The sequence below is a fragment of the Salvia miltiorrhiza genome, chromosome 3, assembly GCF_028751815.1.
Source record: "Salvia miltiorrhiza cultivar Shanhuang (shh) chromosome 3, IMPLAD_Smil_shh, whole genome shotgun sequence".
NCBI lineage: Eukaryota > Viridiplantae > Streptophyta > Magnoliopsida > Lamiales > Lamiaceae > Salvia > Salvia miltiorrhiza.
The window spans coordinates 45,660,503-45,804,681 of NC_080389.1; the positions used below are offsets into that span (position 1 = coordinate 45,660,503).

At 37.1% G+C, this 144,179-nt stretch overlaps 10 protein-coding genes and 1 long non-coding RNA gene across 19 annotated transcripts in view; 6 read left to right on the top strand and 5 right to left on the bottom strand.

Moving 5' to 3' along the window:
* LOC131016053 (uncharacterized) overlaps window positions 1–5,042 on the top strand; it is a 12,080-nt gene extending 7,038 nt beyond the window's left edge. Inside the window, exon 3 of the long non-coding RNA XR_009098835.1 lies at window positions 4,920–5,042. This is a non-coding gene — a long non-coding RNA (uncharacterized LOC131016053). The remainder of the gene's footprint in view (window positions 1–4,919) is intronic.
* A 7,022-nt stretch (window positions 5,043–12,064) lies between these two features.
* Window positions 12,065–16,950, bottom strand: LOC131016054 (mitochondrial import receptor subunit TOM20). Of its 6 annotated transcripts, none has more exons than XM_057944608.1 (7): window positions 16,677–16,867; window positions 16,346–16,424; window positions 14,846–15,015; window positions 14,717–14,764; window positions 13,959–14,048; window positions 13,216–13,383; window positions 12,065–12,164 (listed from the first exon to the last, which is right to left on the bottom strand). In XM_057944608.1, the coding sequence occupies exons 1-6, from the start codon at window positions 16,770–16,772 to the stop codon at window positions 13,252–13,254; spliced, it is 615 nt and encodes a 204-aa protein (XP_057800591.1). In that variant the 5' UTR covers window positions 16,773–16,867; the 3' UTR covers window positions 12,065–12,164; window positions 13,216–13,251. The 6 variants fall into 6 exon arrangements, with proteins under 6 accessions (XP_057800591.1, XP_057800587.1, XP_057800586.1 ...); XM_057944604.1 differs by having other exon boundaries at window positions 13,216–13,386; window positions 16,677–16,864; XM_057944603.1 differs by lacking the exon at window positions 12,065–12,164 and adding an exon at window positions 12,191–12,504 and having other exon boundaries at window positions 13,216–13,386; window positions 16,677–16,950.
* Window positions 16,951–32,395: 15,445 nt separating this feature from the next.
* Window positions 32,396–34,259, top strand: LOC131016055 (B2 protein). The gene is given in 6 exon segments (XM_057944610.1): window positions 32,396–32,596; window positions 32,598–32,961; window positions 33,135–33,235; window positions 33,499–33,582; window positions 33,689–33,799; window positions 33,895–34,259. Coding segments are annotated over 6 exon segments (903 nt in total). The 3' UTR covers window positions 33,937–34,259.
* Window positions 34,260–37,147: 2,888 nt separating this feature from the next.
* On the top strand, window positions 37,148–40,452 carry LOC131016058 (plastoglobule-localized metallopeptidase 48, chloroplastic). Of its 2 annotated transcripts, XR_009098836.1 has the most exons (9): window positions 37,148–37,533; window positions 37,623–37,680; window positions 38,252–38,319; window positions 38,748–38,927; window positions 39,059–39,155; window positions 39,371–39,480; window positions 39,712–39,845; window positions 39,922–40,111; window positions 40,216–40,452. XR_009098836.1 is itself a non-coding variant. In XM_057944613.1 (8 exons), exons 1-8 carry the CDS (start codon window positions 37,318–37,320, stop codon window positions 40,031–40,033), a joined length of 975 nt encoding a protein of 324 aa, XP_057800596.1. In that variant the 5' UTR covers window positions 37,199–37,317; the 3' UTR covers window positions 40,034–40,452. The 2 variants fall into 2 exon arrangements, 1 of the variants encoding a protein (XP_057800596.1); XM_057944613.1 differs by having other exon boundaries at window positions 37,199–37,533; window positions 39,922–40,452.
* Window positions 40,453–40,484: 32 nt separating this feature from the next.
* Window positions 40,485–44,312, bottom strand: LOC131016057 (protein DUF642 L-GALACTONO-1,4-LACTONE-RESPONSIVE GENE 2). The gene is made up of 3 exons (XM_057944612.1): window positions 42,233–44,312; window positions 41,646–42,158; window positions 40,485–41,173 (listed from the first exon to the last, which is right to left on the bottom strand). Exons 1-3 carry the CDS (start codon window positions 42,285–42,287, stop codon window positions 40,584–40,586), a joined length of 1,158 nt encoding a protein of 385 aa, XP_057800595.1. The 5' UTR covers window positions 42,288–44,312; the 3' UTR covers window positions 40,485–40,583.
* Window positions 42,757–44,388, bottom strand: LOC131016056 (pentatricopeptide repeat-containing protein At5g56310-like). The gene has a single exon (XM_057944611.1). It carries the CDS (start codon window positions 44,344–44,346, stop codon window positions 42,862–42,864), a length of 1,485 nt encoding a protein of 494 aa, XP_057800594.1. The 5' UTR covers window positions 44,347–44,388; the 3' UTR covers window positions 42,757–42,861.
* Window positions 44,389–57,506: 13,118 nt separating this feature from the next.
* LOC131016059 (sulfite oxidase) lies at window positions 57,507–62,772 on the top strand. The gene is made up of 12 exons (XM_057944614.1): window positions 57,507–57,911; window positions 58,404–58,519; window positions 58,600–58,662; window positions 58,736–58,772; window positions 59,113–59,194; window positions 59,932–60,050; window positions 60,135–60,230; window positions 60,328–60,438; window positions 60,508–60,609; window positions 61,541–61,588; window positions 61,971–62,186; window positions 62,368–62,772. Exons 1-12 carry the CDS (start codon window positions 57,837–57,839, stop codon window positions 62,482–62,484), a joined length of 1,182 nt encoding a protein of 393 aa, XP_057800597.1. The 5' UTR covers window positions 57,507–57,836; the 3' UTR covers window positions 62,485–62,772.
* Window positions 62,773–105,379: 42,607 nt separating this feature from the next.
* Window positions 105,380–107,403, top strand: LOC131016086 (cytochrome P450 94B3). Its single transcript, XM_057944661.1, has one exon. It carries the CDS (start codon window positions 105,525–105,527, stop codon window positions 107,064–107,066), a length of 1,542 nt encoding a protein of 513 aa, XP_057800644.1. The 5' UTR covers window positions 105,380–105,524; the 3' UTR covers window positions 107,067–107,403.
* A 644-nt stretch (window positions 107,404–108,047) lies between these two features.
* Window positions 108,048–113,210, bottom strand: LOC131016079 (ATPase family AAA domain-containing protein FIGL1). Its single transcript, XM_057944652.1, has 13 exons — window positions 112,801–113,210; window positions 112,458–112,596; window positions 111,950–112,315; window positions 111,027–111,262; window positions 110,718–110,845; window positions 110,506–110,624; window positions 110,326–110,418; window positions 109,860–109,961; window positions 109,343–109,445; window positions 109,011–109,094; window positions 108,829–108,924; window positions 108,625–108,752; window positions 108,048–108,423 (listed from the first exon to the last, which is right to left on the bottom strand). Exons 1-13 carry the CDS (start codon window positions 113,106–113,108, stop codon window positions 108,322–108,324), a joined length of 2,004 nt encoding a protein of 667 aa, XP_057800635.1. The 5' UTR covers window positions 113,109–113,210; the 3' UTR covers window positions 108,048–108,321.
* Window positions 113,211–114,312: 1,102 nt separating this feature from the next.
* Window positions 114,313–117,364, bottom strand: LOC131016083 (SWI/SNF complex component SNF12 homolog). Of its 3 annotated transcripts, none has more exons than XM_057944656.1 (3): window positions 117,207–117,364; window positions 115,128–116,760; window positions 114,313–114,752 (listed from the first exon to the last, which is right to left on the bottom strand). In XM_057944656.1, exons 2-3 carry the CDS (start codon window positions 116,687–116,689, stop codon window positions 114,686–114,688), a joined length of 1,629 nt encoding a protein of 542 aa, XP_057800639.1. In that variant the 5' UTR covers window positions 116,690–116,760; window positions 117,207–117,364; the 3' UTR covers window positions 114,313–114,685. The 3 variants fall into 3 exon arrangements, with proteins under 3 accessions (XP_057800639.1, XP_057800641.1, XP_057800640.1); XM_057944658.1 differs by having other exon boundaries at window positions 115,128–116,697; window positions 117,207–117,344; XM_057944657.1 differs by having other exon boundaries at window positions 115,128–116,756; window positions 117,207–117,339.
* A 3,973-nt stretch (window positions 117,365–121,337) lies between these two features.
* Window positions 121,338–123,998, top strand: LOC131016126 (30S ribosomal protein S21, chloroplastic). Its single transcript, XM_057944744.1, has 2 exons — window positions 121,338–122,015; window positions 123,549–123,998. Exons 1-2 carry the CDS (start codon window positions 121,573–121,575, stop codon window positions 123,655–123,657), a joined length of 552 nt encoding a protein of 183 aa, XP_057800727.1. The 5' UTR covers window positions 121,338–121,572; the 3' UTR covers window positions 123,658–123,998.
* The last annotated feature ends 20,181 nt before the right edge of the window (window positions 123,999–144,179 follow it).

Below are 144,179 nucleotides of genomic sequence, written 5' to 3' on the forward strand. Positions count from 1 at the left end.
CTCTCCAAGCTAAAGTTGAATGCGCTCGTGGAGTTGAAACACATGTTCGCCAAACATAATAGAACACCATTGAGTCATCTAGCCTGCTCGAATGCGCGCAAAGAGAAAATGTAACCAGCAATCTTCAAAGGTTGGACTCATAATGGCCCAGATCCGAGCGCACCCGAAATCTGATTAAAAGCCAATTGAGCCACCTGAAGTGCAAAGTAAACATCACTCAAATAAAGTCTTAGATGGGCTGCTGCCAGATTTTTGGATGAACTCTCTGAGGATGGTCTTTAATCGGGCTGATGGAGATGTCAAGACTGAAAGAAAGAAGACAATAGATTTCGAACTTTGCAAATACTCAAAGCATCTCGTTTGGGGCAAAATCCGCCATGAAGTTGATTAATGAGACTATGCTAATCTTTAACACAAACTTCCAAGCTCCCATTGCCATCAACTGCAAGAAAAATAAACAATATTCCAAACAATATTCAAAAAAAAAAAAAAAAAGGAAGAAGAGGAAGAAGGAAGAAATCAGCGTGCCATCAGAGAAGTATTCTATTTATTAATAATTTTGGGCCAATATTAACTTAAAAAAAGCCCAACATAATCATTTAAGAAAAGCCCACAAGCCTCTCGGCTTCTCTCTCACGCTGAAATAGAAGCACAGGAACACAAAAATCCAGTTGCTCCTTTCTTCTTCGATCTGCGCCGCCTCTAATCCGGCGAAGCCGCGTCCCAGTTGTTGGCACCGCCGCCGCTGCCTTCCGCCAACTACCCTCGGCTTTTTCCCGCAAATCCGGCGGGTCACTGCTTCCACCGTCGCCTTGCAAGATTCCTGCTCCGGCATCTATTAAGAGTGTATGCTCGAAATCGCCGTCGGCCGTCAATCTTCTCCCAAATTTGCCGCCGCATAGCTCCGACAACAGCCCCACCTGCTGAAAGCAACAGCCCCATCTCAGTCTCTAAATCCGGTGACACTGCCGCCCTTTTTCCATAAAATCCCGCTGCTGCACCCGCCTTCAAAAATCAGCAATGTCAGTGCCTCGACACCGCCATACTTCCATCTCCCAGCATGAGCAGCAGCGTTCTTCCCCCTTGCTGCCTCGATCATATGCGAATAGCTGCTGCAAGACTTCGATCTTTCGTGAAACGCCCCACTGAAATCTTGGGATCCGCCGTCGTCGGCTCGTATCACCACCGCCACGTGCCTTTAAGTTCACTCCCGATACGCTCCATCCTTTCGTGCCCCAAGCCGGTTATGGCTGCTGCTGCGCCCGCCAAGAGGATGTCGACGAGTGATGCAAAACTGAAGCCTGAAATCATCCACGAATCGTCTCCATCCCTCAGTTCGCTGCCAGACCCGATCTTCTCCATCCCTCCACCAAACAGAAGATCGAAGACAAACAAAAATGAGAGCTTTGAAGTCAAATCTAATATAACAAAGTACGTGGATTCTTCGAAAACTGAACTGAAATGTACCAAGCTAAATGCATTTGTTCAAGTTGAGATCAAAACCAAGTCATTTTGAGAACGGTGAAAGAAACAAGTAGACGAGCATGAACAAGCAAGATGTCTAAGAAGTAATATTATAAAGAGAAATCAAAGAGCTCGCTGCTAAATTAGAGGAAACTCAAAAGAAGAAAGGTGGTGCCAAAATGAAAAGTGCTTTAACTGACTACATCTAAGCATGGGGCAGTACACAACATACCTTTGCTAAAGCTAGTCGAGGACAGCAACGACACGAAGGGAACGAAACTATGGCGCTGTCAAATTCCTTGCCGGAGCTCCGCTACAGCCAAGCAATCCCTCGGCTCATAGGAGAATGGAGCATTCCGACGCCGCCACAGTCGCCAAAATTCGCTCCGACTTTCTGCAAAAAAAAATCTTCGCTGGAGCTCCGCTGCACTCAATGGAGAGAGAAGTAAGAAGAAACGTGACAAGAAAGAAAGAAGATGACGAGCCCTCACCTTCACCCTCGTTGATGTTGAAGCCTGGTTCCTTGATCGTCTGTCGGCAACGCAGCTCGATTGCTAAGGCCACGGCGTCATCTTCAGGGACGAATAAAAAGAGAGAACAAGCGGCTCCGTTGCTGGCGGAAGAGAAGCAGCAGTGGTCACGGCCAGATGCCGAGGAGCCTAAAATCACCAAGAAACGAACCAGAGATCGGTTTCCGGCTGCTTCCCCGGCCAACTCGAAGAAAAATGGCAAGAATCAAGCCAACAAAACTTCCCCAGCTGCATCGGTGAAGCAACTGTATATTTTAAAGACAAGGTGGAGGAAAGGTTGATTATCACTTTCTGAGCTGAAGAACAAAAAGAAATCATAAAGGAGAGAAGTGAAGTAATAGCTGGTGGTGGCTCACAGAAGCTACTGGAGATATGAAACGAAGCTTGCAAAAAAAAAAATTCAGATTTTGTGTGTGAAGAAAAACAGCTGCGGAGCAACCCTATTTATAGGCTAAGACAAGGCTCTACCAAACCCCAAACCCTAGCCGCCAGCGTACAATAAAAGAGTGGGGTTCCAGCTGTTCTCATATACCTAACAGTGGTGCAAATTATAGCTGGCAATAGCTGAACATGGTACATTTGTGCGCATGAATTAAAAGTTGTTGAAAAGAGAAATGGTGGTACAAAAATGGTGGAGTTCCAGCTATGAAAAGGCCATCAAACAAGCTGTCAAACATTGGGCAGACTATATTAAATGTTACGAGTACTACACCCGGGCTGGCATGCAGGAGATGGCTAAAAAAAAAGTAATGCTTTCATGAGGAAAAGAAAATGGCGCGAAAAGTAGCCAAAAGAAGAATTCAACCTTGCAGTAGCCAACAAGTTCTCAAAATAAAGCTGCTAGTGAAAATCATTGGCCATAAAAGTGGACGGCTGAGATTAAGAGACAAAAGTGATCAAAACAAAATTAAATCGGAAGTTGCCATTTCGAAAATGGGTTTAAGGAAATTTATGTGGTTTGGGCTTAGAAATGTATTAGCCCATACATTTGGTTTAAACTGAAACATGGTCTCAAATATATATTGACCAAAAGTGTTGGTTGCTCACTTCAAAAAGTAATTAAGCAATTAATTATTTAATTGCTAAAATTGCAAAATTTGACAAAAATCAAAAATCAAAATTCAAAGAAATTGAAGCACTCCTAAATACGAGTATAAACTATTTAAAATTTCAAAATCAAATGAAGAACTCCTGAATACGAGTATAAACTATTTACAAAGTCAAAGTGAAATCCAAAGAAATTCAAGAACTCCTAAATACGAGTATAAACTATTTAAAATTCCAAAATCAAATGAAGAACTCCTAAATACGAGTATAAATTATTTATAAATCCAAAGAAATTCAAGAACTCCTAAATACGAGTATAAACTATTTATAAATCCAAAGAAATTCAAGAACTCCTAAATACGAGTATAAACTATTTAAAATTCCAAAATCAAATGAAGAACTCCTAAATACGAGTATAAACTATTTATAAATCCAAAGAAATTCAAGAACTCCTAAATATGAGTATAAACTATTTATAAATTCAAATTCAAGTCAAGAACTCCTCGATAAGAGTTTAAATTATCAAAAGATATATTTCGAGACTTGTCTATTACCAAAGACATTTCGTCCATAAACAAGTCTCGATGGGGCAATTTGTAGACAATTAAATTGTCGTCGAATTAAATCGTGCCACGTGTAAATTCATGAATTAAATATTCAATTATATTTTCTATTTTATTAAATGGGATTTTATTCCTAAATTAAATAGATATATATGATTAATATTTAATAAAATGAATTAATGGGCTTATTGGCCACTTAAGGCCCAAAGCCCATAAAGCCCACGAAGCCCATCTCTAAAATCTATAAATAGAGGTGTTGGGGTGCTCATTGTCACAACGTGAAGGAACGGAAGATTGAAGAGCATAAGAATTCTCTCTAGTATCACAAGTAGAAGAGGCGAAGAATTGGAGAGTTCAAGTATTCTTCCAAGTATTCAAGTATCTTGAAGAATTCTATCTAACGTTCAAGTCTCCTTCAAATCTTCAATCGTTTGAGTATTCAAATCTTCAAGTATCCTTCGAATCTTCAAGTATTTGAGCATTCAAATCTTCAAGTATTTCTTCAAATGTTCAAGTATTCCTGCGAATCTTTGAAGTGATCTTCAAGTATCCAAAGAAATCAAGTTCAAAAGCTTCAAGGCATTCTTACAAATTCTAAGAATGTTCTCAAATCAAATCAAGTTCAATGTTCAATCCAAAATCATGACTTAAGTCCTTTGGATTGGCGTCATCAAAACAAGTATTTCAAGAACCTTCGAGCTTGTTCAAGAATCAAATGGAAGAGAAGAATCAGAGGATTAACTAGAGATTGCAACTCGCATAAATCTATCTTCATATCTATCAAATTATCTTTGTAACGCGTTTTGTATTTTATCAAATTGAAATACAAAAATTTGTGTTTACAGTTATCTCTGCTAAGGTTCCTTCTGTTTTAAGTTCCAGCTTATTTTTCATTCATTTGGTTTAAGACATCATAATCTTAGTGAACAGTTTTAGTGAGAACTAGAGCTCTATGCAATAAATAAGACTTTAACATTTGTGATGCTACTTAAAGTGAACTGTTTGATATACCATAGTTATTAATCTTTTAAGACTTAAATGAATAACATATCAGTTAGTGGATATAAAAATGGTCGGTGCATATTTAATTATAGATTGGTGGTGGTATTGTTCATATTTGATTGCTTGGGGTTGCTTGATGAGAACACGAAAATTATTTGTTAGTGATGAGCTTGATATTGCTCTAGTTCTTTAAAATTTTAAAATTCTTTAGAGTGTGAGTGGTGTAATAAGTTTTATCTTGTAATTAGGATTGATTGAATACTTAGAATTTATTACATTTTTTATGTTTAGATTTCATTCCATGTTTTTGCAGGATGGAAGTTTGGATGGATGGATGGATTACTTTTGACTAAAAGCTGCTTCAGAGTACCATTTTTGGTTGAAGATTGTAAATGACGGTTAAATATTTATATAAAATATATTTTGGATTGTACTATTTTTTGTATTTGATGATATTGTATATTGTATAATTTGTATTTAGAAAATTATAAAAACAGGAAAAAAAATTCTTGAATTGTGCATTTGGAAATATATAACGGAAATGACCGTTATGTAAAATATAAAAAAACGTTATATTTAACGACAATAAAATATATAAAAACTATATTTTATAACGAAAAAAATAAATTTTATAACGGTAAAAAACTGTTATGATTGTTATCATACGAAAACGGTAATTAAGCGTTATGTAAGATATAAAAAAGCGTTATGTATAGTTACAATACAAAACGGAAAAAATATATTTTATAACAGATTTTACCGTTATGTATTGTATTCATACAAAACGGTAATCAATGTGTTATGTATACCTCATTTACCGTTATGTATACATAGTATAGGTAACGGTATATTACAGTTATGTATGAGCGCCCTCATACATAACACCACTATATAAGATGCTTTTTTTGGTACATAGATAACGGAAAATTACCGTTATGTATGAGCATTTTTTTAGTAGTGAGCTGAAACGCTGCCGAATTCGTTACTCAGCATAATCAAGCCTCCCAAAAGTTTGAATTGAAAAAGAGAATCACAAAGCCAAAAATCAGTCACTGTTGATTACATATATTCTCTTAGAACTTAGGCAAATATTGTATATCCAAAGCCTAGGTAAAACTGACTACAGAGAACTTATTCTTTGTGGTTTAGTTGGCAAGTTTTCAAACCTCTTTTCAACGGACCGAATTGAGAGTTTGTGTCGAAAAGGAGTACAGGCCAGTGTCCTATCTCCGTGAAATCTTAGTGCCCAGTGTGCGCTAGGAGTGAGAAATCCAACCCAGTGTGTTGGTACTGAAGATAGGCTCTTCAGTTGTTTCGGTTTGTTGTGCACCCGTAAGCACACGTTCAGGTTTGCTGTGCACCCGTAAGCACACGCATAAGTTTGCTGTGCACCCGTAAGCACATGCCCAGTAAAGTTGTTGGTCTGATCAACCGACCATGGATGTAGGAAGTGTTTTCCGAACCACGTAAAAATCTCTGTGTTATTTACAGCTTTCAGTATTTACATTCTTACTTGTGCTCTTACTTTCTTAAACTGAAAACTAATTAATTGCAAAGAGAAACTTAACTGCTGACAACGTGATTAATATCACTGGCTATTTCGAAACAAAAGTTTTTCGATGCGTGTGTTATTAGTCTAACTGATCTATCTTCAGATAGTCAGTAAGATTCATAACATCTCTTTATTTAACGAACTCGACTGAAGCCTTACGTGTATCAGTTAAAGTCTTTGACTTAACTGATAACTCTTTACTGAAGAGTATTCAGTATCAGTCGTCAACCTTGTTTTGATAAAACTCTTTTCACTAAAAAGGTTGAGTCAGTTTGTATTTAAAGTTTCATTTTCAAAAATAGCCTATAGATGTATGACAAACATGGTTTTCGTACCTCAATTCCACATGATTTGTTGTCATTTCCCTTCATATTTTGATTGCTAATATGTGTTTGTATCCCAATTTTGAGTTTTGTTGAGTTTTGATGCTTGGTGTAGCTTTTGGAGTGATTTCAGGGAAAATCAAAGATTAATTGGACGATTTTGAAGACATGAGATTGAAGTACGTCTCGAGAGGAATCCGCGAGCGCAAATGGCGACCAAATCCGAGTCCGGACGAGGGAGAACGGAGCCGAACAAGCGGACTGCGCATAAAGCCCAGGACCCCGCGGTCCGGGCCACGGGCCTCTGCTCCAAAATTACCCAGTAAGCCGCGGTCCGGGCCGCGGCCGCGGGCCCGACCGCGAGCCTCTGCTCCAGAGCAGTCCAGAACGTTTTTGGCAATCACCCGCGGTCCGAGCCGCGGCCGCGGGCCTCGACCGCGGTCTCCTCTCATTTTGGCCGCGTTCTTGACCGCGGTTCATGCCGTGGTCGCGGGAAAAAGGCGGGATTGCTCCCTTTGGTGGGCCCAGACGCGATTTTTGCCCCAAAAACCCCCTTTTCCCTCTTTTTTCTCATATCTTTCATCTTCCCCCAACAAAAAACACACTCTCCTACCTCCATACCCAAGCCCTAGCCTCCATAACTACACTCAACCACCAAGATTGGAAGGACATTGAAGAAGAGAGAAGATTGAAGGAAGCTAATTAAATAGGATTTGTCACCTCTTACTCTCTCTCTCTTTCATTTATGAATTTCCTTGAATTAAGTATTTTGATTGTAAGCATGATAGGCTAAATCCCCCATTGGTTTGGGGGTTAAGCTCATGGATGATGTAATGGATTGATTATTATGCTTAATATATGTCTTGATTACTTCCTTGTCATTATCTTTGCAAGCCCTAGTATTATTTCTTGTATGGATTGTTGGTCACCTTCTATGCATTTCTCATTTGTGATTTGAATCGGGAGAGAATAATCATAATAGATTAGGAGCTTGAAACATATTGACTCAATAAACCGGGAGGTTGAGAGTTGGGTGAGAGTTTATCGATCTTATTGTGCTTTTGGGAGTTATAGGTTAGAAGTTGACAGGGGGACGGCAACTATGACCCGTAATCTACCGTTTTAGTCGTCCGGGAGGGGGCTAGAACTAGTTGGGAGATCACTCTAGATAAATAGGAGTATCAAGACTAATATTGAGCTAAATTGAAGTCCATTGCTAATCCATCGTTGCCTAGTTGATCCCTAAACCACCTTCATCACTTAATTAATCCACTTTGTTTGATTGTTCTTATTTTGTCTTTGAATTTGTTAGTTAATCAAACCACTCACCTCCTTGTTTAGTCTAAATAGCTCTAGCATAATGACTTAAGGTAATCACTAGAATTTGACTACTAATCCTTGTGGAATACGACCTTGCTTCCCTATGTTGCAACTACACCGTATTCTTGCGGCGTGGTAAAAATAATAGCGAACAGTGTATTCCCCCCCCCCTCCCATATACCTATTCGAGACCCTCCGGACCTAACAACACTATTCGGTTATACAAATGAAACTAACCGCGTAAATGACATTATTCGATTATACAAATGACACTACATATAATTGACAGTATTCGGTTATACAAATGACACTATAACATTTTAAAATGCCATAGTGTCATTTGTATAACCGAATACTGTCATTTACTATGTTATAGTGTCATTTATACGCAGCGTCATTTGTATAACCGAATAGTGTCAATTATAGACAATGTCATTAATTATATAACTGAATTATGCCAATTGTGGGTAGTGTCATTTTTATAACCGAGTAATGTCATTTACATGATTCGGATCAGAATGAGGGTCAAAATGTGGGTAAAGGCGTAACCCGGTTGTACAGTACAACCGATTGTACCCAATTTTTGTGTTAATCTGAATTCATTGTAATAAGTATACCGAAATATAAATTATAAAAATGTATCCATCAAATTAATTGTGATATAAAACTTAAAACTTCTCCATTAAATTAATTTTGATATAAAACTAACATTATAATATATTTGATTCGTAGAAAATAATAATGTACATAAAAATCAAAATAAACATATTACAAATAGATTAATAATAGAGCCAACTTTTGAGATATCCATATTGAGCAATGAAACTCAATATTTGGTCATTCATATTGAAAACACAAATTTTGACCATTTTTTGCAATTTCAGACTGTATTGCCCTTAATTTGGGCGGATCTGATGGGGTTGGGTGTGGGGGTTCGGGTGGTACTTTTGACACTAATGTTATAATTTGTGCCAAAAGTACTAAATTACTTGGAACAAATGAGAATATTAGTGCCAAAAGTACCAACTGAAATAAAAAATAAATAAACAAATTCAAGTAATTTGGTACTTTTGGCACAAATGACAATATTTGTGCCAAAAGTATCAAATTACTTGGTATTTTTGTGGTATAAGTAATTTGGTACTTTTGGCACAAATTATAACATTAGTGGCAACAGTACCACCCGAACTTGTGCCCAACCCAATTCGGTCCGTCTAAATTAAGGGCAATATAGTCTGAAATTGCAAAAAATAGCTACATTTGTACTTTTAAGATGAAGGGCCAAATATTAAGTTCAAATCCTCAATATAACTATATGAGAGCGTATTCTCTTAATAATATCATTACGTGCGAGTTAAATTAATATAATTAGTTAAATCAATTTATGGTGATGGATCAACAATAAACAATTAATATGGTTTGTTATATGGGAGTTAAAAGAGCAAAGCGAAGTCAACCCATGAAGCGTATCAAGTCATTTCAAACATTTAATGCTACAGATATTACATTAAATGTCAATTCCTCTTTTCAAAAGAATGTACATGGATGTCTGTCGAATGTCAACATCAAAGTACGAATATGCCAATATAGCTATCACAACCATTCCTTGATACAACGGGATGTTGAATTGAAGAAAGCTCTCTTCAACGACTTTATTCAATCTTTTGTTTATATATATGACGAAAGATCAAAATACATGTGGTGGAAACTCTCTGGCATTGTTGTGTTCGTAAGAACTCTAACCTTCATGGTTAACTTTCGATAACGACAATAGTCCAAAAATGAACTTATTTTTCATTGTAAAATTTCAATTTCATATTTGAGAATATATTTGTAGTTCTTAGACTAGGTATTCTTCATTGTAAACATCATAAGCCTAGATTCAAACATACTGAAAATATCCAATAGTTCTTCATTGTAACAATATGTTCACTTAGATGGAGAAACCCTTCTTCTGAAACTCTCACTCATTGTAAAAAATAAGTGAAGAAGTAAGAAGAAGTTGACAAATAAGCTTCGAGTGAAAAGTCTTAAAGTTGGAGAAGTAACGGGTGCTATCGAAAAATAGCATAATGTGACAATCCAGGTAGTTTGTCAATGACGATATTGCAACCGCACAAATTGCTCAATGGTCAAGGCCGCGTAACCTGTGTAATCAGTCCAATAGAACAACTGACTAGTCGAGCTCACTTGCAATGATAAAAACAATGAATATAAGGTTAAGAGATTCCCATGTATATCAGGGTCGTGGATGTAGGAGAGTTATTTCAAACCACGTAAAAATGCTTGTATAGTGTACTTTATGTCTATACTTCAATTTGTTGTATTTTCTTAAACTAATTTTCATGCTGACCAACTTCAAACAAAGTCAACTGACAACAAGAACTGTTTTTAGCATAAGCATAAAACTGAATTTAAGTTTTATCATACTGACTCAAGTCACTGATCCCTTAAATCGCACTTTGCCTTAGCTGAAAAGATAATTAAAAAAAAATTCTAAGCGAGTTAAAACTTTTCACCACATTCCGCACACGCTTCAGTTACTAGTTCAACTGATCTATTAACGAGCAATCAGTAATGTAACTAACAGATTACTATGTTAGGCATGGTTTAACTGGACATCAGTTAGTTAATCTCAGTTTGTTGATCTGTGTCATCCAGCTAGCTGACTCATTATCAACTAGTCTGTCTTAGAACACTTAAGTTGAAAAATGAGCAAAACTGATAATTGATGTATTCCCCCTCCCCTCCCCACATACACTAGTATATACTCGCCTCGAAGCCAACAACGGCCCCCAAAATATTGCATTCGACAGGATAAGTCATCTTTCTGTCACCGAATTTTGTATAGTGTGACATTTTATGAAAAAAATTGAAAGTTCGAGATCTTTTAGTAGAAAACGAAAGTTCAGGACATTTTATTGATTTACATGCATTTTCACTCATATGTCGCGTTATTCTTTAGTGTTTTGGGTTATTTTATTAAGTTAGTTGAGTTGTCTAGCGTTAAAATTGCATATTTTTGTGAAATATACTACTCGTCCGTGTTCGTGCTGTTTTTACAAGTTTTTGGGCTCGTTTTGGGAAGATTTTGATGTTATTGGAGAGAAGTACACAAAGAGACGAGTCCGTGGGCTCAAACGGAACTCAAATCGGACATCGGACGAGGGTGAACGAGTGTCGAAAAGTCTGCGCCGATATTTACTACCTCATATTTGCTACCCCACTATGAAGGAAGTATTTTGCTATCTCTTTAACTTCCTACCGTAGTGGATGACCTAAATATTAAATTTAAAATATAAAAGTTATATTTATTTAAAAAGATTAAAATTTAATAAAATTCTCTCTCATCTCTCCTCTTGTTTTAATAAATCTAATTTTCAATTTTATTTTTATTTTTATTTTTATTTTTAAATTTTTATTTTCAACTTATTTTACTTATTAAATCTTTATACGTTTTCATAATATCAATTTTTGTTATTGTGATATTTTTTTTCTATATTCAATTAAAATTATACTATTTTTATTATATTTATAATTTTTTAAATGATAATTAAATTAGTTTAATTATATATATATATATATATATATATATATATAGTATATATATAAATATTTCTCTTGCATTGCAGGGGCTACTTAGACCGCCAAATAAATAAGTAAATAAGATTCCCCTTTAAAGAAAAAGTAATAAGTAGCTCAAAAAAAAGTAGTAATAAGATTAGTTTTTAACAATTACTAATAATGACCACGTGATTCTTCCACAAAAAAAGGTTGGAATTATTTGTAGGATAAAAGATTGGCACTTGTCTCTCCTCAAATTCTCTCCTTTCTTAAAATCACTGTTATCTAACAATCATTTGCAGTTAAATTGATTGAAGAGTGCAATTCTTATTTCTAAGAAATTAATTCATCCTAAGACGTGTTTATTGTTAGTTAATAAAATACTCCCTATGTCCCAAATCCCAATTAACTTATCAATATTCTTTTTTGGATACTAAATTGACCAATTTTCTTATGTAAAATAAATTAAAAAGATCTTTATGACTTTTTCACTTTATCAAACACACCAAACACTAATTTTTTAACTTTGATGTCAAAAAGAAATTGATCAACTTAAATGGGATAGATGGAGTAGAAAGTAAGTTGTGAACATGATGGAGAGTGTAGAAGTGCAATAATGTATACCACATGAATTGTGGCAGCAAACATTTTAGACCATTCAAAACCAGTATAAGCTAATACGAAAATTGTACGCACCAGTGGAAAAGGGTAAGTACTGTTTCGTTGATTTGACAATTCAGTATGTTTTTACTCGACATTGGCGGGCTTTTAACACTCAATTCAATTCCCAGCGGAAACCCTGTATCATTTATGGAATCTCAAACAAATTAAAATAACAATATCATTTAATAGTTCCATTTTTTTTTTGAAAGAACGAGGATAACTTTATTGCACACAAAGACATGGAACATGAAGATGACCCACCACAAAAAACAGAAGTTCATTCCAAACATGGTGTGTAGAAATAATCCTTGCAGCTTTTGCTAAACAGTCAGCAATAATATTAAAATCTCTCTTGACATGACGAACTTGAAAACCCGGGAGTGAACGCAGCAAACTCTTGCAGAAACAAGCAATATCACCGGTCTCCATGATGTTTCTCTCGCTTGATTGAATGATATCACAAGCTCGTTTACTATCTGATATCACCAGTTCCATTTTTTTTATTAATAAATGGATTATTGACCCTAAATATACAAACTTTGAACCAATTTTACAAACTTTGAAATTTATCAAAAAAAATACATAAACTCTATTACTCTAGCAATTTTACCACAATTTCAAATTACGCCCAAATTAGAACTAATATGAAATCTTAAAAATCCAATGTGGATAAACAACCAATTTAACAAACAATATCGTATAAATTGCACATTAAAACAAAAAACCATCATTTTATGAGGGCAAGTGAAAAAATATAAAACATTAGTATTTTATTTTTTTTGATAAATTATAATAAAGAAATTTAAAGACCGCGATGGAGGATTCGAACCCAAGACCTTAGGATTTCAGTTATAGCTCTACTTAGGATAAAGAAATAACCAAAAACATAAAGCAGTTACGCGCACAACTAAAAACCATAGATAAAAAGCAAGAACTAAAAACCATAGATAAAAAGCAAGAATGAACAAGATCAATCAAAGTCTGCCAAGACCCAAGATGTAACAAATACAACTATTATAACTCTGGCAATTCTAAGAACAAACGCAAAGGAATGATGAAGCAAAAAACAAGTGCAGAGATTATGTTGCCTGATGAGTTGCATAAAAATAACGAACTTGTCAAAATTTTAACGGAAAGGCGCATAAGCTTCTATTCCCTAGAGTGTCCCATCTATTAGAGCAAAGTACCTCTTGGCAGGGCCCAGCCAAGATGAAGCAAACTGCTTATCTTGGAGGAGGAGGTGGGGGCATGTTCGACTTTGCAAATCCAACCCATGCAACGATACCAACTGCAAGGATTATCCATCCAAATATGTCATACTTGAGATCACTACTTTTGCTCTTCTTTGTACTCTGCTGCTGTAGATAACAAAGGCATTTAGTTGTTAAACAAGCCTTAGCTATATGGAACCAAGTGGTTAAATATCAACAGACAAGAAATCCAAATATGACCAAAGCTAGTTAATCATCAGGTAATGTGTATGAAGTGATTAAGATGTTAATTTAACACCATAGGGAGGAGAAAGGTCAACTAAAACAATGAATTATGGAGGGGAAAACCTTCAAACTGGAAAAACACATGTCATAAATGAGCAAGTGCTGATTGTGTTAAAAGCAGAGACAGGATGGAGTTTCAATGGTGGCCAGTTTCAAGATCAGGAGACTTGAAGGTGGCAGATACCAGCAGCAATTGCTAGATAAATGAGGCATGTAGAAATAGGCTACATACGTAGTGATTTGCTAAGTCGAAAAAAGACATTTCTAACCCGCCAGAAATCTGCTGGAAAACATTCCAAAAACTGAGAATGAATGAGGACTGAGAATTTGTTTGAAGGAGGTCTCCACAAATCAAACAAAATGTAATTTGTAGCCAAGCTCGAGTCAGACTAACCAAAATTTAAGCCTAATAAAACAAAGAATATGCAATACACCTTAGTGCTGGTAGATGATGATGAAGGTCCGCCTGCCATAACCTGCTCACCCAGGCCATGCTTGTGGATCTCCACGTGTAACCCAGGCGCCTTAATACAACACATAGGATACATATAAGTCATTAGTTTACATCTAAAACAAATCATTTCATGTCACAATCACACCGGAATGCAATCTTTTTGCAAGAGTACTTCATAAATTGAGCATAAATGGCTGAATTATGACTCTTTATTTCATAGATAAATAGGGCATAGAAATACCACATGTCATACATATACATAAGAGAGTAGCAAAACCCATGACGACAATTAAATATATAAGGCTGTGAACTAGTGGTGAATAGACTAAAGATAAAACCACTGATTTGTATCTTCAGCCTCCCATGAAACATACAGAAATGCAAAAATTCTAACCAACATTTAAATCTGTCCTCGCAGTACTTGAAGCCCAACGATAAACGATGAACTTGATTAGACACCATATCAGCATAAGCCACAAGAATTACTATGTATTGGAGGATAAGTTCTGCGAAGGTATTTGCATAAGAAACAGTTCACATATACTCTGACACTAACATATCTATATTATCTTTGATGAAAAGAATGCAACTAAACATTTCATCTTATACCATATTGATAACTAAATGGCTCATTCACAATCAAGTGCAATATGATCTTCCACTCCAACGGTATTATAAACTAAAGACATAATCCTTAAAAGAATATCCAGGGTAGGAAAACCAATGTACAGTATGTACCTTGCTGGTTACTTCTAAGGATTTCTGATAAAGTTCATTTGTTGGTTCCTGCAAGACAATAACAAAATAAATAGCAGTTTATAAAGGGATCTGAGAGCATAACAAAAAAATCCTCGTTGACATATATACCAGTTCAACTGCTTGCTCAAAGTACTGAGCTGCTTTATCGAAGTAAACTTTAGCCTCCTCGAGCTCAGGAATCAGAAATGCACTAGATGTATATGCATTCCCAAGGCACCAGAGTGCGTCATGCTTTCTAGGGTCAACAACCAGTGCTTTTTCCAGCTTGTCAATAGCATCTACACAATAAAATAAGCAGCTGAGAGTTTGTTTCTCAATATAACCCTCCCAAACAACCCAAAACTACTCATCCTTTGTAGATACAGTTCAACACTATATACCCCTCCAACTGTTTCTTATACATTTTGAGAGTACTAACATAATTATTACAGTTTTAGCTTAAGTAATAAGGAATAGTTGCAATAAGTTCCTGGTCACAGCTCCTACAAAGTGCATAAACTAATGCAGCACAAAACAAGGAACAACAAAGAGTTGCTGCTCTTCTGTCATTTAAAATACTTACAAATCCAGACTCTATCAACTCTTGAATAATGTTTGGGAAAATAAGCACCTAAAAAGCTTATGAGCTGTAAAATCAAGCTCCAACAACTTTAAGCTCCCCAGAAAATAAGTTCCTCAATCCCTCCCCACTTATATTTTCATAATCTTATACATAAGAATCAATTTTTTAAATAGCTCTACAGCCTCTACTATGATTTGTTATCAGGCCCGGCCCTTCTTCATATGTGATGGGCAAAGGCCTAGGGCCCCCAAATTTGAGGGGCCCCAAATTTTAATAATAATTCCATTAAGTATACTTTCATAATTATTAATCTCAAATTAATTAAAAAGTTATTATTTGAAATTGATCCTAAAAATTTATTTTTTAAATTGTAAATTCTATAAATGTGTCATCTTTTTTTCTTTTTTGAAAGTCTACAAATCTGTTATCTTTAGAATAGAGTTTGTTAAAACTTCCTATTGCTTTTTAATATTTCTATTGCATATAAGATATTGTTAACAATATTGATTACTGTAGCTTCAGCAGAATAATTGTATGCATTAAAAATACTGAATGTTATTGAAATGATTTTACTTCTGAAAATGCTAGAAGATCTAAATTATTTCAATAACTATTGATTATTGTTTTTGGTTTATTGCACTGTATAGATTAACATTGTGTAGCCGCACAAATATGGAAGACGATTATGCCCTATCTCTAATTGACAATGAAAAACGAAGTTCTATTTCTTAAAGGGTCCATTTTTTTTATTTTCGCCTGAGGGCGGGCCGGCCCTGTTTGTTATTTCCAACATATATCCTTTCGATTTAATCTCTCTTCAATTCTCTCTCTCTAGCTCACATTTCTCTCTCTAGTTTATAAACTAAATTGTCTAAACACTTTAACAACTTATAATTTCTTAAAATATCTTATAAGTTGTTGGAGCTTATAACCTCTTTAGAATAAGCTTAGCCAAACACCCCTTAAATCAAACGTCTGATCACAGCTAACACAAAATGCAAGAGCAAACAATGAACCAATTTAGACCATAACACAGTAATTTCTACCTTGGACCATCTGCTTTGACTCCGGACCATTCTGAAACTGCGATAACTCCAACAACACACCTCCCCATTTTGTTAGATTCTGCAACAGAAGTCGAACTACAATAAAACAAATCCACCCTAAAAAAAATCACGAAGTCCAAAGACTAATTACACAATCAGAATGCCAGTAAACCATGATAACTGGCATCGGCTTCGGACAATCATTTCCATATCGAAAAACAACAAGCCTTGAAAAATCATTGACACATCAAAAAAGCTCAAATCAGCGAACAAGTACATTAAAAAAACACACACGCACACACACACAGTGCGTGAACGAGTGTATACTGACCTCGGCGTCATGAGGGTTTTTCGCGTAGATTGCTTCAGCGGTTCTGCGAGTGTGCTCGAAGAAAAGAAGGCGATCGAAATCGTTCGACATCTCCATATTTCTGGTCTACCGGTGCAAATTCTATTCACTTTTCTAAGGTTTCTTAATTTAATTCAGGGGAAAAAATCTCAAGGTGCAGTTAGGGCTTTTTCTGGTTTTATATGAGTTAGCCTATTCTTCGGGCTTTCAGACATTCGAATTCCAGCGAAATCGGGCCCAATATTTGGGGTTTCTAACTGTAAAAACTGTTCTAATGTTGGGCTTATGAATACATTTTATGGGCTATGTATATTTCGAAACTAATAAATTAAATAAAATAGGGTAAATGTCACTTTATGTCCCATCGTTTCACCGAATTATCGATTATTTTCCAATCTTTCGATAACATCTAATTAACACCCAACCTATCAACATTTTTCTAATTGTATCTCTTTAAAAAAATTCGGCGCCCGGAAGATGACGTGGAACACCGGAAACTATTACGTGGAATTATAAAAAATACTTGAAATTGCCAGCAATATAAATATTAAAAGAAAATAAAAAAAATACTTATGTGGCACTCTAAACATAATAACGGTGGTTTGAGGAAAAAATACCAAATCATAAATAAGAAATTCAAGAACTGTTGAAGGTGCTCGCCTCCAGTAGAATCCGAAATTGAAGAACTCTCTTCGGTGCTTGCCTCCAGTGAATCCGAAATTGAAGAACTCTCTTCCAGGTTTGCAGCTGCCCCCCTCTCCAAAAACTCTCTTTCAGATATTGATTGGATTCGACACAACAACTCAGCCACGTTGCTCGCCTCTCCAAGCTTGTCGTCGTGCCCTACATCGCCACCGGCGATCTCGTCCGCCACGAAATACACGTAATTTTAATTCAGAGTGTTTTTAAATGAGTTTTTATAGTTCATCGTCTTTGTCTTCCACAAGTTGAAATCTTAAAACCCTAGTTTCAGAAATTGAAAATCACTTGCCAAGAATGGAGGCTAAAAATCGAAAAAAAAAATCTATTGATTATTTACAGAACGACATACATTTTTGACATCTAAGCTAATCGATTCTCAAAAAGACTTAATAAATGAGAACAGATTCGAGCAAATTCGAAAAAATCAAGGGGGAAAAAAAAAAGCGACATTTGCAGCAATCGCCCAAAAATCAGAAGGAAAAAAAATGCAGACAATGAACGAAATATCAGAAAAATCAGCGACCTTATTTGCCGCAATCGCCGATTGCTTCGAATTTCATTTCATTTGGGTTCTTCAAATTTTACTGGGGTTCTGCAAGCTTTTAATAATGGTGATTGCTTCATTTGTGTTTTTCTCCAGACTTGAAGCAAATGGCGACCTTATTTGAGTTTTTTATTAGAGAAATAGCCTTCTTCAAGCTTTTTTCTTCATTTGCGTTTTTTTGTTTGAATTGCCACATAGGTATTAGGTTTTTTTTTTTTAAGTTTAATAATGTTGCCACGTCAGTTAATAATTCCACGTAATAGTTTCCGGCGTTCCACATCATCTGCCAGAAAATTTTAAAGGGACACAATAAATAAATGGTTATAGGTTGGGTATCAATTAGATATTATCGAAAGATTGGGACATAATCGATAATCGGCCAAACGATGGGACATAAAGTGACATTTACCCAATAAAATATAGAGGATTGTCTAATGAATAATTCTTTACACAACCCTCAAAATTTTCACTATAACCTCATATAATTTAAGAAAAAAAGAGTAATTTTACCATTATACCCTTATAACCTTTAATTTTAGTAATAAATAATACTCTCTTCGTCTCTTAAAAATATGGAGCAGAATGGGTGGTACGAGTTTTAAGAAATATTAGATGAGAGTATATTGTGAGTGAAAAATGAGTCTCAGTTTATATAGTGTTGGGGGTGAGCACTACAAGAAACTGGGCGATTAGCGCTAATTTCGATCACTGACGGATCAACGACGGCCGCCGTGTGTCGCTGTAAAAGTGGTCGATAAAAAAATTACTGACGAAATTTCGCATCCATCGTTAATTACAGACGGAAATACCGACGGACCGTCCGTAGGTAAGCACACGACGACGCAAGCGTCGTCTGAAATCAGCGACGGAAATAGCGATGGAAAATTCCGTCGGTATTAGCAACAGAAATGAATTCCGTCGCTATTTTTTTTTTTACGAAAAATAATAAAAATAATTTTTTTTTTATCAATCTAGCTTTATTCTCCACAAGTATTTTGGTATTTTTAATATATTTTGAACTTAATTGCATACGTTAAGACGAACTTCCCAGTGCGTCACCCATCTTAGTTGTGCTCTAATTCAAGAGCGCTTAACCTTGAAGTTCTTTTCGAGTGGTCACCAGTACAGAACACGCGTATTATTGATATAACTATCACCTATTAATTCATTTAAACTCTATTTTAATATACAATATCATTTATTCATAACCTTAGAATATGCCGAAGTCATATCTAAAATACAATCGAATTTAAAATAATAAAAAATATTAATATTATAGTTAGAAAATATATATATTATTGTTGAAAATAACAATAAATTTAAAATATTCTCAATAATTTAAAAATAAGAATAAATAAGAATATTAATTAAAAAATAATAAAAATATTTTTTTAAAAAATTAATACTCCCTCCGTCCCAGCTTTTAGTATCCAACTTTCCTTTTTTGGTCGTCCCACATATTGGTATCCATTTCTATTTTTAGTAAAAGTACGTGGAGCCCTTACTCCACTTTAATTATTTTAACTCTCACATAAAATGTGGGACCATTATTCCACTCACAACACACCAATCATTTTATTAAAATCCGTGCCGTTCTCAATTGGATACCAAAAGCCGGGACGGAGGGAAGTAATATTTACAGACGGAATTACCGACGGATTATTAATTAAAAAATAAAAAAATTAAAAAAAATCATATTTAGCTTTTTACGAAAAATAATAAATATATATATATTTTAAAAAATTAAAAAAATTAAAATAAATAAATAAATCATATTTAGCGACGGAATATTTTTTGTCGCTATTTTCGTCGGTAAATTAAAAAAAAATAATAATAATTCCGTCGGTTATCCGTTGGTAAAATTTTAAAAATATCTTCGTCGGAATTCTGCCGCTGTTCCGTCGGTGATTACCAACGGATTATTTTCCGTCGGTAATTCCGTCGGTGTCCGATATGTTTTTTTGTAGTGGAATCCGACAATTACGAAAGTAACGTCAGTCACGTCTGGATCGACGAACACTAGCAACCTGAAACCACGAGCAACGTTAAAGCCCTCCGATAAGCACCGGTGGAGGTGTTGATGGAAGGGCCTCCGATACTCAAGGCAATGAATTGATAATAACATACGTAAGTAACGTGATGAAATAAATAAATGACAAGGAAGAGATAATAATAAGTGTTATATCCGGAAGATCGGGATGTCCCGGTGGTCGGAGTTATAGCTAATGAGAGATGCGGAATAAGGAATGACGGATGTCTGGGCTAGCGGGGCCGACTACTAGTCAGGCGATCGAAACCCTAGAGTTTTTCGAGTGTGGATACGGAACGGAAGAGCGGGGAATGCAAGAGAAAAGAGAGTGAAAGATCGTGTGCGAGTGCAAGAGTGGATACGAGTGATTGTGGATATCGGATTTCATTAGTGAGTTAATATATATATATATATATACAAAACCGATCACCTACCCACCGTGGGCAAGCATAATGTGCCAACCACTGATGTGACAATTTTAATTTGGAAAGAGAATTAACATATCTTACCCTAATTAAAATTATCTTACTCTAATTAAGATTGTCACATCAATGGTAAGCACATTATGTATGCCCACGGTGGGTAGGTGATCGGTTCTGTATATATATATATATATGTGTGTGTGTGTGTGTGTGTGTGTGTGTGTGTGTGACAGACCTACGAGGAGGCGGCTAGTAGGGTTTTGCTGGAATACTCGTTGCAAGCCTATTAGTTCCGACATCTTAGAAAACGATCTCCCGTGATTTTCGTTTGACTTAGTCGCCAAGTAACTGCCGCGTTTTAAGATTTTATTTGACTGTCTCACATATCCTCCGTGTGTAGATTTGACTATGGTCTCATTTCATCAATTAAGATATGGGCCGCTTTATCATGTAAGTATGTTGGTCCACATAATTTTTGCTTATTGGACTTATACGAATTTTGTCCACTACATATAGTAGTATTATAATTATAATGGGTAATTAGTTTATTAATAAAAAATAGTGGTGAACTATGATTTTTTTGTTAATAAGTATGAAAAGAAAGGAATAAAAATAAAGGGATTATAGTGAGATACTCCATCCGCCCCCACAAATCTTGACACGTTTTCCTTTTTGGGCCGTCCCACGAATCTTGACACGTTTCCTTTTTTGGTAATAATTATTACCTTATCTCTCCTACTTTATCACATTTATTATATTCTCTCTCCTACTTTATCAATTTTATACTTTATTAATTACACAATTAAAACACTAATCTACAATTCCTTAATTCTCGTGCCGAACCCAAACATGTCAAGATTCACGGGACGGAGGGAGTAGTATTCAAAATAAGAAAATGTATATTTATATGAGACAATGCAAAATGATGAAATTTACATATTTACGAGAGGCAAATAGAGTAGTAAATTAATAAATTCCCAAAACAACAATCATGCATATAGCCTCCCATAAAGTTTATTAGAATAAGATCGATATAAGTTTAGATACAATGTGTGCAAAATATAAGTAATAAATATGCTAAATAATGATACAAATAGTTTAACATAATAATTTATTGTAATATTAAATAGATGAAAAATTAGAAGTTAGTTGGTAAGACGTTTCCCCTCCAACCAATAGGTCGGGGGTTCGAGTCACCTTAGGAGCTAGAGTGTGAGTGAGTTTTTTCCTTTCTTTGGTTGTAACAAATTACAAAAAAAAAAAAATTGTAAATTGTAGGAAATCAATTTTTTATACATATTTTTATTGTTGATGCTTGCAATACAACAAAATTTAAACTAATTTACCAACCTCTCTATTACAAAAACATAAAAATGAAATAAATAAATATAAGAGTAAAGGAAAAGGAAAAAAAGTGTTCGCCAGTGAAAAATGTTTGATTTATCTATTCATAAATTTTGGCACATGAATCATTAATCGTGGTAGGATTGGAGTGGGTCAATCAACTGTTTTTGCGGCACGGAAATCATACTTCATTTTCCACCTATATTTATTAGGGTTCGATAACAAACACAATATTAATATTTATAATAAAAAATAAATAAACTTCTAACATTATATTTTATGCAATTAATTCTTCAATATTTACAAATGGATAGGATTGTAAATGATCAGAGCTACTCGCAAGCTATTCAAAATTCAACTAAGAGAAAATTCATTTAGAGCTTCATTATATAGTAAACAAGTCGAGCTCGAGCCTGACAGCACTTGGTTCGTTGAGCTCGCAAAATGTTTGAATTTGATTGTTTCACAAAGATGTTTGCAAGCCTGTTCACAAACTTTCAGTCGAACATTCAATCGAATTGGTGCACGAGTCTTAAACGAGTCGAACTTGAGCTCGAGTAAAATAATAATTATGAAGTTCTTAAATTTTAACAAGTTCGAGTTCGGACATCATATATACCAACATCTAATGAACCGAGCTCAAGCTCGAATTCTATATTATCGAGCATGCACCTTGAGCTGAGCTCAAGCTAGGTGAGTGGGTGACGGGCCGAGCTCGATCAACAAGATAAAAGCTCGAATCGAGCTAGAGCAAAACTTGAACACCTGAATTTTTAAACGAGCCGAGCTCGAGCCTACTAGTATTGCGTTCGTTTTGGCTCTGTTGGGAACTTAGTGAAATATCATTGCCCTAGTTTTGATGATACCAAAATCGTTAAGTTTTCTTTGTATTAGACTAAAACCTTTCTAACTCAAGTGTTGGAGTTCTTTTTCTAGTTTAGTTTGTGTTCTGAAGACTGAAGACAGAAGAACTCAACTGATGACGCATTCAAAGGCAAAGTCAAATACTGATGTTTGACTAAACGCGTTTCTCAACTGAAGGGTCAGTTATGACTGATTCATCAATGTTGGCCACGTAGATTTAGCGGACTAATAATAAAGTCAAGTATCAGTTAAACTCCTTCCTCGGACTGATACTCCAGAAGTTTAAAAGGAAGCAACGCACTCCCAAGTACAGCCGCATTAAATGCAGAGATTTCAAGGATCGTCCTTTCTCTGCAGAGCATTCACTTTTGGTGATTACCTTTTCAGAGACGTCTTCTTTCCTGTACCAAAGTAGCCGTTTCTCACCAAACAAGGAACCTCGAATATTGAAGCCTCAGTTAAGTTCGAATTTCTCTCCAACGGATGAATTCTTGAAGACCATCTCCACCAACGGATCTATTAAAGACCTCTCCTATAAATAGAGCTCGAGGAACACTTCAATCTTCACCGATTAAAATACACAAGCTGAAACGCTGCCAAATTCGTTACTCAGCAAATCAAAGACTCCCAAAGTTTGAATCGAAGAAGAGAGTCCTAAAGCCAAAATCAGTTCACTACTGATTACATATATTCTCTTAGAACCTTAGGCAAATATTATATATCCAAAGCCTAAGTAACTGATTACATAGAGTCTGTTCTCTGTGATCTAGTTGGCAAGTTTTCGAACCTCCTTTCAACTGTCCGAAAAGAGTGTTTGAGCCGAGAGGAGTTCAGACCAGTGTTCTGACTCCGTGAGATCTTAGCAGTCGCAGAGTAGACATAGTTTGTCTCAGCGAGCTAAGAGTGAGCGAGAAATCCAACCCAGTGTGTTGGTACTAGAAATTTGATTTTCAGTTGTTAAGGTTTGCTGTGCACCCGTAAACACAATCTCAGAGTGTTTGTCAGTGTGATCAGCTGACCGTAGACGTAGGAATTGGATTCCAAACCACGTAAAAATCCTTTTGTCATTTATCGTTTTCAGTCTTTACTTTCTTATCTCTGCACAAACTCTTTGTTAACTGAAACTGATTAACTGCAAAGTGAAACTAAATCTTGACAACGTGTTTATTCACAAAGGCTATTTCAATAGTAAAGTTTTCTGCTGCCAGTGTTATTTGTCTGACTGATTTATCCTTGGATAGTCAGGAGGATTTATAACACTCCTCTATTTTGTAAACTTGACTGAAGCCTATCGCATATCAGTTAAAGTCTTGGACTTAACTGACATCTCTTTACTGCAGAGTGATTCAGTATCAGTCATCAACCTTTGGAATCAAAATTTTCCTTAACTCTTTCATTGTCAAAAGGTTGTTGTTGGTTTGTTTTTGTAAAAATAACCTATAGGTGTACTCCCCCCCCATACACCTATTCCAGACTTTCCGATACCTAACAGGCTCGTTTCAACCCTACAAATGGAGGTAAATAAGTCCCTTCATCTAACAATCGTTAACTTCTCATTAACCAAAATGACTTATTTGCCCTAGTATATGTAAGTTAGGAACCTATTTAGTTTTCGATATAAACTTTACGAGTGTTTTTGCTAAGGAGTTATTGTTTTGGTACTTACGTATGTTTGTAAATTTGTGATTAAGTAGTTATTTATATAATGAATTATTTTAAATTATTTTTTAATATAAAATTTAAATTAATTAAATCTGATTTATTTTATTCAAAAACACCCCGCCCCCCCCAAAAAAAACTCGTCTTCATCCCCCCCAAATGCCATACCACAAAACCCTCTGTTGCCACCACCGATCTTCACCCACACAACTCCCCGTCCCTACCCCCCGTCCCCCCCCAAAAAAAATCCCCATAATATATAGTGAGAAAAAGGAAACCTTCTCCAAAATAAGGGGTGCAATTAGTTTTGTTAATTAATATTTTAAATTGGCTAAATTTTGCAAAATAAGGGAAATGACTTAAGCTCGGCCGGTTGGACAGCCCAAAAAGGAATACGACTTAAGCTCGGTGGGACACATGGAGTACATTTTATCGTTAGAACTAAAAAAAAACTGCATTAACATGTAATTAAAGTTATTGCAGAGGCCGCGAAATTAGTTGCACTCGAGAAAAATGAGAAACCAAATGAAATATTCGCTTACTCCAAGATTTGAATCCAGGTATGCAGTCATCCATCAAGATGATGCATCCATCGTATATCTTCATGGCTAAAGAACTGAGAATGGTTGTCTATTCTAACTTTACTATGTGTATTTATATAATTCAAAATCTATATATTATATAAAAGAGCAGTATGACAACTACTTTTTCCCATCAAAATTTCTATCTCGTCACTTTTCTTTTTTTGTTTTGATTCTTTTATAAAAATCATCAACTTTGATTAATAAAAAGATATTTAATATGGATGCTAAATTAAAGATAACGAAAAGATCTTTAATTTGATATAAAAATTATAAAAAATAAATTTCAAACGAATAAGTTATTATCAATTAAAGTTACAATTTTTTTTTTCTCTCTCATCTTTTATCTCTCCTTTCTCTTTTCTAATTTATTTTAATTATACGGATCTTTCTTCTTCATTCATTTGTCATATTTTCTATTTATTTTTGTATTATAACAATTTAATGCAACTAAAAGATGAAACTTATATTTATTCATTTTAGAACTCTTTAGGTTAAACATATTTTTGTTAAGTGAATTTTATATTAATATAAATTTATATATATATATATATATATATTAAAATAGATTTTCAAATACGTTTTAGATTTATTAACTTTTCAGTATGTTTTTATATGGATTTTTATATTTATTTATATTAATATATTTGTTATTATTATTTCTTAATTGAATTTAATATTAGATTGACAATTACTTATCTATTAAGCAAAAAAAATGATTAATTTGAAAATCATTAATAAAATATAAAATAAAAGTAAATTAAAGGGTTTAATTTTGTAGTAGCATGTCTATTCAAATTTACTTAAATCATATACTCCACATTTTATTTTTGAAAAATGAATTACACGTTCAACCCTTTATTTTTTCTGTTAACCCATTGATAAAAAAATATTTGTCAGTAAAATACACAAATAAAAGTTTTGATGCATATAAAAATAATTGTTGTCATGTTTATTCAATTACATGGCATGTATGCACTTATGACTCACCGATCAAATCAGTTTTCAGATTTTTTTTTTTTTATTAAAATCAAAACCCCAACTAAAATAATGCAACATCATTATTCAATCTTATAAAATTAAACTTAATAAATTGACCATTTTTATTATATAGTAAACGAATCCTATCTTTTCGTAAAATCAATTCTTTGGATGTTGTATATGAATTTTATTTTAGAATTTGTATTTAAATAAAATGACCACATAAATATGATTAAATATGCAGTCCAAAAATATACTACTCCATTAAACTATATGCAAACAAATAGTTTTGAACATCTTAGAATATTTTATGATATATAATGATACTCATTATCATTTACACTTACTTTTGACGGTGAATTTATATATTTATACAAATTATCAATGAAATCAATTAATTGGTAATTGAAAATACAAAATTAAAAATTTATATATTTTCGAATTCATGTTTTTTATTGAAATTTTATCTTGGATAATTTCAATTTTTTATTTAGATTTGTATTTACATTTATTTATATTTGAATTATATATATTTAATATGCATATTTATTTACTTAAAATATCGTTCAGTTTCGATATTGATCGTGCATCGCACGAATGGGCGTGTGCTAATTTTCATATAAATAAGAATGAAAAATATGAGATACCATATAGGATAGAAGATTGAATTATTTCTAATTTTTTGTATAGGTTCTTCAGTCGGTGATGACCATTAAAATTCGATGTGAGATTCAATTTTTTTTTTTAAATATAAGAATTAAAAGTGCACAAAATAAGAATTTTAAGATAAATATAAATAGATGATGTAGGAGATGCCACACATGACCCAAATAAAAGGGGGTCATACTTATTTGCTGATGAGTAAATCATGCATCAGCACTGATCATTTATTTAATTTTTTATTTTACGAACAAATTAAATAAATAAAGTCACGGGAAACAAAAAATAGACGATCAAAGCTGAAAGATTCTTGGAATTAATAATATTTCGCGAAACAATCAGAGCTGATAGTGTTGGAGAAACCAAAGAACATGTTAGAGGTGACAAGGAAAAGGTTTAAACGTAGTTAACCAGGGCCGAATAAAGCGACACTTAACAAAGAAGTGAGAACTCGAGAAAGGGCAAGTAGAAGCAACTAAATTCAGAAGCGAATAACAAAGACCCCGACAATAAGAAGTCAGCCTTGGCAAAGTATTTGACAAAAGGCTGTTAGATAGCTGTTAACAATATCTGCAACGATAATGATAATGAGTTGAACGTCACCATGCAGTGTACGTGAGTTTGAGAAGTTTACCATATTGCCCTTGTGTATCTCTCTATAATTAGCTAGTTTGTATCATTTGTAAGATTCGCACTATTTTTAATATTCATTCCGTCCACAAAGAGTGTGTGGTGGAATGGTGGGCACGGATTTTAATAAAAAAGTTAAAAAATATGATTTTAGTGTTAAATGATAGTATTGAGTCCATCAAATTGTAAAAGTAAATGGTGGGTATTTTGTATATATTGAGCGTAAATGAGGTTTAAAGTATAAAAGAGGTTTCTAAAAAAGGAAAATACGCAATCTTTGTGGATGAACGAAAATAGTAATAAACACACAATATTTGTGGACGGAGGAAATACAAAAAATTTATTCGGTTGCTCTCGTGTTCTTCAAGTATTTTACGTTTTCTAGAAGATGAACGATACCCAGGTTTCTTTCTACACTAATCCCTTAGAACTTTAGTAGATAGTTGTTATTTGTTTTTATCACTTATTATATATGATATGATAATCAATTATACATTATCGTTTCCACATTGTGAACGGTGCAAGTTTTAAGAAAATGATAGATAGTAGTTGATAATAGTGGGTATTGGTGTGAGTGGAGTTTGTGTCTCATTATAAATATGTGGAGGAAAATAAAGTGTTGTGTGGACCCCACTGCTATAAATAGAAGTGAAAATGATATTGTGGATGAACCAAAATGCAAAAGTGGAAACAATGTCGTAGACAGAGAAAGTATTGAATAAGTGTACAAATTATGCTTAGTGCAACAACATATTTATAAAATAATTAAAGATATTATATGAAATTAAGAAGATATAAATTAATAATTTTTTTAAAAAAGAAATATAATATGAATTAAAATGCATAAATATGATCAAGTAGCAAAAACGCATGACGTTTATAAATTGGGGCATATAATTTCATAGTATAATTGTAACAAATAAAGTCCCCTATCTAAGGGAGAGTTAACAACTGTTGGCCGAGAGAATTTGCCACAATTTGTAAATTTTAGAGATTGGATTACATAAAACATAACGTTAATAATTTATTTACTTTTTGCTGTACATGTTGCTTTATTATCATAATTATTGTAAATTTTGTCTCATTTTCATATTTCAATTTAGCTCAAGGCTCATCAACTGGCAACTGCCACTTGTCTAGTTGACGCCCGCTTATAATTTCCGTTTCAATTTTAGTTTTAGTTTTAGCTCGTGAAAAATTTAATTTTGAATTTTTGGAATGTGAAGATCCAACGGCTGCCGACGTGCTCAGATTTGATCAATAGCTTAGTTTACAGTTTACTACATCAAGTGCTTTGCCCACTCGCAGTCACAGCGCGTTTTATACCAGTCATCGATTCAAAATATTTAAATAGCCAAAATTAAATGAGAGATGTCTTGAGTGTAATCTTAAATTAATTTAAAATAAAATTTCAATTTTTTACGTGTTGAGATCTTTTAAGTTTGGAACTTGGAAGGCTTAATCTTCTACATAAATTTGTACCCAATTAAACTGACATTTTAGAAAGATCAAGTATCTATGTAATTAATCTTAGAAATACTAAATAAAATTTACGAATAAGTCAAATTAATTTGGACGGTGTCAATTCGACTTATTAACAATTAGTTTATTAGAGCTATACGCACACATTTATATTAAATGGAAATATTTCAAACAACACAACTTTATAACAATTGATACACTCTATGTCCACTTTAATTTATTGCTACACTACATACCCAACAATATTACTAAAATATATTTATTATTTAAACAAAACAAATTATGTCAATTCAAAATTTTCAAATACAATAAAAGTACATTTACGATTCTGTCACTAACCCAACTAACACAAACATAAATGATTGTGGAGCAAAAACTTTAAAAGTGAAAATTTTAATATGCTAATGAAGAAATAGGCGGAAACTTAAATAGCCGAAAACTCTATAATGTGATGAGGAAATAGGCGAAAACTTGTGGAGCAGGAACTTCAAAGATGAAAACCATTGAAAACATTTACACTCACATGTATGCATTACTATATGACAAAAGAAGATGAATCATAGTACCAATCATAACTTCAATCATAATGATTGTCTCCTATGCCACAACCAATTCATCTATTTCAAGAAATAAATATTGAAAAAATCAAGATTATTATAAAGTGTAACAAAATAGAAAATAGATATTTATAGTACACAATTTTAAAAACTTGTGTATTAAAGAAAATATCCCTTCTGTATTAAAATACATCTCCTTAAGTGGCTCAAGTCTTATCAACTTACCCACGATCCATCGTCAATTAATGACTTTTTATATCACAACATACAATAAATATGTATCAATTTGCGGTAATTTATAAGCTATGTGAGGAAATTGCTCCAATAATTAAATTACGAGCGATTTATCAACAAAAAAATATGAATAAAATAAAACTAATATAGATTTTTAAATAATATTGTCCTACATATATTTATCTATGAGTTACATACAATTAATTGGACATTGAACTTATCAGATTTCTTTCAAATTTTAATGAGAAATAACAAGTTTTTTTTTATCACAATAATTGACATTTTTTTAATAATAGTATCACATTTATTAAGTTTTAACAAATTGATGTACAATATATTTCAACATTTTTTTGATAATATTAAAAGAACAAATTCTAAATAAGAAAATCTATATTGAACGCCGAAATGATGTAAAAATATGCACACAGTGATGTCACATTAAAAACAATCTATCATATAAATCTTTTTTTATGTTCAAAATTTGGGTATAGTAATATTATGAGTGAATTTTGAAAATAACCACTTTTATATAGTAAAAATAAATTTTACCCACTAATATAAAAACTTAAAAAAAATACCCACATTTACCATTTTACCCTTACATATAAAATTTTACAAATACCCATTGTTCACTGGTTGTGAATTCAACTCGAATTCAAGTGTTGGTTGTGAATTCGCGTGAATTCACAACCCACACTATTTCAAGTTGTGAATTCACAACCGATAAAACTTGAATTCACAACCAACATTTTTTCAAGTTGTAAATTCACAACCAATAAACTTGAATTCACAATCAACACTATTTCAATTGTGAATTCACAACCAACGCCGATAATTCAGTTGTGAATTCATAAACTTGGTTGTGAATTCAAGAACATTTATACAAAATTGCGCGATTTTCATCAATTTCTTCGTTACTTATATTTTTTTCCGATTAAATTCAAATTGAATTCAACTTTTCCTCAAATTTCTCTTCTAAATGGCATACTTTCTTAAAGTAAGTGAATAAGAACAATCCTCAAAATCTAGAATCCCTAAATCATTCTCAATCCCCAAAATCTAGCCGAAGCGAGGCGGCGATGCAGATCCGGGGCGGCGCAGCGCTGAGGCGGCAGCGTGGTGAAGGACGGGGCTTGATGAAGAGGTGCTTCATCGAGACTCTGGTCGGAATCCTGCTGCCAGAGAAAGATTTCGTCCCCTGCAGCTTCCTGTTGAGAGCGGCGCGCGTGGCCGGCGTTGTGGGAGCGGAGGCCGGGTGCCGCGAGAAGATCGAGAGGTGCGTTTCCCGGCAGCTGGATGAGGCGCCGTCCTTCAATGATAACTTCAGGAGGTTGAAGAGAGGGAGAAGGTCATGGACGTCGATCGCGGAGAGAGATAGAGGTGCGCTGAAGAGAGGAAGATGAGAGAGAGAAAGAGAGAGAGAGAGAGAGAGAGAGAGCGTGCAGAGAGAGAGAGAAGAGAGAGAGATAAAAAAAATGAGAGAATGAGAGGAGGCTAGGGTTTGCCCATTTATATAGAAGGGTAATTTAGTCCTTTAACACAAAAGTGGGTATTTTTTATGTTTTTATTTGAGTGGGTAAAATTTATTTTTACTATATAAAAGTGGGTACTCTTATATATTAACACTAATATTATTGTTATTTTTTTGAAACATTGTGCACCAAATTATCAAAAATTTAATAAGCATGTCAATATTGAAAAAAGAATCAAACATCATACTAATAAAATTTGGTATTTTCCCAATTTTAATAGCAGTATAGCACAAACGCAAGTTTAAAGCACCAAAATTCTAGAGCGTAGTGTGCGTGTGTTGGCCAAGCGGTAAGGGGTTAATGCCTAAGGCCAAAATTCTTGGATTCGAGTTTTCTTTGACGCGGCCTTTTAATTTCTTTATTTAATATTATAAATTTATCAAAAAAAAAAGATTCTAGAGCGTGAAAGCACGCGATCGTAGGCGTGGGAAAGCAGAAAATCGCCATCCAAAACACTAGTAATACTCGCGTAAATAAATAAAGAAGCAAAGGGTATTTCCGACATAATCGATATAAATAGAAATAGAAAATTCTATATCATTGTTCTCCCTCTTTGTCGCATAATCCGGTAATTCATTGTCGAGGCTAAAACCAATCAAAGGTGCGTGCTTTCATTTTGATTTCAAATCTGTTGATCCCCAAATTTAGGGCTTTTTTCTAATTGATTCCATCCATTAATTTTATCGGTTCAAATCTAAAGTACGTCATAAGATTTTAGTTCTATTTTTCATGTTTACTAAAATTGTGTAGCAGATACTCTGTGGATAAAGAAATGGTGTATTTTTGACTTGTTATGATTATCATTAGCAATTTTGTAGCTTAGTATGATATCAATTGCACCAGCATTGTAAGAAGTTGCTTAAAATTCCCCTATGATTATTGTTTGATTTGTTTCACTGTTGGTCAACTCTGAACAAACAGGTATAGTTTGAGAATTTAAGATAATACTGAAAATTTTACCTTTTCATTCTTATGTTAAGTGAACTTTGGTCCTGGAAATGTGTTTATCGGAAGAGAGTGAGATAATGTATTGGAAATTTTGTGAAATCTTGTAATTTGTAAGTTTTTGTTGTGTATAATTTAGAGGTGAAAATTTTCCATTTTCTGGTTTCTATTTTGATTTTATTGCGAAACTGGTTAAAATTTGTTATTACTGTTATGTCTATCGAAGTTTACCTGTTTGAAATCCATATTGAGCCTGGACCTTATAGTATGGATCATACTCCACTATAACTGTAACTGTAAAAGTGTACTCTCACTTGACACTTTGGGTGATGAAAGTTCAAAGGAGGAATGAGGTTCTTGTTTAATGTGATCCATTCTTAAATTTCAGAACTAACATTTCATTATATTGTCGTGTGCCCTTTCATCATTGCTATAGCTTCTTCAGGCTGGGCGTCAATCTATGTTTGCTGATTGGGTTATCTTTTGGAGAATAATTTGACTACATTCTATATAAACACTTTATAGGTTTTCCATCATGGAGCATAGCTTTTGGCAGCTGGGCGACGAGCTGCGAGGACAGTCTAAAGTCTCCAAGGATCAATAATGGTTGGTGGCGGCTTCAAGATTGGCCGAGCAGACAAGGTCAAAGCCTAAGCGAAGGATCAATCTAGATCTCTCGAAGACTGCTACTGAATTCAGGCCCAGGGGTACTTCTGGTTTTCAGGAAGATAACAAGTTTTGAGAGTTTCAATTTCAACATGTTAAACATGGAGCCAAGGCTGAACGAGAACGTGACCAAAACTTCCTTTAGCAATGACATCTACAATATGAATGCTGTTTATCAAAATCCCAACATCAGCTCTATGGGGAACATCTCTGGAAGCAAATATAACAATATCAACCCCATGAAGGAGTCTAACAACGGCCACATCAACAACCATAATACCAAGGACGATGCCATTAATTCCAATGGTGCAGCTGACAAAAGGTTTAAGATATTGCTTGCTGCCGAGACGCTCCCTAGGAATGAAGTGCTCGGTGGATATATCTTTGTCTGCAATAACGATACAATGTAGGAGGATCTGAAGCGACAACTGTTTGGTAACTAATGATATTTTTAGCGAATTGGTATCCTGTTTGCATGAAACTACTACTGTATGGCTTGCGTTGAAGAAAAAAAATATGTTTTTTGTGCCAACTCCGATTGCTTTATATGTGTGTGTGTATTCAGCCTTTTGCCAGTATAGACCCTTATATTTGTGCATATTTTGTAGGTTTGCCTCCCAGGTATAGGGATTCTGTGAGGGCAATAACACCTGGTTTACCTTTATTTCTCTACAACTACACCACTCACCAGTTGCACGGTATCTTTGAGGTATGTTCGATTTATGTCAATCTCACATGGAATTACTTTCATGTACTTTAGTCAACAAGAATTATGCATCAAGCTAGGCCTAATTTATTACTCATTATTCCTGGTATTGAGGCTTTACGGGCTTTTTCCAAACCGTGCTACACTTGTTATAATGATGGGAGCATATCAAATGTATTCATGCCTATATGGTTTTTGTTGCATCATATGGTGCCTTGTCTTTGCCAACTTTTCTTGAACATTAAGTGACTAATTTGCCTGTACAGGCAACGGCGTTTGGAGGTTCCAACATAGATCCTACTGCTTGGGAAGATAAAAAGTGCAGAGGTCAATCAAGGTTCCCTGCTCAGGTACAATGATGTCGCCATTTACTTCGATATCTTGTTGATAAGCTTGTATATATGGATTGCAACTCTTACTGACTGGGCTACCACCTCATCTGTGACTTTCAACTAGGTGAGAGTTCGTGCTAAGAAACCCTGCAACCCTCTGGATGAAGATGCTTTCAGGCCCGTCTTGCATCACTATGACGGCCCTAAGTTTTGCCTGGAGCTCTCTGTAACTGAGGTTAGTTCCAATCTTTATCATTCGAAGCAACAACTTTGCTGTATATTCTGTTACGATATTTGAGCTGATGTGTTAAACTTCATCGGTTATTACAGACCTTGGACTTGCTAGATCTCTGCGAACAAGCTGGCGCATAAAATGCAGTTGCTTACATGATTCAGACCAGCATAAATAAATTGTAGTAATGTGTGTAGATGCCGTGGTTTGTGTTATGCATTGCGTGCGTGAGCGCAAGCTTGAGGAGGCGAATCTAGTCAAGTCGAGTATTGTCGAGAGTAGAATCGGCTTTGTCTGTGGCCAAATAAATGTAGTGTTTGTTTTGTGAAGATGCAAGTAGATTCAGTATCACTTGCCCTTGTAATATTTACAGAGGTCTATATGTAAGAAGAAAGGAGGTTGCACTAATGGCCGCCTATATATATTTTAGAATATGATAAATGTGTTCCTATCTCGTGCTAAATGGCTTCGTATGATTGAAGTTTTGATAAAAGGTTGGGTTAGTGGTCAATTAACATAAATTTTCATTCATTTGTAATTTTAACATGATTTTTGAAATGATATTATCATATTTTAATTTATTGTTTTTGGTTGCCAAACATGTAGAGAACAAATAAATAAACTTAATCCAATATATTAAGCACTTATGCGATGCCGGCTTCAGTAGGTTTTAAAATTCGTGGTTATGAAAAGAACATAATATTGATGCATATTTCACAAGAGTGTGTTTAATATTTGTGGTCCATATTCCTACTTCTTAATTGTTGAACAAATAGATAAATTGCGCAGCATCGCATATAGTTTAGAGAGTGCTATGTAGAAGATTTTTTTTTTCCTCTCTTATTTGGATGAGCCAATTAATAACGAGTTTAATAAATTACATTAACACGAATTTTGTTAATTTTATATATTAAGCAGTTGTTGGGTTTGAATTGTAATTGATAAACTTAATCAAATGTTTGATTTGATGGTTATACTCTAATAATCCAACTAAATAATTATTTATCATTCCGAATTATTTAATTATTTTATAATTTCATCGATCTTATTTATCTCATCTACCCACTGACGGATCGAGAGAGGGGCGGTGGGGATATAGCAATATCCCTAATTTTTTTAGTAGCATTATACTCACTCCCTCCTAAAAAAAATAGGCCTAAAAGAAATGGGACACTACTAATGGGATGTCTCATTAGTAGTGTCTCATTCCCTTTATGGCAATATTATCTCTCTTTATACCTACTATAATATTTTCTTGTCTTTTAGTTGTTGAGAGTTTAAACAATCCTACTCTTTATTGAGTTCGATTTTAATGTTAAAGACTAGTATTTAATTTTTATGCCTATTTTAATTGTTGTGTTTTTTTTTAACATATTCATTCTCGTTTTTTTTATGCCTATTTTAATGTTAAAGACTATTTAATTTTTATTTTATTGTACAATTGTAGAGAAATCAATTGATTAGTTGGCACTAATATATAAAAATAAAATTTACTTTAATTTGTTAAAATATAAATATAAAAATTATTATCCACACATATATTATGTGTGGTTTAAAAAAATTAATAGAGGGTGCACACCAAATATAAAAATAAACTTCATTAAATAAAATAAAACTTAAAAAAGAATTACCGCCATATAATAAATGTTAGAAATAAATTTTCTGCTACACATTTTAAATGTCAATAATAATTGAAAGTTTCAAATTGTTTTACCTACACATTTTTCAAAATATGTGTGGATAATTATGTGTGGGTAAAACATCAATTAAGATTTGCATAAATAATTAATTAAAGCCAAAATATAAATGTAACTAAAAATATTTTCCCACATTTCTTACATGTCAAGAATAAATAATGATAAAAATTCATTACCCACACATAGATAATTTTAAATTATGTGTGGTTAATAACTTTTATTAGTTTGCCACGTTGGCGCAACAAATTTAAAAATAAATTTTATTATCCATAAATAAAACTTAAAAATAACCGTAAAATAATAAATATCACGAAAATATTTTTGCCACACATTTTAAAAGTCAATAACTAATGAATTTTTTTTGTGTGAATTACCTACACATTTTGAAATTATGTGTGGCTAAACTACCACACATTATTATGTGTGGGTAAAAACTCAATTTCTTGTAGTGCGGAATTCACACGTGAAGTCGAGTTAATTTTCAGAACATATTTATTATTCCATTGAGCTAATCAACAAATACACATAACTCAAAGTCATTAAATCGGGCTGTAGATACAATTTGGAGGGTTTGTGTGTATTTCTTCCACTTGTTTGAGTTTAGAGAAAGAGTAATTTAATTTTGGGGGAAATGGGATTGATTAGGCGTGGGGGAGTTGGTTTCGTAGTTTTAATTAGTGAGTTAATTGTGTGGGTTAATTGCATAGATTAAATAAAAGTGTGGATTTATTAGTGAGTTAATTGTGAAGGTTAATTGCATAGATTAAATAAAAGTGTGGATTTATTAATGACATAAGTTGTAAATAAATTGAAAAGTAAAGGGTATGAATGCACAAAAAGGTAAACATGACACTTTTTCGTGGACAAAAAAAGGGGTAAGTATGACACTTTTTCGTGGACAGAGGGAGTAACTCATTTACCTATTCTATCATATATGACTCAACACTTTTATCCCTTATTCACTAAATTAATGCTCTTAAGTTGAAATTCGTTCTCCACTTACAATACATTCAATCATTTTTATTAAAATCAGTCACTTTCTTCTGTGACTATTTTTTTAGACGAAGGAAATATATTAGAAGTTAATTATTTTATATATTATATTATATTATACTTCCAACAAACAATTAAGTGTGCACTTTCCTTCAGCTCTTGCCTTTTATTAGGCTTTAGGATATTCCTTATCTTAACTCGAATGCATGCGTGTGTGTTGATTTAACTGTAGATGATTAATGTTCATGGTTTGAGGTTCAGGGGGATCGAGCCTATCATGGTATATTCATTAATTTTTTTTATTTGTATAATTTATCAAAAAAATTAAAATTAAAAGAAAATCGGAAGGAGAGTTCAGAGAGAAACCATTTAACTCAATGTAGAGAATATAGATAAAGTGCTAGAATCAATTGTGAGTCATGAATGATTTTTTAGTTATAAATAGTATTTGTAATGTTAGAATATAAAAGAGTGTGCAGTTACATCCTAAAAAAGAAATGTAAAGTTTTTATAGATGCTAAATATATTCTTAGTTTATGAAATAACAAATAATGTTTGAAGAAGTATTACACTTCTAATATTAAATATTTATTACAATTATTATATACGTATAATTATTTATGACACCCTGTATTTAAAATTAACCTAAGTCAAAGAAAATGAAGTGGCGGCAAACAATTACCAGGATTGCGGTTGTGGACGGAAACGTACGGCCAAATAAAACAAACGAAAACTACCCTCGTGTGTGCGCATTCCACCAATGGAACGAACGACTGCATAAGCTAACGTGCGCTCCCTTCTCTCTCTCGATCTCTGCTCTGTCCTCCTCCCATGGCTGCACTTTCTCTCTCTTCCATCAACTTCTCGGTGAAGCTTTCTCCGATTAGCTTCTGCTCTAGCGCCACAGATAGGCCGCTAATCACCTTTTCCGCGGGAGTTAAGCTGAAGAGTGAACGGCGGAGTAGTAATTTCGTCTGTAGAGCTGCTTCGTCCGTTGCTATTCGCGATATTGATGCAGATGATTTCAGACATCCTCTTGATCGACAAGTAATTTAGTTTTAATTATTTTTATGCGATTGTTATTGAAATTTTCAAATTCTGTTTAATTTTTTTTGGTGTTTTTGATGCGGTTTCAGAATACGCTGATTTTGAGAGCGATTCCGGGGTTAAACGAAATCGGAAAAGCTTTATTAGGTAATGCAATTTAGCTTACAGAAATCAATTTCTGTATTAAAAAGTAGTAGCTAATGTGAATGTTTTGTCTTAATTTGAGATACAGTAGTAGAGAACTTACTAAGCTAGCAAGCTGCTTCACTGATTAAGAATGATTTTTGAAGTGCGTTTTCAAAGTCCACTGTTTTGAAGATTTTAGATGTCATATGAGTCTCCATTTGCACATCTAAATAAGTTATGAATGTGAGAGAAACAAAGGTTCCTATATTGTGAAATCTCATCATCACCTTGTTGTATCATTATTCTCTTGTTTATCAAAAAGTTTCCACGTCCAAGGCTTCAATCTTAAGCATTTCGCATTAAGGGAAGGGATTGTTACTTTGGGTGATAGTGTGGATAGATAAAATAATATAGGCTAGTCCACCGCATACTTTGATGAGTTTGATGAAATGAACAATTTTGAACTCATGGATCACGTAATCCTTCAAATACTTGATCCTATGCGTTGTTAATTCTATCCATCACCAAAGGTAGATGCCCCTGAAGAGTTTATGTTGGGCGGTTGAATGTTAATTTACATTGATGGTTCCAGGATCTGTCGCTGAGCAAGTCATGCTTCTGGAGAATATAGGGACATCTGTTCTTGTTTCCAAGAATCAGGTGAATATCTTTTTGAGTTTTCGCCACTATTTTGAATTTTATGTTAAGCTATCATAAAAATTTGAACAGTCTGCAACTCACAAATACAAAAAGTTCCTTTACACATCATAGGATTTTCTCTGATCAGGAGAATGGTTTTTATTACTATTAAAATGTGCAAATCTTTTATTTAAGAATTAGAGGTTCTAAATTCCCTTGAGTTGTTTCTGATGAAGTTAAAGTTTTGCTTCCCGACTTTCATTATTAAACTTCATTAGAGTTAAAGGGGGGAAAGTTTTCCAACTGCATATTTTTCATTGTTGAATAGTGCCAGTTGCAATATTCCTTTTGCACAATACTTTAGCAGCTTCAATGCGAAAATCAGACGTAGTATTTTTGTTTTCTTATGTTTATTTATGCTCATATATGTGTTTTGCTTGTTTCTAAAGCTTCCTGAACTACATGAGTTGATGATAGAGGCTGCCAGTATCCTAAACTGTGAGGCACCTGACCTTTACTTACGCCAAAGCCCTGTCCCTAATGCATACACGTTGGCTATCAGTGGGAAGAAACCTTTCGTTGTTGTTCATACAAGCTTAGTGGAACTTTTGTCGAGAAAGGAGTTGCAGGTCCGCATTCAATCAATCAATTGAAACCAGCATTACTTACAGCAGTGCTCGAAACCTTATTTTTTCAGGAACAAATTTGAAACATCTAGGTCGGTCATTGTATTTATATTTCCTTCCTGTCTCATACGCAGGCTGTTCTGGCTCACGAGTTGGGTCATCTCAAATGTGACCATGGTGTATGGCTTACATTTGCTAACATTCTTACTCTTGGAGCTTATTCTGTACCTGGTAACTTCTTAACTGTCAGATCAATTGAGATTTTTAGAATTGTTATGAAGATTGCTGAAAATATGGTCACCCTATTTACTTCTGTTCCATTGCCCTCATCTCTCTTTCCTGAAGGCTATATGCAGTCATACTTAGCAATGTATCTACTACAGAAAGCTTATTCTGAGACAACTTAGATGATCTGTCACTCTAATCAGTGATTGCCTCATTCACAGGTCTTGGTGGTTTTATTGCTCAGCAATTAGAAGAACAGCTTTTTCGTTGGCTTCGGGCAGCAGAACTTACTTGTGACAGGGCAGCTCTTCTGGTTGCTCGGGACCCAAAGGTAGATATAATTGAAATCACAAAAACTTGTGTAAGACTATCCAATGGGTCAAATATCCGAGTTCAAGTCATATCCAGTGACATATTGGTAATTTTGCCGTGTCATGACTCATGACCTGTTTAACGGATCTTGACACGTTTGACCATCTTCCCCAGTAGATTAGTTTTTCACTATATAGTCATATATAGTTATTATTCTCTAATCATCCTCCCATACTCTCCCTCACAAGAGGTGGTCATCTCTGTCCTGATGAAACTAGCTGGTGGCTGCCCCTCAATGGCGGATCAATTAAACGTGGATGCCTTCTTGGAGCAAGCTCGATCTTATGAAAAGGCATCTTCTAGCCCAGTTGGGTGGTATATAAGGTAAGCTGATGGCACGCTTGAATGCTGCATCTGAACCTGTGCTACATATTTCATCTTGTTCAACACTCTTGTTCAGAAATGCTCAAACAAGGCAACTTTCCCATCCTCTTCCTGTTCTGCGTGCACGCGAGATTGATGAATGGTCTAGAAGTCAAGAGTACCAATCTCTGGTCAAGCGCTTGAAGTGAAGTGTAGCAACTCTGTGCAAAACGCTTAGCATTACATATAGCACATGATTTACAGAGGACACCTGGGTCTTTGTACAGGTACAGGCACAAGTCAGAATGCTGTTCTCTGCTTTATTTGGAAGATCCACTTGTGCACCACCCCCTTTATATACAATTACATGTCCTTCCTCTGATTTCTGTAGATGGTTGAAGGCTTGAAGAGGTTCAATAAGCATGGAGCTGTACTGAAAGTTATTGAAATGTCATGGAGGTCTTACTCCATAGTTCGCCCCGTCAGGTCGTATTATACGTATACAATACACATGCCATATCTTATGTTATGTTGAACACTGTCGAAATATTCAAATGATTATAACCTGTATATGATGTTGGAATGTACTTGATATATTTTGAGTACCATCTTTTGGGAAGTTTCTATTTGATTCTTTGTATGCATGGATGCTTCTTAGAATTTCAACCAAAAAGATTCAGAAAGCTCTCTTCCAAATTTCAACCAAAAGTACAAAAGCAAATACAAAATGACGAAAACTTTCTGGGAACTAATATCTGGCTACACTAGCTGGCCTAATTTCAGAATTGTTGCAAGGAGCAGTGTTATTAGGAAGGAAAATTGCATATATGATTTGTGCCCATTAGAAACTTTTAGAACTACACCATCAATGACAGGACCACAGAATACACCATCGTCTCTCTGTCTGGTTGTGTAGCTCAGAAAGCTTATCGAGGTTGGACTTGGCCCGGCACCCTTGAATGTCATGGCATATTTCTTGGCTGAACCTGTCCCGTTGCTCTGGATAGTGAAATTCTGCACCGATGATCCTGCTGCAACCCCTACGACAAGATCCCCTGAGCAGGAATCGTTTGCATCTCCCAGCATGAATTCCAAGTTGTAATCTGATCCTTGGTTGAGTTGTTTAGCTGTTTGCACCCCTGCAGAGACTCCTGATACAATCTCAACAGCAGCCTTGCCTTCTGGGACAAAGAAGTTTTTTGCATCTATGTACTTCACAGTCCCCGTTACAGTCCATTGCTGCAGAGCAGATTCAGTCAGACTCGGTTCTGAATCCAATAGAACTCCTTCATTGGAAAAATCTGGGAAAGCTGGCCCGAGCTCGAATCCACCATTTGGCAGCAGATTATCTGTGAGAACCCAACAAAAGTAAGTATTGGCTGAGTAGAAGCGTAGAATCAAAATATGCATCTCTGTTAGTATCATATCTATTTATGATTTCTTGACTAGTTGCAGTCATTATTGATTAGTCAATCCAAAATACCATATTCTTGGATGGTGCAACTCTCGATTAAGCGGAGTACAGCTTCTTTTATACTGTGTGTGTGTGTGTGCATGTGTGATTTTGGTTGTGGGCTAACATAGAATGAAAATGTGCCTTTAATGCCATTATCATATATTCATATCTGTTCTTGAAATCTAGATTACTTATAGTAGTCTTTATTTTGGATTTACCAAATTCTTGGATGGTGCAACTAGCCAACTACCAATCAATTTGACCTGATTGCAGCTTTTCTTAGCTCTGTGTGAGTTTGTGTTTGTGTTTGTATGTTTTTATGTTTCTGATCACAGTGAAGTAATTCAAGACAGAGAACTGCATACCATCCCCTTGTTTGAGTGATCCCATGGTGCTCAACATAACGGTGTCGACGATGGGCCAACATGTGGAATTGGCTTCTGCATCAATATCTTGACTTTCTAGAACTAAGTTTACAGATTCTCCCCCTCCCCAGCTTCCCAACTGATGCCCATAAACCTCCCATGATTCTTTCCCATACTTCAGCGTCAATGAAAACTGAGCAGAACTATCTGGCGCCGAAACCACAAGGCTTGCATTGGCAGTGCAGTTCTGATCCCTCCTGCCCAGAGTGAAGGTTAAAAGGTACTGCATTTCTTCGCCATTAGCGACAAAAGTTTGGTTGATTTTGCCATCTTCTTGCAGCAGTATAGCATGCCCATTTCGTGGCAGCGACAGCTCAGCTCCTGCCGTGACATACTGCACTGCACCGTCATGTGTCCATCCCGGAATGCTACTGCCGTTCAGTGTATAGAATGCAGAGGAGCTTTCATTCCAGTTAGTTGGTGGGAGCTCGAAATCTGAATTCTGCAGATTATCTGAAGGAGAAGAAACAACGGTGAGTTAAATGATTGAATTGGTATGATTAATGAGAATTTGCTTGTTTTTTGACCTGCTGAAGCAATAGCTAGCCAGATGCATGTGATGAAAATAGTCCTTATCTTCATCTGAATTCTCTCTCTCTCTGTAGACTTCAAGTTGTCTCTTAACTCTTAACTCTGAGATGAAGTAAATAAGAAGAGAAACTAATAGTTGGCTTATTTGCAAGAAGGTGCAAGTCTCTTTCCCTGAGCTTTGACTAAATCAAGCGTTGACAATTTCCGAAGAATGCATAGGTAAAACAGTCTGTTTGGGGACAACTGCATGAGGTGCATGTGATAAACAAGGACTGGGCCCTCCTGTCTGGTAAACGTCTTCAAATCAAACAAATATAATATCACCATGTTTTCCCACTTACACACTTCTCTCTAGGTCGATATTTGCAATCTTCACAATAATTTTCAATTATTGCAATTGCAACATCATCTCTAAATTTGATATCTTTAGTAATCACAACATTTTTTTTCCAGCATTGTGCTCTAACATCGTTTTACTTAGGTAGGAAAGTCTCGTGTGACACGGTTCGACAGATCTTGATTTGTCGGATGGGTCATATTATACTTAACAAAACACCGCAAATATCAATATAATCACAAATATGTCATTAGATACGAGTTTGAATCACAAAACGTGGGCCGTCTTCTAATCCCGGCCACCGACCGTGCTCCAGCCGGCCGTCTTCTTCAAACTCTCCTCCTTCATCCCCTTCCTCCGCCGCACCACATCCTCCCATCGCCCCACCTCCGCATACATATTCGACAACACAACATGCACCCCATGATTCCTTGGATCCAAGCGTTGAATCTCCCTCACCGCTCTCTCCGCCACCTCAATATTCCCCCAACTCTTAGAGGCCGTCAACAACGCCCCCCAAATCGCCACATCCGGCTCCCACGCCATCCCTCTGATGAGACTCTCCGCCTCCAAAATCTGTCCGCCCCGCCCCAGTAGATCCACCATGCACCCGTAGTGCTTCAGGTTAGACTTCACCCCGTACACCCTCTCCATGGAGTAGAACACTTCCCTCCCAAAATCTATCATCCCTGCATGGCAGCATGCACACAGAACTCCCAGAAGAGTGATGCCGTTAGGCTTCACCCCCATTTCTCCGAACAAATCGATGGCTTCATCGGCTCGGCCGTGGAGGGCCAGCCCACAAATCATGGCGTTCCAAGTCGCCACGTTTCTCTCTCTCAATCCATCAAACAATCGCCGCGCTTCGACCAAAGCTCCGTTCTTGGCATACATGTTGATCAACGCAGTTCCAAGAATCACGTTCATTTCCACCCTTTTCTCCTCCATGTACACGTGAATCTCCTCCCCCAATGACCAGCACGCCGACTGCGCGCACGCCGACAAAACTGACGCCAGAACAACTCCCCTGGGTTCAAATCCTTCCGAAACCATGGCGTGGAACAGCGCGATCGCTTCCTCGGCGGAATTATTCTGGGCGTAGCCGCATATGATCGTAGTCCAAACGATCAGATTTCTCTCAGGCGTTTCGTCGAACACCCTCCGCGCGTCGCCGATCCGCTCAGACACTGAATACGCTCGTATCAGAGCATTCGCAACGTGCGAATCGCAATCCAGCCCGAATGTCAGCACGTGGCCGTGAATCTGCTCGCCGCATCTCACCAGTTTTGAATTCGCGCAAGCTTTGAGAACGAAAGGGAACGTGTGTTTACCCGGCGCGATGCCTCGCCTCCGCATTTCGGAGTAGAGCAGCAGGCCGGCGGCGGGGTTCGAGCTGATGGCGTGAGCTCTGATCAGTGTGTTCCAAATGAACGTGTTCGGCGCGGGGATGTCGGCGAACAGTTTGAGGGCGTAGCTGAGGTCTCCGGAATCGGAGAGAGCGCAGAAGTTGATTAGGCGGCTGGCGGCGAAGGCGTCTTGAATTTGGGCGGTGGTAATCATCTGGGCATGTATTTGCTTCAGCTGGTCCATCGATTGGCATTTGTCCGCCGCTAGAGAGAGTGGCGGTGGCGTTTGGTGCAGAGATGATGAAGTTATTGCGCGGCGGTGGGCGACGGAGAGTCTTGCGAATTCTGTTGCCCTCCGCATTCTAGCATGGAAAACATCATATGGGATTCTCCGTCTCACGATACAATGTGTGCCACTATATACCATTCTTATTATGTTATGGAGTAATTTTTAATTATTTTTTTATTTAATTTTAATTTATTATGCTTTAAATAAAATAAAAATAATTAATTAGAATTCAGTCATCTAATTAAAGTTAAAGTTAAATTAAGAATGATACACGGTGGTACACACTATTTTTTGGAACAGAAGATCCCATTCGGAAACCATAAAAGTATTTAGTGAGAATCAAGTTTTAAATATCAAACCATAAAGTTAAATAAGATTTTCTTTTAAGAGTAAAGTTAAATAAGTTATGTTACCATTTTAGCTAAGAGCATGGTAGTCGTCCTAGTGGAGGCTTGGGAGTTGGTGCTCACGGGGTTCGGCCGAGCCCACGGTTCAATTAAAAAATTACTTGTCATTAATAAAAAATTAAACAGTCCAGATGTTCAATATTAGCAGATTTTTTTTTAATTGCTACTAGCCGTTCATCGACTTTATTCCCCCCTTTTTTTTTAAAGGTAAAATCAAATAATATTAAAAAAAAAGAAGAGAAGTACAATGGGTACTCAAACCTGTACAAAATAAAATAAAAGACAAACACCCTACAACGGAGACAACAAATACATCTATGCCATAAAACAATTACAAGGATCCAAAGATCAGTCATGGGTTGAGTAGCCAAATTGGTTTGGATAGAAAGCCTTCAATCATCTTCACGTATTAATAATAATATCATTCACCACTCTATGAGTATCATGATTTTTATCTTTAGACACTTTCTCGTTTCTAGCTTTCCAAATCTTCCAACAAACACATTGCCCGACGGTGTTGCACATTAGTTTTCCTTTCTTATTCTCACATTTTTCAACAAACTCATGAAAGTTGTCCAAAAGCGAAACAGAAGAGATGGGAGAAATGTTCATCCACTTACAGGTAAGCTCCCACACTTTCAGGGCCGGTCCTGGTAAAAATGAGGCCCTGGGCGAAACTAAAAAAATAGGCCCTCAATATATTATTGTGCGCAAGATATTGAAAAAAAAAAGTTTCATTACTTATAAAAATGACTTCGTCTAGCGTTTTGGATAACGATCTGCACTTTTCACAAATTCAAGAATTTCAATAGTGTAATGAGTATAAGAGAAATGCTTGTCTACATGTTTACTATATACTTTTTTTTTATCAATAAAAAATTCATTAAAAAACTGGGGTGGTACTATGAGTACCAAAAACATCAAACAAGTGGTGCAAACTCGTTTGAGCACCACAAAGTAAAAGAAACATTGGACTCGACAACATGGAATATTTTGTTCCAGCTCCAAAGCCTCCCTTTGACCTCATTAACAAGATTGGACACCTCCCAATTCTTGTTCTCAAACCTACTCTCATTCCTATACTTCCAGATCAGCCAAACAGTCCCAATCCAAAGAGCTTTAAGGAAGTTCTTGTTTCTTTTACCTCTTCCTCCTCCAATGAAAGATATGAAATGATCTTCGACTTTTTGTGGTTTAGCCGTTTCCATTCCAATCCATTGATGGATTTTGTCCCACACGCGATCGACTTTCGGACAATGGAGAAAAGAATGTTCAGATGTTTCCTCCCTCCACACACATGCATTGCACCACTGTTCTTCGGCTGGGATTAGGACATTCCTTTTGAGAAGGTTTTCGCAGGTTGGCAGCCTGTTACAAATGCTTCTCCAAGCTGTCACTCTGGCTTTGTGAGGAGCCGGTGCCGTCCACATTTGGGCACTAGCTACAATGTGTCTCCCAAAATGATCACCTTCCGCCTTTGCGCACTCCTCATAGGCCGCTTTAGTCGAGAAGTTCCCCCCCGCTGCGTTCTTCCAGCTCCAGCCGTCCATAAGTTCTAGGCAAGGAGAAAGCGTCCCAATGACTGACATCAAATTTTCCTCCATCTCCTTCTCCCTCTCCCTCAGCTCCCTTCGCCACTTGAGATCCCACACCCATCCTTCCTCCGTCCATTCCCCAGCCTCCTGCACATTACCATCTTTAAAGAGACTAAGATTAAAAAGTCTAGGGAAGAGGATCTTGAGGTGGCTGTTCCCCACCCACGTCTCACCCCAAAAACTAACCTCTCTACCATTCCCCATAATCCTTTGAATATTGCCACTAAACCACTTTTCTTCCTCCCTCCCTGCTCTCCCAACAATTTTCGACCACCATCCCTTCATCCCGCCCCTTTTCTCCACCCTCCACTCCCCTCCCACCCCTCTTGACAAATCCCCGTACAAGGATTTAATCACCCTGACCCACAGCGCCTCCCTCTCGACCAAGTACCTCCACACCCATTTTAACACCAAGACCTTGTTAAACCATTCAATGTTTCGAAAGCCCAATCCCCCTTGAAGCTTGTCGACACACATGTCTTTCCATTTGAACCAAGCAATAGACCTAGACACGCCACTTCCCCCCCACAAAAATTTTCCAAAAACGGAGTTGAGGTCGTGAATTACCGATTTAGGAATGAAGGAAAAAGACAATTGAAACACTGGGATGGCTTGAAGGACCGACTTCACAAGAACGATACGCCCTGCCAAAGAAAGAGATTTCTTCTTCCAACCTCTGATTTTCCTCAACACTTTTTCCACGACGCAACTCCAATCCACACTGCTATTCATCCGTCCCCCAACCTTGATACCGAGATAATTGAAAGGAAGAGATCCCTCCTTACAGTTGAGATAACCTGCCCACCTCCTTAAACACGCATTCTCGACACCAACTGCCATCAAGTTGCTCTTGTCGAAGTTGATTTTGAGCCCTGAAAGGAATTGGAAGAGAAGAAGGATCCTTTTAATAAAAGTCACATTCCCCTCGTTAGCTGCCAACAGGAAGATTGTGTCATCTGCATATTGAAGATGCGACACAGAAATTTTATCCATCCCCAGAACAGCCGGAGCCACGAGCTGGAGATCAGTAGCTCTCTCCATCAGGGCATTTAACCCTTCGGCGATGACTAAAAAGAGGAAAGGGGACAACGGATCCCCCTGCCTAAGACCTCGTTCCATTTTGAAGACACCTGTGGATGATCCGTTCACCAGCACGCTGCCTGACGCCGAATCGAGGCATCCCTTCACCCAATTCCGCCATTTCTGATCGAAGTTCATACGACCGAATAAAGCATCAAGAAAATCCCATTGAACGGAGTCGTAAGCTTTAGCAAAATCGATCTTGAAGAAAATACGGCCAATCTTCTTTTTCTTTGCTTCCGCAATTGCTTCGTTGAGAATAACCACTCCATCAAGAATGAACCGACCTTTGATAAAAGCGCACTGTTTGTCCGAGATAATAGACCCCATCACCATTTTGAGCCTCCCTGCAAGGATTTTTGCAATGATTTTGTATAAGCTATTGATCAGGGAGATCGGTCGGAACTCATCCAGCTTCTCTGCCCCTTCCTTCTTCGGGATAAGTACAATGAACGAAGTATTGCTTCCTTTGGGGATCCTCCCGTTCTCGAAAAACTCTTTCAGAACTTGGAGAAGATCATCCTTTACTGTCGACCATGCATTCTTCCAGAAGGAGAACGTGAACCCATCTGGACCAGGACTCTTGTCGCCACCACAGCTCCACACCGCCTCCTTGATCTCCTCCAAATCGAACTCCCTACACAGCCAATTGCGCTCCTCATCAGAGAGTTTTTTCTTGAGGAAGTCATTGGGGAGGTTTGGCAGATTCCGTGTCCTTTTTTTGAAGAAGACTTCGAAGTGTTCCCGGACTTTGGATTTGACCTCCCCTGGATTAGACACCCACTGATTTCCAAAGTATAATCCCAAGATTTCATTCTTTTTCCTTCTCCCAAGAATCGCTCGGTGATAGAATCCCGTGTTAAGATCACCGCTTTTGAGCCACCGAACCTTGGCTTGCTGTTGCAAGACCCTTTGTTTGTCTTTAAGCTGTAGGAAAATATTCGCTTGGATTTCATTTCTTCGAATGATTTCAGACTCCTCAATTCCATGCTCTTCATCTTTCTGGTCAAGAGCTTGCAATTCAATCTTCAAAACCTGTATCCTTTCATCAATATTCCCAAAAGTGGATTTATTCCATTCTTTCAGTTCCGTTTTCAGTTTCTTCAATTTTTCACTGACCACGAAGCATCTCCATCCCGTCATTCCGTTCACCGTCCACACTTTCCTAACCTGTTGTTCAAACTCCGGATGTGTCCCCCACACATTGAGGAATCTGAAAGGCCTTGGTCCCCAATCTTCTACTTTTGACACCAAAACAATAGGGCAATGATCCGAAATGGTGCGCTGCAGACCACGTCCCATCGACCCCTCCCATTGACGCAGCCACGCGTCGTTAACCAGAAACCTATCCAGTTTACTTTTACACATCCCATTCGGCTTATACCACGTAAATTTTCGCCCTTGGGATCTGATTTCTGTAAGGCCGCTATCACCGATAAAACTGTCGAAGGTTCTTGCATCTGCTGCCCCATAAGAATCCCCACTTCCAACTCTTTCATCCCGCTTCCGCACTGCGTTAAAATCCCCCATCACACAGACACCGCGATCGGCATTTTGTTCCACTATATTTTTTATAACATCCCAAAGTCTAGATTTCTCTTCCGAACCAACTGGTGCATAGACATTAATGATGCAGCACACAACATCATCTTGAACCCATTTTCCATTCACCACCACAGCCCCGCTGACGTCCCATTTGCTAGAAGCTTGGAAAACGTTTTTATTCCAAGCACTAACCAAACCACCAGACCGCCCTTCAGAATTCCGAACCACAAGATCAAAATTATCAATACCCCACCAAGAGTTACACACCGAGGAATCAAACTCAGTCATTTTTGTTTCTTGAAGGCAACAAAAGTCAATATTTTGCATTTTGACAATCTCACTAACATCTTTCTGTTTCCCAATACTCCCAAGGCCCCGAATGTTATATGATAGAAAATTCATGGACACTTACTTGGTTTACTCCCAGCTTCTGTCCTCACGCTGCCTTCCTCTTGGCCCTCAATTTGCGCTGCCATCTCCTGATCTGTAAGTTGGCTTGAAAGCCCCAAAGTTTTCCCTAATTTCCAAATTTCCAAACTTTCGGTTTCCATATCCGCAATGAAGTTTCTCCATCCGTTATTTTCTCCCTGTATTTGGCACACCTTCTTCGATTTCTTGCTCTGTTTATTTTTGTTATTTCCGAGAGCTTTACCAGCGGTTTCTTTCTCGGTGATTTCCTGAAGAAAAAGGCTTCTCTCCTCATCTTCTGACTGTCGTGGTTGGCCTTCGCGTTCTTTGTCTTTCTCCGATCCAGACTCGGCTGAAAGCCTCGTTTCTTTGGCAAAAACTTGACAGGATGAACTCTCTCCCACCTGACCTCCCGCAAATCCATCTTCCCTTCCCACTGTGACTTCTTCCACAAAAAGAGACGCTGATTTTCCACTTGTTTGGGGACTCGGGGAGACCAAACCGCAAGAGTCAAAAAAGGGTTGGGCCGAAAATGCTTCCTTATCTCCTGGGCCACTCTGTAGATGATGTGTGCCTTCCTCTTCTTTACTGGACTGGTCTTCGGTTGGGCCCTCAGTTCTACCCCCCTCACACGATGTTGGAATCGAAGAGACTGTTTCTTGGGACAATGAAACGCTGCTGCTTTTGTAAAAATGCTTTTCGTCATCCTCGATAATAGCATCTGCCGGCCCCGTTGAGACATCCTCCGAAGACCAATCGGAGTCCGATTCCGTCCTCTCCTCCTCCGCTTGACATCTGACGCAGAGATTGGGTGCATCTCGGACCTCCTCGACACGCATTTTGAAACACGTCCCCTCGATCACGCAATCCAAAATATATACTAACCACTTTTGAACCTTCTTCTCACCATTGCTTAATTTTCTAGTATAATGTGTATAAGAAAAATGCCTAGAGATGTTGTCTAAAGGAAATACAAGGTTCATTTCTCTTATAGATCCCTTCTCAACTAAAATATCTCGTGCATTATTATCAATATTATCCCAATTTCTCGGATCATAAATATCAGTTGGAGGAATGAATTGGTCATCGTTCTCTCTAGGTTCGTCATCAATATTTAGAATATGTTCACTCCCATTCAAGTCATTTCTCTTTTCACTAGAATCTTCAATTTCAAGAGGCGCATCAACATTGTTCAAATTTGAAGTTTCAGTTTTTTCTTTAGAACTTGTACTTAGGGGTGTGTTTGCTTTTCATTCCTCTAAATGGAGGGATAACAAAAATTTAAGTCTTTAAATGTTTGCTTTCTTATCTCACATTTTACACAAACATCATTTTTCCTTCCTTATTTTCACTTCAAGGAGTGATAATATTATCCCTCCATTTAAATGTGAGATAAGAAAGCAAACATTTAAAGACATAAATTTTTGTTATCACTCCATTTAGAGGGATAACAAGCAAACACACCCTTATGAATAAACTTATCCGTATCACCCTTCTGTGATTTAGTGAGTTCTTCTATTCTTTTTCTTTTTTTCTTTTTCTCATTTTCACATGCTTGTTTTCTAGGTAGCCCCACGTTTCACACAATAACACTTAAAAGTAAAATGATACTAGAATAATAGCACCTGAAGAAATGATGTTTGCAAATTAAGAGATTGTCTCTCGCATCAATATTATAGGTAGCCCCAAACTTGATAGTCTGCAAATTATAAAAATATAATTAGAAAAAGACATCCTTATATCTATCGAATCAATACGAAACTTGCATTAAAAAATTAATTTGCAGACTACATCCTATGATCCTAAATTTGTTTGCAGAATACATGCTTATTGCTTATGATAGTCTGCCTATTGCGGCTACATCATAAATTCCTAACGCCAAACTAGCATTAAAATAATAGAATAATTAGGCTTGAATTAGATAATGTCAAACTAACTTATTGCGGCCATATGACTATAATCTAATATTTACCGAAGCTAAAGATATTGAAAATCAACATTAAAAGGAACAGAACAAACAAGCTTACTAGAATCCAGAAGACAATGAGGGTACAACAACAATCTTTTCCATGAATCCAAACGAAGACAATCTGTAAATTGCAGTGTAAATTTTTTTGCTCAAGAAGGATAATAATCAAAGAGTAAATTGGTGAGAAGAATTAATTCGCCTCATTCTATTTATACAACTACATATGTGATTGATTCAACGGTAAAAATTGAGAAATTGAAGAGATTAATACCCTCCCCATGAAATTGGCGTCTGCAATGTCTTGAAGAAGAAGACGAAGCATTTTTTTTCCCGAAAAATACATCCTCCATTGAAACAGGAGATTTATTGTTTGATTTTAGATATTTAAGGATTTGGTATTTGATTCTAGGCCCAAAATTAACAAGTTTAATATTTTTATTTTAGTTGGGCCTATAATAACTAATGAAATATAATAAAAATTTTGGACCCTCAGATTTTTGGGGTCCTGACTCCTGGGCCGTCGCCCAGGCCCGCCCGCCCCCAGGGCCGGCCTTGCACACTTTGACACAGAATGGGCACAACAGTAGGGGGTGATCGGTGGATTCCAATAGACAAGAGCAAAGAGGGCAACAATGATCAACATTCCCTAACAATATTCCTCTTTCAACAAATTTTCTCTCGTTGGGATTCTGTCAAGAAAAGCTCTCCAGGCAAAAGATTAAACTTTGATGGGAACTCCTTTAGCCCAAATGTCTTTGAATGTAGCCGGTGTGTTATTCGTTGGGAAGATAACTTTGTGGATATTTGAATACATCTCCTTAGTAGAAAATTTTCCAGCACTAGCACCCTTCCACGAGATAGAGTCACTCATGGAGTGACGAAGAGAAATCCTGCAAAGAACAGACCACAACTCCACAAAATCCACAAATTCGGAAAAATTAAAAACTCTTTCCCACACAAAACTCCACACCCATTCACCCTCTCTAAACATACCCATTTCTTCAACCTTAATCCCCTTTTGAGAAGACAAGCAGCACAAATTCCAGAATCTAGTTTTAAGAGTAATCCTCGTCCATGGATCCTCCTAAAACAAACAATTAATCCCATTACCTAAAGAAAGGGAAATATTTTGGCAGAAAATGTTTCCCTCCAACAGGGACGGATGCACGTGCCCCCACAAATTTTCAAATTATTTTTATTAAGTATATATATATATATATATATATATATATATATATATATGTGTGTGTGTGTGTGTGTGTGTGTGTGTGTTTATTTGTGTATATATTTAATTAAATTATATAACAAATAACCAAATTTTTAAACTCCCAATTTCTAATAAACTTGAATTATTATATAGTAATCATTTTTAGTAATAGACTTGGATTATTTTTTTTAATGTATTTTATATTTACAGTTTTTTTGTCGCCCCCATAACAGAAAAATTATGGATCCGTCCCTGCCCTCTAACCCTTTGAAAATAATTTTCAGGTCCATCCACCAAAAAGATTCCAGCTTACCATTAGTCACAGCCCTTACCCCATCAGCCATCATCTCGTATCTAGATCTAAGTATCCTCACCCAAAAATTATTTTGGTTCTTGGAGAGTCTCCAAAATCATTTGCAAAGAAGAGCCGAATTAAAAGCTTGTAAATCTCGAATCCCGAGCCCACCATCAGATTTGTTACGACAAACTCTATCCCAACTAACCCAAGGAATTTTTTTACAGTTATCACTCCCTCCCCCCCCCCCAAAAAAAGAAAATCACGCTGCATTCTAGTCAAGATTTTGATGATGCTCATTGGGACTTTGAAAAAAGAAAGGTAATAAAGTGGTAAAGCTGAAAGAACCGAGTTTAAGAGAGTGATTCTACCACCGAAAGACAAAGCTCTCTTATCCCACCCTGATAACTTCTTTCGAATCCTCTCAATGACAATTTTCCAGATTTCTTTTCTCCTATGATTAGCACCAATCGGTAGGCCCAAGTAGATAAAGGGAAAACTTCCAATTTTGCAACCAATGATGTTAGCAGAGGAGACAATTTGTCTGCTATCCACTCTAATGCCATGAATAGAGTTTTTGAAAAAATTAACTCTGAGCCCCGAAGAGATTTCAAATAACCTGAGAATACCTTTAATCGCCATCACATTGTAAGGAGTGGCCTTACCAATAATGACTGTGTCGTCCGCGAACTGAAGATGACTCACAACCACCTTCCCCCTTCTAATTTCAACACCCTCAAAAAGATTGCAGCTGACTGCCTTTTGCATTAAACAATTCAATTCTTCAGCCGCAATGAGGAAGAAGAATGAAGAAAGATGATCACCTTGTCTTATATCACGTTGAAGAGAAAATTTACCCGACGGGCTACCATTCACCAGAACAGACATAGTAGCAGACGAAAGACAACTTTTCATACATAATCTCCATTTTGGGCAGAAGTTCATCCCTTCCATCATTTCATTAAGATATATATTCCTACAAAACCGAGTCATATGCTTTCTCAAAATCAACTTTAAAGATCAAACTATTGAATTCGGACCTCTTAAGAAAGTCAACTGATTCGTTGAGAATCAAGATGCTATCCAAAATCTGTCTGTTCCCCACAAATGCACTCTGATTATCAGAAATAATTTTGCTCATGACCTTCGCCAATCTTTTTGCCAAAATCTTCACAAGAATCTTCTAGGAACATCTAATTAAAGAAATGGGACGATAGTCACTCACCTGGAGGGGACACCTGGAGAGTGACAAAGTAAGAATCGTGTAAGCTCATTCTTAAGCACCTGCCAGATCAAATAGATAGACTAGAAGAGACCTATATAGAGCTCATACAACCACTAGACCGGCAGATAGAATAGCTAAGCGAAAAGGAAGACAGACCAGGAATCAAGAGAGCCATACAAGGTCTAGAAAGGAATAGCATATTTCTCAAAGAAGAACATAATGCTAAAGTAGCTCCACTAGTCAACCAAAGAAAAGAACTACTAGAACAAAGAAAGAGAATAATAGAGATAGAAGAACTAGAAGTGAAACTTCCACCTAGAACTTCTGCAGAGGTTTTCTTGATGAATTTGAAGCTGAATCCGTCTGATCCCGGGCTTTTGTTTCCACCGCAATCCCAAACCGCCTCCTTGATTTCATTTTCAGAAAAAGAGAAGATGGGCATCTCGTTGTCAACTCGATCAATCCTCTTCAGCACTAGTGAGTTGATGGCAAATCTCTTTTCATTTTTCCTTGAAAACTGAGACTTAAAATGATTCATTACCACGGCTTTGACCAACTTTACATCATCTTCCCATGTACCATTAATCATCAAACCCTCAATCGTGTTGGTTGACGATCTAGACTTAACACATCTGTGAAAGAAGGCGGAATTAACATCTCATTCTTTGATCCAATGGATTCTCGCTTTCTGGTAAATATAGCTCTCTTTGACTTTTCTCCAATGCTAAAGTTCTGCCTTGGAATCCTTGAGTAACTCCACTTCACCTTCATCAAGATCTCTATCTTCTTGATGTTCATCCATTTCTCTCCATGTTTTCTAGCAAACTTCAATTTTGTTATCCAACTCACTGTAGTCTTCCTTGCTCTAAATCTTAATGTATTTTTTTCTTTTTTACTTCTAATAAATACTACTGTTTAATGTTTTTAGACGGGCCTCTTTTCCCTCATAATCTTGAAGAGGTTTTAATGAGGCCCGGCCCTCAGTTGCACCTGTGCTCTCTTGGGTCTAGGTTTTCCTTTGTTTTATTTTCTTTTAATAAAATTTCTATTTCAGCTTCTAATAAATACTACCCTATTTCCATTCAATTTCACACTACATTCTTCTTCATCATCTTCTTTCTTCTATTTTATTTTTCATCATTTCATAGATATAGTGCTACAAAAATGGAGGATAATTGAGGAAATTGGTGGAACAACCACCTCCAAAATCCCTTTCAGAGAAATGCAAATTCGTTCGGCCAAGCATTCTCGCCATTCTCTCAATAATTAAATGCCGCTCCAACGTTTTTTTATATGTTTTTTAATTTGAATTAATTTAGGATTTTATTTTTATTGTAATACAATTTTAATTTCAATCAATGTAGAATTAAATTTTAATTTAAATGAAATTTATATTATTTAATTTAATGTTAAAATTAATTAAAAATAACATTACAAATAAAGATAAAAAGAAAATAAAAATTTAAAAGCCCAGGTGGAGGATCTTCCACTACAGAGGGTGGGCTCTTAAATGGTGTGGGCCATTAACTTTTAAGAGTTGATGTGGGCTCTCCACTATGAATGCTCTAAAATGATTAAAATACCTTCTAAAAATTTATTGATGTTGAGTTATATATATATATATATATATATATATATATATATATATATATATATATATATAATATTTTTCTATCATTTCCTTTAAATACACCGAAAGATTAAATAAAAATATTTGAAAATAAATTAAAGATACGCAATTATAGTTTAACCTCGCGAAATCATTTTTACGCTGCATACGATGACAACAATCATGACACTATTTTGTTGGCACAAAATGTGGGCACACGATCATAATCACCGCATGCAGTATCGTGTCCAAGGATCTAGAATCGCGTTCGATTGTTTTGATGATAGGCTTCTATCTTTTGTTAACTCATGTATCATGGCAGCATGTTATGATACATCATGATCGTTATTAACTTATTGTGAGTGATCAACATATATAGATGGGGATTTTTTCTTCTTCTTTTGTCTACATCGATGCAGATAAAGTTAGTCGTGTTAACCTCATGGAACTTATTAGAGATGATTTGGGCGATCGAAAAGAGTATGTGTGAGCTAAATACACAAAATTTGAATATCCAATTTAAATAAAATCGAAATTTAAAATTTAGTTTGAATCAAATTTTTGAATCAAAATGAATTAAATTTTAGATAAATTTTGAATTATTGGATCAAATTCACAATTTTATCATATATATCCAACATAAAATCTTTATTTTTTATTTTTATTATTATAATATTACAATAAAAATGAATCATTTTCTTTATGTACAATATAATTACTTAGCATTTCTTAAAATTTAAGTTGGACTCTTGATATACGCAATATAAGTAACATTTATTACTCCCTTCGTTCCATTGAGCTTGTCCCATTTAGTTTCGACACGATTATTAAGGAGAATATTAGGAGTATTATTGTTTTAAAGGTGTAGGTAATAAAATTGATAAAATAGAAGATGGAAGGTGATAAAGTATGAGAGATAATGTAATAAAATGGTAAAGTAGAAGAGAGAAAGTGATAAAGTAGGAGAGAGAAGGTAATTAAAAATTCTTATTGTTTAGCTAATTGTTACTATTTATAAAAATGAGACAAGATTAATGGGACAAACAAAAAAGAATTCTGGACAAGATGAATGAGAGGGATGGAGTAAAATTATGCTGGACAGTTGATATATTACGCACTATTTGGAGATGAAAGAAGTAGGGGTGTGCAGACCCAACCCGAACCCGCCGAACCCGCCCGGACCGACGGGTTCGATCCGGACCGAACCGGCCCATGGTATGTATTCGGTCCGTGGGTCCATTTTCTAGGACCGAATACTTTCCGGGTCGGTCCGGGTCGAAACCCGGTCGAACCAGCCGAACCCGGAACCGACCCGGTCTCTTATAAATTTAATATTTAATATTTATAATAACATTAATTAAAACTTAAATTAAATTTCTAACTTCTAAGTTTTTAACCCTAATCTACTTCTTGGTACTTCACGTCTGGGAGGGAGAGGGAGACTTCAAATTTCTAAGTTTCTAACCCTAGCCCAACCACCCCGCCGCTCGGCCGTACCGGACCGCCCACTCCCAGACGGCTATACGAAGACGGCAGACGACAGACGCCCAGGCCCCAGACTCGCGCGCCTAGACCGCCAGTGGCCAGACGCAGACGACGCCCAGGCCCAGACCGTGCGCGGCGCTCGCCCACTGCCACCACCCCTCGGCCCTCGCAGGCGCCACCTCGTCACGGCCTCCTCCGCGGCTCTGCCTCGTCACGGCCTCCTCTGCGGCTCCGCCTCCGATAAGTTTCCATTTAGGTTGTGCTGCTTCTTTTGAATTGAACTGCTGCTTCTTTCAGCGGGTCTGACCCGGACCGAACCGGACCCGTTGCTCGGGTTTGGTCCGGTCACGGGTCGGCCCGCACTAATGTTTCGGTCCGGATCGGTCCACATTTCTAAAATTTTCGAGTCTGCAAACCTAGCGGGTCGGACCCGGACCGACCCGCTAGAAAGAAGTACAATGTAGATATTTCTATTTGGAAATACTAGGAGTAATAAATTTCAAATAATAGTCGCATTGTTTTGTTTTGTTTTGTTTGTTTGTGAAAAACAATTGCCGCATTGTTAAAAGAGCGGAACCAATGTTGCAAAACCAACCCATAGAATTGTAGGATAAGCTACGGTCACACGTTGGTGGCAAATACCATTCTCACAGCCGCCTTCAATCACCATTAATCCACTGTAAAACCTCTAAGTGGGACCCTCTCGTGACTCTTGTCAGATATACGAGAAACCTCTGCTCCATTTTCACTCACCACATACACTGGGAGAGAAGAAAACCTTCAGTTTTGAGGGGAAAATCAATATGCCTGGATTGAGGGGACCTTCTGATTACTCGCAGGAACCTCCGCGTCACCCTTCTCTCGCAATTAATTCCAAGGTTCAACTCGATTATATTCGTCGATTTGTTTTTGGAGTTGTGTTTGCTGGAAATTCTTCTCCATGTATTTCTTGTTTTGTATGCTTGCTGTGCATCTTGAGGTACTGATGAACTAATGGAGTCGCTGAAATCCAAGATTTAATTTGTTGTGTTAGGTATGGTATGTTGAATAAAAGAAAATAATATGATATGATCAATGCATAAAAAAAATATATGCGTGATGAATTGTGTATTGGTGAAGTAAAATACGTGATTGAAATGCCCGAACATAATGTATTTTCCGGTATATACTTTGTAGAGAAGTTGATGCAATACAAGCTGAGAGAAAGCTTATGAAGAATAAGACACAACAAAATAGTCGAGATTATTAGTGTAATTATTGTAGTTTTAGATGTTTTTGTTTATCTGAATGTAGTTAGCTTGTGCAATGTTATAAGTTCGTTACAGAAGAATAAAAGAAGTAAATGTCACATCATTTTTTTTTTAATTCAGGAACCTTTTAATGCTGAGCCGCGGAGAAAAGATTTAGTTTCATCTTACATTACGCCCGTGGAGTTCTTCTACAAGAGGAACCATGGTCCAATTCCAGTTGTGGATGACTTAGACAAGTACACTTGCCTTTTCATTACTGTGTATACTCTATATCTTAATGCAAAGTTTTGCTTACCTATTCATTTTGGCCAATCAGATATAGTGTTTCTATCACTGGTCTAAGAGGAAGGGCCATAGAACTGTTCATGAAAGATATTTGGTGAGTGATAATCTATTGTCCTTGTTGTCAATCTGACTTTTTATGCAATGCTAATTTTGTCTATGATTAACAGGAAGCTTCCAAAATATAATGTCACTGCCACTTTACAGGTTTGTTTATGTCTTCACCATATTATCTTAGTGAGTCTGGGATTTTCGTTACCTGCCTTTATAGTACTATACACGGAGATGGTTATATGTTGGCAACCATGGCGTTAATGACCATTTCTTGCTCAGTATATCCCTAGGATATGAAAGGAGTTGAGCTACCTAGTTAGATTAATTATCACTATTTCATACTAATATTTGCTTTATGTATCTAGGCAAAATAAACTTATTATTCTTTTAGTTATAGCATGAAGTCCTTGAAACTAGTTCATGTTATCTTGTGTTTTTGCCTATCGCTATGAAATTATTCATATCAGTAACGATATGCTGGAGTTCTTTACAGTGTGCTGGCAATAGGAGGACTGCCATGAGCAAAACTCGGCCTGTCAAAGGAGTTGGATGGGATGTTGCTGCGATAGGAAATGGTAAGTGTTGGAGTCAATATTCTACTCAACTTCATAACATTTATGTCTATGCAAAGATGATCATCTTAAAGGTATTGTTTCTTGGATGACACTCCAATATCAGTATATTGGGATGATTAATAGATGACAAGTTATATAATCTTCAACTGAGGGTTCAGCGCCTTTTAGGCATTTATGTTCTCGGGTCATTTGGATCTTACATCTGTATAATTCGTCTTTTAAATTAAATTTCTTACAAGATTATCAAGGATTTGGATTCTGTAAGGGGATCACTGAGAGCAACTAGAGAAGTCTTGCAGGTTTTTCACTTTTTAAATTGTTAGCCACTTTTCTCTGTTTCTTGGGTGAATATTTTGCTAGCCACTCTAGAATTGCTTTTACCTAAACTTTCTTATATGGTAGGTGTGACTGCTTAAAAATGCATCTTTATTTTCGGTGATCTTGATTCTTGCTTGAACATACATCTATAGTCCCAGACTAAGTGTACTAGATTTGTCAGCTTTATGTACTAGCTTTACGTTCCGGAGTTTGAAAGTGGCTACTTAACAGAACATGATTTATTTATTTCTAGAACTTGTCCTTATTGTTGCTAGTTGCTACTTTGTAGCTGAGAAGATTGCAAGAAAGTTGGTAGTTTGATTTTGGTCTGGAGCAATTTTGTTCATGAATTCATAATATGTTCTGTGACAAATACTCTAGCATATAAAGCTTATATCTTGATTCGCATGTCAATGTAGCTGTTTGGGGTGGGGCCAAATTAGCAGATGTTCTTGCACTAGTTGGAATCCCTAACTGCTCACGTGCAACACCATCTGGACAAAAACATGTTGAATTTGTAAGCATTGATAAGTGTAAGGTAATTCCCTTTTGCTCCATATCATTTTGTTCTTCTCTATTGAAAAGCAAGAATGTCAGCTGACATCATCCGTTATAATTATAGGAAGAAAATGGAGGCCCTTACACAGCATCAATTCCATTGCTTCAAGCCACAAACCCTGAGTCAGATGTTTTACTAGCTTATGAGATGAATGGAGAGGTTCTCTTTCTGACCATAATGACACTGTGAATTGTTGTCATGTAATATACACATACTGATCTTAGCTCTATTTACACTGTCGTGTTGCTGTGCAAAGACTCTTAACAGGGATCATGGATATCCATTGCGTGTGATTGTCCCTGGTGTTATAGGTGCTCGTTCAGTCAAATGGCTTGATTCCATCAACATTGTTGTAGAAGAATGCCAGGTAAGAAACTGCTTTACTAATGCTCGCAAGCAGTCTATCCATTGCTTCAAGAAGTAATGTCTTCTGTAGGGATTCTTTACGCAAAGGGACTATAAAATGTTTCCACCTTCAGTTGATTGGAACAACATCAGTTGGCCCACAAGGCGGCCACAGATGGATTTTCCTGTTCAGGTACTATTCAGGGCCAGTCCTAACAATAAAAAGGCCCTAGGCAAACAATGGAAAATGGGCCCTCTACTATCATTATAAAGACGTAAAATGACATTCATATAAAAACCCAAAAAAAAAAGACCTATTAATCATAAAATTTGGCCCTTACGTTTAATATATTGGACCAGATCCAGGGCCCCTTGCATATAAAAAATTTGGGCCCACATCTTAGAGCTAATCTATACTAATAGAAAAAGAGCCTAAGGCAGTCTAAGGCACAACTTGTGGATTACCTATTTTACTCTTGTTATATATTTATTATTATATTATAAAATATAAATCTATTTTGATATACATTTATTTGTCACCCAAATCTATAAAGAATGCTTTATATCTATAGCTATTGATAAGGCTTATAAGTAAATATATCCATCCAATAAAAGTAATGAATTAATAGATTTTTTTAAATAATAGATTATCAATTAAAATAACATTAATTACACGTACAACGTACGTTCTTTCTGCCAGTAAATATGAAAAGCATGTATTTTTGGCTCCTCTAAAATTTTGGGTCTTGGGCCTTAGCCCACGGCCCCGCCTCTTGGCCGACCCATCACTATTACTCAATGTGATTTCTATCACTGGTCTGTTCCTGGTATGAAGAATCATCAGGATAAGCTGGACTCTCCTAGTGATGCACTGTGTTCAATATCATGTGTTTTCTATAATAAAAATTCCCTATGCAACTTCAACTATCCTGGCAAGACCGAATTTTTATTTGACAGCTTTAAATGACCTGAGATATCTTAGTTAAGTATGTTGATGAACAGTCATAGGAGTAATGTGATGACTGATCTTAACAATCTGCCATTAGCTTAAGTGCAAAATATTTTCTTCGCAGGTCTGCTCAAAGATAAATGATTCTTGACTGATTGGTTCAATGTGCTTGCAGAGTGCAATATGTTCTCTGGAAGATGCAAACTTGGTAAAACCTGGAAAGGTAATCTTTCTTTACGCCTATTATGCATTTCCCACTTGTACCATTTGGGATTTGCTGTTAGGTTCTTGGTTCTGTACTTTTAACATTTGACGGCAAAACCAACCACTTAATTATAGTGAAAGACGATTATCCAACTGCTTTAGTCTGCTGCTTCAAAACCATCTTCACATGTTTAATATGTCTCATTATGATTGCAACTCTTAACACCCAAACTTGGGATCTGTAAGTACCTGAAACTGAACACATAAAAGATGGAATGTGCCAATTATGAACATTGTAGTGGTGTGGACCTTCAATGCTTCTCTCGTTGTGGCATCTTTTTTTTATAATCAAAATGCCATCCTAAGCATTAAATAACCATACATTTTTTGTCCATACGCAGATAACTATCAAGGGTTATGCAGCATCAGGAGGTGGGCGAGGCATAGAAAGAGTCGATATATCTATAGATGGAGGCAAGACGTGGGTGGAAGCCTCTAAATCACAGAAACCTGGTGTTCCATACATTTCTGATGATGAAAGTAGTGATAAATGGGCATGGGTGCTTTTTGAGGCTGAAGCTAACATACCTCAGAGCACTGAGATTGTTGCCAAAGCAGTACGTCGCTATTTTTTCCCACTATTATTTCGATGTTTGAGCTAGTACACAAGTTTGAATGCTATCATGATTTCATGAAAAAGTGAGCTGTTTGAGATGGTAATGAAAAATGCTTCGAATTTTACTGTTACATCCTACTTCTTGTTCTCTGTTAACGTGGTGTCTGCCCAATTCTTTTCAGGTGGATGTTGCCGGAAATGTCCAACCTGAAAATGTAGATTTCATCTGGAACTTGAGGGGGATACTGAACACTTCATGGCATCGGGTCCAAGTCCGGATTGGTCACTCAAACCTATAGGTGAACTTCCTAGTTCCCATGCACAATTACTGTTACAAATGCCTGAATTCTCTTCAAGGGCTTGAGACGAGTTTTCATAAGTTCGACATGAACACGCATTTCTGATCACGAACATGCTACTAGATTGAGATAACAGGTCTTTTAACACTTGTCCTGCTAAGACAGTTTCATGACCAAGATAAGGTCTGGCCCTTTCGGCATTTCTTGTGTTTGTTTTTGCTGTTATATGGCTGTCTTGAACTAGTTTTTTTACTAACATTGAAATGGAATTTGTTGGTAGTTGCTTAATGTCTTTACATGGATTTTGTTGTATATTGTACTCCCTCCGTCCCACGAATCTTGACACGTGTGGTTTCGACATGAGAATTAAGGAATTGTAGATTAGTGTTTTAAGTGGGTAGGTAATAAAGTATAAAAATGATAAAGTAGGAGAGAGAAAATAATAAAGTGATAAAGCAGGAGAGAGAATGTAATTAAGATCCCTTATTTTTGGACTAATTATTACTACTTTATTTGGAAATATGTCAAGATTCGTGGGACGGTCCAAAAAGAAATACGTGTTAAGATTCGTGGGACGGATGAAGTATATTGTATGCTTGGTGTAAAATAATCTTCTGTGTGCGCCGTCCAAACAAAATCTACATTAGATTCTGTTGTTTTCTGGGAAATAAATGACATTAATCAATTGTGTACTGCTATATACAAGAACCCAAAAACTTGTGTTAAGACCACCTTGACAAGACCTATTAAGACGATATCTATTTATATTCAGATTCATTTTAAATTTCAGACAAAATTGTAAATATGTTTAAACTGATTTTGATTTCTTGATCCGTCATACTTTATCTTTTGAGAAGTGGAGACTACTACCCCTACAAGAAATGGTAATGATTGTTGCAGATGAGCCAAACTGAAAATTCGATGTTTACTCTTTTTATGTAAACAGTTTTAAATTTTATTCGTATTTCCCTTTAATTCCAATGGCGTTGCTCAATTTTTTCTTTTGTATACTTAATACGATGCATGATTAAGTATTTGTATCCTCAATAATAGAATTTCTTCAATCCCACCCAAAGATAAGAATGAAAGAAAAATTAACTTAAATGATAAAAATAAGAGTAAATATCCTATTAAACTCTGAACTATACATGTTTTATTAAAAATACCCCGAACTATAAGAAATGTGCTCTAAACCCTCAAACTATCAGTTTTACATTACCTATATCTCACGTCCATTTTTCTGTCACAAAAAACGTGATGTGGCTCACTAAATTCCATAGTGTAATTTATATTTTATTTTTTTAAAATAACACGGCATAAACGGCGTCGTTACGAATCAAATTAAAGTCACCGTTTAGTTCAAAATTCAACGTGGATTTAAATTTTTTAAATGAACATGATATGAAACAACGTCGTTTTATGACATGTTACTTTAAAAAATAAAATGTAAATTACAATATGACATCCGACGAGCCATATCACGTTTTTGATGACCGAAAAATGAACGCATGATATATTTGATATAAACCTGATAGCTTGAGGGTTTAGAGCACATTTCTTATAGTTCAAGGTAATTTTGATAAAATAAGTATACTTGGGGGTTTAATATGATATTTAACCTAATAATAATCAACAATATCTCAAGTTTCAATTCATCTAAATAAACAAGTGATTAGTTTAACAGTCTCACTATTTTTATCTATCATTGTTAATCTTTTAAACACTCACTTAGAAAATATAAATATTGATGTGATTTCTATATTCATGTAGATTAACATGTTACTAAGTTTATTAAACACTTGTTTTGTATCCATATTTGGAAATGGACAGATTAATAAAAGTAAGATAAATAATAATTAATAGTTACTACTTCCTCCGTCCCACGAATCTTGATGCATTTTGATGAGGAGTAAAATATGTGTTGATCTAGGATCATGCCACATGGTCCATATAAACAAATCAGAATATTAGAGAAGATCAGACCAGAGAAGACTAGACCAGAGAAAGCCAGACCAGAGAAGGCCGGACCAGAGAAGACCGGACCAGAAAAGCAGCCACAGACCTAGCCAGAGAAGTGACTACCAGAGAAGCGGCTCCAGGTCAAGTTAAAGAAGCAGTTCCAGGGCTGACCTCAAAGATAAGGATCCGATAAAGAATCTGATAGCTTTTCCAGGGCGTATCTGCTTAGGCCTAGGTAGTTAGTGCGCAGAGCGCGTATTTTAGTATGAAATTACTGTAATGCCCTTCTTGTAAACTCTATAAATAGCTCATTCTCATCATGCAATACACACGATATTCATCACACTTAAGAACATTCTAAAGCTTCTTTCTCTCGCCTATAAAAATTTCAGGTGAACCCAAAAGAAATCTCTCCGTCCAAATACTTAGCTTAATTCTGTACTCATCACATTTGTTTACGCCACGAGAATTTTAAGTGTATAGGTAATAAAGTAGAAAAGTGATAAAGTAGAAGTGTGTAGGTAATAAAATAGAAAAATGATAATTAAGTATAATTAAGAACCATTATTTTTTAGCTAATTATTACTACTATATTTAGAAATACATCAAGATTTGTGGGATGACCCAAAAAAGAATATGCATCAAGATTTGGCATAACAAAAATTTTGTATGTTATGAATAATTAATACAAAAATATATAAAATAAATAAATATAAAAAGATAAATACAGTATATATGGCATAACATAATTCTAAAGTACTTTTTACAATATATATGAAATAATACGATTGTGTAAGACTAAACTAAATACTAAACTATATATACTGTATTCATTTTTTTATATTTATTTATTTTATATATTTGCGTATTAATTATTCATAACATACAAAATTTTATATATTTACAGTACAACACTAATTTAAGAATAAACTAGTAAGAAGCCCGTCGAATTTAATACCATTTTGATTCATAAATTTTATTCCGCTACTGAATAAAATAATTCCAAAATAAAGCAATGTAATATATTTAATTTTTTAATTTACCTAAATTAGATGTCTTAGACCATTTTTATCAGAATTTTTTTTTTTTTGCCATGGTCGACCGCCACATTAGTAAGGGTGAACCAAGCCATGGTCGACCACAAGAAAAATGAGACCATGTGGTCTCTCTCTCTCTCTCTCTTCTATATTCTATCAATGAGAAAGAGACACTTGTCTCCATTCTATTAGCTTTGTAGATTTTATTTAAGTTATTATATAAAATTACCACATCTTTTATATAAAATATTAAAAAAATAAATTAAAAATATAAAAAATTTATATTTTTTTTATTCTCTACAAATGAAGACAATTCTTGCTATATTTTAACATACCTTTAAATTCTCTTATTTTTCCTCAACATAAAATTATTTTCAAAAGAATTAATTTGTACATTCAACATATTTCCAAGATATTTTTTGTACATTTTTTTTTGAATTTTTATTAATTTATTATTTTTATATTTTAATTTATATTTAATATTACTAAAACTATTATAATTAAAAATAATTATATATAATGTTGTGGTTGGGTGGTTGAGGTGATCATTGATAAATCAACAAAAATAGAGGTGGTTGGGTGGGATGAATATTAGTGATGTGGAAAAGAGATAAATTAATTAAATATTGAAAATGATTGGATGGTTGAGTGCTTGATGACATAGTCTTATGAATAGTACTATATATCTAAAAAAGAGCATTGATTCATAAGCAGTCGAACTTATCAACTTGGTCGTCGCCGCCTTCGCCGCCGTGTTGCCAATGGGCCGGGAAGAGGAGATCTCCTCGCCCGACGCCGAGGTGGTGAAGCCGCCCTCTTCCGTAGTCTTTGTCCTCTTGGAGGCATGCACGTCTCCAACGAGATACATCGACTTGAACTTGGGATTGTTCCGAAGAACTCTCCACGCGTTCCAATAGTTGAATGCAGCCTTTTGTGGGCTTCGAGCCTTGAAGAGGGTTTGGGCCTTGTCACGAATCATATCGTCAGAATGACCGGAAGGCCAATTGTTTCTCGTCTCCACCCAAATAGATTCCCAGAGACGCACATCCGCGCTCACTCGGGCCCAGTGGCCTTGAAGTTGCCGGATCTTAAGGTCGACGCCGATGATGGGGTTCACACGTGCGCAGATCCGGCCCCAATACGCCTCCCCCTTCTGATCCGTCCCACGGATCGCGTCGTTGGTCTCCTCCGCCCAAACTTGGACGATAAGATCCGTATGCTCAGGAAGGTAAGTATGACGGATCCTTACTTCCTTGTCGTGCTTGATTTTGGTGGCCATTTCCTTCCTCCGGCCGCCCTTCTTTGGGTTGGAGGCACTCTGCTCTGCACTGACCGGTTCCTCCTCGGGTGGGGTCTCCTCCAAGTTATTTCCTTCCATATCGGGGTGATAATCGGAGGAGAGATCGGGGCACCAATTAGGATCATAGAAAGGGTTGTGTGGATCCATGAAGGAAGAAAATTCTTGAAGAGAAATGGAAGAGAAGAAAAATGGAGAAGAAGAGATGTGAAGAAGAATGGAGGAGATGGGGTTTTTTAAAGAGGAGAAGAAGAAAACAAAAATTGGAAACGGTCGGTCAAAGCACGCATATCGAGGAAAAGCAGTCAAAATTCGAATTTAAAATTCGAATTTCTCTATTTTTTTAAATTACGGATCGAGTAATGCTCGAGTATACTCGAAGGATCGAGTAATGCTCGAGTATCCGCCACCTGCAACGCCTTACTCGATCGGCAACGCCTTACTCGAGTAGGCACTCGAGTAAGGCGTTGCCGATGCTCTAATTGACACCCTCTGCAACACAACACTGACACAGACACTCTCTCTCTTTAATTTTAGTGAGAGAATAAAGTAGTAAAACTATGTTTTCGTAAAGAGAGAAGGTCGAGGTAGCTATAATGGAGATCTTTGGCATTCGCTTCCACTCATAGCTGTCGCTTTTTCTTTTTTCTTCCTATCAAAAAGTAAGCATCTCACTGCTTTTTACCTAAATTAGATGTCTTATGAATAAAACAATTCCATAATCTCACCTTGCTATGCACTCGCCCCTCGCTTTTGCTACGATTATGAAAATCCTTGAGGAATATCCACTTCTTCGAGTTACTCCCAGAGGAAGACAACCTCGACGGTGGCGCTTGCAGCGGCGGAGGTACATTGCAAATCCAATCCTCCAGCGACTAGCCACTGATCGAAGCGGAGCGGCAAAATGGATCTAGCTCTGCGGTTCGCAAGCTTCGCGCCCCGTAGCCTCAGATCTATGCCTCTGGAACTCGCTGTACCATTATCGAGATCCATCGACGGCGCACGGGAAACCATCCGGCAACGTCGCTAGGTGCGATGACAGCTTCATCGGGCGGATCTGGTTGTTCAAGAATAGCTCATCTGCCGACGTATGGAGCCGATTCTGCCATAACCGTTGGGGGAGAACCTGGAGGAGAACACGGCCTCGTAGGATCCGAAATCGCTGGAGAGGAACACGGCCTCGTAATCAGCCGATGATGGAGATTTGGATCTGGTCTCGGTAAAGAGGAAATGCATAGGGCTAGCGGAAGAGGGGCCGTGTTCGGGACTGGAGGGGACACTAACGAAGGGGATGGAGCAGGTGATGTCAATGTCTTCGTTGTAGCACGGCGGTGGTACCCCCGTCGTGGCTAGCCTGGAGCCTCATATAATTTGTAGGGTGATGAAATTGAGAGAGGGTGAGAGTGGGGATTTCATATATTTTTTTTTTTAAAATTGTTAACGGAAAGGTAACGAACATTAGATGGTTGGATGAAAATTTTTAAAAAAAATGTTACAATAAGATTTTCCATGCTACTTATGTTTCGTTGGGGTTATTTTTGCTCAAGACGGGCCAACCTTAAGATTGTATTTGGCATTTAACCCAATCGAATATTTACCTTAAGTTTTTGTCTTGTTTTTCTATGCTTAAATAAATACTCCCTCCGTCCCACTAATGAAGACGCACTTTCCTTTTTGGGCTGTCCCAATAATAAAGACACATTTCCAAAAAAAGAAATAATTTGGGCATAAGATACACTAATTAATTGCACCTTAATTAAGGTATAAATAAGAGACAGAAAAACCCTAATCTTATTTCTGCCAAATTTCGTCCTCTCCGCCTCTCTCACTCTCTCGTCTCTCTCTCTCAATCCAGCTTCTCCGGCGAGCCTCCGACCACCGCCGAGCACCCCTCGCCTCTCCGACCACCGAACGCCCCTCACCCCTTCGGTGAGCCTTCGATCGCTCGCGCACACACTGACGGGGGCAGAGGGCCGAGACCTAGCCCTAGCCCCGCCGAACAGCGCGGCGCCCCTCCCCCTCTCTTCTCCTTCTCCGCCGCCGCCTGCTTCTCCTTCTCCAACCGATGGCGGCTCTGGGGCCGCGCCGCGACCGCCTTCTTTCTTCCCCTCGCATCTCTCTTTGTCCGACTCCTCTCTCTTCCCCTCTTGGTTCTCCCTCATCTCTCTCTCCCTAGACTCTGTGTCTGCTGCGATTCAATTTTTGGGTTAGGGGCTAGGGTTTGCCGGGATTTGATTTTTGGGTTCGATTTTGGGTTTGATTTGGGGGTTGAATTTCTGAGGTGGTGGAGGTTGTCGTAGGCGGCGGTAGTGTCGATTTTGGGTATGAATTGGGGGTTGAATTTCGGAGGTGGCGGTGGTGGTTGTCGGAGGCGGCGGTGGTGGTTGTCGGAGGTATGAATTGGGGGTTGAATTTCAACTAAAACATTAAGGGGCCGTTTGATTTGCAGTTTAGCATTGATTAGGATTAAAATTATCTTGAGAAATTAGTGTGGATTTATATTATTTCATGGGTGTTTGATATCATGGCTACTTAATTCTATATTGTGTTTGATATCCATAGGATTATGTTGGATTATATTATCTAATACCAAAACTATCCTCATATAATTTTAAAAATATCATGTGTGTCCACCATTACTTGGGCATTTGCATCGATATGCGTGAGGAAGGGTAGCAGAATTTTTATCTAACTTCGCAGTATTAAAGTTATCCGAGGGGGGAGGTCGGATTATTAGTATGGGTTATTCCCACAAAATAGCATGTAGAAGTAGGATTAAGTAGGAGTTGACCACATTAATAGAACATGATATCAAACATCACACTAACCTGTATTAATTTAATTTATCATACCTATAAACCCATATCAAACATGCCCTAAATAGAAATAAATAAATACACTAAATTAAAACTAATCAACTACACTAATAGTGGTGGGCCACAACACTTTAACAACTAATCTACCTCTCCTTAATCTCCGTGCCCAAAAGACCTATGTCTTTATTAATGGGACGGATGGAGTATGATTTTAGTTTTCTTTCCATTATTTTATCTTTAGTCCATATCCCAGATTTTGATCAAATTCTCGTCACCAGCATCTAAAAACCGATCAATGCAAGTGTCCGTAATGATGTAGCAGTCGTTACTCATTCCACTCAACGATATAGGAGTCTGCGTTTTTGCATGAAAACAGCCTACAAATCTAAACATATTATATTAGCATAGATAGGCAAAGAATGTGGATACAATCACCTTCTACTGTCGCCACCATAAGCCATTCTCGTACGACAGCAAACAACCATGCATTTATTGAGACGGAAAATAACAAGTGTTTATAGCGGAAGAGGATGAACGTTAACACACTCATTTGAACGAGTAAAAGAAAAGGACAATATAATGATTATACTCTCACATGGACATTTCCCTTCATACTAGAGTACACGGGAGCCCCGTGACCCTCAAACGTGTATTGTTTAGCGACAGTCGCTGCATCCCAAACCTTGGGGAGAAGAAAGAAAATAGAAGATTAAAGGTCTATTTTTACAACAAGTATTAGCTTTATAACTGTGTAACTTACCTGAATCAACTTGTCATCACCACAGCTTATGACAACAAATTTTTCGTGTGGTTTTGAGAATGCTAGATCATTCACACTGCTAAGATGTGCGTCGATCTGGACAGAAAAGGTTGGGAATAAAAGATACAACGCGTATATGGAATATAACACAAGGATGGATAAGTAATAGAAGCTACCTAAAACTCCTAAAACATGGATTGGTCATAATAAACAAAGCATCCATCAATAACTTAAAATACAATGTATAATATGAGATGTAGTAATAATACTCCAAAGAATGAAAATGGTAGATAAATAGATTCAAATTCATGTGACGATGAATTCAAGGCGCTTCCACTGGCACTGCTTCCACTCCCGCAGCTTCGGCTTCTGCTTTCGCGTTTTGGCTATGAAACGTTGGGCGCGTCTTTTTGCTTCCTCGCGTGAGGTTGCAGAAGATGGAATATGAATCGAAACCCTCTCAAGTGATGGACAACTCCAAATCAATGCCACCAGCAATTCTTCTGCATGCCATATCCATCGTAGGCGCCCACTTCAACCACCATCATATCTCGGCCAAGATGCTACATATGCTTTTCTGCACGAGATTTAAGGAATTGTAGATTAATGTTTTAAGTGTGTAATAATAAAGTGATAAAGTAGGAGAGAGAAAGTAATAAAGTGATAAAGTAAGAAAGAGAATGTAATAAAATGATAAAGTATGAGAGAGAGGTAATAAAGAAATTCCTTATTTTTGCAAATATAGAAGGGCCGGTCTTGCATGCGGCGGTCGCACTCCAGTGCGACGGGTCTGCCCCGACCCGCGCCCGACCCGACCCGTGCCCAGACCCGAAATCCTGAATGCTAAATTATTAGATTTGTTTATAATAATTATTACTTTTAATAAGCATGAAATATACATTTGTTCACACAAATGTATACTTATATAAATATAGGTATTTACCTTCATTTGATATAAAATATTATATTTTCTAAACCCTAAATTCTATAAACTAAACCCTAAACCCTGTAAACTAAACCCTAAGCCTGAACACTAAACCCTAATAGGAGTATTTACTTTTAATAGCATAAGATATACATTTGATCGCACAAATATATACTTATATTAATATAAATATTTACCTTCATTCAATATAAAACATTATACATATCAATATACATTTATATGAACAAATGTATATATTATGTTTATTAAAAGTAACAATTATTATAAACAAATGTAATAATTAGGAGTATGGGTCAAACCCACTCGGGTCAGGATTCCGGGTCAGGAGGGCGGGTTTGGAGCCGGGTTGTCACACCCCAATTCTTGAAGGAATAAACTATAATCGAGGTGCGACTAAAATCATAGAAATAAACAAGGAAAGAACCTTGTGGGATTCAAAAAAAGTCGGGGAACGCCCTTTGAGTGAAGAAAGACAAAAATCAAGTGATATTAATCAATCAACAACATTCTAAGCCTTACGATCACAAGTTCGGTTTCATGCTTCCGATAACCAACGTTAATAACATAGAGCTAGAAGTTGAGAGTTTAAGCTCGATAAGAAACATAATTCAGAATTTAACATAAAAGTCTTAAGTTGGAGAAACAAAAGACAAATAAGAGCTAGAGCAACAACGGAAGACAAAATACAGAGTTGAACCCTAGCCTCAGCTCTGCCCCGTCAGCACCGACCAATCAACCTGAAAACATTTGAAAGTATTTTTGGGCTAAGTACTAATGTACTTAGTGGGCTAGCATTTTTATAAACATTTCATAATCATAAGAGCAGTTTATCCAATTATACCTGACATGACTTAGAAGGTTTTAAATTGAAATAACTTCTAAGCATGTTAAAACATTTTATTATATTGCGCGCAATTGTCACACTCCCTTTCCGTTACTCGCTGTGATCCCGGACCTTTTAGCCACCGACGGATCCATTACTCCTGCTTTACTTGAACTGAGGGCGTAACCCAGCCAAGTTCCCATTTAGGACCCAATGCTCCGGAACACATCCCGTCGAGCACCCTTATAACGCCTCATACATAATTAGTGCCCGAATGGAGATCAACCCACCGAGTCAGCTAATAGGTGTACACAATTCTCAAATAACGTGTTAGGTCAAGAGAGAACCTCGATCGATTAACTTATGCGAGCCTTAAACAGAGCAGAGTGCACAAAAATATTTTATTGGATAAACAGTTTTCATTTCATTGAAACATTTAAGCTCAATAGCTAAATCATACATTTGGAAAATAAGCCCACCTGATTAGGCAATGCCTGTCGTTTAATCTTAACTCTGAATCGGAATAGCAGTGCTAGTCCTCACGATCCACAAAGCCTACAAGAAATCTATAATTTTAATAGGTCTCCTGAATCTAATCTCAAGTCATAGTGAAGTGTTTATCATCCTATGATTCACTTAGCCGGGTTTTCATGTTTTAATAAATAAATAATTGAAAACTAAAATTTTGAGCTAAGAACACCAACAATATCCTTGCTCGATTTTCTTAAATAATTGACTTCAAAGTAAAATCAATTTAATCATAAATAATTAAATACAAAATATTTGATGCAAATTTCTTTCATGCTTTAAAACATATAGTAAATAATTACACTTAATACATATGCACATGATAATATTATTATTACGCAGTTCATACCTAGAAATAATTAATCAAACTTAACGTAAAATCTAATTAATAAATAAAAGGCAGCCCAACAGTAAATTAAACAAAATAAGCAACTCAATCATTAATATATGTGAGGCCCAACTATTAAATAAAATATGCAGCCAAGTCTTTACAAGCCCAACTGAAATTAAAACAATGCCCCAAATCAATTTCTTCTTCTTCTTCTTTAAAACACACGCGCGCGCGCGCACACACACACACACACACAATCACACACAACTCACACATCACACGCCTCCCTGCCCTCTCCCTTCTCCGGCGGTGGAAGCCACCGCCGGCCATGCTGCCGCCCCCTGACGCCCTCGTTCTCTATCTTCTTCTCCCTCTCTCTCGTCTCTCACATGACAGCACACACAATCAGGCGCCCTCTTTTTCCCCAACCTTAGATCCCCAATCCCAGCCACCGCCCCTTCAAATCTCCGGCGACTGCACAACCATAGGCTGCCGCCGCCGAGCTCCGGATCCCCCTGATTTCAGGCACTCTAATCGCGGCCCTTGGCCTCGATTCCTGACGAGCAGCAGCTAATTGCCGCCGTCGTCTCCACCCTGCCTCCCTCCATCTCCCTATTTTTCCTTCTCCCTCTGTAAAACCCAAGATCCCCAATCTCCACCACGGCCGACAACAACAGCTCGAAGCCACCGCTGACCGCCGTCTGCCCTCTCTCCCCTGACTCGACTCTCATCACAGCAAGCATACACTCAACATTCAACAGCTCAAGTTCGAATTTACAGTTCATAAGGCTAGTTCTATACATGCTTGTTCAATATTATTCCACTATTGTATTCCAAATTGTATACACATTTCATAAAGTTCATACGTTTACAGCCTTTGTAAAAATTGATGTGTTGGTTTGAATGAAAGAATGAGTTGCTGGTTAGTTTGCAGGGCGTGAATTATGTTGTGGCAATGAAATAAATGGAAGTAAAGAGTTCAAAGGTAAAACCTTTTTGGTATTTTCTGGGATGCCACAAGTTCTGCAAAGAATTAATAAGCAAAGGAAATAGTTTCAGAATATCTAACTGATGAGAAGAAGTAAAAAAAAGAGAATGAATTGAAGGGGAAACATTACCGAGGAGGGCTTCTTGTTGGGTGAAGGATTTTGGAAGGAGGTTAAGAGCATCCGCAATGGGGTTCCTTGATAGCCTACTTGATAGCCTACTTGATAGTGGTTGTGTTATTGAGTAGGTGGTGCTGCATTGGGGTTACTTGATAGCCTACTTGATAACATTAGTTTTGATTTTATGTTTTTCATTTAAATTTTATTGCATAATTTAAATAACATATTTTTGTAATAGTTAAATATGCCATTAAACATAAAATTTAAAAACACCTAAAACATAAAAAAAAATTACATAAAAATTAAAAAACACCTAAAACATAAAAAAAATAACATAAAAATTAAAAACACCTAAAACATCATATTACCCCATCGTTAAAATCACATAATTAAAATCCTAGTCTAGACCACGACGCCTGAGCACGTCGGCGACCATGGACGCGTGCAATGCCCTTTGTGCCTCCGTCATGTGCGTCGTATCCGCGTTCAGGAGCTGCATATCGAGCTCCCTCTCCCTGATATCGTTCCTCCGCTGGTACTGGGCGGTGAATGCCCTCATCTGCTGGTCGGACCTATCCAACCTCTCCACTATTTCCGGTGGAGGCTCCGAGCTCGTATGCGACGCTGCTGCCTTCCCTTTTCCCCTTTGCAGCCTTCGCCGCCGCCTTCGCCGCCTTGTTGCCAATGGGCCGGGCAGAAGAGATCTCCTCGCCCGACGCCGAGGTGGTGAAGCCGCCCTCTTCCGTAGTCTTTGTCCTCTTGGAGGCATGCACGTCTCCAACGAGGTACATCGACTTGAACTTGGGATTGTTCCGGAGAACTTTCCACGCGTTCCAGAAATTAAAGGAGGCCCTTTATGGGCTTCGAGCCTTGAAGAGGATTTGGGCCTTGTCACGAAGCATATCATCCGAATGACCGGAGGGCCAATTGTTGCGCGTCTCCACCCAAATAGCTTCCCAAAGACGCACATCCACGCTCACCCGGGACCAGTGGCCTTGAAGTTGCTTGATCTTAAGGTCGACGCCGAGGATGGGGTTCACATATCGAGGCAAAGTAGTCAAAATTCGAATTTAAATTCGAATTTATCTATTTTTTTTAATTAGGGCGCGTGCATTGCACGCGCCTTCCCTCTCCCCCCCTTCGAGCATACTCGAAGACTCGAGTATTGCTCGAGTACCGCCCCCCGCAACGCACCTACTCGAAGGCAACGCCTTACTCGAGAAGCCTATCGAGTAAGGCGTTACCGGTGCTCTAAAGGTATTTGAAGGGGTGAGATTGAATAGGTTAAAGTACATATACAGTAGCAAAGCATGAGTGAAACGTGAAGGAGGGTGAGACGTGAAAGAGTGAAAGGAGCAGCTGAGGTGAGGCATGGCCGCATGGGGGTGAGCTGCGTAGCTGGTAGCTGCTGTACTTGGGAGAATTGACATAAAGAGAAATGGAGTTGGGTTTGGGCTAAGGATTAAATGCTAAATATATATACCAATTAACCTTAACTAAAAGGCCCAAATAAAAATAACTATCAAGGCCAACACAATTAAATAGTTAAAATCCAATACAAACTTAAATTAAATCATGTACACATAAATACTTAATCATGGAGATAAAACACATATGATCACTTTAAATAATATGAAATGCATAAAGATTTGAATAGATATATTTTTCAAAAGATTTTGTAAATCATTTTGTTGGCATTAAAATAAATTCATTTTATTTTTCGGCATAAATCATTTAATCTAAGCTTAAAATAAATTCTAAACTTAATATAAATGGGCGGGGTGTTACACGGGTCGACCCGTCGCACACCTGTGCGACAGTCGCACCCAATAATTGGCGAATATAGAAATGTAGCATTTTCGTTGGGACGGTCCGAAAAGGAATATGTAGCATTTTGGGCGGGACGGATGGAGTATTTATTATTCTAATAAAAAATTAACATTTAATTAAAAAATATGATTCAAATTAATATAATTTTAATTATATTACCTCAAATTAAATAAATATAAAAATAATTTATATATAAATAATTGCTTATATAAAGATAATACCATATCATTTAAATAGTAATAATATAAAATAATAACTCGTCGAAGTTCGACATGTTATACACTAGTATATAAAATAAATAAATATAAAAGGATAAATACAGTACAGTATATATGGCAAAACATAATTCTAAAGTACTTTTTACAGGTGATTTTAATTCATTTGTATTTTTCTGTTATGCGAAACATTTCTCGGAGGAGATGTGCGAAGAAATATATAAATGAGTCCCCTACATTTTCAAACAATTGATTACTTTTATAAGTCTTTTCAGCTTAGGGTGGTTCTATTCATAATCCCCATTTTATTCCTTACAGCCTCTTTTTTAAAATATTAATAACAATTAATTAAAAATTTACTATTCTATCCTATATTTTAGAGCCCCCAAATTTTATTAAACTTTAAATTAATTATCACTTTAATTTCATAACCCCCATTTCAAATTGAAGAAATTTCATAGCCTCCATTCCCCCATTTCCAACAATAGTAAGTTATATTTTCCCGCCAAAAACTACTTTACTATCTTTGGGAATAATTATATTTTAAAATTTTATTTGTTTGTTTATTTCGTCTACTCTAAATGATATAAATATCATGTTATTACAATTTTTTCTACTCATATAATTTATTACATTTTTATGATTTTTAATTTTTTATTATAAAATGAATTTGTAGCCTAACTTTATCTTATATGACCATATTATGTATGTAATAACATATTTTTTTTAATTAAATGTGTAATAACATATTTACGTCAGATCATAAATATTATATATTATATTTAGTAAATATAAATAAAATCATCAAAATATTAATATAGATAAGATTTTTATGATCATATATGGACTTTTAACATATGTATTTATTTATTTTTCTTTCATGAATATTTAGTCAACATGTATAAAATAAAATTTGAACATTTTAAATTAATCAAGTCACTATAATCTATATTTAATATAATAACAACTACATATTTTCGTAATTAATAACTTTTATTTTCAATTATGTTTCATATATAGTTTCTACAAAATGATATGTATAAATGACATGTCATATTTATGTATTGATAATTTTAAATTAACAATTAATAATTAATATTACAATGACATAGCGCGTGAGAAACAAATTAATTTTAATATTTTAACTAAATGTTATTTATATTGTGACATGTAATAAACTTAAGAAGATCTACTTATATACAATTAATAATATATTATGTTATATAAATGATATATACCATACACTGAACCGAATGTGAGTCTTTCACGAGTACTCTTTTTCCTTCTAAGGTCTCTTCTTCTTAGAAGGTTTTAATGAGGCTCGATCTTTTGTTTGCTCTCTTTTGCGCTTTCTTGGATGTTTTGTACTCTTTTTCTTTTCCATTAATACAAGCCTTATTCTCATCAATGATATATACCATACAATATGTGTGTGTATATGTTGGGAACTTAATGAAATATCATAATCCTTGTTTTGATGATACCAAAATCAATAGGTTTCTTTTGTAATAGACTAGAACTGCTCGAACTAAAGACTGAAGACTGAAGAATGAAGGACTAAAGACTGAAGTTGCCGACTGAAGCATCAGTCGAAGAATCAATTTTGACTGATTACTTAATGCGTACCACGTGGAATCAGCGGACTGATACTAAAGTCAAGTATCAGTTAAACATTCTTCCTTGGACTGAACCTCCAACGTTCAAAGGAAGCCACGCACTCCAGAAGTACAGCCGCATTAAATGCAGAGATCTCAGGATCGTCCTTTTTCTGCAGAGGTCATTCCTCTTTGGTGATTACCTTTTCAGAGATGTCGCATCTCCTGCTCTTCAAGATAGTTGTTCTCACCAAACAAGGAACCACGAAGATTGAAGCCTCAGCCCAAGTTCAAATTACTCTCTAACGAAAGAAATCTTGAAGAACTTCTCCGCCAACGGATCTATTCAGGACTTCTCCTATAAATAGCGCTCGAGGATCACTTCAATCGACACCGATTCAACGACATAAGCTGAAACTCTGCCAAAATTGTTTCTCAGCTAAAGCCCAGACTCTCCAAAGTTTCAATCGAAGAAGAGAATCCCAAAGCCAAAAATCAGTCACTGCTGATTACATAAATTCTCTTAGACCTTAGGCAACCTCGCTTATCCAAAGCCTAGGTCAAACTAACTGCAAAGAACTTGTTATTTGAAGTTTAGTTGGCAAGTTTTCAAACCTCACTTCAACCGACTGAATCGAGTGTTTGTGTTGTAAAGGAGTTCAGAAAGACGTTCTGTCTCCGTGACATCCTAGTGCCCAGTGCGTGCTAGGAGTGAGAAATCCAACAAGGTGTGTTGGTACTGAAGATTGGATCTTCAGTTGTTTCGGTTGTGTGCACCCATAAGCACATGTTCAGGTTTGCAGTGCACCAGTAAGCATTTGCCGAGTGAAGTTGTTGGTCTGAATCGACCGTGGATGTAGGAAGTATTTTCCGAACCACGTAAAAATCTCTGTGTTATTTACAGCTTTCAGTTTTTACTTTCTTACTTGTGCACTTCCTTTCGTAAATTGAAAACTGATTAATTGCAAAGAGAAACTTAAGACTAACAACGTGCTCAACTCACAGGCTATTGCAAACAAAAGTTTTCCGCTGCGTGTGTTATCAGTCTGACTGATCTATCCTCTGATAGTCAGTAAGATTTATAACATCTCTGTTTATCAAACTCAACTGAAACCTTACGTGCATCAGTTAAGTTCTTTTGACTTAACTGATAACTCCTTACTGAAGAGTATTCAGTATCAGTCGTCAACCCTATTTTGGTCAAAACTCTTTTCAGTAAATAGGTGTCTGAGTTTGTGTTTGAAGTTTCATTTTGATCTCTTGTAAAGATCGAAAATTGCCTATAGGTGTATTCTCCTCCCCATACACCTATTCGAGACCCTTCGGACCTAACAATATATATATGTATATATTAAATTGATTTTAATCTATAATAGATAAGATATTATAGTCTATGATGTTCATTAATTTAATCTAGGGAAAAGGTGCAGATAAGCCCTCCTAGGTGTAGCCCTTATAGCGTATACCTCCCCATTCTCACTGTGCGTGCAACTAAACCCCCCAACTCAAGAAAAAGGGTGCAAATACCCCCCTCGCCCTAACCTCCGTTTTCTCACCGTTAGTCAGCATTATTTTTTTTATTTTTTATTTTCTGTGGGGCCCACCATCTGAAGTCACTTGCCGGCGATGCCTTCGACGACACTACTCCCTCTTCTTCTTCTCCTGCTCCTCCTCCATTCAAGGTCTGCAGTACTTGTTTGATCAAAAACGACGACGAAGAAGAGATTGACAACGGTGGCGGAGCGGTGGCAGGCTTGCAGAAAACCGGCGGAGATTCTGTTACCAAAAAAGATATTCCCTCCGTCCCACGAATCTTGACACGTTTCCATTTTGGATAATAATTATTGCCTTCTCTCTCCTACTTTATCACTTTTATTACCCTCTCTCCTACTTTATCACTTTTATTATCTTCTCTCTCCTACTTTATCACTTTTATATTTTATTAACTACACATTTAAAACACTAATCTACAATTCCCGTGCCGAATTCAAACGTGTCAAGATTCATGGGACGGAGGGAGTACAAGGCAAAATCTCCTAAATATGGAAGGCATTTAATGAAAAATCTTCATCAAAATTAAAGAAAATCGGCCCATTGAATGTATATACGAAACATGATAGCATATAAAAATTGACGTTGTTTCTGTTTGTTTTAATTTGCAGGCTCTTTCTGAAAAAAATAAAAAACTGGGGTGATGGGAAGGGCGAAGCTGAAGATGGAACTAATTGAGAAGGAGAAATCAAGAAACACAACCTTCAAAATGAGGAAAGAAGGCCTAATCCGCAAAGTCCACGAATTCACCACTCTCTGCGACGTCAGCGCGTGCATGATCATCTACGGCCCCGGTCCCTTCCAGCCCGAGATCTGCCCCCCCAAAGCCCCGACCAAGTCCGCCGCATCATCGACCTCTACAAGTCCAAAAACTCCGTCGGCGTCAAGAGCTTCGGCGTCGCCGACTTCTTCTACGAGCGGAAGAAGCAGATCGAGGACGAGGTCGCCAAACTGCGCCGCAAAAATCTCGAAGCTAAATACCCCACGCGGCCGAAACTGCTTAATTTGATGAACGAACCCCAACTCCGGCAGTTCCACGCGCTACTGAGCGATAAGGTCGATGGCGTCATATCTCGAATCAAATTGCTGCGGAGGAAACTGCACCAATCATCGTCGACGTCGGCTGAGAATCACTGCGGCCGCATGGAAATCCGTCATACATGTGAAATTCGTGACTTCAGATGGTGGGCCCCACAGAAAATAAAATAATGCCGACTAACGGTGAGAAAACGGAGGTTAGGGCGAGGGGGTATTTGCACCCTTTTTCTTGAGTTGGGGGGTTTAGTTGCACGCACAGTGAGAATGGGGAGATATACGCTATAAGGGCTACACCTAGGAGGGCTTATCTGCACCTTTTCCCTTTAATCTAATATATATCTATATAATAATACTATAGATAGGGCAAAAACATCCAAATATTATAAATTATAGTTGTTTAAACAAATTAACTCATGATATCAATATTATATGTAATCAAAGTAGTTCATTAAAAGTAATTTGTCACTTACATATACAAACATGAAAAGATTAAATTTTCACCTTTAAAATTTTAAGGACATTATAGAGTAGCAACTTTCAATCAAGACAAGTGATTTACTACATTTTTTTTGTATCAACTTTATAATTTTTCAATTGGAAATACGAACTAAGAGTAGGATTAAAATTTTTAGAATAAAATAAAATTCGTTATTACAATTTGAACTTATGAAGATGATTAAAGTTTTTCATGAAGCATCTATTTCTATATAAAAAGAAAGCAAGAATGTGAAAATGTCAATTCAAAATAATTTCACTTAATTGAATTAAAAAAAAAAATCATTTACATTCTCAAAAGAAATCTTAAAATTTTATATTATCTTATGTCAGTTTCCTCATTCAATTTATTCCATTGAAAGGTAATGTATTTTTAAATTATTTACAAAACATACTGGCAGAGAGAAAATTTCTTTGCCTTGTCGTTGTGCGGTGGAACTCTCCGTGCAAAAAAATTTATAGTTTTCCTATGCCCACAGCTAGGTTCCGCTAGCGGTAAGTATAGGGTCGATCCCAGGAGGAGTTGGTGTATTCTTCTCTCTTGTCACGATGTCACAGTCACACTGGTATCACTATGGTCAGAGTGTTGGGGACAGAAGGTTGTGCCTACAAAGGAGAAACTAAAACGAAACAAAGAAAAACAACATCAAAAGCAAAGATAACCTGGTCTGGGCACAATCTCGTTAAGTCTGGGCACAGTCATTGCTCATAGGTTCAAGGATTTTCATTGTGCCGTCACATCTTTGGTTATGGACAGTAGTCAATAGGCCGGGCCCCTTTTTTAAATCGTCACGTGCGCGACCTACCCCATCCTCATCCGCGCCCTTCATGTGGCTGACGGACCCAAATGACCCATAAGCATGTTTGAAGACATACGATCACCTTTCCCACATTTTCCGCACTATGTGGAGCCGGATTTCTCCTAACTTGATTCCACTTATTGCTTGTAACTTGGTCGTGCCAGAACGCCATCGACCGCATGAAGCTCCGGGTTTGCCCAAGTTGTATTGGCATCAGGCCAAATGCTTGATTTATTAAAAATAAGGTCACGGGGAAAGCATCTCTGCCCAAAACCAACTTTGGGCAGAGCAAATAAAAACAAGAAAATACAAACTAAACTAAGCCATGGCCGAAGCCATGACTACCCAAAACTACTCTATGACTACATGGTGATAAGTGTGTCTAGCCTCTAAAACTCAAAAACTAATTGCTCTGGGCGTAGAAGAGTGAATCCTTATATAGAGTATGGAGTGGGCCTTGGGCCAGGTCCAGGCAGATTAGGGCTTCTGGGCGCAGCAGCTAGGGCTTCTGGGCACGACGGCTAGGGTTTCTGGGCGCAACCATGTTGTTGAGATTTCTTTCCATATATGCTTTAGTCAAAATCAGATATGCATCTCATAACTTTGGCAAGTAAATTAGGGCAGATCCTCCTATGTATGGTAAGTGGATATACGCCTTCTTCTTTCCTTATGCAGATGGGTGCGCGTTGTGCCCTTGTATGCCGGGTTGTGCTCCATAGTCAGCATCGAATTTCTGCACAGATTTCGTTCGACCTCTGACTTGCGGTTGTGCCCTTGAACACCAACTTTTTCTGATGTGTCCTGGAATACCAGATTGTGCTCCTGTCTCGCCGCTGTGCCTTTGAACGCACTGGATCCCGCACGGTACTTGGTCTGCGCACAGGAGTACAACTGTTGTGCCCATTAATGATCTCAAATATGTGCCTCTTTTGTGGAGAAGGCTCGGGAGTCTTAATCTCAGGAAATACTCGTACAGCGAACCCTCAGTCTTTGGAGTTCGAGAATTCTCATGAGAGGACTCAACTGGTGCTTCACACTAAGCCGGCAACAAAACAGCAGTCTCATGATACTCCTTTTAAGAGGAAAACGTTTGCGGAATCTTTGAAGCCCTCTACGGATCGTCCGGCTGACGTCCCGGCACACGATTTTGCTGTGTTGAAGCCGACGTTAGTGGAAGATCGTCCATGTCTCGTTCTCTCTTCTGCCTTCCGTCAAAGACAAATTAGGTCTTTTCAACATGCCATTCACGGCCGGATTTTACTCAAGAAAGGCCAGGCGCCTAGGTTCGCTGCCGACATCTACTCGGAGCTTTCTGATATTTGGAAACCGTCGGCGAACTGGGAAGTTATTCCTCTCGGGAAGGGATATTTTACGCTAAAATTCTCCACACATACTGACTTTGCTACTGCTTTTGCTAAGAATACTTGGAGACTCCGATCAGGAATCCTCTTCCTTCAGGCTTGGACTCCGAATTTCAATCCGCATAAGCTGGAATCCTCCTTGGCTCAAGTTTGGGTGCGAATTTTCAACTTACCTCATGAACTCTGGCATCCTGAGGTCATCACGGGTATTGCTCGCCAGGTTGGTAATCCTTTACTCATTGACGGTTTTTCGGCTAGGGCGGCTGTCGGGAACTTTGCCAGGATCTTGGTCGAAATTAATGTGGCTCTGGAACACCCTTCGTTTCTTGATGTTAAATGCGATGGAAACACTTATGAGATTGAATTTCGTTATGAGGATATGCCTCCTTTTTGCTGTGTTTGCTCCTCTATTGGTCACTCTACAGATTTTTGCCGAAAGATGAACCCGGAGGCTGATCCTGCTGACACGGAGCTACCACCGCCTAACAAGTCCGGACAGGTTACAGGTAGGCAAGGACGGCGTCGGAGGAATAGGGCTAGGCGCCGGCAGTCTCGAAGTCGTTCAGTTTGGAGAACTCGAAATGAGGTAGTCACTGCTGCTCAAAAAGACGAATCCGAGCAAACAAGGGACACTCGAACAAACATGGGGACGGTTCCCTTGGAAGCGGGGGTTCTTACTAATAAATCTACGCTCTCACCGTCAGCTGGTTCTGCGGACGTTGCCACGTTCAATGCTTTTGAGGTCCTTGAGGAAGATTTGGAGACTGAGAGAGGAAAGGGCCCGAATGATATGAGCATCATCAAAGAACAGTCTAAGAGGCCGGAGAAAACCCATGCCTGTGAGCAGCAAATAGGCGATATGAGCATCTCAAACTCCATCTCTAACGGGGGGGCTGATCGGGATTCTTGTCAGGCTGATGGCGAGAATAATACTGCTCCAGTTCAGCTGACTGAGCTTAATCAGAAGCCGGAGCACAGAATGATTGCTAAACTTAGCCGGACTAAGCAAAATCAACTGGATGAGAGCGCACAGGACCAGGAAGCTGCGCCGAGAGACGCCCGTCCGCTCACCAGAGTTTCTCCAGTTTTAGGGACGAATCATACGGAGGAGGGGTCGCTTGATCGGAATACGTTGGAGGAACATCCAACTGTGAACACTTCTCGTGGCTCACAGCAGCAACACCCCTTTGATGAACACCCTTTTGACGATCACTGCAGAGATTGTTTGGATGGTCAGGGCAGTGACAGCCCCTCCAGCCCTGATCAGAATCAGAACCACCCGAGCTGCGCTCCGCTCTCGACAAGCTCCGGACGCAGCCTTGGTCCACATTCTCCACACCCCAAATTCATATTTGCTTCGAGGCCTCCTCGCCCTCAAATTCAGAGTGCTAGGACCGACAGTTCGTCCTCGGCATCAGTTTCCTTAATGGTCGCCAGGCGGAGCTGCTCGCCTGAACCGACGGAGTTTTTAAAAAAAGTTTCAGATGCTAAATTGGCTGGAGCCTCTATACAGAACTTTATCATTGATTCTTCTCCGTCTGAAGCTTCCCAGCGTATGACCGAAGTTTCGGTCCGGGCCCCATCTAAACGTTGGGGAGATGAGGATGTTGATGATTTTTTTGATCCTTCTCAGGAGGATGACCTCACCATCGGTTCTCAATGAATGTCCTATGTTGGAACATTAGAGGCATTTCGTCGTCTATGCCTCTTCTTTCTCATTATTGTCGTACTTACAGCCCGTGTCTCCTGGGCATTTTGGAGCCTAAAACTCGGTTTTCCAGGATTCCGTCTTCTTATTGGAGTTCTTTACATCTCACGCCGGTTCATCAGAATAATAGGAACAGGCGCCGCTCCAATATTTGGGTGTTCGCTGATGACTCGCTCACCCCGGAGGTGATTTTTTCATCTGATCAGGTCGTTGTCCTTACTTGCTCCATTCTTGGGATTGACTGCACTCTGGCCTTCACTCATGCTTCTTGTGATTATGTGGAACGCCGTCAGCTCTGGTCGGACATTGAGCAACTCATTGTGGGTCCTTTCCTCATGCTCGGGGATTTCAACTCTGTTTTAGGGGCTCACGAGAGGCGGGGACGCAGAGTTCCGGCCTCTACTCCTTGTGCTGAGTTCCGTGCCTTCATTGATGATCATGATCTTATCCAGCCGGATTCCTCTGGGCCTTTTTTCACTTGGACTGATCGACGTAGGTTTCCTTCTCCGACTGAATCGGTTCTTGACAGGGCTCTTTTCTCCCAAGCCTTCGCTGATCTCTGGTACTCGGCGTCTTCTTTGGTGCTTCCCCGACTAGGCTCTGATCATTCCCCCATTCTTTTAAGATGCCTGGACTCTGCCTCTACCCCGACTGGTCGTCGTTTTCGTTTTCTGAATATGTGGTGTAATCATGAGGGATTTCTTGATCAGGTTAGGGTTTCCTGGGATTCGCCGCTTGACTGTCTGTGCCCGATGGTCAGGGTGATGAAAAAGATGAAACGCCTTCGGCCGATCCTCAGGACCTGGAATAGGGACACCTTTGGGAACTACAACGTTGCCCTTTCCGAGCTTCAACAGGATTTGAGCTCTCTTCAAGAGAGTATTGACGAGCAAGGGTACACGGATGATCTGTTTGATCAGGAGGTTAATTTACAAGCTCGCATTGGTTCTGTCCTTCTTCGTAAATCCGAGCACTTGCGGCAGCAAAGTCGGGTTTCTTGGCTTTCTGATGGAGATAGAAATACCCGTTTCTTCCATGCTATGGTTAAATGGCGTCGCTCCAAGCAGAATATCAAGCAGCTGAGCATTGATGGGGTTATTTCGGAAGACCCAATCACCATGGCTGCTCATGTGATTCATTTCTACGAGGATCTCTTTTCTGAGCCGACTTCTGGGATTGTGGATAGGTCGTGGATTTCTGGCTACATTCCTGCTTCGGTCTCCCCGGTCCACGCTGTGTTGCTCACGGATATCCCTTCTGCGGATGATATACGCTCGATTGTCTTCTCCATGGATAGGAATAGCGCCCCCGGTCCCGATGGTTTCAACGGGGCTTTCTTTCAACATTCCTGGGAGATTGTGGGAGCGGATGTTGTAGCTGCGGTTCGTCGGTTTTTCACTCATGGTTACCTTCCTCAGGGCCTCAACTCCAACCTGCTTTGCCTCCTTCCCAAGAAGAATGATGCGATGCTGGTCTCTGATTTCCGTCCTATTGTGCTGGGGAATTTCTTCTTCAAAGTCATTACCAAGATTTTGGCGTCTCGTCTAAATATGGTGGCGGCCGACATTGTCTCTGCTAATCAGTTCGGTTTTATTTTTGGGCGCTCTATTCAAGAATGTATTATGCTCGCTTCTGAAGGGGTTAATTGCATGGAGAGATCGATCCAGGGAAGGAACATGGCCCTGAAAGTGGACATCAAGAAAGCTTTTGATACTCTGAACTGGGATTTCATTGAGACGGTTCTGCTCAGTTTCGGGTTCCCGCAGATTTTTCGAGCTTGGATCAGAGTTATCTTCGAGTCTGCTCGGATTTCTGTCATCTTTAATGGGGAAACTCATGGTTTCTTCAGCTGCTCTCGTGGGGTACGCCAGGGGGACCCTCTGTCGCCGATTCTGTTTGGTCTAGCTGAAGAGGTCTTGAGTCGCCTTCTCCTGGAGGCTGCTGACATGGGTTTTATTGCTCGGATGAGGATGTCTCGCTCCTTGCTCTTTCCTTCTCATCTTCTGTACGCTGACGATGTTCTTTTGTTTTGCAAAGCTACGAAGCGAAGTTGCAGGATGATTGACTCTATTCTTCAAATCTACGCTACGGTTTCTGGACAATTATGCAACAAGGCCAAATCCACGATTTTCTTTGGTAGAGGGGTGCCTGTTCAGCTGAAGCGTCGTTTGCAGAGAGATTTGGGCTTCTCCATAGGTTCTCTGCCTTTTGTTTATTTGGGGGTCCCCATTTTTGCGGGACGTGCTTCCACTGGTCGCCTTTCTTGCATCCGTGACCGCATCATTGCGCACTTTCCTAGATGGCAGGGCATGCAGTTATCTATGGCTGGGCGTATTTGCCTTGTCACTTCCGTCATACAAAGTGCGGCAGTCCATAGCATGTTGATTTATAAATGGCCGGCCAAGCTGCTTCATGATCTGGATAGAGCCTGCCGATCCTTTATTTGGACTGGTTGCACTACTTCTAAGCCCAGATCTTCGGTGTCTTGGAATAGAGTCTGCGCTGCTAAGAATCAAGGAGGGCTGAATGTGAAGTCTTTTACTCACATCAGTCAGAGCTTTATGCTCCGTCTGGGTTGGTTGCTGGTTACCTCGGATTCTATTGGTTTTCAGCTCTTCCGTCAGCGCTATCTGGATTCCTGTTTGAGACCTCGCTCCCCTTGGTTCTCCTCCACGATTTGGTTAGGCACCCGCGCCGCTATTCAGGAGCTTGTTAGAGACACTCACTGTTCTATTGGTTCTGGTTCCACTGTGCTTTTTTGGCTGGATAATTGGTTGGGATATCGGCTGGTGGACAGAATAGGGATTCCTGCTGAGGTTCATCAGATTCTCAGGCAGCCCGTCTCGGATTACTTCTTTGATGATTCTTGGCATTTTACTCTGGATTTCTTACAGACTTTCCCGGATCTAGCTTTTGATATCGTGTCGGTTCCTATTGGTGATGGGAAAGATCATCGGGCTTGGATGCATTCTCATTTTGGAGAGGTTTCTGCAGCGCTCGCCTTGGATCATGTCCGCCCCAAGTTTCCTTTGGTTGATTGGGGAAGTTGGATCTGGGCTCCGTTCATCCCGATGCGTCGCTCCATTGTTACTTGGCGAGTGATCCTGGGGCGTCTCTCTACCGCCAGTTCCCTGCGCAGTTCCGGCTTCATTGGTCCAAGCTGGTGCCCTCTTTGCCGGACTTCGGATGAGGATATTGATCACCTCTTCTGGGACTGTGATGTTGCTAGACAGGTCTGGCAATATCTTTTTCTCTGGTTTAGTGTCGACACTCCAGAGTTTCATGATTTCGGGAGTTTGATCATCTGGGCCATGAAGAGACAGGCTAGCAAGCAGGTGGATAATCTTTGGAGAGTTGGGGTTATGTCTACTGTTTGGAGTATCTGGAATGCTCGTAATAAAACTGTGTTTGAGGAGGCTCCGGTTTCTGCGGTGGCCTTGTCGATTCAGATCAAGGCTTTTATTTTGGAGTCTTCGCAAATTTGCTTAGGCGAGATGGCTAATTCGGTTGAGGAGCTGCTGATTCTTCATGGTCTGGGGGTGACTGGCAGACCTCGCCGGCCGACCTCCTTTGTCTATGTGTTCTGGATTCCTCCTCCTGTCCCTTGGTACAAAATCAACATTGACGGTTCTGTGCATGGCTCTCCTCCTCTCCTTCATGCGGGCGGAGTCATTAGAGACTCTTCTTGTGTGCTGGGTTGTTTCCATTTCTCTGCTGGACGTGGTTGGCCTTTCGAGGCCGAACTTCTCGCTCTCATTATTGCCCTAGAGCAGACGGTGGTTCATGGGTGGAGCTATGTCTGGATCGAAACGGACTGCACTTACTTGGTTGATCTTTTCCGCTCTCGTTCCGACACTGTTCCCTGGAGGTTCCTCAGCCGCTGGCGTAAGGTACTTTCTTCTATTGTGGAATTTCATATTATCATCACTCACATCTACAGGGAAGGGAACCGAGTCGCCGATTGCTTGGCTTCGTCGGTAACGGAGGAGGGTTACTGGGACTTTGCAGTCCCAGAGATTCACCAATTTGTTCGGGATGACAAGAGAGGTCTGCCTTATATTCGGATCGTCTCATGAGGTAACTCGCTTTCCTGAGATGTGGTCTTCCGCCTCTTTTGTTTGGTCTTATTTCTGCTTGTTCTGCCGGTCGAGGGTTATGAACTCTTCCTTTCCGGTTTTTTCTTGCCTGTTTCACTTCCTTGGTTGGGCTGGGATCCCGGGGGGACTCTGGTTTGAGACTGTTCGGGCTGTTGACCTGGCCCCTTTTGTCCTGTGGTCCTTAAGTTGGTTTGGTGCTAAAGATTTGGTTGCACATCCTAAGCAAACCTTACTCGCTGTGATTTGTCCGGTTGATGCTAGCAGGAGTGTCTTCATTGCAATAGGCTTAACGTCTTCTCTTGCTAATTTGTTAACGTTTGCTGCTGGTCTCTGCTCCTCTGATGGCTCCTTCATTATGAGCATGGGAAACCGCGCGGGAAGGCTTTGGGTCACCCCCAATTGTTACAATCCCGTGAAGATGACCTTTTAAAGCATGTCTTTATTTTTGTGAAGTTTGTTTATGGGTGTTCTGGTTTGCTTGAGATTTGATCATAAAAGTAATTGCATTAGGAGATTCACTGCTAGCGGGGAACTGGGTCTGATCGGCCTGTTGGGTTTGCGGGTTGTAGCTTCTTTACTTTTGCTTCGGTCTTCTTTTGCGGCTGGGGGTACTTCTGGGGCCAGGTTTGGTTGGTGGCCGTTTGGTGTGGCGCCCCTCTGGGCTCCCCTCCTCTCCGTGGTAGTGTTTGAGGTTTGAGGAGGCCTGTTGGTCGGGTTTTCCTTGTCTGGCAGCTGTTTTGTTTTCTTTTTTTTCTCTTTTTTCTTTTTCTCCTTTCTTCTCCTTTCTGTTTCTCTCGTTTCCGGCTTTTCTTTCTCGGTCTGCTGCTCTCTCTTGGTTGGTGTTTGCAGGTAGGCTGGGGTCTGGTCTCTCGGCGTGCTTCTTGCACATGTGAACCCTTGCCGGTTTGGTGTTGCTCGGGTTAGTCGTGCTGCTCTGTGATGGCGTGGGCGGGCAGTTGGTGACCTTTCTGCCCGGTCCTGCGTGGGCTGGGTCCCGCGCTGTTCTTGTTCTCGTTGTTGGGAGTTCAGCCATGTCTGGCTAGGACTTCTCTTGTGTGGGTTGTTGTTCGGGTTGACCGTTAGTTTGTTTTTTGGTTTTTTGTTTTCTTTGGAGCTCCTTTGCTCCTTCCTTGTTGGCGCCTGTGCTCTCAAGGTTTTTTGCACTCTTTTTCTTCTTTTTAATAAAATTTCTATTTCAGCAGTTTGTGGAATGCACTATGTTGTGCCCAAGATCTCGTCCACCTATCCTTATGCCCAAAATGTGTCCTCCCAAACACAAAAGACACCAAACAAATAAAAAGAAGACTCGATCTAGACCTAAAAGACACACAAAAAGAACATGAAAAACGAGCTCGTCACATACTCATTTTTCTTTTTCAGATATCCCAAAATATAGGTCGATTTATATAGTGCATTTTAAAATTATTTACAAATATATCTTTGTTTAATTCTTTGATTAACTTCAACTTTAATGTATTGTCAAATAATAAATATAGGCATATTAGGAAGTTACTTGTATAATTTTTTTTCAATGATTTTTTAAATCCTTGTGCATAATTCAATCAATCTATATAATTGGGACGAATGAAGTATTTTAAAAAAATTATGAGTTGTAAACTTTTATTTGCTAATATGCCTAAAAAAGTTTTAGAAAATCTTTCTTTCTTAATAGAAACCTAAAATAAAAAATAAATGAATATTTTGATGGAAATTTTAAATAAAGCTAATAATGATCGTTGATATAAATATGTTGTTAATTAAGATATCGATCATTGATTCGACTCACATACAACTATAAAAAGTCACCTATATTTCAACAATTATAGTATTAGTGAAATTTATCATATATAAGTTTAAATTTTCTTAAATATTACTAATTTTATTATAGTTGTATAAAATAAAAGGATATTCAACTTTAAAAAGTATATGTTTCTTATACTTATAAATAATTTAGTTAAATAAATATTACCGTGCATCACACGTGAGCAAAACTAGTATAGTTATAAAGGCTGCAAACTACAAATTAACTAGTATGTTTAGAACTACAACTTTATATAAAAGAGATTTCAACCACAAAGTTCCGTCTTTATTCAGTCGGTAGGTCTGATCCGAATGCATTATTGTGATATTGACCATTTGTTAGTTCAACCATCGCTTCCATAACACGTGCAGCCCTTCTTGGGGTAGTAGAAGAGCCCAATCTAAACCTGATGCTTATCCCTCCAATTTCTAGCAGCATTTCTAGTGCAATGACATCTAGTGTATCTTTGAACCTTGCAATTAATCTTTGGTGATCTAGGTTCAAGAGCACATGGTGAAGATCAATTTGAGAGGCATTTGCATTATCTTGAGCTTGATCTTGTTCATTTGCCAGCTGCATGATGAGTGCCCCATCACCTTGTGCAAGCGCATCATTCATTTGTATCTCTTTTCTGTGAACAATGGCTTGGGAATCATTTTTAATATTATTTATAAAATAATTGTTGCATATTAGATTGTAAAAAAATTAAGTTGGGACAGAGAAACTTTTTTTGGGGAGTTTATAAGCTCTTGGAGCTTATTTATAGAGTATATAAACTGTTTAAGAGCTAAACACTTTAAAGGAGCTTATAAGTAGAGCAGTCAAAATTGGCTCGGCCCGATAGGCCGGCCCAACCCACCCGAATTTAGGGTTGGTTGGGCTCGATAAAATATAGGCCCGAAAAAAATCGGGCCTAAAAAGCCCGCCCAGACGGCCCGCTGGGCCGACTAGACTTCGGGTCTAAAAAGCCCGGAGTTTTTGGGCTTTTTGGCCCGCCCGATTTTTTTAATTATTAATTTATAATATTTACTTATATAATTATATATTTTAAAGTTTAAAATAAAAAAGAATTAAAAATAGATTCATGTTCATATTTCACTCTTATGTTAGCTCATTAATTGAGAAATTTTAGCTTCTGAATTAAAAATAAAAAATATTATATCTTGAATTAAATACTTGGTATAAATTAATTATATATAGGATTTTCATTTATTTTTGTTCTGTTTTGACATACAATAGTATGATTTAAAAAATTTATTTGATCTTTAATTATATTTGTGAATTGATGATTTGATGTTACATGTTAGTAGATTTATTTATTTATTTATCTTTTTTATAGCAAAAAAAATAGAATTTAAGAAAAAAAATTATTGGGCTGGTTTGGCCCAACTGCCCGGTGGCCCGATAGGGATTGGGTTGGGCTTGCTATTTTGAGGCCCGATCATATTTCGGGCCGGCCCGGCCCGACCCAGTATAATTCGAAAGTCCAGTGGACTGGGCTGGGCTAGCCCGACCCGGCCCGTTTGACACCTCTACTTACAAGTGTTCATATTTTTGTGAAACGAAGGGAGTACAATATATAGGTAAGGACAATTATTGTCCATTCTTTCAAATAAAAATTATCGTGGATAGGGCTGGGAAGTTCGGGATCGGGTATAGGGTACCCGATTACCCGACCTGAAAAAATCGAGTATCGGGTACCCTATACCCGAAAAATTCGGGATTGGAATCGGGATTGGGTATTTAGAGTATGAAAAAATAGGGTATCGGGTATACCCGAAATACCTGAATTATTTATTGAATATATTTTAAATTATTTAATTAAATTTAATATAAAACTTAAAACTAAAACTAAAGTCTAAAATCGGGTATTAGGGTACCCGAATACCCTATTAAGGGTATATTTTTTATTTATTTTTTAAAAATAGAGGCTATATTTTTGAATTTTTTTTAACAAAATCGGGTATTAGGGTGCCCGAATACCTATTAAGCCAAATCGGGTAATTCGGGTACCCTAATACCCGATTAACCCGAATTTACAATTTGACTTTGAAAATTGCTATTTAGGGTAATTTGACTTTGACCGGGTAATTTAGGGTACCCGAATACCCGACTCGGGTACTCAAGTCGGGTATTAGGGTACCCGATTAAGAATTCGGGTTTGGGATCGAGTATCTTTCCTCAGCCTTATTCGGGGTCGGGTACCCGATTTTTTCGGGTAGGGTACTCGATCCCAACCCGATTCCTAACCCTAATCGTGGATGTTGTTAAAATAGGACATGTAAGTTTTTGAAATGATATCTCTTATTGAAACTTCAGATGATTAATGATCTAAACAATATATACTCAAAGAGATCGATAGATGCATAACCACCATTATCATCATCATTTGTTACATTTCTAATACCTACATTTACTAAATATAGTATATACATTTACTAAAAAAAGTTATATAAGTAATATAACTATTACCTATAAAATATTTAAGAAATTTAAAATTACTAATACAATAAATTATAGTACTATGATTATGTTATAATTAATTTGTTGGGATTATAATTGATACCATAATCATAATTGTTGAAATTTCATATGTAAAACATATGTTGATTAAATATTCAAGAAAGAATAAATAAATAAATACTCCATCTGTCCCACGAATCTTGACACGTTTGGTTTCGGCACGAGAATTAAGGAGTTGTAGATTAGTGTTTTAAATGTATAGTTAATAAAGTATAAAAGTGATAAAGTAGAAGAGAGAAAGTAATAATTCTTACCTTATTTAGAAATGTATCAAGATTCGTAGGACGACCCAAAAAGGAAAATGTGTCAAGATTCGTGGGACTGAGGGAGTACATAAATAAATATCTTAAAATCCATTTTAATCATAAATATTATCAATATAAATATTTATTGAACAATTTATTTATATTTTATCTGTATGGCTAACAATTATAAAATATTTAAAAGATAACAAATTAACTAATACTTTAATTACAACAAAAAAATATTCATATAATCTGAAGTGTTCAAAATTAATAACAAAAAAAAAATCTAAAAATAGTAAGGTGATTTTGGTGGAAAACATAACATACTATTTACCTAAGTAATTGTGCTTTTATGGAGTATATATATATATATATATATATATATATATATATATATATATATATATATATATATATATATATATATATATATATAGAGGTGGGCTAAAATAAAAACAGATTTTTTTGTATAAAATAGGAACGAATCTCAACCCTTTAATTTTCTAGATCCTATGGCTTGATTTGATCCTAAAGTTCAGCCTAAAAATGGACGCCAATAATCTTAGGGGATTTTTTGGTCATTTTAATTGATTAGAATCAGTTACCATAATCTTATTAAATTCTTTCCATATCAAAACATATCTTTTCACAATACAACCTAACCTACACGTTAAATACATATCAATCTGTAATTCACTTTTCCATCGCTGCAAAATATAGAATAAGTTTGAAGCCACGCATCATATTATAATTTTGGAGCTGTATATAGAGTCGTCTGGTATCTGTTCTTCTTATTTCTCTCTTCTTATCATCCATATCTAATTATTTATTTTCCAGATGTATGCCTAACAGGACATACTTTTTACTTAAAGACAAATTGCATGAATTACATGTTGATACAGAACAAATCAAAATTAAATTGCGTGAATCACCCGTTCATGCGGCACGAATCGAAATTTATTTAAATCCGATTCAAGTCTATATGAAATAATTCATGCAATTTGTATATGTGATTCATGACCGGTGATCACATTAATTTAATCCCAAAGTCTAGATTTTCCTTCAGAACAACATGAATTGGAATTGCTTGAATAATTAATGCAGCTAATTATGTAATTCATTAGCGTTGTGAATTTTGTGGCCATTTTAGTGCATGACTCACGAATTAAATTATGCCTCATTCTTTTCCTGATAGTCTAACGCGGATTCCGAATACCTATATTTTTTAATAAGATTAACCAGTAATTCATACATTTCAAATTAGCAATTCATGTTTTTAATAGTTAGTAATATGTCTGTAGTTAGTTGATTGCATGCATATAAATCATTTCTAAATACTCACGTGTCCTCTGGAACAACACGAACTGATATATTATAATAGTAACCTCGAATTTATGTAGTTAACTTCTTTATATTTTAAATATATCATGTTTCATTTCCATTTAACATATATCTCATTCTTGATATTGTAATTTGTACCATTGTGGGAAGGTAGTTGACGAAGAGAGCGACGAAGAGTGACTACCACTACTGCGTTGTCCATTATTCTTCTCATTGATATTGAATAATTTTTTTTTTCACGTTTCAATCTTAAACATTTGGTTTTTAGATATTTTTTGTTCTGGAAAAAAACTTTCACTGCTAATTGTGACTCTTGTTGATTGATTTTCATTCAAATTAGGATGCAAAATATGATACTGTTTAGCATGCATTCAATCATTATAAGTTTGTATGTAACTGAATCCACTACATAAAAAAAATGCAGATCAATTCATGCTTCTGATCTCAAATATTCATGCAATTGTATGTAACAAACGTACCACATGTGACGCCAATTCATACCATTTCCTCGAACTTGAATAAATTTTAGTATTTACACACACAATTGAACTTTCTTTATACTTTAAAAGCCCCCATACAAAAGAAAGAGTACCCACACTGCCTGAATTACTAAAACCTAGACGAGGAGTAACTGGGATTGTCTTCCCAGACGGAAGAACAATCTTCGACCTACGAGCGTTGTAATTGTCCATGACAAAGTAGTTAAGCCTCCCAAGCAGATCCTGAATAGGAATATCGAGCAAATAATCAAATCCCAACGTCGCCACTGCCGCCTTTTGATGCTCGTTCATAACCACAGCTTTCACGACGACTATAAATAAACAATCTTTCATGCACACCTCATAGATATAATTTTATCACATACGCAAAGATGCATATATAGCATCAGATTGATTCAGACCTATTATTCCATCAAACTTGTAACCATTTTCCACCAAAAACTACATACTTAAATGGCAAACATACCAAACACATGTTCAATTCATACACGAATCACATAATCTACTAACCACGCACTCAAACATTTAAAGATTACAATATAATTCACGCTCATCAGCCGCATAACAATCTATGAAAATGCACCAAGGATGATCATATCACCTAGAGTCACCCTAAGATTCATACATGCATTTTTTAGGCCAATGAATTCACGCAACATCTAATAGTGATTCATGCAAAAAATATCCAGATGCATATAAAGAATACCCAAATTAGTAAATTACGACACACAATAAATTATTTGAATTATTTCAACTAAAGTTACATATAAATTCATGCTAGAAAATAACTTAAGCCACACACAATAAAATTACATATTAAACATATTCTGTATCAAACATATCAATTTCGACGAATTATTACAAAACACTAACTATCTTTATCAACAAAAGGTGAAAAGTTCATGGTTAACCCGTTTTATTTTAAATCGCATACAAAACACAAAATTATTTCATACCACAAAAAAAAAATTAAAAAACACTCGTTTATTTTCGACTCACCCGGCGGATTAGATTTCGTTCCAGCCATACCCAAAGTTCCTGAGTTTAAAAATCCTAGTTGCTCTGAATTGCAGGTCGAATACCGACGGGGAAGTTACGAAATCAAACGATCTACAATTCCTTCACACACCCGATTTCGAATGGAGGTATCGAATCGCTGTAGGTGGCGGCCGTAAATCTCACTATTATGAGGTTGACCGGGGAAGACGAGAAGAGCAGGCACAACTAGGGCTCAGTTCAAAATGGCAATGAGAGAGAGAGAGAGAGAGAGAGAGAGAGAGAGAGAGAGAGAGAGAGAGAGAGGGCGAGAGAGAGAGAGAGAGAGAGAGAGAGAGAGAGAGAGAGAGACCGAAGCAAAATGAAAAATCAAGTTAATTGCTAAACTATATATGTAATCAGATATGGAAAATCTTGTTTTCCATATTTAATTGACATCAATTTTGGAACTGATGGGTAGGAGACGGAAGTTACAATTTAAATGCCCATTGTGTCCTTTACTAATGAAAATGTACGAATTGAATGCACAATGTTTATGAATCCCGGATGCACAATAAAAACAAATCTGAGCCATTAATTCATCAAGATCAATGGTCTTAAATCATTCCTATTTTATACACTAAGGGGTGTTTTCACCCTAGCCCTCCCCTATATATATATATATATATATATATATATATATATATATATATATATATATATATATATATATATAGATTATTACGTGAGTTTTCATTTATTGTATTATGTTTGGCTTATAATATTATATATTTTTTTGTTTATAACTATATTTGTGAATCGATGATTTGATTTGATATTAGTGGTTTAATTTATTTTATTTTTTAGCATTTAATAAAAAAAATTAAAGAAAAAAAATATTGGACAAGTTTGGCCCGATCGCCCCCCAGGTCTAGGCTGAATTTGCTATTGCAACCCTATTAAATTTGAGGTTGGCTAACCCGACTCGGTAGGATTCCAAAGTCCAATGAATCTAGGCTGAACTTGCTAATTCAAGTCGGCCAACCAGACCCGGTAGGATTCCAAAGTCCAACGCATTGGTCCGACCCGGTCTATTTGCCAACTCTAAATTTATAAGGTATTGAAACATGGAATACATGATTTTGCCATGTTTTTTTTATTTATTACTATTATTCTTTTGCAATAGTTGTATTAAATATTTAAATTCGTTGTGGCAGAACATCACTTGCCCATTCCGAGCATGTTTCTGGATTTATACAAACTGGACGAATCTAAAAATTATTGGCTGCATTTACTTGGGGGAGTTGGGGAGGGGGAGCAGTGGGGGTTTGAACTCGGGACCTCACTGTTCACACACAAGAGGTCGCACCGCTTAGTGTCCCCTTGGGAACTTCATGAAAAAGTTTTAAATACAGATAACCCTCACCTATGACAAAATTGAAGCACAACAGAAAATTAGCTGAACAAATATTTTTTTCAAGTAATTTGGACTCGTGGGTTTGTAATCGTTTGTTCCTATAAGCTCAGAGAAAGAGAGAGAGAGACGCAATAAGTTTAATAGGTTGATCTTAAAATATTTCAAACTCTGTCGTCAGTGGTGACATCCTACGAAGTTTACCAATAATAAGTTGGTTAGATAATTAATAAATTTTGTAGTTTTAGTTGTAAAGGAAGTAAAACACGGCCTCCTGAAACTTAGCTCGTTTAATATAATCTCGAATAAGACGAGGCTCACCTTGGTTTCCAACGTTAGAACAAATCAGCATTTCTTTCTAAATGTTTATGGTTTACCTACATAAATTTTAGGGTTAATTTGCTATAAATACGTCAACTTTAACTGATTTTGAATTTAGACACCACCTTCAAAACCTACCTGACCATACTTAATCTTTACACCCATTTTAATTTTTGGCCCGTCGACATTTTCCGACAAAATACGTGGCACTACTTATCCGACGTGTGCACTTTTTTTCTGAGTTGTAAAATTTAACTCATTACATGGCATTAGTAATTAAAAAACGGCTGTGTTTTAATTGATTACATGGGGTGCTGTGGAAAAAAGGACAAGGAGTGAAAACATGCATGGTCAACCCACGCACAGGAGCCCCCTACTCCGTCTGCCACCACCGTCGCGGTGACCCTTTCTCCGGCGAATCGTGAAGAGATCGCCATCTCCATCCCCGATCCATCTTTACTCCCCTCTCGCGAGTTTGCTGAGGAAAACGAAAGAGAAATTCGAAAGCCCTAATTTTCTCCAAGATCCGCCGCCGCTCTGCAACCTCCGACGAGATCGCCGCCGCCGCCCCTATTAAAGTCCGACGACGCAGTGCCTTCATCTTTGGCAGGGTACTCAAGGCTGACGTTGTGAAATCTACATATCTCAAACGATTGCTCTCTTTCCATACGCAAATCCCCAAGTTCTCACCTAATGAAATCGAGCCATGATTTTTTCCATTTTGCAGCTGCTATTTTCGAAAGTTATGAAGAAATAGAAGAGGTCGTCAAAATAAGGGTTAGGGCATTGATTTAAATTGAAGATGAAATTAGAGTAAAAACGACGTCGTTTTTACCCTTCTAAAACATCGTAGTTTAACTCATCGGCCGATTGTGCCACACAAGCTTTTCCGGTTGCCATGTCACACTAATTTTAAAGTAATCAGAAATGCGGGCCAAAAATTAAATGAATCCAAAGGTTGGGTATTGTCAGGAAGGTTTTGAAGGTGGTGTCTAAATTCAAAATATGCGAAAGTTGACGTATTTAGAGCAAATTAACCCTAAATTTTAATATATTGTGTCACGTGAATTCGATAAACAATGAGTTCTCACTATGAAATTAAATTTAGGGTTAAGGTGCAGATTGCCCCCTGAACTACACCCCCTAGAGCGTTTACCACTCCATACTCGGTCAAGGCGCGTTGACCTCCCTAAACTCCCGAAAAAAGGGTATAGATTGCCCCCTGCGTTTAATGGTTGTTAAACGCCGTTAAACTTATTTATTTATTTATTTTTATTTTTTTGCGGTTCTCTCTCTCTCTCTCTCTTCCACCGACTTAGATCGTCGTCGCCCATCAAGGCGAAGGCGGCGGAGAACAGATCGAGTCGCCGCGATTAGGGGGAGCTGCCAGAGAAGGGGGCGACGGGGATGCCAGTGAACTACTGAGGCGGCGGAACCGCCGGAATATGCTGAGGCGGTGGAAGCTGAAGGAGGTGTGATTGTTCGTCAACGCAGACGACAGAACGGAGAGAAACGGACGGTGGAGATCGACTTTATTCACGCATCCAGCGACGATGAAGACAATGGTGATGAATGCGGATCTGAAACGACGCCGATTTGAAGTACCTCCTCCTCCAAACGACGAAGAAGTCGTTGCTCGTGATCGAGGATCTCGATCGTCATTTAGAGGATAAATTGACGGCATTGTGCTTATCCAGAGTCCTCAACTTCATGGACGGAATATTCTCCTGCTGCGGCGAGGAGAGAGTCATGGTCTTCACCATGAATAGCAAGGAAAATGTCTGCGCGTCGATCCTACGCCCCGTGAGAATTGACGTCCACATCAACTTCCCCCGCTGCGATTTCACCGCGTTCAAAAATCAGAGCCGCCGGAATCTGTTGAGGCGGCGAAGCCGTCGGAATCTAGCTGTATTTGCAAAGAAACCCTGCACATATGGTTGGGGTGGGCCCCACCGCAAAATAAATAAGTAAATAAGTTTAACAGCGTTTAACAGCCGTTAAATGCGGGGGGCAATCTGCACCTTTATTTCGGGAGTTCAGGAAAGTCAACGCGCCTTGACCGAGTATGGGGGGTAAACGCTCTAGGGGGTGTAGTTCATGCTTCATGGGGCAATATGCATCTTAACCCTTAAATTTATGGACGCAAATTGATGCTAAAAATATAAAGCTTTCTGATTGTAATATTATTTATGGACGCAAATTGATGCCAAGATTGTAATATTATTTATGGACGCAAATTGATGCCAAAAATGTGAAGCTTTCGGGTCGTAATATTTTTAACACCTCGTACAACGGATGAGATTCTTTTTATCATAATTTATTGTGTCTCATTATTAAATTTTAAAAAATTATATATATCAAATTAATTAACCTTAATTATTAATTTAAGTAAATATAAAAAATGATTATAAATCCTAATTAAAAGAGTGAACCTTAATTAATAATTTTAAAATTATCTTAAAATATAACAAATTGAAGATCTCATGTGCTCATGTGGACTTTCATGGCGGAAATTTTGGACTATAGCTCCCCTCATCACAAACTTAAAACCCCGAATTTTGAAGAGAAGAAAATTCCCAATTTGTAAAATTGTAAGAAACTTGAAAATCTTCTTCTCAACAGCTGAATTATAAGTAAATTATTATGTGGTGGTACGTTAATTTGGCAGTTCACACACATACACACATGTTTGTGTTGATGGATTGGGAAAATGCTTTGGAGTTTCCATCATGAGCATGTGCTTCATTATGCTATTCCCGAGTAACTATTTAACCAAAATTTCCCAACTTTAACTAGTCATTTTCCATTACTAAAATTCATTATATTTTCATCATGTCTGTAACGCGGGCCCGTAATCGCATAATATATTAATACGTAACAACCAGCAAGTCAATTTTTCATGAGTATTCTATAGTCTACTATCTTATTCTTAGTGCGTTTATTTTTTAGGATTAATTTACAAAAATAAAAAAGTATAGATTAATTTATTATATATTAAGATGAATCATTTTTAGGATTAATTTATAAAAATAAAAATAGTATAGATTAATTTATTATATATTAAGATGAATTGAAAATTTAAATATAACAAGGTTATTGATAGATTTTATCATTTGAGTTAATTTTATTTGAAATGGTATATATTAGAATTGAGCTCATCGCCCCTTAAAAGGCCTTATAAAAGGAGAGGGTGCTCCAAACTTATATATTGGAGATATGATCATTATCAAGTCGATGTGGGACAGAAAGAGCAACTTTAACACACCGCCGCACGTATAGGCTGGTATGACTCATCGGCTAATAGAACGTGCACAACAGACAAACCACGAACTTGAACCTGCTTTGATACTATATTAAAATTGAGGCTCATCGTCCCCTTAAATTGCCTTATAAGGGAAGATGATACTTCAAATTTATACTCCCTTCGTCTCGACCAAGACGCTACATTTGCTTTTCGGCACTGGATTTAAGGAGTTGTAGATCAATATTTTAAGTGTGTAATAATAAAGTGATAAAGTAGGAGAGAGAAAGTAATAAAGTGATAAAGTAAGAAAGAGAAGATAATAAAGTGATAAAGTAGGAGAGAGAAGGTAATAAAGAAATATTTAATTAGCGTTAATTAAGTGTTTAAAGTTTCTTATTTTTGCCAAATATAGAAATGTAGCATCTTTGTTGGGACGGCCCGAAAAGGAATATGTAGCATCTTGGGCGGGACGGATGGAGTATATTAGAGACATGATCATTATCAAATTGATATAGGACAGAAAGGGTGACTTTAATACGCCCCTCACGTGTAGGTCGATATGCATGATTCATCAATTATTACAACGTGCACAACAAATAAATCACATCAAACTTATGGTATCATTATAGTTTACTAGTGAAAGATTTGCGCGAAACATCCAAGTATACTGTTCCAACTTAAAACACCTAAGTTGACTCGCAAAAGAACGAGATCAGTTATAACGTAGTAAGCTAACCCAAGTCGATTCTCAAGGAAAGCTAAATAGGGTGAACACTTGTACTACACACACAGAAAGAGAAATGAAAGAAATCCTAAACATTCTAATCACAGTTTGGGTCTGGCTCCTAACTCCATTGAACTGAAAAATAAAAACTATAGCAGAATCTAAAAAGAAAAGAAATACGTGATTACATCAATGAAGATAAACTTGCAGATAATTCTAAATCCTAATATAAAGCATGAATTCATAAGCATATAAGAATTAAAAAGAAATTCAATTACGTTAAAGTTAGAAATTAAATTATGCATAAATGAACCCTAGAATCTTAATTCACAGTAAATACAGAATCAAAAATAGTAAAACTCAAATTCCTAATTACGCAAGTAGGAAACATTCTGAAATAAATTGCTAGAAAAGATATCAGAATCTGATCGGAATACACAGCATCACAGAAAAACAGAAAACATATAATTACTTCCAAACTTAAAGTACGCAGCAAAGCACAATCAAACTACATAAATCTTAAATCTAAGTTCACAATCTGTTTTTCAATCCTAAAACACAAGGAAATTCATCAGGAAAACAAGAGAATTCTTGAGCCCTAAGTCTATCTCTCTAAAACTGGACCCGCCCCCTTTTTCCGTCTCGTCCTATTTTAAATAAAAACACGTAACTGCAACTAATGGGCTACCACTGTGGTCGCAGGGAGGCTGCTTCGCATCTTTTGGTTTTGGGCGCAGAAAACTCAGCGAGCGCAGTCTCCTGCGTGCGCCGGTGCACTGTGGCCGTCGTACTCCAGTGCCATCCGTGCACGTTCTTCCTACTTCAGATTCTCCTACTTTAGCCACCTTAACCACCTAAGATCTATTCCACCTCAGTCCTGCAAATGCACCAAGATAAGCTCAAAAGACGCTCAATCAAGAGCACGAACATGCCCCAACAACAACATAAATATACACAAAATCGTAGCAAATTATGCATAAGCATATACATTCTATCTTAAGTAAACTTATGGTACCATTATATTTTCATATGTCAAATAACATCATTTATATACTAGACATAAACGAATAAATTTCTCAATAGTAATTAATCACATACTTTCTTCGTTCCATTATTGTTGGCTTATTTATTTTGGGCACGAGTATTTAAGAGAATAAGATTGTAGTGTAAAAGTGTGTAAAGATGTGTGGAGCCACATTGTTTGTAGTGTAAAATCATTACAGAAAATAGAAACAAGTTAATATTAATAGGACACTCCAAAAACAAAAACAGGTCAACAATAATGAGACGGATGAAGTATTTCTTTGTCCAAATAAATGTTCATGCCTTCGGAATTCATAAATAAATCAATATATAATATTTTATTCCATAAATTTTATACCAAAAATCACACCTCTAAACGATGTGAAATCATCTATATATGGATGTATATGAATATATTAAATGTTGCATCATTATTATCAACAAATGACTATGTAGCATTATAATATATACTAATTTAAATTTTTGTAGAAAATAATGATTAGCTAAGAAGAAGTCTCTTAGATTTGAGATAGAGTAAATAATATATTTGTGTTAAATGAATTTCAAATTAATTTTTTAAGTAATACTTATAATGTATAATTTTTAAAATATATATATATATATATATATATATATATATAATGAATACAATAGAAATATATCATTGTAACCCTTTTTTATTAAGATTTGACAAAAAATTGCATACAGTTTAAGATAAATACAATATTAAATCCCAAACTATATATCTATTTTATCAAAAATGTTATAAACTATAAAAAATTGTATTTTGAAATCCCAAACAATTAGGTTTTGCTGAAACCTGGATGGGACGGTGTTGTGAGTGGAGAGTAATCACCAGCGTTCCGCCTTGGCTTTTGTGACCGCTGCTTGAGAACTGACTTTTGGTTTCGCTTGTGGGGGTTATTTTCCTCACTCTTGGGTGTTTGTGCGTGGTTGGGTTTGTTTGTGTTTTTCTCTGTTTCCTTCTGGCTTGCTCTTCGGTGCTTTGTTGTTGCAGGTGGATGCTGGGTCCTGGTTGCTGCGCGGCCCTTCACTTGGCCCTCTATGTGCAATGGTTCCGGTTCCGCCCTTGTTTCTCCCGTTGGGCTGTTGGAGTGTTTCCCTTTCTGGTTTTTTTCGCTTTTTCTTTGTTATTTCCTTTGTCTCTAGTTGGGTGAGTCGGGCCTCCTAGAGGTGATGGTTCGGCCGGAGCCTTTGAGGTGGTCTCTTCCCGCTCACCGCCAGCTTGGTTGTTGTTTTCTTTTTAGACGGACACTCTTTTTCCTTTTTTTCTTGAAGAGGTTTTAACGAGGCCCGACCCTCAGTTGCGCCTGTGCTCTCATGGGTCTAGGTTTTCTTTTTTTTTTGTTTCTTTTTAATAAAATTTCTATTTCAACAGTCAGTATCAAAAATGTCCCACGATTATTTTTCAGCCCTCGAAATTGTGATGTCGCTCGTCGGATGCCATTTTTTAAAAATGATATAGCATAAAACAACGTCGTTTGGTGTCATATCATTTAAAAATAAAATAAAATTACAACATATTCCCTCAAGCTCACTCAACCACCGTTTTGCTGGATTTTGAAGATGCTTCTTTTGGATCAAGCAGCAAAGCAACACGCAGCAGAGGATTATTAAAACGAGTAAAAGGGCTCCAATTGCAATTAATATTATATCCTTGGTGTTAAGTTTTCGACAATGGTGCTTCGACTGCGATTGCGGTGGTGGTGAGGGTTTAGGCGACAGGCACATCGTTGAGATGGTGTAGACGCAAAGCTGGATGTTGTTGGCAAAGGAGATGGAATTGAATTTCTTTGATAGAAGAGATGAAACCGCGTCTGACGAATTGTTGTGGGAGACATCGAATGACGCCAGGCTTGAAAAATGGAGAGAGAATATGGGATTTCTCCGGTAAGATTATTTTTGGACAAAACGACATCATTTTGTGTCATGCTATTTTATAAAAACATAACATAAGAATTACATCGGGGCATCTAGTGAGCCATGTCATGATTTCGAGGGTTGGAAAATAGTCGCGGGTCATTTTTGGCACAAACCTAATAATTAGGAGTTTAAAAATTTTTGATACAAAACTATACAAATAAATTGACATAGTCAGATGACCCATAAAATGAAATCTACCTCAATTTTCCAAAGAGTTATCCAATCTATTTAGCTAGCACCCATATGGAGAAAGCATTCGTACATGACTGTCCAGCTAGGATAAACTCAATCGGGTCTTTTCAAATCGGAAGGAGCAACTAGGTTTGCCCAGGAAGGAATAGCATAAGTAGCACATAGTTCGTCCAAATTTTTAAATGTGATAACAAATTTTGTGCTTCTATCTCCCAGCATAAACACGGGAACACCACCCTCAAGTGGTCCAGAACGTTTTTTTTAGTAGTGTGAGTGCAAGAGGTTCGTAGTTTTTATAAAAAGACAAATTTTTATTTGATCAATAATTTATGTTTAATGTTTTTATTTGTTTAATGAAATGTGACTTGATTTTATTGATTATCTTACATATGAGAGCATCTTTCTTTTCATCCCACCTTGACAAAACTCAACAACCACCCCATCCCCTCCAATTTATATGCTTACACTAACAAAAAATATATGCAAAGTGCAAGAAAACGATGGGCACATTGATCATGTGCGTCCCTTTATTACTCTCCCTTGTCTCCTTACTCCTACTTCCCATCTCCATATTCATTCAATGGCCATGGAGATTCGCCCCACCCCATCACCCGGGCCCCATCTCCTATCCCATGATCGGATGCTTGATTTCTTTCTACAAGAACCGCCGCCGCCTCCTTGATTGGTACACCGACTTGCTATCTGCATCGCCGTCGCAGACCATCGTCGTCTCCCGATTGGGTGCGCGGCGGACCATCGTCACGGCCAACCCACGGAACGTAGAGTACATCCTAAAAACCAACTTCACCAACTTCCCCAAAGGAAAGGCGTTCACAGATATACTCGGAGACTTTCTCGGCCACGGGATATTCAACGTCGACGGCGATATGTGGTACAACCAGCGCAAGCTGGTCGTACATCACTTCACCGCCACGTCGTTGCGGGCGTACGTGGAGAAAGTGCTGATAAATGAGGTGGAGAAGAAACTGCTGCCGGCGGTGGAATCCGCCGCGGCCGAGGGCAGGCCGGTCGACTTGCAGGAGCTGTTGAGGCGGTTCGCGTTCGATCTGGTGTGTAGAGTTTCATTAGGGTACAACCCTTGCTGCTTGGAGTACGGCTGTTTGGACGCGCCGCACCCGATTCTGGAAGCTTTCGATACGGCGTCGGATATCTGCGCGAGGAGAGGCGCGGCGCCGCTGTCGGCGGCGTGGAAGATTAAGAGGTTTTTGGATTATGGGTCGGAGAGGAGGTTGCGAGAAGCCATTGGGAAAATCCATTTGTTCGTAGACGGAATAGTTGGTGAGAAGAAAAGGGAAATGATGAGTTGTTGCAAGAAAGGTGAAGAGAGATGGGAGGAGATGGATCTTGCTTCGAAGATGGTGTGGGATGGGATAGATGAGGAGGTTGTGAGGGATACGATGATAAGCCTGATCATGGCCGGCCGCGACACGACGTCGGCCGCCATGACCTGGCTTTTCTACCTGCTCTCGTGCCATCCCCACGTGGAGAGTGAAGTGGCACGGGAGCTGCTGACGGTGCTCCAACGTGGCGACAACACGGGGAGATTCGAGACGTTGAGGGAGCTGAGGTGGCTCAAGGCTTGCATTTGTGAGTCCATGAGGCTATTCCCACCGGTTGCATGGGACTCGAAGCATGCGGTGGCCAATGACGAGCTGCCAGATGGCACCCGGGTCCGGGCCGGCGACCGGGTGACCTACTTCCCCTACGGTATGGGGAGAATGAAGAGTCTGTGGGGTGAGGACCGGTTCGAGTTTAAACCGGAGCGGTGGGTTTCGGAGGAGGAAAGAGGTAGGATCAAAGCGTTGAAGAATTACGGACCCTACAAGTTTTCGGTCTTCCAAGCCGGTCCAAGAGCTTGCCCCGGCAAGGAAATGGCGTTCGTCCAAATGAAATATGTAGTGGCTTCAATCGTGGAGCGGTTCGTGATCAGACCGGTCGTTCCAGACCGGCCGATTTTCGTGCCCCTCCTTACTGCTCACATGGCCACAGGATTCAAGGTGTTAGTTCGTCCAAGACAATGAAATGACGTACGCCCGGCACCACACACGATCATAATGTCCAAGAAATTTTTGCTGAAATCAGAATTTCAGTTTGTGATATATATCAACACAATAAGTGGACTGTTTTTCTTGATCATTTAATTTTAGCTACCTCCATTAGCGGCTCAATAACGCATAATGAATACCTTAATTTAAAAGGGGTAAAGTGGTGGGTGCTATGATCCAGCCCTATATTACATGAGTCTGAGTCAAATTAGTGGTAGGATTATGTGTTGTCATAATAATACATGGACAATAGTGGTTTATATGTATGATATTGAAGTCCACGATATTTGTTAAGTCATAGCGTAAACATATTTTGTGTCCGTATAGAACACGCATGTTCAATTTTATATTAAATATACTTTAGAATCTTGTACTTATAAAACAAAATGGGTCATTAAATTTATAATTATAGGCATGTGCGCAGTACTGCTCTAGTAAAATACTATATAGGGCATTTAGATGCTACAGTGTTGCAGTTGACGTGTTTTTTTGTTAATTCCAACGTGCCTAAACGTGACCATACTTAATTTTGGCACGACAAATCACATGCTACGTTCGTACTATGAAATAGAGTATGTTTTGAACATCAACCGGAAAATATGCCTACTTATATAATCGGCATAAATGTCTCTTTCAAAAAAATAAAAATGGCATAAATGTCAGCCAAGATTTTTTTTTTTTTTTTATCAGACAAAGTCATGTTAGATGTTAGTAATTAGTTCCCCATCCACTCCAAGAACCACCTTATCTCTCCATTCACCAAAATCCACCTTATATCTCCAATCTCCAATTCGCTCCCAAGAGGGATCGAACCCGAGTCACTTCACTAAAGTGAAGACTCGGTGGCCACTGGCAAGTGGGCTCAGCCAAGATATCAAAATAAGGAATAAAAAAGGTAACCTATCAATTACGAGGTCGGCCGTTTCATCAACTTGGTTAGCCTCTGCGATCAGTATATATTATAAGATGAATCTATTTGTAATATATAAAAGTATGGAATCAAAAAAAGGAGAATAAATATTTTTAATACACTTTTGGAACTAGTGAAGAGGCACAGCTAGTATATATATGTACGGGTTCAGCATCTATGGATGTCAGCAATACATATTATACTAACTTACTTTAAAAAGATCAGAGGAAGGAACTTATATTTAATGACGAGAGAAAAATAATATGCAAGAAATAAAGAGGGTTATTCAAATTAATCTTTCTTGATTTGAGTGAGTGGCTGTTACAGCGACAAGCTGCCAAACTGCTCGTTCCACTTCTCGTAGGTTCCGAGTTCATTGAGTGAGACTGACGGCCTCACTTCTTGTAACGCCTTCTCAAAGTCCTAGAGAGAGAGAGTCATTTCAAACTAACTGAATGAGAATCCAAATCCACCATTCCAAAGATACTGAAACAATAGTTTAAAATGTGGAACGAACTCATGCAAAGTGTCATGTATATTTGTTTACTATGAAATAGAATTTCATCACTCCAAACTCAATGCAATCTAATACTACTATGTATTGAAGAATGAGGCTGTTGTTACCTGAAGGTTTACTGGCCTCATATCCTCTTTCTTCAGCTTAGTAATTTCGATACCCTGTTGAAGAGCCTCTCTAAGTGGACCCATGGAGGCATCTTTCACCAGGTTCTTCATATCAGATCCTGAGTAGCCTGAAAATAAGCAGACATTAGAAACAGGTTTTCTCAAATGGCGACAAAAAAGCAGTTGTTTAGTGTTTAATTCTACCTTCGGTTAATTTGCAGATAGTATCAGTATCTTCATTTGAAAGGTTGAACAGTCCATCTTTCTCAAGCAGGTTCTTTATGATCCAGGATCTTGCTTCTGTGTATCAGATTTGAGAAATAGACAAATAGTTAAGGCCAATGCAAAGCAATATTCCAAATAAGACAGATGGTTGCATTGTGGACCTGAAGTGGGGAGTGGAATATACAGTCTCTTTGTGAGTCGCCGTCTTGCAGCCTCATCGAGTTCTTGAGGTCTATTAGTTGCACCTGTATCAATGAAACATACATTTAAGAAAATAATAATAAGAGAGAGCGCGCAGAACTATTTTTTTTTAGATTTATCAGCCAAATTCAAGCAACACCCACAATGTCTATACAAGACTCCTACACTTATTGCAAAGATGTATTTCTCTTTCCTGCAATGACTCAGATGTGTCATGGGTCAGCAGTTAAGGTGCTAGTATTATGTAATATATTTAGGTGAAAACCTTGCAGATAAAGAGTTCAGCGATAACCTATTAATAGAATTTGCTCGCTGCCACTGTCAAAGCCTTCCATTTCAATGAGGAACTGCGTCTTCAATCGCCTACTGGATTCGTGTTCACCTTCTGATTTACGCTGCAACAAACATTAGATTGCTCTTTCTCATTCTGCAAGTAGTGATTTGAAACAGAGGAAAATAATGTAGGGTGCAGGGTCATTCTGACAGTATCATGACAAAGAGCATGCTCCCGCAAGGATGAACAAAGTAATTTTTCTACAAATGGTCTATGTACAGGTAGTGGTTCAGTGTATACAAGAAACCTGAACGCAGACAGATTTTAGGAAACTGAAACATACTCATGCTACACTATTCTCGTCTGTCATAGATAACACAGCATTGGACACTCTGTCACTCTTTATCAACTCAGCTCTAAAACAGTTTCCATTTTCAGGTTGACAAAAAGCAGAGAAAGAAAAGTAAGAAAAGGAGCAAAGTGGTTGAGAGTCTTCATAGGAAGTCCAAATTTTAGAAAGAGTTGCCTGTTTTACCTGAGATAGAAGAGAGTCTATTTCATCTACAAATATCACAGCAGGCTGGCGGCAGCTAGCTACACCAAAAAGTGCTCTTACAAGTTTTTCACCCTCGCCTATCTGCAACCATCAAGTTGAATGTGATTGTCAATCACATGAAACTTAGACATTGCCTCTTCTGTCCATATATTTTGATATAAGAATTAACCATGTAAATAGGCAATGAGCAATGGAATTAATCCAGATATCATGCTTGGTCTGCTTTACGATTGCTATGATTGTCAATAAAACAGCATAACCATAAAAATATTTCATGTATTACCATATAACTTTTGCCTAAATTTTTTATTCGGAACTGCATATGTTGTAGGAAGAACTATAATATCCGCAATTCTGACTGAAAAAATATATTGTATATAAACTCTCAACTACAATAGTACAATCTGTCTAACCAATCACAGAGGTTCACAGCAGAATAACATACCCATTTGCTTGTCAGTGAACTGGCCGATATATAGAAAAAGGTTGCTTTAGCCTCTCCAGCTATTGCTTTCCCTATCATAGTTTTACCAGTTCCCTATAGCAAGGTAAAAATTGATTGAAATAAGCAGCAATCATATTTTATCTGGCTAACGTACTTCACTGCATACCATTATACACTTACAGGAGGTCCGAAAAGAAGAAGACCACGACCAGGAGAACGACAACCTTTAAATATATCAGGACGCAGCAAAGGCCATATCACCATCTCAGTTACACATTTCTTTGCATGATCCAAACCGGCTTAGAGAATTTACACATGCATACATGGAAAAATCAGCACCTAGAGGAATATATGTTCTCAAGAACGAAAATCTTACTATAATGTGGCATTACCAATATCATCCCAGCGGACATTCGGATCCTTGTCCATGATCTCATTGCTGACATGCTCAATAAGCCGAGGTTCTAAATTTCTTAACTTTTCAGGAAGCTCGCCGTCAGGACCACAAAGCAACTCCATACTACATTAAGATACCCACTGTAAACCTTGCATGAGGAGTAACAAAAAATGCTAATTTTCCTTTTTACTTCACTTGGGAGAGGGGAAAGAAGGAGAAAATGTGTTCTCCAATAATTTTGTATACAGGAACATAGATTGGTTCAACCAAAAGCAACAAAAGTCCAAAGTCAAACAATATATACCATCTTTTTGTCGAGTCATCTATTGCATCTTCGCCCTTCCCAGCAATTTTTGAAGTCAGATTGCCAGTGTTATTCCCATTCGACCTGATGGGAGGAACAAAATTACCCCTGACACCACGTCTGGAATAACCATAAGATCTGCCTCCATAACCTCTGAGAGTTCCAGCGTCACTTTGGGGTGAGATGGATGCACTTGGGGATCCATTCAAGCCCCTGTTTTGCCTAGCCTCCATTTCCTGGGTATGACATACCAAAAAGTGCTCATTCAGTATGCATCACAGACATAGATCTGAACATTTAATCTGAATTTGGATTCTGTTAGGATGTCTTCTCTTTGATGGAAAAGGGTGGAAAACATATATTTTCACCCTTTTTCCACTCGTTTCACATGTTCAGTATGATGGACAATTTTCCACAGCAGGATGGAAAAAAAAATCCGGGCAGCCCCTATTCCCTATTTTCACTCCAATTCATGATAATATTATCATAAGGTAGTGGTGTGATAATATTTTTCCATATTTTTTCCCCTAGAGAACATGGAGAAAAAAAAAGTGTTGTGATAAAAGCTTCCCACCATTTCTTGTCCTTCATTTTTCTCATGATAAATTTACAACCATAGAAAACACACCTTAGATGATTAAGTAAAGCTTATGCTGCAGCCAAGTTTTCTATTGTTCCTGGTGTACTTTTAATTACTTGTGCACTATGTTAAAGGAAAGATCAAGATCAACTTCTACATCTAACTAAAGAAGAAAAAATATTTGGGACTACGTAATACCATGATCAGCTTCAGAGAATAAAAAAGAAAGGCCTTACACACCTTCTAAAACATTTAGAATGGACAATGAGTTAAGATGAGGTACTGCAATGTCAAAAGTAATACTAGCAGAATCAAGCAATAGCTCAGTAAATGAAGTGCATACCAGCTTTGCTCTTGCAGTAACAAATCCTTTGATAGGAGCATCAACATCAGCTTCTTCGCAGCATGATGGGGATTTTACATTTTCAACTCTAGGACTACTACTTTCCCGATGTAAGCGCTTGGTCTTAAAACTAACCCCATAAGCTCCTTCTTCCTCCTCTGCTTTAGTGATGGCAGACATAGAATGGTTCTGCCGATAGTTGTGACTTGAATAATTTTTTTCGATAACAGCACAATCCTCAGAGAACTTATCTTTCATGAAATTTGAATTACTTTCTTTGGAACCACTTCCATACAAGGAAGTTAGTTTTGCCTGTACAAGAGTCTTTGAGGTTTTCAGACCGCCCTGCTTATCAGATTCTTTTCTCTGAGAAAAATGAGGAAAAGGTTTCAGAAACAGCATGTAATTACTGAATATCATTCTCAACATTGTACAAAAAGTAAACACAAGTTGGATATCCATCAAGGAGTAAAAGAACTTCAACATTCAATGATCCGGCACAACTTACCAACTCATATGCAGTTCTTTCACATGACTCTGGAAAAAGTGACCAGAAATACCTCGACTGCTTGATCTTCTCTAAGTCAATATCACCTTTATGTCGGAATATACAGCCTATATCTTTGCCTGCTTGCGCAAATGCTTGGCTGATGTAGTAGGGAATGTGAATTAAAATCATTATCAAACATCATAAAGGTACCATGGATAACACATGAAATGAAAATTTAAAAACCAACATAATGGAATAGCTAAGACAGTGAACTCAATTTCAGGTACAAACAAAACACAATCCTAATAATTTCTTCAGTTAATTTACGTCATTCCACTCAATAGAAGAACTGAAACCATACCGATCAGAATCGGGAATGGAGGCTCTCCGAGCCGAGCCAAGCCTGGAGACGGCATCACGGCGGATAGGCCGGATGAACGACTCATCTACCGAACATTGCGAGTGAGAGTCGAGGAAGCCGATGAGCGCGAGGGACAGCGCTTGCGCCGAGCCAAAATCCCCCTTTTCCAGGGCCGCGTCCGCGCCAAATAGAAGCGATTGCAGCCGCTTGAGGTTCTGATCGACTTCCTTTCTCCAGCACAACCCCGATTCGCCGTCGACCTTCGGCTTCGAGACCAGCGAAGCAGCCATCGCCTCATTTCCCGCCATTTTCGCTCCGCTGATATTAAATTCAAATCCAATAGTGTAGTGTGTATTTATTTTTTTGTCAGCAGTGTAGTGTGTATTTATATGTGTTATATGGACAATGTTTTGGCAGAAGGTGATATTATATGTATCCAAATTTTAATCATATACTAGTATTTTGTACACGTGGACTCTTTAATTTTTATATGATATGAATTTTTAGATTATGTCATGTGCATAACATAATTTATTTTATTTTTAATTATTTCAAATAAATAGCAAATTAATAGTTTAAAATTAGTTATAAATTATTGAAACTTATGTTTTCAAAAGTTGTTTATAAGTTAATTTTGTCAAATATTTTTAAGTATATAAGTTTCTAACAACTTCCAAGCTTAACCAAACACCATCTAGTCATTTTCTTAATAATATTTTTGTTAATCTTATTTTCTTCAAGAATTTCTTTTATAAACTTAAATAAAACCTTTTTCACGTCAGGATAAATAAATAAAAATAATGACTCCTTTCTGTTGCCCAAGAATTCGTTGGACCTATTTCAAGACTAAATTGTAAATATTAATCCTCAAGATTAATCTTATCCAAAATTCCAACATCCGCTAAATCAATTAAATAATTTTAGGCCGTATAGTTCACGCATCTTCAAGGAATTCTTATTTTTCAATTCTCCCTCCCCTCAAGTCAAAACAAAAAAAATCCTTCCTAAAAAAAATCTTTACAGACATTTTTATTATTTCAACTAATTGTTACTCGATTGGTATTCCATTAAAAGAGTGAGATTAAAATTAATAATGAAGTCAAATAATCAATCATGCATGAACTAGTACAAAAATCCTCAACAATTCGTAGAAATATTGAGACATGAATGCAATAAGCAAAAGAGAACAAAAATAAAGGTTAAAGTGCTCCATAAAACACAACTTGATAGCAAGTAGCTAGAAGCCAAATACACTTCGGCAAATAAAACATGGAGTAGCATTTTTAATGAACTACACACAGTATCAAACTATCAATGGCTGAATTTTTCTGAAATATGAAAATAAATACACTCCGCGCGTGCTTGCCGGATTGTGCAAGCACAGACTAGCGTAGATGTCACGTGATGCCCAATTTATTTCAAACATAATATGATATGATGCCTCACGTAACATCCACACTATACAATTCTCACACAAATACTTGCCCTAAATGTGTAACTTAACACTCCATAAACACGAAATTGAGTTAGTTGCCAAAAAACAAAAGTTAATAATTTGAGAGCACAATCACATCCTTAAGGTTTCTATCTAGACTGCTACTACACATTTCCATCAAGTATAACTACAAGGTAGCACAACTACAACTAGCACAGTTAATGGGGACTTGAGCAATAATAATTTTACATTCCAATAATTTATCAAACCAGGAAAGCAGGTGAAACTAAAGCCGCAAACCAAGTCAGCTTTCTTCCTTTAGTTTGTGTCGAGGCAAATTGCATTGCTTCGACACATGAAAATCCATATGTGGCGTTCAACGAACAATAAAGCCAGAGCAATTATGTAATTGCATCATACTCCCTAGCGAGTTGTGTCGTTACTGCTAAACTATGTGTTGCCAGAGGCATCTCCTGGCAACTTTCGGTTGAGGTAGCGAATGACAGCATCTTCAACCCTGTCAACGGGGAGCAATTCAACAGGTTTAAAATCCCTTGAATCACTAGCAAATATAGGCAAAATATTGCTTAAATTGAAGTAAAAAGCTCGGATTCGGGAAACAAGTCACAGAAAGCCATGACTCAGATGCCCGTTGAACTTTAATACCTAAGGTTATAACAATTCCACCATCTAACACGTCAACAAATGTAAACTGTCAAGAGGTACTTTCTCAAACAATTTGGTACTCGTGTTAACTGGTTCTAACATCATATATTAGCTAAAGACTCACAAAATTTTGACTACACATGTTCCACATCCATTCATGAAGTTTTAGGTTGATAATATCATTAAAAACACCATGATATTCAAGTGATGAAAACATAAACCATACCATGGTTGGTTGTAGAAATCTGAATGGCGCTCTTTTTCTGCATTGCGACTACCTTCTCCAGAAACAAGCTTCAGATCCTTGTTTTGAGAATCTACAAGGGAATTAATAAACTCTACAGGTGACTGACTAAATCCAAGAAAGAATGCCCTTCTCCTCCGGTGCTCATGGATCTTTCTAATTGCAGCACAAATTGCTTCGTCACAAGCATCTATCTCTTTTGTCTTTTCAGTGTTGGCCAACAAAGCATTCAATTCTCTCTGTATCGGGAAGGGTACATCAACCAATACATCATAACATGCAGTTCCAACAGGACTATTGCCTGAAAGTTTTATCCTATGTTCCAGATGTATGGGCTGTGGAGGAAACAGATGGGGTGTAATTTTTTGGGTGACTGCCGTGAACTTGACTTTGCCTTCCCCAAATACTCTTTGTAGTGGTGGATCACAGTTGAAAGAAGACGGGTCATCTGGGCACTGCAATTTTCGAGCCTTAACATAATGCCATATTGCAGCCATAATTCTAGCACGAGTATCGACCTCGATACCTAAAAGCTCTGTCAGAGCTGCTGAAAGTTTAAACTTCTCTGGCATATAATTCATTTCTAGTCTTATGCTTGCAGTAAATTCTTGGTCCCCTTTCCTCTTGACCTCAAAACCTTCATGAGGAGCAGGTGACCGAGCACTGTCCCATATAATTAAATGGTTATCAGGGTATATTTTCTGGTCCAGGGTTATAGTAACTCTCTTGAAGAATCCGGAGAACTTTGGATACGAGGGGTTTGATTTCTGCATCATGGCTGCCTGGTCAGCATCCATTCCCTCCTCCAAAATCCTCCCTATAATTTTAAGAGTCCACGTAGGCGGCTCAGCATTTGGTTTCTTGGGAATGGTGCGAATCTGATTAGCAAAAGTGTTGAAGACATAGATACGGAGGGTTTTCTGAAGGTAAGTTGGTGTCTTTAGGGCATCTTGGATATCAATTTTCTTCCGTGTCAAGGCAGCATCTACTCGAGACTCAAACTCAAGGAGCTGAGTGTAAAGAGCCGACTCTGGCAAAATAGCTGCGACTCTTTCATGTAACTGTTTCTCCGGGAGCTTCTGCTTTTTCCTACGAGCAGCAGCTGAGGCATCCATTGGCCGCATTGGAGAGGCCACATTGGAAGTTATAAAGCTCGGTGGACGAGCAGGTGGTTTTTGTGGGAAGCGTTTGGCTCCCACGCTTCCAGCTCCTGAAAGAGAAGGAGATTGTGAACCCAAATTCCCCATTCCTCCAGGATGACCCTGATTGAATGAAAGCCCCTGAGCAGCTTGCAACTGTGCTTGCAGTTGTGCATGAGCTGCCATCATTTGAGCATGGGCATGAGCCTGCACCTGAGCCTGAGCTTGCGCCTGTGCTTTCGACTGAGCCTGGGCAAGCGCTTGCGCCTGAGCTTCTGAAAACTGAAACTGGCCCTGAAATCCAGACCCCAGTTGCTGCTGCAGTGAAGGATTCACAGGCATAGAATTCCCAAAAGGGGATGAAGCCCCAATGTTCTTTTGAGGATTGTTGTTATTCGCGGCCATGGCTGTATCTACGAGCAAACGCAAAACCCAAGTGAATCTGTAGTTTTACCTAAGCATTTCCAGAAGCCTTCCTGAATTTCAGTGATAAGTAATTCAGAAATCAAGTAGTCCAGCTATCACAATGAAACAGACTTGCAAGAAACAACTGCACAAAGAGCTTACCCACACACCCATCAGATAAATTAAGCTGCACTGAGTGCAACAACGCAGTAATCCACAAATTAAGAGGGTTAACATCAAATTAACCAGAAAAATCGAGGCAATGTGTTTCAGAAACCCTAAATTCCCCCAAACTCGTGGAAATTACACATCACTCCAACAAAAAACGACTAAAAGGAAGAACAGCATCTGGATCGTATAAAAAAATTACTTCTTGAAATAGAAGGAGCTTCACTAGCAAGCTAAAAATAATTCATCTTTGAGAATTGCAGACGACACTTTTCAAATTCAACAGCTGTTCGGCATTTATATAATCAACACAAAATACATCGATTAAAGCTCGGAGAAGAGATCTTACAGGAAGAATTACGGCTCAGAATTTAGCTGGGTTGGTGAATTAGGCTTCTACGCGCGCCGTCTTTGATAGTAGCTCGGCGAGTCAGCGACTTCGAGTTCGTCAGTTTTCTGGTTGTCTTCTCATTCGATGAGCTTTAAACGTGATGGGCCGGGCCGATTACAAATTGGAAACTATATGGGCTCGGGCTTTTGAGGGCTGAAGTTTAATTGAGCATGACCCGTACAAATTTTACTACCAACTTTTTGTGTGTATTTGTTCAAAAGATAAAATTTCTATTTATAACCCCAATTTTTTTTTAGGGTCTATTTGTAAGACATACTCGAGTAAGTACAATTGCGACACTAGACGACACAACTAATACCACAAAAGGCAAAAAATGAATAGGTGGTCTTGGTTCCTATTGACACCTGTACTCAAATTCTGATTCGCATCTTGACTTAAATTTTATAAATGATACTATTCGGTTATACAAATGACATTATCTGTAATTGACATTATTCTGTTATATAAATATTTTTTTTTATAAATTAACAATATTAAATAAAGAAATTTAAAAATCGCGCCACATGAGACTCGAACTCAAGACTTTTGACCTTAGGTACTGTGTATAATTGACACTATTCAGAAATATAAATGACACTTCCTGTAATTGACAATATAAGATTGTAAATGACACTATAATATTTTAAAGGGAAAAGGTGCAGATTGGCCCCCGAAGTAGTAGCCCCTATAGCGTATAACCCCTCTTACTCACTGTGTGTGCAACTAAACCCCTGAACTCCGAGAAAAGGGTGCAAATTCCCCCCTCTGACCTAACGCCGTTAAGTGTCCGTTAACGTTTGGGTTTAATTGCACCATCTACTTCAGGGGTGGATCTGCACCTTAATTTTTTTTATTTTTTATTTTTTATTTTTTTTTTATAATTTCAGCAACACACCTCCGGCATCAACTTAACCGCCCCCGTACTCATCGATTCTGACTTGCACCTTGTCAGCTCGCACGCTCTCAATCTCTTGGTTGTCGACTGCCCACCGCTTACATGCAGCAACGCCACCAGCTTCTTCACCGCCCCGCACAACAACATCTCCTCCAACACCTTAACCTTTTAGGCTTATCTTATGATATTAAATGTGTATATATTTATCTATATAATATATATTTAAATTTTATTTATTTAGTTTTTAATAATTATTAAAACTCTAGATAATAATTATGATTTTATTTTTGGTTAATTTAATATTTGTAAATTTATTTTAAAAGAGAAAAAATAATGGATCCGGGTCAGGACTCGAGACCCTGTGAAGCTAATGGATCTGGACATGAATCTCATTTTTTTGGACCTAATGGATTTGGACCAGATCCTGACCTGAGTAAAAAAAATACGGATATGGATTTGGACCAAGCAGGATTCTTTCCAGGTCCAAATTTGGAGTTGGTGATGCTGCTGCATCTTGGCGGTAAGTAGTCGACGATCAAGAGATTGAGCGCGTGCGAGCTGACAAAGTGTAAGTTGGAGCCGATGAGTACGGGGGGCGATTAAGTTGATGCCGGAGGTGGGTTGCTGAAATTATTATAAAAAAAAAAGGTGCAGATCCACCCCTGAAGTAGAGGGTGCAATTAAACCAAAACGTTAACGGACACTTAACGGCGTTAGGTTAGAGGGGGGAATTTGCACCCTTTTCTCGGAGTTCAGGGGTTTAGTTGCACACACAGTGAGTAAGAGGGATTATACGCTATAGGGGCTACTACTTCGGGGGTCAATCTGCACCTTTTCCCTATTTTAAATAACACTATAAGATTGAAAATAATACTATATACTCCCTCCGTCCGCCAAAAGTATTCCATAATTACTATATTTGGCGTCCGCAAAAAGTATTCCAATTTCCTTTTTAAGCCATGGTTCCACCATCCACCTTTATATTTTATCCTTACAAACACTCTTTATTTACAAAAAACCCACCCCAAATTCAATCTCAACCACACATCTCATAAAGTGATGGGGCCATTTCTCCACTACATCAACATCATCACACATTTTATTAAACTCCGTGCCCGACCAAAGTGGAATACTTTTGGCGGACGGAGGGAGTATAACATTTTAAAAATATTACAGTGTCATTTATATAATTGAATAATGTCAATTATAAGCAGTGTCATTTGTATAATTGAATAGTGTCATTAACACGATTTGGGTTAGAATGCTAGTCTAGATTAATATGCAAATCAGAATCAGAATCTGAATCTGAATACGGATCAATCCGGATGTACAATACACCTGTGTGTACAAGAGACTTTGTGAAAAATAAAATACAAGTGAGACTAATTCAGCAAACCTGCATTCAACAAACATATTAATTGAATAGATAACATAGATTTGAACGATGTTGTAAATGATATTGCAAGTAAAAATTGTTAGACAAAGTCAATTTTTTTATATAAGTAAGACATTTTTATTTTTCAATGTATTGCGTACGATAATATATTGAGAGCCCATTTTTACAATTTTGTCGGGGCCTCATTTTTGTTAGGACTCGTTGTGCTCCTAAGCATGGAGATTATCAAGAAAGGGTTGAGATGGCGCGTGGGGGACAAAGTGAAGAGTACAATGAGGAGTTGATTTCGAATGATGAGATAAATAGAGGCGTGCAGAAATCGAACTGCACCACAAAAACTGACTGAAAGACACTATTTCGGTGTGGTGCGGTTCTGCATACAGTAGTGCGGTTTGCAGTTCAGTTTTTGGGATAAGGAACCGAAAAAAATATGTTCGATTTGTGTTCCCCCAATTTTTTCGATTAGACACCGAATCGAACCGACATATATATGTGTGTGTGTGTGTGTGTATATATATATATATATTATTTTTAATTCTATTATTCAAAAATAAAACCCTAATACATTTTACATTTACACTTCCTGTATTGTGTGACACAACTGCCTCCCTCCTCTTCAAACCCAACTTTACGCCACTCCAAGCCTCACTCTCTTCGTTTGTTCATCATCGACGCAGTGCCCTTTCGGTCGGCCGTCGTCATGCCATCCAAGTCGGCCTTTCCCCTTAGCCCAAGCCACAGTCGGCCTCCTTATTTGCCCTCGGCCAACCTGCAATAGGTCGTCCATTTTTTGGCTTTTCCCGTGCGACAACAGATAGCATTCGGCCTTCTCCTTCTAGCGTCTCCCATTGACAGCAACAACCAGTCGGCATTCCCTTCCGGCGTTCTCCGTTGACAACAACAATTCGAAAAAAAAAATGAAAATATCGTGCGGTTCAGTTCAACAGACCGAAATCGACGCTCGACGGTCTCTTTGGTTTAATTGTGGACCCTAGCTGGTGCAATTCAGTTTTTCCATTTGGGGTCGATTCAATTTTTAATTTTAAAAAATCGATGTGATTTTGCAGCAAACCGCACCAATGCACGCCCCTAAAGAAAAATATTGGATATATGTTCTCTTAGCTTGAGCGCAACAACATCCTACATTTCGTAGCCCCCACTAAACTCACACTCTTTAACATATACATATCGGTGCTGCGCCTACCGCCTACCATCATCTTCTTCATCTCTCCTCTCTGCGCAAACAATCAAACATAATATTATATATGAAACCACAATCCTCTACATAAAATAAACAAAGAAAAAGATATTCACATTCGTCTACATCTCTCAAAATACTCTACAACTTTCTTTCTCTTCCTGTGATTTAAAACTCTACCCATGAGTGAAGCTTTTATGGCAACATATTGCAATTCAATTAGACAAAGAAACCCCATTCACATATTTACATATAATACCTTCTTCTTCATATCATCTTCTTCCCAACCTTCAAATCTTCATATATCATCTTCTATTTCCCTTTCCTTTGTTGGTCTTAATCAACACTGATACAAAGTTAAAATTAAACAATAACCCATAATTATATGTTTTCACTGCTCACATATGTTTGGTAAAAGGAAATCAGAGAAAGCTTTGGTTAGCAAAGTGATTGCTATGTTGTCCTATTCTAAGTCTCGAGTACAAAAAAATAGTTACGTGAATCAAATAGGGAGCTATGAAGTATAGGGCAAAATAATATATTTATAATTATTTTTAATTTTTATTTTAAATAGGGGCTATGAAGAGTAAAACGAGGACTATGAATAGAATCAGCCGTTGGAGAAAGGGAGCGAGAGCCCGAACCCAATTTCTAAGATTGCTGATATTTTAAAGGCTACTTACTAGTGGATCCCATGCTCATTTGGGCCACTGGCAAAATAATCCTATTTCAACATGAATAGCCCAACCACAAAATAGTTTCTTAAAATATTTTTTTCGTATTTTTAAAATTCTATTAATTCCTTATCCAAAATTAGGAGCCCCAAATTTCAGCCATGGCGACCTCAGCCTTAGCCAATCTCTTCTCTCTCTTCAACCCCTCAAAGCCACCACCGTCGGCGCCGCCCTCTCGGCCTCCCAAACTCCCGCCGCTTCATCTCTCCACCGCAGCGCCACCGTCCTCATCAAACACGCATCCAGGGTTGGAACCGCTGGTTCTGTCCAATGAAGCGCAGTTGCGGCCTTCATACTCGGCCGACATCGCGGCAGTGGTCTGCCCGTCGCTCGCCTACGCGAACACGATGTTCTTCCGATCCGCTTACAATGTTCAGGTAATCGTGGACGACAACGAACCGGAGGAGAAGCTGCTCGGCCGCTTCAGGAGGGAAGTGATGCGCGCCGGAGTCATCCAGGAATGCAAGCGCCGCCGGTTTTTTGAGAACAAGCAGGACGAGAAGAAGCGGAAGACGCGGGAGGCTGCGAAGCGCAACCGTCGCAGGTCTCTCTCTCTCGCTATGATTACTATTGGCGCTCTGCATTTTGCTCTGTTTCTTACTATCTTATGTTGCTCGAATTCGTGAGTGGTGGATGAGGATCGATTTAGTATTTTTGAATTTGAAGGAAAATCAATGATAATTGACTTCATTAGTGAATTTTATTAGCTAACTCGATAACTTGTGAAATACGTAGATGCACTTGTAGTTGATGCTCGAGTAACATTAAACAAAATTGAGATCAGATATGCATGTAAGAATTAAGTGGTATATGCTGTTTTTCTTCACCATGTTTGTATGTATAACGTATGTAGTTGAGAAATTGGGTGCTAGGAAGTCATGCGTTTGAGAGAGAGAGATTTGATTGATTATCCAAATAAGGTGTTGATATGGGAGATTAGGTGCATGCTTCTTTGGACACTGAGAATTTCGTGGTTTTAAGAGAAATTTTTTACTGATCATCCAAATAATGTATTGATATTATTCCATTATGTGGGGAAATTAAGTGTGTCTTACCTTGGAGATTGGGTTCTCTGTGGTTTTGCTTACAAGTTTGTGGCTTCAAGCAAGAAATTTCTTGAGATAGGGTATGAATCTTTGTTCGAGTACCCAACCTTTTGCTGGTTGAATTGTGTCTGATGTAGTCCAATTTACATATCACCCTGGGGCTTTGCTAATTTGTGCACAGTAAGCCACAATGGGTTTAGAAATTATAAGTATTAGCTGTATTTGCTGTTCACTTGTACCGAGAGGTTGGTAATTGTCAACAGCCTCCTGTCAACTCAAAGCTTGGAATCATATTAGCTGAGTCTTTTGAGATGCCAAATTAGGAGTTTGAAGTCTTAAACTTCAATATGTTCAAATTGGCATGCCTTTAGATGCATGTTCTCAGTTTTCATTTTCATCAGTTTGATAACATTGATGTAGTTTTATGTTCAGTACTCGATTATGTGCCCACAAGTGAGCCTGCTAGGTTTTTCATGCATGATGACAGCAATGCTCAAGTTTCCAGTGTATTTGAAGATCATTCGGTATAGATTTTCATAAAGTCTTTCGACCACATTCCTTGGTCAAGTTCTTTCACTGATAATCTAAATAGATGACCTCATGCAAGAAAGACATCATAGTATTGTCAATGGCCCTCCTGTTGCTCAAAGCTTAGAACTTCATAATTCTTACAAGTAGAGTCTTTAGAGATTGCATGTTTGGAGTTTTGAGGGTTTAAACTTTGATAAGCTTTTTCTCAAATTGGCATGTCTATAGAATATAGATGCATATTTGTTGGAATTCCTTGAAGATTTTCATAAGTTGAGTAGATTAATGTGGTTTTTTATTCATCAGCGCATTCTGTGGTACAGTGAGCTTGTCTTCGGTAATCTTACATCTGTTACATGATAACTGTTTTACAAACCTTCCATGATGATTGATGACTGTACTGTTCAAATTTATGTGGATGTGAAGATAAATTCATTACAGAGATGATGATTTTTCAGAAATTTTTAATCAGTGTTCCTATTCTTTTTATGAATAATCTACAGACGACCTCAAGCAAGATTCACAACACAAGATAAGCCAGAGATTTCGAAGAGCAAGAAGGAAGAAGATGATGATAACTGGGATATTCCTGAAGGAATCCTTCCCAAGTGACCACATCTTGTACTTCTCCACTATCTTCTGGTTAAATGCTGCTCTGTTAGTCTTTTTCGCCTCTTTCAAATTGCTGCTGTGAAATGTGATTTTTCGAGGTCTCGTGAGGTTTCTTTCTAATGTAGTCGCAGTTTCTTGAGCGAATTTTGGCAATGGGAGATTTTATATGAATTCACTGGTTCGGATGAGGTGGGTTCTGTATTCATCCGAATAATTTTTACCATTGATCAGATGGATGAAACTGGATTTCTGTAAAATGATTTACCAGATTGAATGATTGACAAATGTATGCAGTAAACTAGTTGTTAATAATAATATTATGATCACTTGCTTTAATTATATGCAGCTGGTGTCTGAACTCTACCGTTGGATTGCGTTTGGATTTAAAATTGAAAAATGAAAGGAAATGTTTGTATTGAAAACTTTTTTTTTCTGAGACCGTAATGAAAACTTATTGTGAGTTTGGAAATTATAATCTTGTCTATATGGAGTATTTGTGAATTAATTTAATGGGATTTCTTAGTTAATTTCACATATATAGATTACAGCCCAATGGTTGAATAGTGCGTTAAATGTGGTGAGAAATTGCGTGGGTAAAGATTGAGATTTTAGTGCAGTAAATATGCTTAACCCCACACAGTTCTTTGTAATTATTGATTGCTTAAAGAAGATATAATTAAATTTGAATTGTAAGTTAATAATTTTAATATTTATAATTATTAAGAATTAATTAATACTCCCTCCGTCCATGAAAGAACTTCCTAGGAGGGAGTGACACGGGTTTTAAGAAAAATTATTGTTGAGTGTATTGAGAGTGGATAAAAGGTACTTGAATGTATTGGGAGTGGTGAAAATGTGTTATAATTAATATTGGGAGTTGTGAAAAGTGAAAAGTAAGAGGATTATAAGTGGTGTGGTATAGTCCAAAAATAGATAGGACGTTCTTTTGTGAACATCCCAAAAAGAAAAGATAGGAAGTTTTTTCGTGGACAGATGGAGTATTTGCGGAATGGGCTTGAAACTATTAGTGAAGTAAATGGGCCGCATTCCACAGGCAAGTTTGTGTTGTGTAGTAGTGTTCTTTACCAAGAATTAGTGAAACCATATGAAATAAATACTTCTAAAATTTGGGTGCAAGGAAATTATGTGGGGACGAACAAATTGTGTTGAGATTTTGGGAGAGAGAGAGAGAGAGAGCGGTGGGGGGCCATGGGGCGGCCACCGGCCTTTGGCAGTAATTTGTCCAATGCAACAGTATTCGGCGACTCGACAGCGTCTTAATTTTCCAAGATCAATTAAATTTATAGCGCATTTTACTTTTTTAAATATTTATCTTTAACATACATGTTCTTTTTGGTTCATTTATTCCAGGATAAATATTACTTTATGTCTCATTGTTTGGTCGAATTATTAATTATATTTCAACTTTTCGATAATATCTAATTGGTATTCAATCTACCAACAATTTTTTTTTAATTCTGTCCCGTTAAAATTTTCTAGCGCCCGAAAGATGACGTGGAACGCCGGAAATTTATTAGATGGATTTATTGATCCACTTGAAATTTCCAGCATTATTAAACTTTAAAATAATAAAAAACAAATATTTATGTGTCACAATAGTCTTGCCCTACATACTCCTTGTCATCACCCACAAAAAAACTACCATGCCACATTCTGAAAAGAACATAAATGGACGCCATTTATGTATGAAAATGAAAAAAAAAAATCAACTTGAGGACAAATACACTGCAGTTCACAAAACGATAGATACAAAACACAGCAGTAAAAATCGAAGAACAACAAATACAATAAAACGCAGCAACAGATACGTTTTTAAGAAATCACAAATTGACATGACAACAACATATATACAAAAAAATGAATGAACTATTTTCAGGAATCACACATTGAAAATCACAAAACACCACTCCATTTCACAAACACACCACTCCAAATGATTATGAAAAAAGAACAGAATATATATATAGCAAGTTACAAATTAAATTTGAACTCTCAATCTAGAAATTCCATTAAACCTGTGTGCACATGACGGCTTCATATTTGGAGAGAGAGAGAGAGACCGGTGGCAATGTATGGCGCAACGACGAGCTTCGAGAGACGATTCAGAGAAGATTCAAATCTTCGGCCGTAGAATTATTGATGGCCAGAGACAATTCAAATCTTCGTGAATGCTACAGCTGCAATATCTGGAAGGGAGTTCTTCAATTTCGGATTGATTGGATCGACTAGAATGATTTGGGATTTTTCTTCAATTTGTTCTTTCTTCTTCAATTGCAAGCACCGAAGAGGGAGAGTTCTTTTCTATACTTTGGGTATTAGGGCTAATGTGCCACATAGATATTTGTTTTTGTTTTTTTTTAAGTTTAATAATGTTGGAAATTCCAAGTGGATTAATAAAATCCACCTAATAAATTTCCGGCGTTCCACGTCATCTTCCGGGCGCCGAAAAATTTTAACGGGATACAATTAAAAAGTATTGGTAGGTTGGATACCAATAAGATATTATCGAAAAGTTGGGACATAATCGATAATTCGGCCAAACGATGGGACATAAAGTGACATTTACCCTTCATTCTACTTGACTTTTAACATTTTTACTATGATTTAAAAATATTATTAAATTCAATTGAGCGCTCAATTTACCATAAACATTTTAAATCACATCTATGATCTATAGGGCTGGGAATCGGGTCGGGTTCGGGTACCCTACCCGAAAAAATCGGGTACCCGAACCCAAAAATCCCCTAAACCCTATACCAGACCCCGACCCCGAAAACGAAATCGGGTACCCGAGTCGGGTATTCGAGTACCCTAAATTACCCGGTCAAAATTATCTCTTCCAAGTCAACTGTGTAAATCGGGTATTTTGGGTATTAGGGTACCCGAATTACCCGATTTTGATATTAGGGTACCCTAATACCCGAAATACCCTATTTTTTTAAAAAAAAAATTGAAAATGTACCCGAAATCTGCATTAAAAAAACAAAAAAAGAAGAAGAATAAGAAGAAGCTCACCTATCGACGCTATCGTCGGAGCTCGGAGGCTGCACCTGCACGGTTGCTGCGGCGGCGAACGGCGGGGCGATTGAGTGCTGACTGGGGCCACGGGCGAGGGACGCGGACTGGGGAGGCTGGGATGACTGGCGCTTAAATGTGAACGACGGCGACGCGCCGACGCCGGGCTGGCGAGGGGCGACGGCGAGTGGGACGGCCGGGCGCTGGACTCTGGAGTGAGAGCCGAGAGGTTAGGGCCGGCTGGGAGTTTGGGAATTGGGATGAATTGGGAAACATAACAGAACACAGGGGGCGGGATGGAGGGTTTAGTTTAGATTTAGATTTCATATTTAATTTAATTAAATAGTTTAAATTTTATTAATCCGATACCCGATTATTTCGACCCCTAAATACCCGATCTTGTACCCGATCCCGAATTAATCGGGTATAGGGTACCCGATACCCAATTTTTTTGGGTCGGTTATCGGGTACCCGATTACCCGATCCCGAAATCCCCAGCCCTAATGATCTATGCTATATTAAAAAATCAAATTTTCAATTTGTAATCAATTTTTAATTGATTTTAAAATTAAGTGAAAATTTTGTAATTATAATAAAATTAAGGGTTTATTTGTAACCCATATTTTTCCTTTTTTATTTCTTTTTTCTTTATTTATGAAATTCGACTAATTATAAAATATTTAATATGCATATCAAATTAAAGATCACGATAAGAGCTTTAATTTGATATTGTTGGGTCCCCTGAGGGTTGAAAGGATATGTGTATGGGGGGATACACCTGTAGGCTATTTTCGAAACAAGGTTACTTAAAATCAACACCTTTGTTCTGAAAGACAATTTGACTGATTTGAAAATGCACGCTTCAGATGACAAGGGGTGACGACTGATACAAAAACGAAGGTTCAGTGGGTTACTTCAGTTAATTGATCTGGTCAATTAACTTCAGTCGTGAGTAAAACATAGTAGAATTACTTGTTTAACTGACTATCAAAAGATTGATCAGTTAAACCTATTACTCTAGCAGCAAAATATTAAACTTAGTGAAATAGCCTTGAAAGATTTTCTTCGCATAGAATCCTTTAGTTACTCTTTTCAGTTAATCAGTATTAGAGAAACAGAGTTATGCGCAAGTACTGAATATAAAGCAAGTAAGAGCACAAAAGATTTTTACGTGGTTCGGAAAATAATGTTCCTACATCCACGACAGAGAATGTGATTGCCAATGCATCATTGTCTTCATCCATGTTGATCTCAGGTTCTTCATCTACTTGGTTGGATGTATCATACAGAGCTTCAATACCTTCTATGATGTCATTCAAGTCGGCGGAGACCATATTTATAGCAGCAACGTCTTCTTCAAGAGATATCTTTCCTTCTCGAGCTAAACGCATGACCCTGTCTTTGAAGATGAAGCAATCATGTATGGGGTGCCCAACCAGACGATGGTATTTGCAGTAACTTGGATCGTCTGTTCTCCCTGCTTCATTTGGTCGCTTCATTTCTGGTAACTCGATAAGCTTTTCCTTGAGCAGGTCATCAAAAATTCCTGAAACATCAGAGTCTAGGAATGAATATTGTTTTTGTTGCATTTCTTTCAAGGTAGGTCTTCTTTGCCCCAAGTCTCGGGAAGAGTTCTGATTGTCTTGTGAAGTGTTCTGGTTGCCTTCCTGACTAGCTTCTTTCTTTAGAAATTTCACAGAAGTTGCTTTTACTGCCATAGATTCCTTCTTTGGTGCTTTGTCATATGGTTTTCCTCCTTTCTTGAATTCTGGCTTGAATTTGCTAGACTCCTGGATTGGTGGTCCTTCGATCCCGCTTGCCATCATGCTCAACTCCATATCATGAGCTCTAGTGGCTAGTTCCTCGAATGTTCTTGGCTGGATTCCTCGCAGAATATATTGCAATCCCCAGTGCATTCCTTGGATACACATTTCGATAGCAGATGACTCAGACAATCGATCCTTACAATTGAGGCAAAGGTTTCTCCACCGGTTAATATAGTCAATAACTGGCTCCTCTTTAAATTGGCGCGAACTGGTGAGCTCAACCATGCTGACAATTCTTCTAGTACTGTAGAAACGGTTGAGGAATTCATATTCCAATTGCTCCCAACTGTCAATCGAGTTTGGCTCCAAGTCGGTGTACCAATCAAAGGCATTACCTTTCAATGAGCGAACAAACTGCTTAGCTAGGTGATCTCCATAAGTACCAGCGTTGTTGCATGTTTCAACGAAGTGAGCCACATGTTGTCTTGGATTTCCTTTGCCGTCAAATTGTTGAAATTTTGGTGGTTGATAACCAAGAGGCATCCTCATGCTGTCAATTCGCCGAGTATATGGCTTGGAGTAAGTTAACGATGACTTGGAGCTTCCACCGGAGTTATTCTTCATTGTTGCTTCGATGAACTCTTTGAGTTGGTCAATGGGAATGAGGCCACCAGATGAGAAGAGAGTGTCTTTTCCTGAAGGCCTTTTTCCATCACTCTTTGATTTGTCCTTGGAGGCTTCGTCATCGTTATTCTCTCCATCTTCTTCGCTTTCTTCGTCTTCCCTATCGTTGTTGGCGTGGCTTGAATCTCCTTTTTCTCTCTTTTCTCCTTTGAGCTTTGCAATCTGGGCATCTTGCTCTTGGATGTGCTTGGTTAGAGATTCAACCATCTTTGTCAAGTTCAAGAGTTGTTCCTCCATGGTGGAAGTGTTTGTCATCATGACACTTGCATGGAGTTGGTAATTTTCAGTGGGGAATGTGAAGCTTCTCTCAGAGTTGTTATCTTCTTCATGGATAGATGGAAGATGGAAGATCGGCTTGGACACTCCTTGCATCGATTTCGATTTGCTTCGCGTGATCATACCCACGCTTGCCGAAGAAGCTTTGGATGAAGCTGGAGCAGCTGCATTTGATTGAGTAGACATCGTTCAAGATTTTTGGTGAAGAGTAGAGATGAGAGGTAGAGTAGAGAGGTCCCACTGGGCGTGCCAAAATTTGTAAACACAAATTTTTGTATTTCAATTTGATAAAATACAAAATGCGTTACAAAGATAATTTGATAGATTTGAAGATAGATTTATGCGAGTTGCAATCTCTAGTTAATCCTCTGATTCTTCTCTTCCATTTGATTCTTGAACAAACTCGAAGGTTCTTGAAATACTTGATTTGATGACGATAAATCCAAAGGGCTTCAAGCCATGATTTGAATTGTACGTCGAAGTTGATTTGATTTGGAGAAGAACGTCCTTAGAATTTTGTAAGAACACCTTGAAGCTTTCGATCTTGGAGATTTGAAGATCTTGATCACTTGAAGATTTGAAGGTTTGATCACTTGAAGATACTTGAAGAATACTTGAAGACTTGATAGAATTCTTGAAGACACTTGAAGAATACTTGAAGCTTTGATAGAATTCTTGAAGACACTTGAAGAATACTTGAAGCTTTGAATAGAATTCTTAGAGATGCTTGAAGCTCTTCAATTCTTGCAAGACTTCACTTTGATACTTGATAGAATTCTTTGAACTCCTCAATCTTCCACTTCAACTTGTGATACTAGAGAGGATTCTTTATGCTCTTCGATCTTCCACCCCTTCAAGTCGTGATAATGAGCACCCCAACACCTCTATTTATAGATTTTAGAGATGGGCTTCATGGGCTTTATGAGCTTTGGGCCTTCATGCATGGGCCTTAGGGCCTTAAGTGGCCAATAAGCCCATTAATTCATTTTATTAAATATTAATCATATATATCTATTTAATTAGGAATAAAATCCCATTTAATAAAATAGAAAATATAATTGAATATTTAATTCATGAATTTACACGTGGCACGATTTAATTCGACGACAAATTTAATTGTCTACAGTGTGCACGCCAGAGAGAGAAAGATGAGGAGAGGAAAGAGAGAGAAGAGAATGAGAGAGGAGAGAGAGAGAGAGAGAGAGTGAGTGATCTGCAAGAAACAAGAGAGAGGGAGAACATGTTGATGTTGAGAGAGTGAGAGAGAGTACAGAGGGTGAGATGTGATGTGGGTATTTTTTTAATTTTAATCTTAGGGACAGTTTAGTCCTTTAATACAAAAAGTGGGTATTTTTTAAAGTTTTTATTTGAGTGGGTAAATTTTAATTTTACTAAAGAAAAGTGGGTATTCTCATGTATTAACTATTAGGAACTTTTTTGTTATCAATTAATTTAACTTATAAATAATGATATTTTTTATATAATTTAAAATTTTAAAAATAACTAAATATACAATGGCTCGTGCGAGAGAGCGTACTGGTATTAATTTAAATGTGAATCAGTTGAAGGCAGATAAAGAGAGTATAATATATGAATGTGTATTACACAGGATTTTCATTTTCTTATTATGAAAAATATTATTAATTATTCATTTCATATATTAGAGATTATTGTATATATTGTGATAAATAGTGTCGAAAATGGATGAAAAATAGGAAAAAGAAGAATCGGGACTAATGGTGAACTTGAGGCATTGTACTCGGCTTCAAGTGTCCAATGATATGAAATGGCTGACTCAAAAATCTATTACGGTGCACCAAAAATAGATCATTTTATTATTTTTGGAGGTCACAAAAATTAGTATTTCAAATGGTGAACTTTCGACATTAATAACTCGTTTATTTCAAATCGAAAATAAATTAATAAATACATTAAATTCATATAGAATCCATATTCACCATTTAATTCTATTAAATCACAATAATTTTTAATTACGATTTTGAGTGCTTTTTATTCAAATATTTCCAACATACACTTGAAATTCCAAATGGGTTAATTGCCCATAAAATACTGAACTTTCGTCCAATTCTAGTTTTGCACACAAGCTTTGAAGTTTGAACTGTAGCGTGAAAATTAATAAACTTCAAATTTTATCTGTTTTTGCTACTAATTCAAATTTCGGTCAAATATCAGGCTAATATGACGTGCCAATATTTGACGTGACGTATTTATTATTAATTTCTTATTAATAAAAAAAGAACACAAAGCAAATAACCAAAATTGTCAATAACTTAATATATCAAATCAAATAATAGAATTTTTTTTTAATTCTCAAGTTTAAATCATTTTTTTTTCTAATTCACTATTACGCAACTGATTACTCCATAAAATAGAAGTCATTCAAATAGTATAAATATAGATAGTTTATAAACAAAAAAAATCTTTAGATAATGAAAATTTAATAAACTTTATTACTTAGCTAAATAAATTTTTTTATATATTAAGTTATTGATAATTAAAATATTTTTTGGCTGACACACCTAAATTCGAAGAATCCCCTTATTATTATTGAATTTATTCAATTAATTAATTCAACGAAAAAATACTATTATTTGATTTGATGTATTAAATTATTGACAATTTGAGTTATTTACTTTGTGTTCTTTTAATATTGTTAAGAAATTAAATAAAAAATATTATTTTGCCAACCAATTGTCACACAAGAATAAATATGCCACGTCAAAATTGGCACACCGTATTAGCTTGGTATTTGGCCGAAATTTGGATTAGTAGCAAAATTAGATAAAATCAAAAGTTTAGTAATTACCACGCCACAATTCAAAGTTTGTGTGCAAAAGCAAAATTGGATGAAAGTTCAGTATTTTATATGCAATTAACCCATTTCCAAATCGAGATTGATTATGTATAAAGAGCAAGTTCAACTTAATATAGTTCCCATTCCACCCCTTGAATTTCACTTAATTATGTATGTATATTTATATTCATGTTAGAGCCAACAATAATGATAATAATTACTGAAGGTGTGTGTGAGTGTGTAGCCTCGTTTCATTAATGTTCATGATCAAAATTTTGATATTTGAATGACCGAGGAAATAAGATTTCAATGATTTTTCAGATCACGAAATCCAAATTCAATACAAATTCACATAAATGTCCCCAAGTGGATATCAAGCGGTGCGACCACCTATGTGTAAACAGTAAAGTCTCGGGTTCAAACTCCACTGCTTCCCCTTCCCAACTCCCCCAAATAAAAAAAATATATACAAATTCACATAAATAGGATTAATTTGTCTGTATTCGTAGACACTCTCAATCTGGCCTCTTTAAGCCTCGGATTAATTATCACATTTATAATTGGGAGACATTATCAGTTTTAGATCATCGACAGAGAAAAGGCAAATACTCCATCCGTCCACTAATTCAAGACCTACTTTCCTTTTTGGTCCGTCCACCAACTCAAGGCCTATCTATTTTTAGTAAGTTTTTATTCATATTTTAATTGGTGGGTCCCAATAAACAATACATTTTTTCTCCACTCAACTAATAAACAATATACTTTGTGGGTCCCTTTCTCCACTCAACCAATAAACAATACATTTTGTGGATCCCTTTCTTCACCCAATTAATAAAAGTATATTTTTTTCTTAAAACTCGTGTTTTGCCTCCTAGGTCTTGAATTAATGGAAGGATAGAGTATATTTCTATAAAAAAAGGATGTATAATTAGTTGTGGATTGACCAATGATTGCCTAACACAATAACACACCGGCCTTCTAGCATTATCCACTTTTTTCTATTCACGCGATTCTTTTGATTTAATCAGATTTTATTTCCAGATGTATGGTTCCGCTAAAGTGGTAAAATAATTTTCTAAAAATATATATATTGAAGCCAAATTTCACAAAGGGGGGATGTCAGATTATGCCAATAATAATAATAATAATAATAATAATCATCGTGGGCCATATTTCGTATTGTTTTAAGAATTACTTTTCTTCCCACGATATGTTTGAGACTAATAATTTAATAAAAACGCATTATTTTAATTAAGTATTAAACTCTTTATTTTGTACTTTTTTTACTTCCAATTAGTTCTAGTGGTGGACCGAGCTTGGAGTGGTGATGATGTAATTGTACCTAAAAAAAATTATAGTATATTATAATATACTTATTTTGTCCATCAAAAATATTTATTTATGGATACACATGTTTTAATAAAATGGGTTATAATTTTTAGAATTACTAGCCAAAAAATATATAGATTTTTTTTTTCTGATTTATATCACGAACTTCTAATTTGACTTTCAAATACATCAATTTATAATTGATTCGCAATTTTTCCACGGCGAGGGCTTCAGATAAAATCGAAACTAATGTGGCACGTGGCAAAATAAAGACTGATGAGTCAATTTCTTAAATGAAACGACGTCGTTTCATTAAAAATTAAAAACAGTTCCGATAAATACTCATTTTGCATTATTTTTAGTGACATTTTAGTGCTTAGAGTGTTAGGATTATGCCTGATTGTAATATCATTTGGTTAGAGTTTTACATTCTTTTGTGATGTTACGTTTGAGTATAGTTTTGACTATTTTGGTATAGGTTTGAGTGTTTTGGAAGCTCAATATAGACAATGAAGATCTAAGGATTGAGTTTCAAGTGTTATGGGTGTAAGAATCGAGGAAACGAGCTCGAAGAGCTCAAAAAATAAGAAAACAGAGCGAGTCAGGAAATCGCCAGCGACCCAGCCGGTGACCGCTAGGTGAAGAAGGATAAATGCACACGAGCCGATGTTCCAGGCGGCGACCACCGCGATGGTAGCCGAAAATACGGCGTACACGGCGAGGGGTCCGACAACCGCCAGGATTGTCGTCGGACAATGAAGGAAATTTGTGAAGAAGGCAACGATGGCCATGGTGACCGCCACACATCCGAGATTTTCTATTTTATGCATTTTTTCTTTTTATTTTGGGTTTTCAGATTGGGTTTTTCCCTGTGCTTATAAATATGTCTCATTATTGACCTATTAGAGAGGCCGCATTTTATTTTTCTTTCTCTTAGACTTAGAACTTTATTGCTTTCATAGATTAGATTTCTTTTCCTGCAAGATTGAAGATTTCAAGATTCAAGCTGTCATTCTTTTCGAGTTTTATCAATTTTATTTATTTTTATTGTTTTCTTCTTTATTATATCTTGATTTATTTCATGATGTCTTTGTAAATAGTTGATTGAATTTATGTGATTTGTCTTCCAGTTTTTGATTCATAATTCCAGGTGCTTGATTTCTTGTGGATTATTTGGCCAATAATTTGCATGTTTAGCTACTCGGTTTGATACCTAGCTGAGATAACTATTTAGCGAATTCAGGAATGTATGAATATGATATGATTTTAACCTTAAGACATAGCGGAGATAGATGGATCATAGAGAGCTATTCTTGTGTGGTTTTAGGAGTTAGTAAATTTTTCTTGAGACCTAGCGGAGATAGAGAATTTACTAATCTACGATCATAAACTGCTCTAGCAAGAGTGTGTGATTATTTGTGCGATCTCTCATCAAAACTGGATTAAATTGGTAATTATGATTAATAGGTTAATTGTGTGAATTTGATTAACGAAATTACATCCCTATGATCAATCATTTATTTTTGATTTTTTTTAGTCTAGTTTTTATCATCCTTATTTTTGTGTTTGCCTGAATATTGCTTGAGTTTTATTAGGATTACTTAGAGTGTTTTAGTTTATCAGTCCTTGTGGATACGATACTCGATTGTTATATATGCTACAATTGCAATGTGTGTGTTGCAGAATTTTGTTGTTAATAAATTAGTGATCAAAATTATATTTAATTAAGAATAATTAAGAATAAAACATAAATTAAAAAAATATAAAATCCTAAACTCCTCACCCTCCCCTTCCCCAACCCCCCACGTCGCCGTGTCTTCTCTAGCCACTGGCGGCGACGGTCTCGTTTTCTTGATTCTTGAACGCTACAATGTCGACCGAGCTAGCCTTCTTCCCGTTGTGCTTTCTACACTAGACAAGCAGTAACAACAATAAGAGAAGTAGCCCGAGGACAAATCCAATCATAATTCCGACAATGGCGCCACTGGAGAGCTTCGTCTTCTTCCCCCCACAAATGGTATCCCGAGCTTCGTATTCTTCGATTTGCACACAAGCCCTTCTGAAATAGAGCCCTAGAAATGAGTCCTGCGATTATTCGATTTGTAATTTCCAATTTGCAATTTCGTTTGCAATTTTAGAACAGGGCCCTAGAACGCAGTTTAACTCTAGAATTTCGTTTACAATTTCCGATTTTCTGATTACCCTCATCAGCAATTTCCTTCATTTGCAATCCAATTTGAATCCACTTTCGAATTCTTGACTCTATTTTCTGCTGATTCACCAAAAACCTCTATCCCAACAGCCACGTGGGAAGCCGACGACTATGGCGGGAGAAGCCGGCGAGGCGTTCGATGGGGTTAGGGGAAGGGTCTGTTAAGGGTTTGACTGTGTGTGTGTGTGTGATTTGACGTTTCTGATTGTCACGTTGGCATTCCGGCTTCCACGTTGGTGTTCCGACTGCCAAATCAAATTTGATTTGGGCGAATAATAAATCATGGAAAAATTACGAACCAATTATATGTATTTGGAAATCAAATTAGAAGGTTGTGATATAAACCAGAAAATGAGAAAAATCTATGTATTTCCAGGCTGTTACCCCTTATTTTATGTAATAGAACAGAAGAACTCATCATAATATTGTATGAAATGAGTGCTTGAGATTGAATTATGGTGATATTTTTTTTTTGTAAATAAGAGGTATTAAAAAGTATAAAAGATAAGGAAAAGATATGAAGTCATGCTTTTTTTTAAAAAAAAACATCATACTTTCGGTGGACAAAAAAAATGACAAAAGTGTCATATTTTTCGTGGACAGAGGAAGAGGGTGTTTGGCTAAACTTATTTTAAATACTTCATCCGTCCCCCAAATAACTTCCTAAAAGAGAGGGGCACGTGTTTTAAGACAAAGTTATTGAGTGTATTAGAAGTGGTGAAAAAGTGTTATACTCCTTCCGTTCCAATAATAACGTCCCAAAAAAATGGAACACACAAATTAAGAAAATGTATATAAAGTAAAATAGAGAGATAAAATAAATGAGAAGAGAGATAGAGATGTGATGAAGATGGTATTCGGGATTCTCAATAGTAATATAAGTACATCCCGAATACCCCTTATTTCCTCCCTGCTCCAAACTTCTCAGATTCCATTTGCTCATAAATAAATATATCAAAGGGGGAACCCCCGACGCAGATCTGACTCTGCAGACTTCAACGTGATCATCGCCGCAGAAAGAGAAGCTCTGTCACACAGGGAGAGACGGAAACCCACGGATCATTACAGAGCTACCTTATGGGGCAGAACTGAGCTAATAGGGCCAAATAGTACCTTGTACTGAAAGATAAAGTGTGCACCTGCAAGACGATTGTAACTGAATGGCAAGCGATCCCCCCTTTTGCAGGGACCGCCACCCTCAACTAATAAAATGTCGGCTAACATAGAAGATGCCCTAAAGTAGAAAGGACTATTCTACCCATGGTATCAGGAGGCGCAAGGAATGAATGGACTGAAATACCCCCGTAAACCTAAGGGTGAAAATGACTGATAAACCCATCGTAGGAAGTGGCATATAAATAGCTCGAACATGGAGTTATGAAGGCAAGGTCTTTTTAAAATAACTAGTTCAGTCATAATAGGCGAGAGAATAGGAAAATATGACCGTTAGAAAGGGAATTCAAATTGAGAAGAGAAAAATGTTAGGCTAAGTGATAAATCTTAGAGTAAATTAGGATAAGTAGGTAGGCACATCGTCGAGTATCGGGAAAGTAGGTTAGATTCGTTAAAATCAATAGTGTAGGAAGAGTGTTGGTAAGAACCGCCTTCACCAAGATGGTAGTGAAAAAGTAGGAGAAAAATAAAGTAAATGAAGAGAGAAATAGAGATAATAGATAAATAAATTATTTCTCTTCTTGGGTTGAGACATTATAAATGAGATGCTCAAAAAGAAAATTGGGACGATATTATTGGGACAGAGGGAGTAATTAGTAGTGAAAATGGTGAAAATATAAAAAATAAGAATATATGGGGTATTATTAGTGGTGGGGTAGTGTCCCAAAAAGATATAAAATTATTTGAGGGACGACCCAAGAAGGAAATATAAGAAGTTATTTGAGGGACGAAGGGAGTAACTTATAAACTCCAACAACTTATAAGAGCGGACCAGATTCGGATCGGATTCGGGTTTTGCGTTCGGGTTAAGCACACATGACACTATTAGTGTCATATACTCAGTGTCATACGAATGGTACTTATGGTCATATTAGTGTCATTAGTGCCATATGAAAGGTACTTATGACCATATTAGTGTCATTAGTGTCATATGCCCGTGTGTTGATATTATTTAGATGAGTACAGTTATATGATCATTTTGAACACTTCCCCGTAGGGTTTAAATTATCCATTTAAGGTTTAGATTATCATTTAGGGTTTAAATTCCCTATTTAGGGTTTAGATTATCCATTTAGTGTGCTGCATGGATGATATTTATGGTCATGTTAGTGTCATATACTCTCTATGTAGTGTTGCACGAATGATACTTAAGGCCATATTAGTGTCATTAGTGTCATATCTTAGATTTTTTTTTTCGGTGACACATATGGCACTAATAGTGCTATATGTGCGGCATGTGCCTAATCCGCGCACAAACCTGAAACTGATTCGCCCTAATTAAGGGCAGAACAGTCTTAACACGTAATAAATGGCTAAATTTTGTATTTTTTTCAATTAGTGGCCAAATATTATGTTTCATTCTTCAAAATGGTTATTTCAAAAGCGCCCTCTAATAACAAACTATGTTGATGAGATGATGTACCAAACTTATAATTTTTTCTTAAATATAATAATTACTTCTCTTTCCACTAAAAAAAGTACTACTAATTTTTTAATTTTGATACATCCACAAAGTATACTCATTTTATATATATATTTTTGTAAGTTTACCTTATTAATTATAATCATCAATATTACTTATTCCCCCTGTCCCGTTTATAATGTCTTAATTTTCTTTTTGGGACGTCTCATTTATAATATCTCAATTAAAAAATTAATTAACTTTATCTTCATTTATTTTATCTATATTTTTTTAATTTACGTGCCCTACGTTTTTGAGACGTTATAAAGGGGACGGAGGGAGCATTATTTAGTAATATCGCTATTATTATACTCCCCACTCAACTAAATTAATCAATTTAAAATACAATAAAAGTGAAATCTTCACATATTCCACTAACACAATTCACTTAATTATAAAACTCAATATTTATTTTATTTGAGAAAAATTATACTCCCTCCATCCCATTAAAGTTGGCCGCATTTTCTTTTTGGTTTGTCCCACTATTACTTTCTAAAAATGGAAATATTTATTTTAGTTAAGTTCCAATTAGTTCATTTAATTAAAATTTTCTAACTAAATCTAAATCCTCTTTATTTAAAAACACACACACAAAACACACACTAACACACGCACACAGCCACCTCACCTCCCCCAGCGCCCCATCCCCTTCTCTCTTCTTCTGCGGCGGGTGCCACCCCCATGGCCGCCGCCGCCTTCTCTCGCCCCTCCGGCCGCCATCGTCGTGGTCTTCGCCGCGACCACCGCCGACCCTTTCCCTCTCCCTGGCCTCTGCTCTCTCCCTCTCGCCCCACCCCTAACCTCCATGTCCCTCGTCTCAACTATCTCCCTCTCGCCACCCCCATGGCCGCCGGCGCCTAGATCTGAGGTGGTGTGGTTGACGGCGGCAAGGCGTAGATCGATTGATGTCACCGGAAATCAGAAGAGAGTAGGGGCCGCGAATGGAGGATCTAGGGCTCGGCGGCGGCGGTCTTCCGGCCATGCAGTCGCCGAGAATTGAAGAAAGAATAGAAGGAGGATCTTGGATCTATGGCGCGACTTGGGGTGCTCGTTTATTTGAAAATCTCTCAGATCTTCTTCTACATGAGAAATTGTTTACATCACACTCTCCTCTACACAAATTTTTCGATCCAATTCCGATTTCAGAACCCTAGATTTCTCTCTCTAAAATTTTTAGTGAAATTGTGAATTTCGTATTATTTGTGCTGAATTTGGTTATTTGGATCATCTTTTTGTTTGTTACAGTTTCATTTTTCTTTTTGTTTTCTATTTTGGTTTGCATCAAAGAATGTGTTTGGGACGGAGGTTATTTGGATTATTTGGCTATTATTTGTTCTGGTCTTTTCGTTCTGGTTTATCGTCGTCGGCGCCGTGTATGAGAAGACGGCTGTGCAGTGAGAAGGAGAAGAATTAGCTATTGAAGACGACCGCCCATCTCAAATTAAAAAAAAATGAAACAACCCAAAAAATGGAAATAGCCGAAAAGAATTTGGTGACCGAAATAAATTTAATGAGTAAACAAAATAAAATTGTAAATATTGATTTTAATTTAATGAGTAAAATAAATTAAAACTATAAAAAGTAAAAAAAAAGTGGTTGTAAAGTTGATTGAGATTAACAATTTAATTAAGTTTCACAAAATACATTAAATTGTAAGGGATCACACACTTAATCTCTACTAACTATCATTTTCTTAATCTCCGTGCCGAAAAGAATGTGTCAAACTTTAATGGGACGGTGGGAGTAACACTCAATATTATTTCTTATTTATCAATATTATTATTTTGGATTCATCACTCAACCAAATTAATCGATTTAAAAGTTAAAATTACAATAAAAGTGAAACTCTTATTACATTTTGACATCAATTTATTAAGATTTATATTATTTTAAAATAAGTATATTTTGATGGACGGGAGAAATAGTTTTATCGTGAAATGTTGCAACACATTTCCATTCTCGATCCATAAGTCAACCCACTATCAAAATATATTATCTCAAAACGATAAAAATAAGAGCTTCCAAAATTAATACATGCTCTCGTTGACACACACCGACACCCCCACATATCGGGGAAGGAAAGAAAAAAGAAAAATAAATGCCCTATCAAAGTATTTAAATATGTATACAAATTAGAAAATTAATTCAGTTTGCGATAGAAATACAATTTCTAAGTTAAACTGATTTGTTCAATGCGACTTAGGTAGCTTCATTACCTCAATTATTTATGTATTTGATTTCTAATAGAAGAATAAATTATTCAATCGCATAAAAGGGACACAGGCATCATCATAGAAAGGTAGTTAAAAAAGAGGTTCAAAGTAGATGCCTAACTATTGAAACATTTTTCTCAAAAAAAAAAAAAAACTATTGAAACATGGGATTTTTGCCATTTGTTCGAAATCAATTCACGTGAAACTCGTGTTTCTGTGGGTGCCCCTTCCAAAAAGGCAAAGGAGAAAAAGAAAATACTGTACTAGTTTTATATGAAGCCACGTTACAGTGTATTTAAATGCACGATGCATCCAGCATAATTAAATTACAATTAATACGTAATTAATAATTATAAATTTATAATTGCTACTTTTAAATTAATTAACTCTAGTTAAAAAGGGAAAAAGTATAATTAATAATTACAAAATCTTATTAAACCCTAGTTCACTCTTAATTAATAAATGTTACTCCATTTGTCAGTAAAAATATACAGTATTGGATTCGATATTAATTTTAATAAAATTGTTGGTGGATGTGTGTTTCTTGGATAAAGGGTCTCAACATATATAAATGAGTAGTTGTAGTTGAATTGAGTGTGAGCTCGATGTAGTTTTTTGGTAAATAAATAGTATTTGTAAGGTTGAAATATAATAAAAGAGTGCGTCATATTCTAAAAATGAAATATAATATACTTTTTGTGGATGCTAAAAAAATAATAATTACATATTCTTCATGAACGAAAAGAATAATTACTAACTGCGATCGTCACACGGTGCAAATGACCACTCAATAATTTTTAGTTTTTGTATATCACACTTTTTTTATATATAGGGGAACGTTGTGTAAGACCAATGGCATGCATATGATGAAGGCTTATCAAATATTTTATTTTATTTTTTTCTATTAAATTTGTTGAATTAGAATTATTTTCAATTTTTACTGAGCTGACATTATCGAAGACCAAATCACAGAGGTTGGAGGATGAAAACGGGCTAAAATATTGTCAAGATTTGGGTTTGTAAGAGGGAAAAAAAATATTAAAATAAAGTTCAGAGAGTAAAAGTGGAGAATTCTTTTTTTCTTTTTTCTTTTATAAAGTGTCTTACCTTAACATGTTTAGATCTTTAGGTTAGGTTTACTTGTTGGGCTAATTTTAATATACCAAATATTTATCCATTTTCCTCTAAAAAATATATACATATATTTATCCATTTTTATCGCTTTTAGACTATAATAAAATATAAAAATAATGAAGTCTCTAATAATGTCTTTTTTTAGAAAATAGACGTGTTTAAATTAGAGGGCACATATTTAGGCGAAATGGGCGTATTTATTTATTTGATAACGTGCGGCATCTGGTTTCTAGTTGGACATTGGACAAAATTTGTAAAAGTTTGTATTGGTGGGGCCCAAAATCAGAAGAAAATATGGGCCTTCACATTCAAGAAAGTGATTTTTTTTTTGAAGGAAAAGAAAGTGATTTCCTAATTAATAATTGCAATAGATTTTGTAGAGAGAGAAAATAAGGATAATCATTATCTATTTTTCGCCACTCGCCACTTTTATACATTTCACCGATTACGTGTGTGAAATGTTATTCGATTACACTTTGGTATTTTGATTTTTGGAGTGCCCAATAATATTACGTTGTTTATATAAGTTGACCGAATATAGAAATTAGAAAAGGAGAAAAAAAAAGGATTAGGATCGGAAAAAAAACATTTTTAATAAAATGATGTTTACAAGATAATATTATCTCTTATGATACAAATTGAAATTATTTATCTGAGACTAGAAAAGTAATGTGATCATTTGTTATCTTATTTTCAAATCCGAATCAATGAATAGCCTAAATTTCAAAGCCCAATACATTGACTAGTTCTAATTAGATAAAGAACAAAATAATAACAAAAAAATTGTGGGCTGATGAATATATTGTGTCGACACATAAAAAGTTATAATGACGGATTGACAATTATTATGAAAATTACAATTATTAAGATAATTATTAGATTAAATTCTAAATTATTTGGTTAATTCAAAAAATAACCTAAAATTTTAATAATATTAATAAAAGACTCGAATTATTGACATTGTACCAAATATATTTTCATTAATATTTTTTGTTAACCGAATACTAACTTATAATAGCTAATTAAGTTGTGCAATAACATCATAAAAAACTAAAAAGGAGTATAATTAGGATGACATGAGGTATTTTCACAAATTTAGTCATTATAAGTAAGCATTTTATCGACCAAAAATGTTAATGGGATCATCTTTATTAGGATCAATAATTTAACTCTTTTATTGATATCATCGAAAGTTAAAGATATTTTTGTAACAAAAATAATTTAGAATTTAATTAGGCAATTACCCTAATTATTATTTTGTCATTTAACCAAAGTAATGATTATCCTCTAATATAATCTGAATTCCACTTAGAGCATCCGCAATGGGACCTCCTTGATAGCCTACTTGATAGCCTACTTGATAGTGTTTGTGTTATTGAGTAGGTAGTGCTACATTAGGGTTCCTTGATAGCCTACTTGATAAAATTAGTTTTGATTTTATGTTTTTCATTTAAATTTTATTGCATAATTTAAATAACACAATTTATTTCAAATTTAATTGCATTAATTATAAAATCCTAAATATTACATAAAACTTAAATAAAATAAAAACAATTCATAAAAATTAACTACTCTGGCCCTAGAGGTCCGAAACGTGCCCAAAGGTGCTCCATCAAATCATATCGGAGCTGAGCATGTAGTTGTCTATCTCGGAGAAGGCTATCCCTTCGCACATATTCCTCGAAGGACATCGGTGTTTGTCCAGCACTCTCCGTCGAACCACTGCTAGACGCCCCGTCATCATCTCTCCAGTTGGCAGCCGCTTCACCTTCGTGCTCCACAATCATGTTCAGGTGACGACATTTTTTGAAGAACGAATATGATGTTTTGCAAGAAAAATTGTAGGAGGAAGAAGGAGTGAGTTGTGATGAATGAAAGTGAGTTGTGATGAATGAATGAGGGAGAAGTATTATTTATAGAGAGAAAAGAAGATAAAAAAAAAAGGAAAATTGGCTCAAACGGACGAAAGAGCCGTTGGGAAAAAAAAAAAAAAAACCAAAAATTCGAAAAGCGGTCGAAAATACCGTTGGAAAATATATATATATTTTTTTTATTTCTGCACGCGCCGCTCGAGTGCTACCCGAGCACTCGAGCATTCCTTGAGTATCTCCACGCCGCAACGCCCTCCTCGACGCCATCCCTCTCCTCGAGGAGCCCCTCGAGTACCCCGTTGTGGGTGCTCTTACAAAATAATCGGATGTAGATTAAATGAGGATTCAACCCTAATTACTAATCAACATAAATTATTCTGCCACGTGGTTGAGCTTGATGATCATTTGAGGATGATAAAAAAACTAAAATAATTGTAGTTTTGGATAAAAGTGACTCATCGACCATTTGAAAGGTCGCTAAATCTGGACCGTTGGATCTGCAAATCTATGTCAACTTGATACTTCCACATGTTGTGCTTATCTGTCATGAC

What these genes read in the sequence shown, in the direction of transcription:
- LOC131016054 (XM_057944604.1), bottom strand. Translation starts at nt 16,772, where the DNA reads ATGGAGATGTCGAACGATTTCGATCGCCTTCTTTTCTTCGAGCACACT. An exon ending in TTGAGCAAGCAGTTGAACTG is followed by an intron (nt 14,765 to 14,845) that starts GTATATATGTCA and finishes ATTGTCTTGCAG; the next exon opens with GAACCAACAAATGAACTTTA. An exon ending in CCTTAGAAGTAACCAGCAAG is followed by an intron (nt 14,049 to 14,716) that starts GTACATACTGTA and finishes TGTTGTATTAAG; the next exon opens with GCGCCTGGGTTACACGTGGA.
- LOC131016058 (XM_057944613.1), top strand. Translation starts at nt 37,318, where the DNA reads ATGGCTGCACTTTCTCTCTCTTCCATCAACTTCTCGGTGAAGCTTTCT. An exon ending in TGGAGCTTATTCTGTACCTG is followed by an intron (nt 39,156 to 39,370) that starts GTAACTTCTTAA and finishes CCTCATTCACAG; the next exon opens with GTCTTGGTGGTTTTATTGCT. An exon ending in TGGTTGCTCGGGACCCAAAG is followed by an intron (nt 39,481 to 39,711) that starts GTAGATATAATT and finishes CCCTCACAAGAG; the next exon opens with GTGGTCATCTCTGTCCTGAT.
- LOC131016057 (XM_057944612.1), bottom strand. Translation starts at nt 42,287, where the DNA reads ATGAAGATAAGGACTATTTTCATCACATGCATCTGGCTAGCTATTGCT. An exon ending in GCTAGCTATTGCTTCAGCAG is followed by an intron (nt 42,159 to 42,232) that starts GTCAAAAAACAA and finishes CTTCTCCTTCAG; the next exon opens with ATAATCTGCAGAATTCAGAT. An exon ending in ATCACTCAAACAAGGGGATG is followed by an intron (nt 41,174 to 41,645) that starts GTATGCAGTTCT and finishes GGGTTCTCACAG; the next exon opens with ATAATCTGCTGCCAAATGGT.
- LOC131016056 (XM_057944611.1), bottom strand. Translation starts at nt 44,346, where the DNA reads ATGGTATATAGTGGCACACATTGTATCGTGAGACGGAGAATCCCATAT.
- LOC131016059 (XM_057944614.1), top strand. Translation starts at nt 57,837, where the DNA reads ATGCCTGGATTGAGGGGACCTTCTGATTACTCGCAGGAACCTCCGCGT. An exon ending in TAAGCATTGATAAGTGTAAG is followed by an intron (nt 60,051 to 60,134) that starts GTAATTCCCTTT and finishes TTATAATTATAG; the next exon opens with GAAGAAAATGGAGGCCCTTA. An exon ending in CTGAGATTGTTGCCAAAGCA is followed by an intron (nt 62,187 to 62,367) that starts GTACGTCGCTAT and finishes AATTCTTTTCAG; the next exon opens with GTGGATGTTGCCGGAAATGT.
- LOC131016086 (XM_057944661.1), top strand. Translation starts at nt 105,525, where the DNA reads ATGGGCACATTGATCATGTGCGTCCCTTTATTACTCTCCCTTGTCTCC.
- LOC131016079 (XM_057944652.1), bottom strand. Translation starts at nt 113,108, where the DNA reads ATGGCGGGAAATGAGGCGATGGCTGCTTCGCTGGTCTCGAAGCCGAAG. An exon ending in TAGACTCTCTTCTATCTCAG is followed by an intron (nt 109,446 to 109,859) that starts GTAAAACAGGCA and finishes TGTTTGTTGCAG; the next exon opens with CGTAAATCAGAAGGTGAACA. An exon ending in TATCTGCAAATTAACCGAAG is followed by an intron (nt 108,753 to 108,828) that starts GTAGAATTAAAC and finishes GCTTATTTTCAG; the next exon opens with GCTACTCAGGATCTGATATG.
- LOC131016083 (XM_057944656.1), bottom strand. Translation starts at nt 116,689, where the DNA reads ATGGCCGCGAATAACAACAATCCTCAAAAGAACATTGGGGCTTCATCC. An exon ending in GATTTCTACAACCAACCATG is followed by an intron (nt 114,753 to 115,127) that starts GTATGGTTTATG and finishes CCCCGTTGACAG; the next exon opens with GGTTGAAGATGCTGTCATTC.
- LOC131016126 (XM_057944744.1), top strand. Translation starts at nt 121,573, where the DNA reads ATGGCGACCTCAGCCTTAGCCAATCTCTTCTCTCTCTTCAACCCCTCA. An exon ending in GCGAAGCGCAACCGTCGCAG is followed by an intron (nt 122,016 to 123,548) that starts GTCTCTCTCTCT and finishes AATAATCTACAG; the next exon opens with ACGACCTCAAGCAAGATTCA.